This window comes from Pseudorca crassidens, chromosome 2 (assembly GCF_039906515.1).
Source record: "Pseudorca crassidens isolate mPseCra1 chromosome 2, mPseCra1.hap1, whole genome shotgun sequence".
NCBI lineage: Eukaryota > Metazoa > Chordata > Mammalia > Artiodactyla > Delphinidae > Pseudorca > Pseudorca crassidens.
This window is the reverse complement of record NC_090297.1, coordinates 113,543,097-113,672,715: the sequence shown is the minus strand read 5'-3', so window position 1 is coordinate 113,672,715 and position 129,619 is coordinate 113,543,097. Positions and strand designations below refer to the sequence as shown.

The following is a 129,619-nucleotide window of genomic DNA, read 5'->3' as shown; positions in this document are numbered from 1 at the left end:
CACAGGCATAAAACAGAAAAATGTGTTCAGGAACTTACAAGCAGTTTAGTACATTTGCAAAATAAAACTCTGTTCACTGGAAAATTGGGTCAGTCTGGAAAGGGAGAGCCCCCAATAGCCTTGGTGCCGTAAAGAGCTTTATCTTGTAACCGCAGGGAACCACAAATGTTTTAGTCAAACCATGTGTCTCAGATTTGTCCTCCAGAGAGATCTTTCTAGTGGCTGTGTCAAAGACAGCTTCATGGTGGGAGAGCCTGGTGACAGGGAGAGTGGTTAGGTACTGTTACTGTCATCAAGGTTAGATGAACAGGGCAGAGCCACAGATGTAGTAGAGGGGAGGGGCACACACCTTGTTTTGTAGGAAACTCAGTAAAAGCAGTTATTGATTGGAGGTGAAGGAAGGCATCTAGGACAAGTCCCAGGAATTTGGCTTAGGCAACCAAGGGAATGACGATGCCATAGATGAAGACAGACTGAAGTATCGTTCAAAAACTCCTTGGGGGCTTCCCTGGTGGCACAGTGGTTAAGAGTCCACCTGCCGATGCAGGGGACACGGGTTCGTGCCCCGGTCCGGGAAGATCCCACATGCCGCGGAGCGGCTAGGCCCGTGAGCCATGGCCACTGGGCCTGCGCGTCCGGAGCCCGTGCTCCGCAACGGGAGAGGCCACAACAGAGAGGCCCATGTACCACAAAAAACAAACAAACAAACAAACAAACAAAAACTCCTTGGCATAAGTGCAGTCTCACCCAGCTCCTCTCAGTGTTGCATTTTATGTGCCAAGATTTTATTTATCAAAAAAACTTGAAGAAAATTTGAGATTCACATTCAGATTTCTCTCCTCCTGGCCAATCACTTTGTGGCCTAGACATTTTTTTTTTAAAACAATTTGAAATTCCCTGCCTTCACTCTTGAGTCATTAAAATGTTTACCTAGATAACCTCTACAATACTTCAGTCTTGTATATTTGGTGATTCTGCTGTGCACACCATCAGCCTTCAGTTTTCATTAGCTCCATCCCAGTTTCTTGCTTATTATATTTAATAAAATCTCTAAAGCTAAGCATGGCCTTGAGATAAGATGTAAAAACAGCCCCCACCCAAACGTCAGTTCAAGAGTATCAGAAAGAGGAACCCCAAGATAAATATATCATTTATGTTTATGCAAAAATGTGTTGTGTCTTCGGACTTCCCAGAGGCATGGAAAAATAACACCTCAGAAATTTACATAAGCTGGAGGGGTAAGGGGAAAGCCTCAAACCAGTTGGCTTCTACTATTTTCTGACTAAAAAAATGAGAATTTTCATTATGAAAAGAAGTCAGTTCATTTGCAGAGGGCCTCCTTCCCTAAGAGCACAAGTAGCCCAAGTTCTCCCCAGGAAGATATTCAGGACCACCAAGAAGAGAGCAGAGTTAGATGCAGGGTGTTATATAAATTTTGTGGCCCAGTGAAAATGCAAGACCCTCTGTTCAAAAACCAAGAGAAAAAAAGTGATGCTAAATGTACTAAAATATAAAGCTTTTTTTTTTTTTTCTTTTTTCCATGGTCTCTGCCTCTTCTTGTCATGATGCTTTTTATTTGCTATTTAAGGTCATTATAAGAAAAGAAAAGACAAAATTTTAAATCATTAGCATGAATTTTATGTTTCACCTTTATATTTTGCAATGCCAGCTTTAACTGCAAATATGAGAGTATTTCACTCATATGTAGAACCACAGAAATTAGACAATTTGTATTTCATAGTTCACTCATCATATGTATTTTGTTCTTTTGAGACCAGTGGAAATTCTACAAAAAAAAACCTCTCAACTTTTTAAATTTCATTTCTTAATATGAGCACATTATGCCAACACTTTCTATCTTTAGATTACTGACAAGTAAGGAAAGACTGAAATATAGAGATTGTCTTATCTTTCCTTTTCCTTTTATGTTATTTTCAGCTAACTTGATTAGCTAATATAGGGAAGTACCTTATATTAGGGTTCCTTGGTTGTTGAAGTTTCTTAGAACACGATTGCCTTCTTACTATGTTTAAAGCCAGTTCTGGTTCAAATGGAAAGCATGGCTTCTCAGGGCTGTTATTCATTGATGTAATATGTTTACTTTGTACTCCCTTTGAGTCTTGCTGACTCACACATATTGTGGATCCAACAGGAATTCTGTGTTCCTGGGGTATTTGAATGCTATTTGCATTTGGGCAGCAAGGAAAGTGGACACACCTATAGCAAGTACCTTCTCTGCTCCTGTGCTGACTCCATTGTTCCGTCAGACTTCATTTACAAAACACAATTTAAAGATAAAATTATTAGAAATTTCAAGACAGCAACAGCAGAGTGTTAGACCAAGCTCAGGGCCTTTATAAATAAATGTAGGGTCCTGTGTGACTGTACAGGTCATATGTTCATGAAACCAGATGTAGTTGTGATGCTGCCAGCAAGTCGTAAGTGGCTAGTCAGAGGTCTTCTCCAATGGATCTTCCAGAATCAAACAGGCCCAAAACAAGTTCTCTCTTTTTCTAAATGCTTTCTAACTAAATATTTGAACCCGTCATTGGAATTTGTGATTATGCTAGTGCTGGGATTAGAAGGCAATTGGATCTGAAAGCCCCGGGCTGAGGGCAGCCTTGGAGAATGTTACCTAACACAAGTTCATGTGCCCAACACACAGTGAGGCCAAACAAACTGAAACGTCAGAGTTTGGAGCAGTGAAATGTTTATTGCACGGCCCCGCAAGGAGACAGGTGGCTCATGCCCCACCCCAAAACCTGAACTCCGCAAAGGGCTTCAGCAAAGCATTTTTAAAGTCCAGGTTGGGGGATGGGGGTGGTAACAGGGTATGTGATCAGCTCGTGCAAAATTCTCTGATTGGTTGATGTTGAAGTAACAGGGCCGTTAACTTTACCAGCCCTTGGGTGCCAGTAGGTCTGTGTGCTATGTGCTCATGATCACCAAGTAGTTAATTTCTTCCATTTGGTGGTGGTTTTTAGCATCTGAAAAACTCAGGAAATATGCATGAGATACTATTATCTGTGTACTGTGGAGAGGAGTTAAAGCCGAGGATATGGGGGAGGGGTCTGTCATGGGAAAACCCCATAGGGTGCTGCTCAGTTACGTGAACGGAAAAAAGAGCTGAGTTCAGGGTGGCGGGCTAATAAACTTCATAACTGCCATTTATGCAGCATCTACTGTGTTCTTGTGACATATACTTTGCAAACATTTAATGCTGACAACAACTAGAAGGCAAGTATAATTTATACCTGCTTTATAAATGAGAAAACTGAGACTCAAAATCTTGCATTGTTTGCCCAAAGTCCCCCAGAGGGTAACTGACAGAGCTAAGATTCAGTTTCATGTCTATCCAATTCGAATACCAATGTTCTTCCCATACAACAAGCTTCCTCCCTGACCAATGATCAGAGTCTGAATACACAAGGCAGTTGGTGTATTGGGATGTCCAAGTTGGAAAAAAAACACGAAAGGAGAAGGGTCTTTGTGTAGAGAGTCACCTTGGCAGGTCCAGCATGTATCTTAAGATGGGGAGAGATTTGCTTGACAAACCCAATGATGGGTGCCTGTTTTGATTACTTTTTCTAAATGTAACCAGGTAGATAAATTAATAAGAAATAAAAATCAATATGAAGTAATGAACAGAGGGTATTCAGAAGTTGAATTAGGTGGAGGAATGGACATAGATTGGAGAACTAGCAAAAAGTTGGAAAGCTGGGGAGCTTTTGTTCTTTGCTACCTGTTCAAGGTAGCAAAGCCACAGCACACAAAAAGAATGTCCAGCATTCAAAGACAGAAGTCAAGAACAGCCTAATCTGACCTAATATCCCTTCTGGACATGGTCGGGAAAATGGTAGCAAGTATGCAAAGTGACCCACAGGCATGGGTATCTCACCTCAGAACCCTAGAAAGTTTAACGGGGGATATCAGACATGTTCTTTCCTTATTATCTCTGGCTGTTGCTCTTGTTTAACAAACTCAGGTTGATGTAGACAGTACCTTCAAGGAAACTGAAATATTCAAGGAGATTCTTAACAAACCTTGTTATCCTAGCCAAGAAGGTTCAAAAAACAAAGCATACATTCACAAAGTACTGATGAATGCTAAAACACGGATGAGCCTTGGAAGCATACTAAGTGACCACATATTGTATGAATCAATTTCTATGCTCAGAATAGGCAAATCTATAGAGAAAGAAAGTAAATTAGTAATCTGTTGCCTGGGGCTGTGGGTGGGAATGGAGAGTACAAATGGGTGCCAAGTTTCTATTTGGGGTAGTGGAAATTTTAAAAAAATCAGATTGCGGTGATAAAACAAATGGATTTTATCATTGAAAATTATACTTCAACAGAGTTATTAAATATATATGCATTCACCCAGTGATTTTTAATAAGCATTAATTACCACAAATAAAGGCAATTTGGTAAAAATGCTGTAGTGTAGAAAGTGAATAGAAGTTCGAAAGAACAGCAGATTTTGGTTTCATGCAGGTCTGGGTTTTGAATAGGCTGGCACCAACCTAGTAAGATGGGTGGTGTTGTCTCCTTTATAAAGATGAAGAAACTTGGGATCAAGTTTGATAATTTGCTCATGGTCATCCCTCTGGTAAGTGGCAGAGCTCTGAGTCTCTCTGGTAACAGAGCCTGTGCTCCTTTACCTCTCTGTCACGACAGAACGTTGCCGGTTAGATTTTCCTTCAGGAAAATGACCTGATGGTAATATTTAAATTCTCCCTTTGTCCCGATTTGTTTATGCTGCCAACACTCCCTCTTCATCTCTGTCAATCCTCTCTCATTACTGTATCTGACACTTTTTCCTCCAGCTGCCTGTAGCCAGAGCAACTGAGAGGCTCCAACCCTTTTCCACATTGATTGACAGAGCCCTTGAACCGAAAGGTTTATCCAGTGATCATGAGATTACCGTGGTTAATTCCTCACGTCCTACTTTAAATATGTCTCTCCCTTTGTGCTTCAAAAGCCTTTCATTCTAATTTGTACTGTTATAGATAGTACAGTGCTTACTTATAAACTTCAGAATACCAAGTTTCCATTTCCTGCCATCAGGAACCCAGAATAGGTCCTTAATATTGCCCTTGAGATAACCATTTAACCATGGAAACTGTTGCTGCTACAGATGGCTTTAGAGCAGTGCTTTACCTAGATTCCTATTCAAATGTTAATGACTGTTGAATCTCTGTATTGAATTGGTTATGCTCATTCTCAGACAGATCTGGGTTCCAGACCTGGCTCTACTACTTACTGTCTTTGAGTCTTTGGACTTACAACGTACTTGAAATTAAGGTACTTAATTTCTTTGAGCTTCAGTTTTCCTCATCTGTAAAATGAGGACAATAATACCCACCTGACAGAACATTGTCTGTGTTATTTCACTGTTTAACTATTTTAGTGTTGAAGCAAAGATTAAATAAAATAATATATACATAGTACCTGATGTGATGTTGTACTACAGTAAGCATCCAATATATGGTAAGCTATCAGGATAAACATCACTTTCAGTTCAGAATAAAAGCATGTCTACCACATTTTACTTTCTGAGACAAACCATAAATGACTAAAAGAGTGAAAAACAAAACTCCATCTTCAATGAAACTTTTTGGGGGAGGAGGAGTTTTAACAAAACATTTTTTCCAAGCATACTTTTCCTTGGTATTTAAACTCATGTGTATTTCAAGGGGAAAAAAATCCATTTCTTTCTGATTCATTTATACTTAACTCATCAGGATGTTACTAGAGAAGTGTTATTGGGTGTCCAGGTCACTTCCTTCCACCCTCCTTAAACTTCTGTTACTTCTCTTCTTTCTTTTTTTCATCTTGAATTTGTTGATTAATGTGGTAAGATTTAAGGTCATTATGTTATTGTGTTGCTATCCTCAAATATGATATAACTCTCCATTTATCCAGCTTTTTCATGGCAATAAATTTTACAATTTTCTTAAAGTATTACCAAATCAGGTCCAGCTGCTCACCACTCAAAAATCAATACTCAAGAGAGGCAAATGTTGGTAGAAAGGAAAGTTGCTTTTAATCAGAATGCCGGCAGTCTGGGGAGATGGTGGACTCAGTGTTCCCCAAAAACCGCCTCCCAAGATTCTGCTCAGCCATGAAAGTTTTAAAGGGAAAAGGGGAAGTTATCTCAGTTAATCATTGAGATAGGGGGTCAGAGTCGTTGCCATCCCCCTCTGCATGCAGGTTTGTGTGCAGGCTTGTCAAATTCTTGTGATCTTTCTTTTGATATTGTCTTGTTCACACAGTTTGTTCGTGAGATTACTGAAAGGGATGCTAAGGAAGAGATCTGGTCATCTGTTAATTACTTATTCTTCATTTCTACTTCTTTGATCTACAGAAAAAACCAACAAGTTAAGCAAGGTATTGTGTGATCAAAAGATTTGAAAGTTGTGCTAGGGCTAGAGATGAGTACAGCATAGGGGTGTCTGATTTAAGTTTTGTGACAAGACAAAAGGGGCCTCCTGCGAAGAGCTCTTTCCTGCCAAAGGCTGCTTACAAAAAGACTTGTACATTATTTTCCTTTTTTCTTTTCATTCCCTTATTTCTACCACCCCAAACCCCCTGCCTCTTTCAGATTCCACACCTGAGAGAGGTCACATGGTATTTGTCTTTCCCTGTCTGACTTATATCACTCAGTATAATGCCCATGAGGTCTACACATGTTGTCACAAGTGGCAAGATTTCATCATTTTTGTGGCTGAATAATATTCCACTGTTCGTATGTACCACAAGTTCTTTGTCTTTTTATCCATTGATGGACACTTAGGTTGTTTTCATATCTTGGGTATTGTAAATAATACTGCAGTGAACATATGGGTGCATATATTTTTGAGGTAGTGTTTCTATTTCCTTCAAATAAATGCCCAGAAGTGGAATTGCTGAATCATATGGTAGTTCTACCCTTTTCTCCACATCCTCACCAACATGTTTTTTCTTGTCTTTTGGATAATACCTATCCTGATAGGTGTGAGGTGATATCTCATTGTTGTTTTTATTTACCTTTCCCTGATGATCAGTGATGTTCAGCACTTTTTCAGATACCTATTGGCCATTTGTGTGTCTTCTTTGGAAAAATGTCTATTCTGATCTTCTGCCCATTTTTAAATTGGATTGTTTATTTTTTTTTTTTGGCTGTTAAGTTGTATGAATTCTTTATATATTTTAGATATTAGCTCCTTATCAGATATATGATTTGAAAATATTGTCTCCCACTCTGTAGATTACCTTCTCGTTTTGTTGATGGTTTCCTTTGCTGCACAGAAAACTTTCATTATGATGAAGTCCCACTTCAAAACCATACTGTTTTAATTACTGTAGCTCCACAATATAATCTGATATCAGGGCATGTAATACCTCTAGTTTTGTTCTTCTTTCTCAAGGTTGCTTTGGCTATTCAGGGTTTTTGGTGGTTCCATACAAATTTTGGGGTTATTTGTTCAATTTCTATGAAAATGCCATTGGAATTTTGATGGGGATTGCATTGAATCTATAGATTGCTTTGGGTGGTATGAACATTTTAAAAATACTGGCAGAACATTCTTTGACATAAATCACAGCAGGATCTTTTTCGATCCACCTCCTAGAGTAATGAAAATAAAAACAAAAATAAACAAATGGGATCTAATTAAACTTAAAAGCTTTTCCACAGCAAAGGAAGCCATAAGCAAAACAAAAAGACAACCCTCAGAATGGGAGAAAATATTTGCAAATGAATCAACAGACAAAGGAGTGATCTCCAAAATATACAAACAGGTCATACAGCTCAATATCAAAAAAACAAACAACCCAATCAAAAAATGGGCAGAAGACCTAAATAGACATTTCTCCAAAGAAGGCATACAGATTGCCAAGAGGCACATGAAAAGCTGCTCAACATCATTAAAAATTAGAGAAATGCAAATCAAAACTACAATGAGGTATCACCTCACACCAGTTAGAATGGGCATCATCAGAAACTCTGCAAACAACAAATGCTGGAGAGGGTGTGGAGAAGAGCGAACTTTCCTACTTTGTTTAGTGGGAATGTAAATTTGTATAGCCACTATGGACAACAGTATGGAGGTTCCTTAAAAAACTAAAAATAGAACTACCATATGACCCAGCAATCCCACTCCTAAGCATATACCCAGAGAAAACCATCATTTGAAAAGATACGTGCACCCCAACGTTCATTGCATCACTATTTACAATAGCCAGGACATGGAAGTAACCTAGATATCCATCAACAGATGAATGGATAAAGAAGATGTGAGATATATATATATATATATATATATATATATATATATATATATATATATATTGTGTGTGTGTGTGTGTGTGTATACACACACACACACACACACACACACACACACACACACACTGGAATATTACTCAGCCATGAAAAAGAACAAAATAATGCCATTAGCAGCAACATGGATGGACCTAGAGATTGTCATACTGAATGAAGTATGTCAGACACAGAAAGACAAGTATCGTACATATATATATATAACTGATTCACTTTGCTGTACATGTGAAACTAACACAGCATTGTAAATCAACTATACTCCAATACAAATTTAAAATAAAATAAAAATACTGATTCTGCCAGTACATGAATATGGTATATATTTCCATATGTTTGTTTCATTTTCAATTTCCTTCATTAGTACTTGAACTTTTAAATATACAGGTCTTTCACCTAATTGGTTAAATTTATTCCTGAGTATTTTATTTTTGATGCAGTTGTAAATGAGACTGTTTTCTTTCTTTTTTTTTTTTTTGCAGTACACAGGTCTCTCACTGTTGTGGGCTCTCCCGTTGCGGAGCACAGGCTCTGGACGCGCAGGCTCAGCGGCCATGGCTCACGGGCCCAGCCTCTCCATGGCATGTGGGATCTTCCCAGACCAGGGCACAAACCCGTGTCCCCTGCATCGGCAGGCGGACTCTCAACCACTGCACCACCAGGGAAGCCCCAGGACTGTTTTCTTTATTTCTCTTTCTGATAGTTTAGTTTATTAGGGTATAGAAATGCAGCAGATTTTTGTATATTGATTTTGTATCCTGAAACTTTACTGAATTCATTTATTATTTCTAACAGTTTTTTTATTAAATCTTTAGGATTTTCTATACATAATATCATGTCATCTGCAAATAGTAAAAGATTTACTTCTTTCTTTCCAGTTTGGATGCATTTTATATCTTTTTATTGCCTATTTGTTCTGGCTAGGACTTCCAATACATATTGAATAAAAGTGGAGAGAGTGGACATCCTTATCTAGCTCCTGATCATAGAGGAGGTCTTTCAGCTTTTCAGTGTTGAGTATGATGTTAGCTGTGGGCTTGTCATATATGACCTTGATTATGTTGAGGTACTGTTTCCATGCCAACTGTGTTGACAGTTTTTATCATAAATGAACGTTGAATTATTTCAAAAGCTTTTTCTTCATTTATTGAGATTATTAACCTTCATTTTGTTAATGTGGTATATCACATGACTGAATCGTGGATGTAGAACTTGGAACAGCTGTATCCCACAAATTTTGGTACATTTCAATTTTTGTTCATCTCAGAGTTTTTTATTTCTCTTTTGACTTCCCTCTGACCCATTGATTGCTCAGTAGTAAGTTGTGGGTTTTGTTGTTGTTGTTGTTTTTAACATCTTTATTGGAGTATAATTGCTTTACAATGGTGTGTTAGTTTCTGCTTTATAACAAAGTGAATCGGCTATACATATGCATATATCCCCATATCTCCTCCTTCTTGCATCTCCCTCCCATCCTCCCTATCTCACCCCTCTAGGTGATCACAAGCACAGAGCTGATCTCCCTGTGCTATGCAGCTGCTTCCCACTAGCTATCTATTTTACATTTGGTAGTGTATATATGTCCTTGCCACTCTCTCACTTTGTCTCAGCTTACCCTTCCCCCTTCCCTTGTCCTCAAATACATTCCCTATGTCTGTGTCTTTATTCCTGTCCTGCCCTTAGGTTCTTCAGAATCTTTTTTTTTTCTTTTTTTAGATTCCATATATATGTGTTAGCATACAGTATTTGTTTTTCTCTTTCTGACTTACTTTACTCTGTATGACAGACTCTAGGTCCATCCACCTCACTACAAATAACTCAATTTTGTTTCTTTTTATGGCTCAGTAATATTCCATTGTATATATGTGCCACATCTTCTTTATACATTCATCTGTCGATGGACACTTAGGTTGCTTCCATGTCCTGGCTATTGTAAATAGAGCTGCAATGAACATTGTGGTACATGACTCTTTTTGAATTATGGTTTTCTCAGGGTATATGCACAGTAGTGGGAGTGCTTGGTCATATGGTAGTTCTATTTTTAGTTTTCTAAGGAACCGCCATACTGTTCTCCATAATGGTGGTATCAATTTACATTCCCACCAACAGTGAAAGAGGGTTCCCTTTTCTCCACACCCTCTCCAGCATTTATTGTTTGTAGATGTTTTGATGATGGCCATTCTAAATGGTGTGAGTTGATACCTCCTTGTAGTTTTGATATGCATTTCTCTAATGATTAGTGATGTTGAGCATCCCTTCATGTGTTTGTTGGCAATCTGTATATCTTCTTTGGAGAAATATCTATTTAGGTCTTCTGCCCATTTTTGGATTGGTTTGTTTGTTTTAAAAATATGGAATGCTTCACGAATTTGCATGTCATCCTTGCACAGGGGCCATGCTAATCTTCTCTGTACCATTCCAATTTTAGTATATGTGCTGCCAAAGCAAGCACAGTAGTATGTTGTTTAATCTCCACATATGTAAATTTTTGTTGTCTTCATGTAATTAATTTCTAGTTTAATATTGTGTTCAGAAAGACACTTGATATGATTTTAATTATCATAAATTTATTAAAACTTGTTTTGTAGCCTAACATATGATCTATCCTGGAAAATATTCCAAGAGCCCTAGAGAAGAATGTGTATTCTGTTATTTTTGAGTGTAACGTTCTGTATATATCTGTTAAGTCCATCTGGCTAACACATCCTTTAAGGCAGATGTTTCCTTATTAATTTTCTTTCTGGTTGATCTATTCACTTATGTAAGTGGGGCATTAAAATCCCCTACAACTATTACTGTCTATTTCTCCCTTTAGGTCTGTTAAAATTTGCTTTATATATTTAGATGCTCCTATGTTGGATGCACAAATATTTATAAATGTATTCTCTTGTTGGATTGACTCCTTTATCATTATGTAATGCCCATCTTTGTCTCTTACTACCGTCTTTGTTTTAAAGCCTATTTTTTCTGATATAAATATAGCTACTCCAGCTTTCTTTTGGTTCTGTTTGCATAGACTGTCTTATTTCATCCTTTCACTTTGAGTCTGTGTGTGTTCTTACATCTAAAATGACTCTCTTGTAGACAGTATATATATATGGGTCTTGTTTTCTTATCAGTCAGTCACTCTGTGTATTTTGGTTGGAGCATTTAGTCCATTTACATTTAAAGTAACTATTGATAGGTATGTACATATTGCCACTTTGTTAATTCTTTTCTACTTGTGTTTGTAGTTCTTCTGTGTTCCTTTTTTTCTTCTCTTGCACTCTTCTTTTTTTAATAGCTTCCCAAATTTTATATTATTTTTATTCATTAAGTGAATAATTATTTTAGCTACAAAATATTTAAATATACAAGCAAGTGAAATTATATGTTCAACAAAATTAAATTACAATCATTGATGTGTTTCCAAACACGTTTGTTCTTTTGAATTTATCACACCAAATTTACAAGTGTTAGTTTTTCATCCTAAACAATCTTCACAATGTTTTAGAAATTTAAATGTTATCTTTCAGATAAATTTTAAAATCACCCTGGTGTCTCTGTAAGAGTGTACCAGTTTAAATTATAATTATTTTTAATTGAAGCATAGTTGACTTACAATATTATATTGGTTTCTGGTATACAACATACTTATTCAATATTGTTCTGGATTATACTCCATTTACATTTATTACAAAATAATGGCTACATTTCCTATGCTGTAGAATATAATTATTTATTTTATACATAGTAGTTTCTACCTCTTAATTCCTTACCCCTATCTTGCCCCTTGCCCTTCCCTCTCCTCACTGGTAATCACTACTTTGTTCTCTATAGCTGTGAGTCCTTTTCTGTTTTGTTATATTCGCTTGTTTTGTTTTTAGATTCCACATATAAGTGATGACATACAGTATTTATCTTTCTCTGTTTGACTTATTTCACTAAACATAGTACCCTCTAGGTTCATCCATGTTGCTGCAAAGGCAGAATTTCATTCTTTTTTTTGGTTGAGTAATATTCCATTATATATATATATATATATTCAATATATATACTACATCTTTATTCATTCATAGGTTGCTTCCATATCTTGCCTATTGTAAATAATGCTGCTATGAACATTGGGGTACATGCATCTTTTTGAATTAGTGTTTTTGGTTTTTTTATATGTATACCCAGGAGTGGAATTACTAGATCACATGGTAGTTCAATTTTTAATTTTCTGAGGAACCTCCATACTGTTTTCTACAGTGGCTGCACCAATTTACATTTCTACCAACTGTGTACAAGTGTTCCCTTTTCTCCATATCCTTGCCAACATTTGTTATTTGTCTTCTTTTTGATGATAGCCATTCTGACATGTGTGAGGTGATATCTCATTGTGGTTTTGATTTTAATTTTCCTAATGATTAGTGGTGTGTCTGTTGATCATCTGCATTTACTCTTTGGAAGAATGTGTATTGAATTCTTCTGTGCATTTTTAATTCTGTTTTTTGTTGGTTTTTTTGTTTTTGATGTTGAGTTGTATGAGCTTATTGCAAATATTTTCTCCCATTCAGTAGGTTATCTTTTCATTTTATTGATGGTTTCCTTTGCTTTGCAAAAACTTTTAAATTTAATTAGGTCCCATTGTTTATTTTTGCTATTGGTTCTTTTCCCTTAGGAGACTGATCCATAAAAATATTGTTGCAATTGATGTCAAAGAGTGTTTTGCCTCTGTTCTCTCCTAACAGCTTTTTCACGTATTACATTTAGGTCTTTAATCTATCTTGAGTCTATTTTTGTATATGGTGTGAGAAAATGTACTAATTTCATTCTTTTACATGTAGCTCTCCAGTTTCCCAGCACCACATATTGAATCTTTTTCTCTTCCTTTGTTGTTTGATGAATTTTTTTTTTACTGTTATGCTTATATTACTCTCTCTCTCTCTCTCCCTCTCTCTCTCTCGGTATTTACTAAAGGATTGTTTTGTGGTTACCAGGAGGCTTTTGTATAATAACATAACATTCTATTTTAAATTGATAACAACATAAGTTTGATCCCTATATCTCAAAATTTTTACTTTCCACCTCACAGTTTATATCTTTATGTCTTGTATATCCCTTAACTAATGATTGTAATAGTTGTTTTTACTGCTTTTGCCTTTTAATCTTTATACTAGCTTTATGTGATTAAACCACTAAATTTACTATATATTAAACCACTAAACCATTAAACCACTAAATTTACTATATATTTACCTACTATATATTTTCTCTCATATGTTTTCTTGTTAGAAATTAAACTTTTTTTTTTTTATTTTAAATAAGTCCTCCTAACACTTCTTGTTAGGCCAGTTTAGTGGTGAAAACTCCTTTAGCTTTTGCTTGTATGGAAAACTCTTTCTCTCTCCTTAAATTCTACCAGATAACTTTTCTGGGTTAGAGTATTATTTGTTGGATTTTTATTTTTTGTTTCAACACTTTGAATATATCATTCCACTCCTTTCTGGCCTGCAAAGTTTCTGCTGGAAAATCTACTGTTAGTCTTATGAGTGTTTCTTTATACATAACAAAATATTTCACTCTTGCTGCTCTTTAATATTCTCTCTCTGTCTTTAATTTTGACATTTTAATTATAATGTGTCTTGGTGTAGTTTTCTTTGGATTCATCTTATTTAAACTCGGAACTTCGTGGATCTGGATGTCTATTTCTTTACCCAGGTTAGGGAAGTTTTCATCCATTATTTCTTCAAGATTTCTGCTATTTTCTCTCTCTCCTCTCCTTCTGGTACACCTATAAGTTGAATGTGTGTCCATTGGGTTTTGCCTCATAAGCTCCTTAAGTTATCTTCACTTTAAAAAAAATATTACTCAATTTATTTTTTGCTGCTCTGATTGGGTGAGTTCTACGGCCTTGTCTTAAAGTTGACTCATCCTCTTTTATGCTTCATCTAGTCTGCTGTTGAATGTGTCTAGTGTATTTTTCAGTTCAGTTATTGTATTCTTCAGCAGTGATTTCTATTTGGTACTTTCTCATATTTTCCCTCTTTTTGTTGAAGTTTTCCTGTGTCCATCCATTCTTCTCCCCAGGTCAGTGAGCATCATTATGACCATTACTTTGAACATTTTATCAGGTAAATTACTTATCTCTATTTCATTAAGGTTTTTTTTCTTTCTAGGTTTTATCTTGTTCTTTTATTTGGAATATATTCCTCTGTTTCTTTACTTTGCTTGACTCTGTTATGGTTTGTATACAGTAGATGAAATGAAGCCCTCTCCCAATATTGAAGAGTGGCCTCATGTAGGAGATAAAACTTATTATTCAACCCTGCTCCAGCTCTTTGTCATCTCTCAAATCTTTGTGCTTCGTCAAACAGACTACTATATTTTTAAATGCTCCCAGTATTTGAGGATATGCCAAGAACTCTCAGAGTTCCTAAGAGGAGTATCTCAATACCTAGTTTCAAGCTGTTTGGAAGCTCTGTTCTTTTTTCTTAAAATTGTTTTGCCTCTTCAAGGTTTACTGTCTTTCCATACAAATTTTAAAATTGTTTGTTGTGGTCTGGGAAAAAAATGCCATTGGTATTTTGATAGGAATTGCATTAAATCTGTAGATTGTCTTGGGCTAGTATGGTCATTTTAACAATATTAATTCTTCCAATCCAAGAACATGGTATAGCTTTCCATCCACTTGTGTCATCTTCAATTTGTTTCATAGGTGTTTTATAATTTTCTGTATACAGGCTTTTTACCTCCTTAGGTAGGTTTATTCCTAGGTATTTTATTCTTTTTGATTTGATGGTAAATGGGATTGTTTCCTTAATTTTTCTTCTGATAGTTTGTTGTTAGTATCTAGAAATGCAGCAGACTTCTGTATATTAATTTTGTATCCTGCAACTTTACTGAATTCATTAATGAGCTCTAGTAGTTTTCTGGTGACATCTTTAGGATTTTCTATCTGTAGTATCATTTCATCTGCAAAAAACTATATGCCAATAAAATAGACAACCTAGAAGAAATGAACAAATTCTTAGAAAGATAAAATCTCCCAAGACGGAACCAGGAAGAAATAGAATATATGAACAGACCAATTACCAGTAATAAAATTGAATCAGTAATTTAAAATTTCCCAAAAAATGAAAGTCCAGGACCAGATGGCTTCACAGGTGAATTCTATCAAACATTTAGAGAAGAATTAACACCTATCCTTCTCAAACTATTCCAAAAAATTGCAGAGGAAAGAACACCTCTGAAGTCATTTTATGAGACCAACATCACACTACCAAAACCAGACAATGATATCACAAAAGAAGAATTGCAAGCCAGATGAAATAAAATTTGTATTTTAAGGCAAGAAAAGAAAAAATGACCAGTGAGATTAAAAGAATATCCAATTCACCAATTAGAATATGAAAAGATGTTCAATTGCATAATTCACCAGGGACATGAAAATTAAAACTGCATTAAGATAATCCTAGCACAGTGTCTAAAGTTTACAAGAGTATAATACCAATATCAGTAAATATTTTACAGCAACAAGAACTCTCACACACTGGTTGATAAGGTAGGAATTAGCACAACCACTCTCCAAAATAATTTAGCAGTACCTTCTAAACTGAGCCTTCTAAAATAATTTTAAGAGCCAGGAATTCTTCTCCCAGGTATATATTCAACAGATATGTGTGCCCACATGCACCGAGAGACCTATACAAGAATATATGTAGCAGAGCTATTTGTATTAGCTTCAAAAGCAAGTAAAAGCTCTTTGTTCCCTTGAGGTCTTCTGCTGGACTGAGATGGAATAATCTCTATTTACCCTTACATGTTTTTCTTGTCTCAGAATGAAGTAGGTAGGATATAACATAATATATGTAAGGTGATATGCATTTGCAGATATGAGAGTAAATGTCCCCTTAAGAAGACCAAGGTATGGACTCAGAAAGAAAGGGTGGGGAAAACTATTTGAAAATAAGGAACTGGCATTTCTCATGGCAGCTAATGTCTTAGTGATCTTTGCTGTCAGTATACCAGGATGGAAACTTGAGTTTTAAAAAGTTATAAAATCAATTCACAAACATAGTAATTTTTTAAAAGTTAAACAGTATAGAAAGACATAAAATAAAATGTCTCTTTCCCATCCATAGTTCTTCAAATACAACCACTATTTTAGGTATACTTTCCAGGAAATAAAAAAGAATACTTTGTCAGTTTACACACACATGTACTCTATTTTTTACATCTACCCCAATGTGTTAATACTACAAATACCAATCTACTCCTCACTTTTTTCTCTTCACATTAATCAAGGTTGTCTTGCCTTCTTATATGTGCAACTTTATCTCATTCTTAATGTCTGCATTTTATGTCATTGTTTAGATGTATCAGAATATTCTTAAGCAGTCCTATTATGTTGCTTCAAGTGTTTTGGCTATTATGAATAATGTCACAAAAACATTATTTTAGAGCTATCTTCCATATTTTCCTTAAGGTATTTTCCAAGCAATAGAAATGTGGGGTCAAGGATATGAGCTTTTTAAAAACCCTAACATTTATTTTTTCACTTTGATCACTGGGCAGGAAACTTTGATTAGTAGTTAAGGATGGGTACTTCCACTTCCTTTTTTCTAATTTACTAATGCATCCTGCTCTTTGAAAAAGCTGTTTCTCAGATGTCTTCCTTGGCGCTACTGTGACAGTGTACAACTAACTGTAAGATCAAGGCCAAACCTGGTATTCCTGAGAAAACCTCTCTTTTGGTCTCAGCCCTGGGCAGGCCAAGTCTTCATGCTGCTGTGGGTATCACTGCTGGTCCTGGGTAAGTAGAACAGCTCAACGTGGGCCCTGGGTGGGGTTGGGACAGCACCTCTCTACCATGGACCTGGCCTTTTCTTGGGGCTCAGCCCCTGCTCAGAGATTCTTTTCTGCCTGGGGAGATTATATTCTCTGGCTTCACTGTATAGCTCAGCGATTTCTCCCTTGAGGCTGAAAGAGTGGTCAGAGCTTCAACTTTACAAAGAAGGAAACCACAGTGACCACAACACTTAAGGGTTTATTCATTTTTTTCTACAACAAATATTACTTGATAAAGTCCAGAAAATGTATTATGTTTGCTTGTTCATATTGTCTCATTCAGAGAAGACCCTAGTTTTCTCTCTGCAGAGGAAGAGTGTTTATCCCTTGTATGACAATGCCAGAACATGGTGCTGGACATGGGAAGGAAAGTTTTCTAATACAAAAGATGTCTCCTTCTTTTGCACACAAATGCAAACCACAGCTGTGATTGTCAGATAAAGAACACAGGGAGGGGGAGACAAAGACCGAGACTCACAGGGAGAAGTGGGCAAGGCAAGGGAAAAACCTAAGATTCATGACATTCTTTCTTTTTCCCTCCAGGTTTATTGAAGTATAGTTGACAAATAAAAATTGTATATATTTAAGATGTACGAGATGTTTTGATATACATATATTACACAGTAATAACAACAATCAGCTAGTTAACATTTCTCTCACTTCACATAATTACCGTGTGTGTGTGTGTGTGTGTGTGTGTGTGTGTGTGTGTGTGTGGTAAGAACACTCAGAATGAACTCTCAGCAAATTTCAACAAAACATTATTAGTCACCATACTCTACATTAGATATCCAGTACTCCTTCGTCTTACAACTGAAAGTTCATTTCCTCTGACCAACATCTCCCCAGTTCCCCTACATCCTACTCACTGCCTGGCAAACACCATTTTATTCTCTGCTTTTGTGAGTTCAACTTTTTCAGATTCTACATGTAAGTGAGATCATGCAGTATTAGTCTTTCTCTGGCTTATTTCATTTAGCATAATGTCCTGTAGGTTTATCTATGTTTTCACAATGGCAGGATTTTTTTCTTTTTCTTAAAGCTGAATAATATTCCGTTGCATATATATATATATATATATATATATATGCAACGGAATATTATTATACACCACATTTTCTTCATCCATTAATCAGTTGACAGTCACTTAGATTGTTTCAATATTTTAGCTACTGTGAATAATGCTGCAATGAATATGGGAATGCAGGAATCTCATCAAGATACTGATTTTATTGCCTGCAGATACATACCCAGAAGTGGGATTGCTAGATCATATGATAGTTTTACTTTTATTTTTTTTAGGAACTTCCATACTGTTTCTGCATAATGACTGTGTGAATTTATATTCTTACCAACAGTGTACAAGGTTTCTTCGTCAACACTTGTTATCTTTTTGTCTATTTGGTCTATCTTTTGTTTATTTTGCCATTCTAACTGGTGTGAGGTGTTATCTCCTGGTTTTGATTTGCACTTCTCTGATGATTATTAATGTTGAGCATCTTTTTATATACTTTTGGACACTTTTATGTCTTCTATTAAGAATATCTATTTATGTCCTTAACTGTATTTTAATCAGGTTATTTGTATTTTGCTGTTGATTTGTTAGAGTTCCTTAGACATTTTATATATTAACCCCTTATTGGATATATGGTTTGCATATATTTTCTCCCATTTCATAGGTTACTCTTTATATTGTTGTTTCCTTTGTTGTGCAAAAGCTTTTACTTTTGATGCAATCCCATTTGTTTTAGTTATTACTTTTGTTGCCTATGCTTTTGGGGTTATATCCAAAACTCATGTCCCAGATCAATGCCAAGAAGCTTTCTCCCTATGTTCTCTTTTAGTAGTTTTACAGTTTCAGGTCATATATTTAAGTCATTAATCTACTTTGAATTGATTTTTGTACATGGTGATATATAAGGATCCAATTTTTTTTTTCATGTGGATATTCAGTGTTTGTAGAATGATTTACAGGAAGAACTATTCTTTCCCCCTTGTGTGTTTTTGGCACCCCTTTTGAAGATCAGTTGGCTATAAAAGTGTGGACTTATTTCTGGGCTCTCTGTTCTTGATCCATTGATCTATGTATTTATTTTTATGTTAGCTTTGATTACCATAGCTTTGTAATAAAATTTGAAGTCAGGGAGTATAATGCCTCCAGTTTTGTTCTTCTGGTTCAAGATAGTTTTAGCTTTTGGGGGTCTTTGTGTACCTATTTCAGTTTTTTTCTTTGTGATTACTATGGGACCTTATAAAATATAACAGACAATTTAAGTTAAGAAATGTATTTCAATCACATATTAAAACTCTACACTTTTAGTTCTCCCCCCCATTTTGTTATGGATATCACAATTTACATATTTTATATTGTATATACATTAACAAATTGTTTTAGCTATAGTTATTTTTAATACTTTTGTCTTTTTAAACTCTTTTCACTGGAATTAAATGTGATTTATATACCATTATATAGGATGCTATGGTCTGAATGTTTGTTTCCCCTCAAACTTCATATGTTAAAATTTTGACACCGAAGGTGATAGTATTAGGAGATGGTGGGACGTTTGGGAGATAATTATGTCATGAGGGCAGAACCATCATGAAAGAGATTAGTGCCCTTGTAAAAGAGGCCAAAAAGAGCCCTCTTATGCTTTCTTCCATATGAGATTATAGTGAAAATATAGCTGTCTATGATGAAGTGCACTGTACTGGAGATGAGTCTGCCAGTGCTTTGATATCGGACTTTCCAGGCTCCAGAGCTTTGAGAAATAAATTACTGCTGTTTATAAGCTACCCAGTATGGCATTTTTTTCATAGCAGACTGAATAGAATAAGACCCAGTATTCAGAGTAGTCTGAATATAACTATACTGATCTTCCTCAATTCATGATGAGGTTATGTCTTGATAGACTCACTATAAGTAGAAAATACCATAAGTCTAAAATGCATTTAATACACCCAGCCTACTGAATATCATAGCCTAACCTAAACTGCTTTAAGCATGCTCAGAACACTTACATTAGCCTACAGTTGGGCAAAATCATCTAACACAAATCCTATTTTATAGTAAAGTATTGAATAGTTCATGTAATTTATTGAATATTGTACTGAAAGTGAAAAACAGAATGACTGTATAGATACAGAATTGTTGTAAGTTTACCCTTTTGACTGTGTGGCTGACTGGGAGCTCTGGCACACTACTGCTGCCCAGCATCACAAGAGAGTATCATACCACATATTGCTGGCCCAGGAAAAGATCAAAATTCAAAGTTCAAAGTATGGTTTCTACCAAATGTGTATTGCTTTTGCACCATCACAAAGCTGAAAAATCATAAGTCAAACCATATATATACTCACCTTTAACAGTGAATTTTATAATTTCATGTGTTTTCATGTTGCTAGTTAGTGTTCTTTAATTTCAACTTGACGAACTTCCTTTAGCTTTTCTTTACAACAGGTTTTATGGTAGTTAACTTTCCCAGCTTTTGTTTATCTTGGAAAGTCTTTATCTCGCCTTCATTTTCAAAGGACAGATTTGCCATGTATCGTACTTTGGGTTGGCAGGGTTTTTTTCTTTCAGTATTTTAATTATCCCACTCTCTCATGATCTGCAATTTTTCTACTGATAAATCCACTGTAGGTTTATTAGGGTTCCCTTGTGTGTGATGAGTTGCTGTTCTTCTGCTGATTTCAAAACTTTCTCTTTGTCTTTGACTTTTGAGAGTTTGATTATAATATGTCTTGGACTTTTGATGTCTAGCTTATTTGGGATCCTTTGGGAATCATGGATCTAGATGTTCAATTCCCTGCCTAGATTTGGGAAGTTTTTAATTATTTCTTTAAACAGTCTTTCACTCTTATTCTCTGCTCCTTCTGGGACTTCAATAATGCATATATTGATTGGTTTAATGTTATCCCATAAACCACCTAGGTCATCTTCACTCTTTTTTGGTCTTCTTTCTTTTTGTTCCTCTAACTGGGTAATATGAAATGGCTTGTCTTTGAATTTACTGATTCTTTCTCCTGCATGATCACTTCTGCTATTGAAGGTGTCTATTGAATTTTTCAGCTTAGTCATTGTATTCTTTAGCTCCAAAATTTTTGTTTTGGTTCTTTTTTATGTTTTCTATTTCTTTGTTAAACTTCTCATTTTGTTTATCTATTGTTTGTGGATTAATTTACTTGTCTGCTTTTTCTTATAGTTCATCGAGCTTCTGTAAGACTATTATTTTGAAATGTTAGTCAAGCAGTTCATGGATCGTTAGGGGAGTTACTGGAGCTTTATTAGTTTCCTTTGATGTTGTCATATTTGCCTGAAAAATATGATCTGTGTAGCTCTGCATTGGTGTCTGTGAATTTAGAAAAGCAGACACTCTTTCTGGTATTTACTTGTTTGAACTGTTAAATACTCTTGCTTCTTCCATGAACTTATAGGATTGCCTCCAGGATCATGGTTGAGCTTGGCTGGAGCTGGATCTCATGGTTATTGCTGGGTCTGCATTTGGGTCTGAAGTTGGCAAGCCTGTTACCAAGGGCATGGATGGGTGTGATTTCTGCTAGATCCCTGAGCATTCTCTCATTGGGTTGTTTGGCTGGTCCCTGGGAAGTCAGGACTTCCCTGAACTTCAGTAGAGTGGTACTGGAGTTTGGTCACAGGATGGCTTTAGGACCACAGTCAAGTTCAAGACATGAAGTTCTGTTGTCAGGGATGCCTACAGGTGTGGCTTTCACTGGGTCCCTGGGTAGAACCCTGGACAGGCAAAACTGCTTTGGACTACAGTAGAGTGTGACTGGATCTCAGTCACAGAACTGCTTCAGAAATAGAACTCAGGTCTGAGGCTGGTGGGCTTGCAACCAAGGGCATGGATGAGCATGAATTCCTCGGCAGAAAAGGCTGGTGGCAAGACAATGGACAAGTGGAGCTAGAGTTGAGTTTACAGGAGAATAAGGCAGCTTTCATTCTGTAGCTGGGATCATAGTCAGTGAGTCTTCTACCAGCGCATGTGCTTGTCTTCTCAAAGTGGCCCTCCTTGGTCTTGGGCTCCAATGGGGTTTCACAATCTCTAGATCTCAAAGCTCTCAGTTTTTGTTTGTAGATGGCTGCCAAAACTTTGTTTCTGTAGAGGGTGGAGACAAAGACTAGAGACCTCCTCTTCTACCATCTTGTTCATGTCACTCCCAACATGTGACATTCTCTTTGTGCCTGTGGGTGTGTATAAGTCTATCAATTCACACATATCAACTGGTTCTTTTTTTACCAAAGTTGAAAATATTAGAATAAAACATATTTGTTCAACAAATTATTTAGTAACATTAATACACAGCACTATGCTAGGTGCTGAGAATGATGGGAAGACACGGGAGGCAGCATTTCTGTGCTTAGGAAGCTCATGATATACAAGGACCTTCAACAAGGCCAATGTACAAGAAATATCTATGTAACAAGATCTCAGTTAAACAATTGTCCAAGCAAAGTTACCAATGATCGTAAAAGTGGTTAAAAACTATATGCCAAGTAGCTGGTAATGACTTCATGAAACAGATAGACGGTAGGAGATGGAAGGGGCAGGGAAGAGGTGCAGCACAATGTGAGAAAAAAAGACCCCATAGTTGGAAGCTGCATGGAATACTCCAGAAATAGGAAGCACATCCTTGTGTGGCACCAAAACAAAGGAGCAGGATAGGGTAATGGCCAGGAACATGTGCTTTGGGTCAAACAGGATGGGTTCAAATAAATGGGTTAAAAACTCAATTCTGCCGTTAACAGCTACTTAAACAGTTTCTGGTCTGTAAAATGGGGATAATCATAGAACTTTCCTCATAGGGATAGTTAAGAAGATTACATGAAATAATGTATGTGAATATCTACCACAGAGAATACACTCAGAAAAATATTAGCTACTTACAAAACAATACAAATCCATGGTGCCAAGATATTTAGAAAATGGCAAATAATCCATTGCTCTGATTATAACACTTAGGTTTGGATTATTTCTCATCATCCCCATGTGGACAGAGATAATATCCCTTTTGCTCACTGCTGGATTTCCATTGTCTTGTCCAGTTCCTAGATACAGTTGGCATTCCACAAATTTCTGTTGAATGAATGAATCAAATCTGTCCCTCATCTGGAATGTGTAATCAGTTTACAAACTAGTCAATTTTGCCTCCTCTGCCTCTCCAATACCCCTTTCTCAAACCCGTATTCTCCCAAGTAGAGATACTTACTAACTTAGTACTTTAATTAATTCATTACTCAATAAGTGTTTATGAAATGTCTCTTATAAGCCAGGCACTGTTATAAATTCTGCGTGATATTTGGTGAACATGAGAAGTCCCTGCTTTCACATAGCTTCTATTCTAGAGAAGGGAAAGTAAACAAACAAAGTAAACAAGCAAATAAGATAATTTCAGATAAACATTCTGAAGAAAATTAAATATCATCATCTCTTGCTCTGCCTTCCCTCCAGTCCTTCTGCTTTACATCTGCCAGAGTGCTCCAATAAGTTACAACTTTTAATCTTGTCACTTTCCTACTTGAAACGTTTCCATGGCTCTCTGTTACTTTTATGATGAAACCATAGCTACATACCATCCATAACTTAGGCCCTGCCTATCTGTCTAATTTGATTTCCCCTAAACTCTCTACCTTCCAGGACCACTCCTGCATTCAACTTCTAAACACCAGTGATATTTCTTCACATCTGTGCCCTTTCTGTCTTAATTATACCCCCCATCAGCTCTTGCCACACACAAACACCTTTGCCCGGCTGACTCCTATATTCTCATTCAGTCTTCTCAAGCATCACTTCCTTCAGGTATCTTTCATGGTCCACCCACCCTCTTTGCCACACACTGACTCACATACACAGACGCTGCATACTGGGATGGGTGACCCTTCTGCCTTCAAGATGCCCATGTGTATTTCTGTTACTGCACTTATACCCTGTATTATAATTATATTATTTTGCTTAGGGTTTCTGTTTATCCCACCAATCAACTTCTTTTATCAGATACCATTTTTTTATTCATCTTTTTTATTCACGCTTTAGTCCAAGCACAATGACCAGTATAAATAGACATTTGACAAATGACTATTACATTAAAAAATAAATTTTAATGAAAGAAATAATAAATGAATGAAAAAAAAAAACAAGCTTTCCCTTTGAAAAGCCAAAGATTCCTTGCTCTGTGCTCATCTCTGGCTCTTTATATTTTTACAGCTCCTGTCAGTGGACAATTTGGTGAGTTCTCCTTTCTTATGTACTTCAGTGTCCCTGGATAAGAGTGTCTCCCTAATAAATATGAAATATTTGTGATGATTGCCTGAGGATCTCTAATATCTCTAGTTTCTCTTGCTGAGGTCGGCAAAGATGTGAAAGTGTCACCTGGTCTATTGGCATTGCCTAAGAGCCAGGATAGCCATGTGGTCATCCTCTGACCCTCCCTGGAAGAAGCAGCAAATGTACAAGCAACTCCTGGCCTTCACTAGGTCCTGCACTTACTCCTATTGCAAATGGACCCCAGATAACAAGGCAGGACATCTTAACTCCATATCAAATGCACAGGACTTGGGATAAGACGTTTTCCAATCAACAAGCCTGCAAAACTTCTCTGAAAACATCACACTGTGCAGATACCAGTGGGAATGTTGCCTTCTCTGAAGTTTTAGGAGTAAAATCCTCCAGGAAATGTGTGGGGAGCATAAGAACATCCAACAAATGGTCCCTTAAAAGAAAGAAATACACAAAAAGAGGAGATTGAGGGAGGAGACAAATTGTCTGTATCCCACATTTTTTTTAAGTTCTAACACTTAATTGCCAATCTTTTGGGTCAGAGTATTTTGGCTATTTGAGGACTCATAAATAGCAAGAACTCACTACCACCTCTCTCCTGTCCAAAATCAGCTGCCCAGTGTTTCATCCTTAATTAGATCACCTCTGGATTCTAGCTAACAACTTGTCCATTCTTTGCTCTACCACAATTAGCTATGATGGGATTTTTCTGGGCATTTCCTGGACATGATCTATAAGATGAAGGTGTTAGACAAGTTAATCTCTCAAGCTTTTTCCAGTGCCAAAATCTTAATATGATTTATCCTTTTTTGGAAAGTGCAAAATTGTGATTTTAACAACTCCCTGGGAAGTTCTTATGAGTTTATGAACATGATGAAGTGGCAGGGGCAGGGGATGACATTTCCCAGGATCCAATTCCATAACAGACTAACCTACCATTTTCTTCCCATTGACATTTGGCAGTGAACCTTTCCTGGTATCACCCTCTTGAAATCGTTTTGCTCATTGTCATCCCCTCAGCAATCACTTTCTGCTGGGTGAGTGCTTTGGTTGAAACACAGACTTGAGCAATCAGTGACCTTCCCAGGGGGGTTTCTTAGGGATTCTCCAAAGCCAGGACCTCCAGTCTGGGCCTCACAAACCACTGTGATGGGGACTGCAGGCCACTCCACCTCAGATTCTTTCTCTTTCATCCACAGCAACTGAAGCAAAATCTGTAGTTTTCCTCCATTCTCCATGGACCACTGTCTTCCAAGGAGAGAATGTGACACTGACTTGCAAAGCATTTCACTTGGATGCATCAGAGAAAATAAAATGGTACCGTTGGTATCTTCTGGAAAAAACACAAAGTGAAACCTCAGGAAACACCCATGAGGTCCATGAATCTGGAGATTACAGATGCCAGGCCCAGGACTCACCCCTGAGTAATCGTGTGGGCTTGCTCTTTTCTCCAGGTGGGAAAGAAATGAAAGAAAAAAGCTTAGTAATAATAAAGTTACCCAGAACTCAGCTAGATTTACTAATTCAAAAGCTATAGAAATAGGGCCCAGGAATTTATATATTTTACAAGCTGCTCGGGAAAAAGGAAATTTGAGAAGCAATTTATCTGAATGGTTTCTGAAACTATGTATAGTTTGAGGCTTATAAAATTTATTAGGAATAATAATTTACATGAGGATTTGTTAATATTTGACAGATAGATAGATAGTTATATAGATAGACAGAAATTTCCATTTCTGTCCTAAAGCCACCTGTTTTGAGTTGAAGCAGTATCTTTCTAGTTATAATGCTCTTTAATTTAGTGAACAAGGAAGCAGTATAGTAGCAAAGAGCTAAGAGCTTCTTTGACCTGACAATTCCCCTCTTAAGAATTTACCTACTGAAATAATCATAGATATATACAACCAAAATTGAAGAACATTAAATGGTCAAGAAAAGAAAACTCATTAAATGAATTACCTTACTGCCATTGTAGGAAAACTTTGTGGTCATTGAAAACCAGATTAGGGAATGATATTGATGACATAGGAAAGTGTTCATAGCAAAGTAAGTGAAAAGCAAGTTATCAAGTAGATAAATATTTTAATTTCATAAAAAGAAAAGAAATACACACAGACTCTCATATACATGTACATAGAAAAAAGAACTTGAAAAAATCTGGGTGGTGTGATGATAAGATTAATTTATATTTCCGTTTACAAAATTTTCTCAAACATATGTGTTCCTTTTAAAACCAGAAAAAAAGAGGGATTTCCCAGGTGGTCCAGTGGTTTGGACTCTGCACTTACATTTCAGGGGCACGGGTTTGATCTCTGGCTGGGGAACTAAGATCCTGCAAGCCGCGCATCACGGCCAAAAAATAAAATATAAAATAGATAGATAGATCGATAAGACCAGAAAAAAAGAAATGATAATTATTTTAAGAATCCTTTTTCCTAGTCCCTTTCTTATAAAATCTATTGGAATAATAATGAAAAGAAGGGAGAAACAATCAGATGAAACAGACAACTCTCCATGTGTTTCCTACAGCCAACCTGATCCTGCAGGCTCCACTTGATGTGTTTGAAGAAGAATCTGTAATTCTGAGATGCCGAGCAAAGGCAAACACAGTACTGAAAACTATAAAGCTGTACAAGAATGAAAAAGTCCTGGAAGATCACACTGTGGCTGACTTCCATATGTTGACTGACTTCCATATTCATCAGGCAAGTCTGAAGGACAACGGCAAATATCACTGTACTGGAGTTAAGGAAGATGATCAGTTGGTTTCTTCAAACTCGGTCAAAATCGAAGTCCAAGGTAAAGCCTTCATTATTTTGTGAAATAGGTTAGTCTAAAGGAGGGCCCCTGAGATTGTAGAGGATAAAGAGGGTGGACTGTAATACCATTGAACCTCAGGGCACAGTCCTACAAGGAACAGAGAAAGTATTACTGTGCTTTGGGCTGAAGGATATTAGTAATCAAAGGTGGCATCTCTTCTGCCTGCTTTTGTATGCTCTGCTTGCTCGTGCTGAGGATGAATTGTGTTTTTCTCCAGAGCAGTTACAAGCCTCACTGCTCCAGGGACTGTTTTGATTCTTCCCTCTAGAGCTGTTTCCACGTCCTGTGCTGAGAGCCAGCTCCACCCAGCCCACTGAAGGAGGAGCAGTGACTCTGACCTGTGAGACCCAGCTCTCTCCACAGAGGCCAGATGTCCAGCTCCAGTTTCACTTCTTCAGAGACAGAAGGTCCCTGGGGTCAGGCTGGGGAAGCTCTCCAGAATTCTGGATCCACACCATATGGAGAGAAAACTCAGGGTCTTACTGGTGCCAGGCACAGAGCATGAATCCCTCTGTCCAGAAACAGAGCCAGAGATTACAGATACAGGTGAAAAGTAAGTGTTAGTGAGGTGAGACTTGCTAAGACTGGGGCTGGGAAGAGCCGGGCAGAGTGGCACAACAGTTGTTTATTTTTTTCTTTCAATCCCATGAGATACAACTCTTTCTTTTTCTTCCGAAGTTTCTCTTCCTTGACACCATTTTTTTTTCCTGGTAGGCCTATAGGCATAAGCCATGGGCTGTGGCAGAGCCCTCCGACTGGGCTGGATGGACTCTGCTCAGCCAGATGGACAGATTCCTAGAATGCTAGATCCCTGGAGCAGAGCACTTAAGAATAAAAAAACAAAGGACAGGAGATTGGGGAGTAAATAGTTTCAACTTGCTGTCTTTAAGGATGGTGTTTTATCCACGATTACTTTTCCCTACATCTCTGAAACTGTGTAGGTCCTCATGCATGAGTGCTAACCAATTGTCAAATGCCTCTTCTGATTAAATTTGACCCATCTCATAGGAGACGTGTTTGAGCATTAGGAAAGATGCAGATCTGGGGTGCATGCTTTCCTGAATGAGGAAGGGGTGAAAGTGGTAGCATTCTCCATAAATTCACTCCCATTCCTAAGCAAAAAAGAAGGTTCTATGTTTCTTCTACACTATCCAGAATTTATTAATCTTTGTTCTCCAGTCACAGTCAACAGGTTTTCCTTAGGTCCCTGGTTTGGACTGGAAAATTGAAAGGAAGTGGAGAGGGTGTTACCCAACAGTTGCAAAATAGTAATTTCTAGCATAGGATCTCCCCTAGCATAATTGATGGAACCCCAGTCTCAAACCCTACTCCCTCTCTGTTCCCAGGTATCTTCCCTTGTTCTTCAAGCCCCCAGGATGACTCAGAAAGGCACTGCCCTAAGCCAACATCCTAGTGTAAAACCACAACCACCTGGAGTATAGAACACTTTCATCACAGATTTTCCCAGTTTTAGGAGGACTGTTATGTGTCCATATCCTCTGATCATCTAACTGACTGGCAGAGGTGTTAAGAAGTGCTTATTCCAGGGCAAGCTTTCTGTATATGCCAATGATTGATTTCCAGCTAGCCATTGCAGTTGTCACAGCTTCAGAACAAGCACCTCTGATGGCAGGTCTTCCTGTCCCCTTCACCATCCACCACTTCCCCCACAAGCAACACCACTGTTGGGCACCGGGTGTAATTTCTAGAATGATTAGTCCATGTTCTAACAGGTAGGGCATGAGGGGAGGGTGGGCAGGGTTGCCTCTTTTTCTTGTGCCAGATGCTCCACCATTTCATTAGGGAGTTGAAGTTCTCCCAAACCATGGATGGACCACAGTCGCTCCACCACTTTCTCCCTCGTCCCAAGGAACAAGCCCAATTCTACTCCAGGCCAACTTCCCATCGGGTCAGCAGACTTAGCCCTTCCCATTCTGAGACTCTTCTTCTATGACTCATTCTGTGACACCCCAATACCAAGAATCCCACATGTCATTTTTATTCATTTAGAAGTTGTTCCTGACATCCGTATATACCCTCGCCCAGAGTTGGTGTTTGAAGGGCAGGAGCTGGTGCTCATCTGCTCAGTAAATGGAGTTCCAGGCCCCATCACAGTTTCTTGGTACAAAAAATTCAAGCTGAGGACAGAAAGAAAGCTTCACACTTCCTCAAAAACAGAATTCAAGATCCCTGTGGTGCAAAACAGCCATGATGGAGAGTATTATTGTGTTGCCAGCAATAGTCATTCCTCCTTCCGCAGTGACCCAGTGACCATCAATGTGAAAGGTATGTCTGCCAGATATTATCTGAGGGATGGCTTTTCAAACTTCGTGAAAACCACAAGGTGGTTGGGTGGGAGTGAATGTTGATAGTTGCCAATAATTTACTACTCTGAATAATCTACCAGAAGTTAGAGACTAACAGGAGTGGGATTTAGGGATAGAAGGAGTTATGGGAGCTTTTGGAAACTCCTAGAAATGGAGGTCAGAGAAAGTACTCAGTGATTGGCATATGTCTGGACTCTTCATATTTACAAATTACTTTTTAGCTTAAATGCAGTGGCTCCTGGGATAAAGCCAGAACAAACAGAATTTTAGAACTGGAACAATCTGGGACCATGTGTCTTCATAAGCCTCATTGATTTAAGGATGTGCAGGGATTCCCTCCCTCCCACTACCTCGTTGTCTCTTTTAGTTCCAAATGACACATCCTTTCACCACCCTCAGGGCTCCTAGGGCACAGGATATTGGGAAGAATGAGATAGAGTTCCAGATCTTCCCTGTGAAACCAAGGGAGCCTCTCTTTCAATTCTGTATCAGTTTTATCATGAGGCTGAAATCCTGAGGACCCCAGATCCCTATAGTAGAGGAACATCCCTAAATCTCTCTGCCCACAGAACATTCTGGGAATGACTCCTGTACTCAGACAATGACCTGGGGACCCAGGCAGTGAGGAGAGGCCACTCTCCATCAGAAGTGAGTTAAGTCTGACCACCAGAAGTCACAGGATCAGGTTGTTTGTTACCCCACAATCTAAAGACTGCAGCTTCAGAAATTCACAGGCTTTTGGTTCACATGGCACCACGGCAGGTTCATTGCCTCTGCTTGGCAGATCTGAGCTCCTTCCTGTGACCACACTCTCAGGAATTCCTTACAGTGAATCATCAACAGTAAAATACACAGTCTGACCAAAACTCTCCTAACACAGCTGTGAAAATTTTTCAGGGTCCAGATGCTGTCAGAGTTCACCATTATTTGGTTTAGATGATATGCAGTCTTTGATTTTTCTGTCAATCAAAAAAAAAAAATAGTCCAGCGATTCCTGGGTCTAATCTTCCTGTTACTGAATCCCAACAAAGCTCTACTCCCTTACCTACTTCCTGCTTCTTCCCCAATTCATCTATATTAGTTTGCTCAGGCTGCCATAACAATACCACAGACTGGGTGGTTTAACAACAGAAATTTATTTTCTCACAGTTCTGGAGGTTAAAAGTCCAAGATCAGGTGCCAGTAAGATTGGTATTTAATCAGGGCTCTCTTTCTGGCTTGTGGTAGGCCACCTTATCTCTGTGTCCTCACATGACCTTTCCTCTGTGCCCTGGGAGAGAGAGAGGCCTCTCTCTTCCTCTTCTATGAGGACACCAGTCCCATCTGATTAGGGCCCCACCCTTATGACCTCATTTGACATTTATTTCCTTAAAGGCCCTATCTCCAAATACAGTCATATTGGAGATTAGGGCTTCAACATATGTATTTGGAAGGGACACAGTTCAGTCCATAACACCATTCTAATATCCCCATTGGTTCCCAGGCCTTTGAACAACTGTCTCTATCTTGTGGGCCTCATCTTTCAACAAGTTCAGATACCATCACACCCCTTAATATGTCTGCAGCATCTGTCTCTCTCCTCCTCCTTGGTCCCTGGCATCTACAGAATTCACTGTTTTTCTCTTTTCTTTCTTTATCCTTCAAATCCCCAGATGCTTGAGTTTCCAATCAATCTTAGTAGTTCTCAAATCATTTCTCTATCCCAGAGTTGTGGAGATATCTGTTGTTCCAATCAACAATTAATTATTGGCAATAACCAATGTGCAAATCCATGTAGGATACAGACAGGTAGCAACATCACAGTTACTCCAACCATGTAACTATGGTTACTGCACCACCCCAAACTACACCACCTACTTTACCAGTATCTGATGCCATCTTACACTGAAAGCTATTAAGGTAGTTGTGGTAGTGAGAGGAAAATAGCTTCTGTAGAGCCCTATGCTGTTTCCTTCATTGGTGGCAAACTCCAGTTCCACTTTCAAGGAGATGATATGATTCAGCATTAGACCATGAGTAAGGAGACAGACTCAGGTCCTATCTGGCCCTGAAAACAGCCTGCTGAGGGACTACAGGTGGATCTCCTAACCTTTTCCTGACTCAGTTTTCTCACCTGTAAATAGAGAGGGTCAGGCTGGATGCAGGGAGAGTGTAGGAACAGAGGAGAGCATCCTGGAAGAGTATGTGAATCTGGAACAGAAATGGGCCAAGGGCAGAGGCCTGAGGCCAATCCCAGCAAAGGGAGAAGTGTAGAGCAGGGACGGATAAGAAGACTCAGAGAGGCTTGGCAGGTGAGGGAACAGATCTTCCATGGTCATATGGCAAAGGGAAGGGACAAGGTAAATCTGTCAGTCTGGTGGAAGCAAAATAAGGGACTTCTTCCCAGAGAACATCATTTCCTCTGGAAAACAAGAATGAGGGTCACCTAACAAAGGGAGACAGGAGAAGAGAAGGGCCAGGTCTGATGGGAAAGGAGAAGACCAGCATGGAAAACAGGAGAGAGCTGGGGAGAAAAGCCTGGGAGGCACTGGGCTGCCCTGAGGGCCAGTGGACTTCAGACTGGACATCTCACTAGCCACTAATTGAAAGCTCCAAGAAGTGTCAGATGCACCTGTTTGACTAAGTGTTTCTTTCCCTCAGTCCCCGTGTCTCAACCTGTCCTCACCCTCAGCCCTCCTGGGACCTGGACTTTTGTGGGAGATGAGGTGAGCTTTGACTGTGAAGCTCAGAGAGGTTCTCTGCCCATCTGGTATCAGTTTTTTCATGAAGGTGTGCTGCTCATGAAGATAGAAGCTACTTTATGGAGAACAATGTCCTATAGATTCTTTCTGACTGAAGAGCATTCTGGGAACTACTACTGCACAGCTGACAATGGTCTTGGCCTCCAGAGCAGTGAGACCCTGAGACTCTCTGTCACCAGTAAGCTCTGGATTCCTGTCAGTGACCCATCCCTGACCCTCTCACACCAACCTTTTCAGAGGTCTGCATGGATCTTCCAGTTTCCTACCTCAGTCAACCTCATGCCTGTCTTGGTTCCCTTCTTATAGAACCAGCTATCTGTGGGCCTTAATCTCACCCATCCCTGGCTCAGCCAGACCCCTATGATAGCTCAGCACCTTCCCCAGCTTTTACCAAATGAATTTGTTTTCTCAAATTATCTTCTCAGGCCCTGTATATTCAGTCTCCAAGCCAATTTCTCTTAACTCCATGCACAGAAGCATCTCATATTTCCCCAATAACACTTACATATTAATTTAGTTACAAGCACAGTCATATGGGCATATAGTGGGCAAGACCTTACTTTCTCCAAAGTGTTCTCAAGCAATTCAAGCTCTTCCAGTAGGTTTAAAGAGGGCTGAAGGTGAAGGGAAGGGAGGAAATTGCTTCCTGGAAACCAGCTCATTTGTTTTCTGGGGTTTCCGTGATCCTTTGACTTAACCCAGTAAAATAAGTGTCATTTCATTGTATTGTGTTTTTAAATTTTTTGTTGCAGTATGACATACATTTATAAAGGTATACGAACCATAGTTGTACAGATCATGGTTTCCCATGGAACCATGAAAAAGTGTCATTTTAGGGGCAAATTTGTTTCTGTTTACACTTGGAATCTTTGTTTAGTAGAGAGTGAAAGTTCAGTTTTCTTTTCAGAGAAGAGAAATATAAATAGAAAAATCTTGAATCTGGTATATCAGATCATTTTAGGTCAGAAGAAAAAAACCCTGATGTCTCCAGTGGGTAAGGGTTTGTTAAGGATATCCAGGGATTAAACAACAACAACAACAACAACAAAACAAAAAACAGGAAAGACATTATATTCAGATTCATGGAATAAGAACTGGGAGATCTCTCAGAATTCAACTTATTTCTCAAAAACAGATTATACTGATGTCTGAGGATCTAGAAGCTTTCATTATTCTCTACTCCTAAGCCCATCAGCTATTTCCTTTCTATGTCCTTCTGACCCATTGTTCTTACTGCTCCTAAGTGCTTTCCACCCTCATTCTTATGACTCTATCTTATAACTTATTTTTACTCAAAACTCCTGTTAATTTCAGCATTGACTGCCTTGGATTTCTAGGTATGACATCCTGCTCTGTATTTCAGCGTCTGCCCCAACTGCCAAAGAGGTGCTTCCAACTAGTCTAACTAGTCAAGCAGCCTAGCTCTAAGACACCTCATAGGCCACTGGCAAGTCTATACATAGAATGTTCTTAAACCAACTGCTCACCTCTAATTCAACAAATGATGGCCAAGAGAGCAGGGTCACTTGGGACAACGTGACATGTAATGAACTACGTTTAAGAAAATACTTTTTCTAGGAACGATATGCACAGCAGGACCTCTGAGGTTTCCTAGAAAGAGCCAGTGTACATGAAAAAGACCTTGCTCGGGTTGTCTGATGTCAGCGTGGGTCAGAAAATCTGAATTCTAGCCCTGGATATGAAAATAGCTAGCTCATAATTTGGGCAAAACTTTTAAATTTTCTTTGTCTTGCTGTTTTCACCTTCTATTGAAAGTTAGATAAGACAGTAATTAGCGTCCCTTAGAGCCCCAGAATTCTGTGATTCAAGTTGGAATAGGAACCCAGAGGCCATGAATTCATGAAGCTCTGGAAGAAACAGAGTGAGGGAGAGGCTGAGCGACACTCGTCAAAGCCCCAGACAAGACAACCAGGGAAATCTGTGGGTGCCCCAGAGCTGAGCTTGTTTACCTGGCAAAGCAAGGGAGAGCATCAGTTTCACAGAGTCTCATCAACTCTCACAGCAGGGAGTTAGGTGAGGCACTTTTAGGGCTTTGGGAGCAGGAATTGGTCAGAGTGTGATTGTAACTGCAAGTGTGGTCTGGTCAGAATTTGTAAATTAGGCAAGTTTCTCTTACAGTCTGTGGTCTTAGGAACCCATGAGTCCACTTGGAGTTCTTATTACTATGGTCCTATCTTGGAACATATGGATCTGAAGGACCTCTTGCTCCTCGATAGCTGTTTCAGATCATAGAAATAAAACATGGCCAAAGGAAGACATTACCCCAATATAAATTGTTGAGTAAAGAGATTATTTTAAAAATGTAAATGATCTGGGGCCCAGACTCCAAAGCCTGAAGCCAATCTACCTAGGAAAGCCCCAAGGCCTAAGACATCCTCTTTCTCATTATGATGTTGTATTTTCTTCTCAAATTTAGCAATATCTGAAACCCCTTTATTCCCATTTAGTGTCTGTCTTCCTCAATACCAGAGTATAAGCTTCATGAGAATGGAACCTTATCAGTTTTGGTCTGCACCTCATCCCTGTGCCTACTTCGTGTCTGGCATAGAGTAGGTCCTCAGTCAGCATTTGTAACTCCATGAACAAAAAGTCTTTGAGAAGAGATGAGGAAAAAAAGAGCAGGGAGAAAACATTGATCTTTGCAACTGTTTATAGAAGTAAATGAGCCCTAAATTAGCAAACAAGTTGAGAAGCTTCACTGTGAGCCATGCAGACTTTCTGGCAGAATAATCTGGGTTGTTTTTTTTTCCCCAAGGGAATATACCCCAAAGAGAAGACACAGAAATTTCTTGGGAATGTGAGCTAATAAGATATACCCATTTTGAATCTATCAACAGCCCTGGGTCACTAAAACACTACCCGCCCCCCCCCCCACACACAGCTTTCTCAAGCAAATACAAAACTCAGAATATAATTTTATTCATTGAAGTAAAAGCCATAAAGAAAACAAGTCCAATATGAGAATCTTATATGTATAGCTGATTCACTTTGTTATAAAGCAGATACTAACACACCATTGTAAAGCAATTATACTCCAATAAAGATGTTAAGAAAAAAAGAGAGATGATAACAGAAAATAAAATATATATATATATATATATATATATATATATATATATATATATATATATATATAAAACAGAGCTCAGGAGAAAAACCAAACCTATGTTAAAAATAAAATCCAAATTTGAAGCACTAGGAAGAGAATGCATACTTCCAAAATCTGTTACTGGAATGGAGAATTGGTTTGAGAAAATAATACAGAATACAAAGTAGAAAGACACAGAAAAAGGCAAAAAGAAAGTAAAATATGGAGATCAGACAACGAAGCCCACAAGTGTGGATAATTAAGTGTCTAAAGAGAGAAACAAAACTCAAAGACATAATAAAAAAGTTTCCTGAAGTGAAGAAAACTTGAATATGTAGATCAAAAGACATATCCTGATGAGGTTATTGACTTTCAAGGCTAAAAATATACGTGTGTGTGTGTGTGCATGCGCCCACGTGTGTGTGATCACAGTAAAAAAAAAAAAGAAAAAATAGCAGTCATCTCAAAAAGAAAAAATATGCAGTTGGTCTTAGTCTTTACACAGAAGTCAATGCTAAAAGAGAGAGGAATTGTATTCAGACTTGAACTTTCAGAGGAGAAATGAGAACTGAGAATTTTATATCAAATCAAAAAAACATTTTCAAACGTGCAAGAATTCAGGGAACTTAGTACCCATTAAAGCTTCTTGAAAAATTACTTGATGACAAACTCTAGCCAGCCAAGGTATGAATCAATATAAAAGACTCCAAATGAGGAAACTATGATATGAAAAGTGAATACTGAATCTATTCAGATCAGTAGTTCTCAGCCTTGGCTGCATATTAGAATCACCTAGGAATTTTGAAAAAAGACTTTTTACTAAGCTCTCTCCAGACTAATCAAATTCAGAATCTCTCAGATGGGGTCTCAGAATCCATATTTTTTAACACATCCTCAGTTGAAAATATTGTACAGATATGGTTGAAAACCACTGATTCAGACAGAAAAACAAAGGCTAAGCAACATGAGAGTTATGGTTACAGAAGAGAAAGCAACTATTATAAATGCTGAAAACGTAAAAAATATATGTAACAAAGGAAAATCAGCCAGAGGGAGAAGAGGAAATTAAAAAAACCAATTTTCTCATGATTATTATTATTTCATAATGGAGAACAAAAATTGACTTGATAATTTATAAAAATTAATGACAGATTTCAAAGTTTTCATTTTGTAAATAATTTCTGGTTACTTTATAGAGAACAACTCATCATTAATGGATTATAGTTCACTAGCAGTCCATAAAAAATCAAATAATAAATTGTAAGGTCCCATAGGATAGAATAAGTCAATTCTTCAGATGGAACAACTGTAGAGTTTAAAACTAGGAAAAGAGAAATGATAAGAAAAATAAGCCTGTGCATTTATATGCCTATAATTGATCAGAGGGTGGGGAAAGGAAACTCTTACATACTATTAGTGCAAGTGTAAATTCATTGAAACTTTTTGAAGAAAAATTTAGCATTATATATCATTATTTGAAATGCCCATATCCCAATCCCAGAAATCCCACTTCGAAGAATTTATCCTAAGAAATGCATTGACAAAATACAATGATATATATACAGAATTGTGTAATGCAGCCTTATTCAAACTTAGAAAACAATAACAACCTAAAGTTCCATAATGAGGAATTGCTTCAGTGTATTACAGTAAATTCATACCATGAAATGCTTTGCTGTTGTTAAAAATAATCAAGCAATATTTACCCTAAATTATCAAATTTTAAATTTAGAGGAGTTGCATTTTATGCATGTAAATTATACCTCAATAAAGCTGATTTTTTAAGTGACTAAGATAGATCTTTAGGTAATAACACAGAATGATGCTCATGATATTTTGCTAAGGGGAAAAATCAGGTCATAGACCAGTATGTATACTGTGATCCCAGGCATGTATGTGGGTATTTTATGTATTTGTTTATGTGTTGATAAGAATAAGAGTTCTTACACATAGAAAAGATCTAGAAAATGTCACCAAATAATCGTCAGAGGTAACTTCTGAAAAATAAAAATAGAGTCAATGGGAAAAGATCCTGGTATCAACTAACTCATTTTGGCTCTCAGTTCCAGTATCTCGCCCCATCCTCACCCTCAGGACTCCCGGGGCCCAGGCTGTGGTGGGGGACATGGTAGAGCTTCACTGTAAGGCATGGAGAGGCTCTCCCCCAATCCTGTACCAGTTTTATCATGAGGATGCCAGCCTGGAGAGCAGCTCAAGCACCTCTGGAAGGGGAGCTTCCTTCAACCTCCTTCTGACGGCAGAGCATTCTGGGAACTATTTCTGTGAGGCCAACAATGGCCAGGGGTTCCAGCGCAGTAACACAGTGTCACTCAGTGTCAGAGGTAAGTGGACCCAACTACAGCACAGCCAGGGACAGACCATCTCCCCCACCTTCACCTGTAGCCGAGATTGGAGGTACCCCAGGGCCATTTGCTGTGTGACATCACTGCTACACAGCCTCCAACTGAGAGTTCTGTATTCTACATTTTCAGGAACTCGCACCTTCCCTTTGCTTGCTTTGCCTCTCTTGGTAGCAGCAGTGCAAGGCATTGTGACTAAAAGTTTCCTAACGTAGGAATAAAGGCTTTTAAAACACAAATTGCATCCTGGCCAACAATGATCAGTAAGAAAGGAAATTATAAAGTTCAACATGTCTCACCTCAGAAGAGATTTAGTTGGGGTTTCCTTTGTCAGTCAATCAATAAAAAGGCCAACTCATCCTTTCACTGGCTCATGAATTTCTCTCTAGCTTCTCCTGCCCCTGTCCCAGAGCATCCCAGACCTCCAGCCAGAACTCCTGCTAAAAGACCTTTCAACATCATTCTCCTGACATCTTACCTCTCATTCAGCTATAGCACTCTCTCTCCTACCTGGCCTCCCATGGGCTGACCTCCTAGTCATGCCCACTTTCAGTGCAGGCTTGGCACCTCACTCATAGTCTTCCTCTCTACCCTACACTCTGTCATCATTCCATAACTCGTCCACATGGATGACCCACTCAATAAAATGGCTTGTCATTCTTTCCACCACCCACTGCCCCGTACATACACTACTCCAATCACCTGATCACAACCTCCTATCCCTCTACTTGTTTCTTCAAATCCTCCAATCACTAGGGGCAGGACAGGAGTAAAGACGCAGATGTAGAGAGTGGACTTGAGGACACGGGGATTGGGAAGGGTAAGCTGGGATGAAGTGAGAGAGTGGCATGGACATATATATATACACTACCAAATGTAAAATAGATAGCTAGTGGGAAGCAGCCACATAGCACAGGGAGATCAGCTCGGTACTTTGTGACCACCTAGAGGGGTGGGATAGGGAGGGAGAGTGGGAGACGCAAGAGGGAGGAGATACGCAGATATATGTATATGCACAGCTGATTCACTTTGTTATAAAGCAGAAACTAACACACCATTGTAAAGCAATTATACTCCAATAAAGATGTTTTAAAAAAATAAAAGAATACAGGAATTAAAATAAATAAAATCCTCCAATCATTATTTTTCTCAGACCTCAACAAAACCCCCAGTTCATTAACACCTTTACTTCCTCCCAGACAATCACACCCTCGACTCCCACCACCATTTGAGTGTTTGTCTCGGTATCCATCCAGTAACTCATCCCTCCTCTTCCTAAGGTATAGAAGACTGCTTCCTATGAAAGGTGAACATCTCTGTCTCACCTCTAGAGTCCATCCTTCCTTGCATTCTCAGACTTTGAACAACTTTCTCTCCTGCTTTATAGGATCCTTCCCATTGACATTTAACGTGCTGTGTCTCTCCCATGTCTAAGAAAAAAACCCTAACTTGGTCCCACTTATGTCTCCAGCCACTGCTCTATTATGGCTTCACTTCCAAAAAAGAGTCAGTTGCACAGATTGTCTCCATTTCCTCCTTACCTTCTTGGATTTAACATTTGGTTTCTTCTGACCTTTATATAAAAAATGACTCTCACAAAGGTCACAAATGACCCCCATGGCTTTAAATGCAATGGCCATTTTCCAATCCTCACCTTACTTGGTCTCTCAGAAATAGTATTTCTTTCTTCTTGAAACCCTCCCTTCCTTGGCTTCAATGACTTCACCTTCTCCTGGATCTCCTTTCTCTGCCACTCCTTCTCAGTTCCCTTTACTAGCTCCTCCTTTTATGGACAAACTTTAAAAGCATTGGTGTGTCCCAGAGCTTTGTCCTGCATGTACCCTCTTCTCTTATATATGTTCTTTCTCTGGATAATCCTGGGGGTGTCATCTATAAATGATTCTTAAGCTTTTATCTCCAAAAGAGACCTCTTACCTGAGCACCTGCCTATGCCATATCTCTTAAAGGCTCATGAACTTGAACATCTCTAAAACTGAACTCATGGAACTCCCCCCATATCTGGTCCTCCTCCAAGTGTCCCTAGCTCTGTGAAAGACACTCCCATTCACCCATATATACAAGGCAAAATCCCAGGAGTCTTCCTTGCCATTTCTCTCCCTTGGTCTCCATAGCCAGTTAATCATTGACTCCTATTGATTTTATTTCCAAAATATTCCTTGGATCTTTTCTTTCTATCTTTACTGCCACTATCATAGTCAAGTCTACCACCATTTCAATTACTGCAACGCCACCACTCCACCCCTAATAACCTCTCCATTCCATTTCTGTCCATTACAATCCATTTCGCACACTGAGATCAAAATTGTCTTTAGAAAAGACAGGTTTGATCATCTCATGCCCCTGTATAGAGACACTTACAGGTTTCCCATTGCTCTGTGAAGAAGGATCAAAATCCGTACCATGGCTTGTGAAGCTCTGCCTAGCTCTCCAGCCTCCTATTTCATGGCACTCTTCAAACCCTTCTCTTACTGCTGCTGTCACCTCGTTTCAACAGCTCAAAAGCGCCAACCTTCTTCCCAGCTCAGGGCCTTTGCGCACACTGTTTGCCTGCCTGGGCAGTCTTCACTCCCTTCCTCACCTGGTTAATTCAGATGTCACTTTGTGAGGAAGCATTACCTGACTAACCCATACTAGATCAGGCCCCATTATTATACATTTCATAGCATCCTATTCTTTACTTTGTATCAATTGTAAATGTTTTAATTATGTATTTGTATTTCTATTTAATTGCTCTCTATCATCTCATCTAGATTGCAGGCTTCATGAGGGCAGGAACTGTGTCTTTCTCACTATTGAATCCCCAGCATATTGTGTAGTTCCTGAGACTTTTAAACAGCTCAATTAATTTTTGATGAATGAATAAATATAAAAATGAGCCAATAACTTGATCAATATTTATTCTCTTTTGGGTCTTATTTTTGATGCGGCCAAGACTCGGTTACATCTCTGGCTATGTAAGCAGCAGTCTCCCCTGTTTCTCATTTTCTATTGAACTGATTTCTCCTTTTCTCCAATTGTCTTCTGACTTCTCAGATACTTGGGTTTCAGTTTAATCTCTGTTTTCAGATTCCCCAAACACTTTTGCGATTGTATATCGAAGTATTCCAGACTATATATAACACTACACAAATGATTTGTTTCTTCAGATATGAAGAAATTATAGCTGAGTTCTGAGTGATGTCACAAGGTCATTAAAAACAGAAAAACATTTTCCTGTTTGAAATGTCTTTTCTATGGAAGAACATATTTAAACAGCATGAACTGATGGTTAACTATCTTGCTTCCTTCAGTTCCAGTGTCTCAGCCTGTCCTCACCCTCAGGGCTGCTGGGGCCCAGGCTGTGGTGGGGGACATGGTAGAGCTTCACTGTGAGGCATGGAGAGGCTCTCCCCCAATCCTGTACCAGTTTTATCATGAGGATGTCAGCCTGGGGAGCAGCTCAAGCACCTCTGGAAGGGGAGCTTCCTTCAACCTCCTTCTGACGGCAGAGCATTCTGGGAACTATTTCTGTGAGGCCAACAATGGCCAGGGGTTCCAGCGCAGTAACACAGTGTCACTCAGTGTCAGAGGTAAGTGGACCCAACTACAGCACAGCCAGGGACAGACCATCTCCCCCACCTTCACCTGTAGCTGAGATTGGAGGTACCCCAGGGCCATTTGCTGTGTGACATCACTGCTACACAGCCTCCAACTGAGAGTTCTGTATTCTACATTTTCAGGAACTCGCACCTTCCCTTTGCTTGCTTTGCCTCTCTTGGTAGCAGCAGTGCAAGGCATTGTGACTAAAAGTTTCCTAACGTAGGAATAAAGGCTTTTAAAACACAAATTGCATCCTGGCCAACAATGATCAGTAAGAAAGGAAATTATAAAGTTCAACATGTCTCACCTCAGAAGAGATTTAGTTGGGGTTTCCTTTGTCAGTCAATCAATAAAAAGGCCAACTCATCCTTTCACTGGCTCATGAATTTCTCTCTAGCTTCTCCTGCCCCTGTCCCAGAGCATCTCAGACCTCCAGCCAGAACTCCTGCTAAAAGACCTTTCAACATCATTCTCCTGACATCTTACCTCTCATTCAGCTATAGCACTCTCTCTCCTACCTGGCCTCCCATGGGCTGACCTCCTAGTCATGCCCACTTTCAGTGCAGGCTTGGCACCTCACTCATAGTCTTCCTCTCTACCCTACACTCTGTCATCATTCCATAACTCGTCCACATGGATGACCCACTCAACAAAATGGCTTGTCATTCTTTCCGCCACCCACTGCCCCGTACATACACTACTCCAATCACCTGATCACAACCTCCTATCCCTCTACTTGTTTCTTCAAATCCTCCAATCACTAGGGGCAGGAAAGGAATAAAGACGCAGGTGTAGAGAGTGGACTTGAGGACACGGGGATTGGGAAGGGTAAGCTGGGATGAAGTGAGAGAGTGGCATGGACATATATACACTACCAAATGTAAAATAGATAGCTAGTGGGAAGAAGCCACATAGCCCAAGGAGATCAGCTCGGTACTTTGTGTCCACCTAGAGGGGTGGGATAGGGAGGGAGAGAGGGAGATGCAAGAGGGAGGAGATACGCAGATATATGTATATGCACAGCTGATTCACTTTGTTATAAGGCAGAAACTAACACACCATTGCAAACCAATTATACTCCAATAAAAATGTTTTAAAAAAAATAAAAGAATACAGGAATTAAAATAAATAAAATCCTCCAATCATTATTTTTCTCAGACCTCAACAAAACCCCCAGTTCATTAACACCTTTACTTCCTCCCAGACAATCACACCCTCGACTCCCACCACCATTTGAGTGTTTGTCTCGGTATCCATCCAGTAACTCATCCCTCCTCTTCCTAAGGTATAGAAGACTGCTTCCTATGAAAGGTGAACATCTCCATCCCACCTCTAGAGTCCATCCTCGCTTGCATTCTCAGACTTTGAACAACTTTCTCTCCTGCTTTATAGGATCCTTCCCATTGACATTTAACGTGCTGTGTCTCTCCCATGTCTAAGAAAAAAACCCTAACTTGGTCCCACTTATGTCTCCAGCCACTGCTCTATTATGGCTTCACTTCCAAAAAAGAGTCAGTTGCACAGATTGTCTCCATTTCCTCCTTACCTTCTTGGATTTAACACTTGGTTTCTTCTGACCTTTATATAAAAAATGATTCTCACAAAGGTCACAAATGACCCCCATGGCTTTAAATGCAATGGCCATTTTCCAATCCTCACCTTACTTGGTCTCTCAGAAATAGTATTTCTTTCTTCTTGAAACCCTCCCTTCCTTGGCTTCAATGACTTCACCTTCTCCTGGATCTCCTTTCTCTGCCACTCCTTCTCAGTTCCCTTTACTAGCTCCTCCTTTTATGGACAAACTTTAAAAGCATTGGTGTGTCCCAGAGCTTTGTCCTGCATGTACCCTCTTCTCTTATATATGTTCTTTCTCTGGATAATCCTGGGGGTGTCATCTATAAATGATTCTTAAGCTTTTATCTCCAAAAGAGACCTCCTACCTGAGCACCTGCCTATGCCATATCTCTTAAAGGCTCATGAACTTGAACATCTCTAAAACTGAACTCATGGAACTCCCCCCATATCTGGTCCTCCTCCAAGTGTCCCTAGCTCTGTGAAAGACACTCCCATTCACCCATATATACAAGGCAAAATCCCAGGAGTCTTCCTTACCATTTCTCTCCCTTGGTCTCCATAGCCAGTTAATCATTGACTCCTATTGATTTTATTTCCAAAATATTCCTTGGATCTTTTCTTTCTATCTTTACTGCCACTATCATAGTCAAGTCTACCACCATTTCAATTACTGCAATGCCACCACTCCACCCCTAATAACTTCTCCATTCCATTTCTGTCCATTACAATCCATTTTGCACACTGAGATCAAAATTGTCTTTAAAAAAGACAGGTTTGATCATCTCATGCCCCTGTATAGAGACATTTACAGGTTTCCCATTGCTCTGTGAAGAAGGATCAAAATCCGTACCATGGCTTGTGAAGCTCTGCCTAGCTCTCCAGCCTCCTATTTCATGGCACTCTTCAAACCCTTCTCTTACTGCTGCTGTCACCTCGTTTCAACAGCTCAAAAGCGCCAACCTTCTTCCCAGCTCAGGGCCTTTGCGCACACTGTTTGCCTGCCTGGGCAGTCTTCACTCCCTTCCTCACCTGGTTAATTCAGATGTCACTTTGTGAGGAAGCATTACCTGACTAACCCATACTAGATCAGGCCCCATTATTATACATTTCATAGCATCCTATTCTTTACTTTGTATCAATTGTAAATGTTTTAATTATGTATTTGTATTTCTATTTAATTGCTCTCTATCATCTCATCTAGATTGCAGGCTTCATGAGGGCAGGAACTGTGTCTTTCTCACTATTGAATCCCCAGCATATTGTGTAGTTCCTGAGACTTTTAAACAGCTCAATTAATTTTTGATGAATGAATAAATATAAAAATGAGCCAATAACTTGATCAATATTTATTCTCTTTTGGGTCTTATTTTTGATGCGGCCAAGACTCGGTTACATCTCTGGCTATGTAAGCAGCAGTCTCCCCTGTTTCTCATTTTCTATTGAACTGATTTCTCCTTTTCTCCAATTGTCTTCTGACTTCTCAGATACTTGGGTTTCAATTTAATCTCTGTTTTCAGATTCCCCAAACACTTTTGCGATTGTATATCGAAGTATTCCAGACTATATATAACACGACACAAATGATTTGTTTCTTCAAACATGAAGCAATTATAGCTGAGTTCTGAGTGATGTCACAAGGTCATTAAAAACAGAAAAACATTTTCCTGTTTGAAATGTCTTTTCTATGGAAGAACATATTTAAACAGCATGAACTGATGGTTAACTATCTTGCTTCCTTCAGTTCCAGTGTCTCAGCCTGTCCTCACCCTCAGGGCTCCCGGGACCCAGGCTGTGGTGGGGGACATGGTAGAGCTTCACTGTGAGGCCCAGAGAGGCTCTCCCCCAATCCTGTACCAGTTTTATCATGAGGATGCCAGCCTGGAGAGCAGCTCAAGCCCCTCTGGAAGGGGAGCTTCCTTCAACCTCCTTCTGACGGCAGAGCATTCTGGGAACTATTTCTGTGAGGCCAACAATGGCCAGGGGTTCCAGCGCAGTAACACAGTGTCACTCAGTGTCAGAGGTAAGTGGACCCAACTACAGCACAGCCAGGGACAGACCATCTCCCCCACCTTCACCTGTAGCCGAGATTGGAGGTACCACAGGGCCATTTGCTGTGTGACATCATTGCTACACAGCCTCCAACTGAGAATTCTGTATTCTACATTTTCAGGAACTCGCACCTTCCCTTTGCTTGCTTTGCCTCTCTTGGTAGCAGCGGTGCAAGACATTGTGACTAAAAGTTTCCTAACGTAGGAATAAAGGCTTTTAAAACACAAATTGCATCCTGGCCAACAATGATCAGCAAGAAAGGAAATTATAAAGTTCAACATGTCTCACCTCAGAAGAGATTTAGTTGGGGTTTCCTTTGTCAGTCAATCAATAAAAAGGCCAACTCATCCTTTCACTGGCTCATGAATTTCTCTCTAGCTTCTCCTGCCCCTGTCCCAAAGCATCTCAGACCTCCAGCCAGAACTCCTGCTAAAAGACCTTTCAACATCATTCTCCTGACATCTTACCTCTCATTCAGCTATAGCACTCTCTCTCCTACCTGGCCTCCCATGGGCTGACCTCCTAGTCATGCCCACTTTCAGTGCAGGCTTGGCACCTCACTCATAGTCTTCCTCTCTACCCTACACTCTGTCATCATTCCATAACTCGTCCACATGGATGACCCACTCAACAAAATGGCTTGTCATTCTTTCCGCCACCCACTGCCCCGTACATACACTACTCCAATCACCTGATCACAACCTCCTATCCCTCTACTTGTTTCTTCAAATCCTCCAATCACTAGGGGCAGGACAGGAGTAAAGACGCAGATGTAGAGAGTGGACTTGAGGACACGGGGATTGGGAAGGGTAAGCTGGGATGAAGTGAGAGAGTGGCATGGACATATATACACTACCAAATGTAAAATAGATAGCTAGTGGGAAGCAGCCACATAGCACAGGGAGATCAGCTCGGTACTTTGTGACCACCTAGAGGGGTGGGATAGGGAGGGAGAGTGGGAGACGCAAGAGGGGGGAGATACGCAGATATATGTATATGCACAGCTGATTCACTTTGTTATAAAGCAGAAACTAACACACCATTGTAAAGCAATTATACTCCAATAAAGATGTTTTAAAAAAATAAAAGAATACAGGAATTAAAATAAATAAAATCCTCCAATCATTATTTTTCTCAGACCTCAACAAAACCCCCAGTTCATTAACACCTTTACTTCCTCCCAGACAATCACACCCTCGACTCCCACCACCATTTGAGTGTTTGTCTCGGTATCCATCCAGTAACTCATCCCTCCTCTTCCTAAGGTATAGAAGACTGCTTCCTATGAAAGGTGAACATCTCCATCCCACCTCTAGAGTCCATCCTTCCTTGCATTCTCAGACTTTGAACAACTTTCTCTCCTGCTTTATAGGATCCTTCCCATTGACATTTAACATGCTGTGTCTCTCCCATGTCTAAGAAAAAACCCTAACTTGGTCCCACTTATGTCTCCAGCCACTGTTCTATTATGGCTTCACTTCCAAAAAAGAGTCAGTTGCACAGATTGTCTCCATATCCTCCTTACCTTCTTGGATTTAACATTTGGTTTCTTCTGACCTTTATATAAAAAATGACTCTCACAAAGGTCACAAATGACCCCCATGGCTTTAAATGCAATGGCCATTTTCCAATCCTCACCTTACTTGGTCTCTCAGAAATAGTATTTCTTTCTTCTTGAAACCCTCCCTTCCTTGGCTTCAGTGACTTCACCTTCTCCTGGATCTCCTTTCTCTGCCACTCCTTCTCAGTTCCCTTTACTAGCTCCTCCTTTTATGGACAAACTTTAAAAGCATTGGTGTGTCCCAGAGCTTTGTCCTGCATGTACCCTCTTCTCTTATATATGTTCTTTCTCTGGATAATCCTGGGGGTGTCATCTATAAATGATTCTTAAGCTTTTATCTCCAAAAGAGACCTCCTACCTGAGCACCTGCCTATGCCATATCTCTTAAAGGCTCATGAACTTGAACATCTCTAAAACTGAACTCATGGAACTCCCCCCATATCTGGTCCTCCTCCAAGTGTCCCTAGCTCTGTGAAAGACACTCCCATTTACCCATATATACAAGGCAAAATCCCAGGAGTCTTCCTTGCCATTTCTCTCCCTTGGTCTCCATAGCCAGTTAATCATTGACTCCTATTGATTTTATTTCCAAAATATTCCTTGGATCTTTTCTTTCTATCTTTACTGCCACTATCATAGTCAAGTCTACCACCATTTCAATTACTGCAACGCCACCACTCCACCCCTAATAACCTCTCCATTCCATTTCTGTCCCATTACAATCCATTTCGCACACTGAGATCAAAATTGTCTTTAGAAAAGACAGGTTTGATCATCTCATGCCCCTGTATAGAGACACTTACAGGTTTCCCATTGCTCTGTGAAGAAGGATCAAAATCCGTACCATGGCTTGTGAAGCTCTGCCTAGCTCTCCAGCCTCCTATTTCATGGCACTCTTCAAACCCTTCTCTTACTGCTGCTGTCACCTTGTTTCAACAGCTCAAAAGCGCCAACCTTCTTCCCAGCTCAGGGCCTTTGCGCACACTGTTTGCCTGCCTGGGCAGTCTTCACTCCCTTCCTCACCTGGTTAATTCAGATGTCACTTTGTGAGGAAGCATTACCTGACTAACCCATACTAGATCAGGCCCCATTATTATACATTTCATAGCATCCTATTCTTTACTTTGTATCAATTGTAAATGTTTTAATTATGTATTTGTATTTCTATTTAATTGCTCTCTATCATCTCATCTAGATTGCAGGCTTCATGAGGGCAGGAACTGTGTCTTTCTCACTATTGAATCCCCAGCATATTGTGTAGTTCCTGAGACTTTTAAACAGCTCAATTAATTTTTGATGAATGAATAAATATAAAAATGAGCCAATAACTTGATCAATATTTATTCTCTTTTGGATCTTATTTTTGATGCGGCCAAGACTCGGTTACATCTCTGGCTATGTAAGCAGCAGTCTCCCCTGTTTCTCATTTTCTATTGAACTGATTTCTCCTTTTCTCCAATTGTCTTCTGACTTCTCAGATACTTGGGTTTCAATTTAATCTCTGTTTTCAGATTCCCCAAACACTTTTGCGATTGTATATCGAAGTATTCCAGACTATATATAACACAACACAAATGATTTGTTTCTTCAGATATGAAGCAATTATAGCTGAGTTCTGAGTGATGTCACAAGGTCATTAAAAACATTTTCCTGTTTGAAATGTCTTTTCTATAGAAGAACATATTTAAACAGCATGAACTGATGGTTAACTATCTTTTTTCCTTCAGTTCCAGTGTCTCAGCCTGTCCTCACCCTCAGGGCTTCCAGGGCCCAGACTGTGGTGGGGGACATGATAGAGCTTCACTGTGAGGCCCAGAGAGGCTCTCCCCCGATCCTGTACCAGTTTTATCACAAGGATGTCGCCGTGGGAAACAGCTCAGCTCCCTTGGGAGGGGGAGCATCCTTCAGCCTCTCTCTGACCATGAACCATTCTGGAAACTACTCCTGTAAGGCCGACAATGGCCTGGGGGTCCAGCAGAGTGAGGTGATGCTACTCAGTGTCATAGGTGAGTTGGTCCTGCCCACAGACAGCACAACCAGGGACTGACTGCTTTCTCTCCCCAGCAGCAGAAATGGAGCTCCAGCACTCCTGTTTGCTGGTGTGACCACCCAGCATATTTCCTGCACATAGAATTTCCAGTTGAAAGTCTGGGATCCTTCCTGTGTCTGCACTTTCAGGAACCTGGACCTTCCCAGCAGCACAGTTCAAGAAGTCTTCTTGAATGTGATCAAAACTCCTCACTAAAAATGCAAAGAAGGTTTTTAGAACCAAGACTATATTTTGATCTGCAATTACGATACAAAAGGGAAAATAACGAATTTTAGGTATAGGTTTCGTTGCCCCCAGAAAGGTCAGGTCATTCTTTATCCTGGTTTTTCTCTCTTTGACTTCCAACAAACTTCTACTCTTGAGCTTCTTTCACTACCAGGGATATAAACATGCCTCACATTTCCATATTAAAAATTCTATATTAATATTAGCTAGGTACATAGCTTTTCAGGGTATACAATCACAACCAATCCAAGTTAGTTTACAAAGTGATTCTTAAAGCAGTGGGGACACAGAGGTGAAAGCAGGATGACATGGAGTGAAAATGGTCACCCATTAATCAAATTCTTTCATTCTCTAAGCAGTCTGACATCTTGCCTTTAGGTATAAAAGCCAAAGGAAAACTGCTTCTTGTCATCTCTGAATCTGCTTTGTGATGATCCCCTACAGGCCAATCTTATGGTAGAGCAAAAGTATGCTAAGGGCTGTTGAGATGAATGTTCTAGTGTTGGTTCTGAAGATACTAGCTCTATGAACTTGGCCAAGCATATTTCCCTATATTGACCTCAATTTCCTCATTCACAAAGTGAGAAAATTGAACTAGATGAATATCAGGGTCATCCTCAACCCTAGAATCCTATTATTTTGGTGCACAGGGAATATGGTGTATGTCATACTCAAAGGTTCCTGGAAGGAGACATGCTAAAGGAGAAGCTGGAAGTCACTGCTCCTGGGATACAAACCCAGAGAAACACGAGACCATGAAATAACATGCAAATGCTTTCTGAAGTACATAAAGCAAAATACAGGCTGATACTCTTAGTCTCCCTTGGCTGGGTCCCTGAGTATCATAAGAAATACAGACAAAATCACATGAGCAGGTTGATTTAGACATACCAGCCCAGGAGCCAGCATCCCATCAAGGTGGCTGGGGCAGCCACCTCTTTGGCATCTAGCAGGCTACCTGATTGCAGATTTGATTTTTTTCCATTCAACTAGTCCATTCTTCTCCCCCCAGTGGTAGGCAGCACCTGCCTCAGCCAATTTTCCTCTAAGGTTCACAGGAACTCTTACCGCATGGTTTACACACTCACCTTTTAGATCCACCACACAGGCATGTACTTCTGACCAAGTGCCACTCCCTCCCTCTTCACAACACAGTGGACCAGCACATCATACCCCTCACACTCTGTATTCGTGATTTTATACACATCCTCATTCCTTTGTTTCTATGATCCCTGGTGCAAATGCCTATTATTTATGCTGGTGCTATCACACCTAAAGGACTTCTTGCTAAATGATTGTGTCTGAGTCCTAGAACTAGGACACATCATGGAGAACTACAAGAAAAAGGAATACTTATTACATTGTCACTACCATCATCATCATCACCATCATAAATACTTACTGAGCCCTTGTATGTGCCAGGCCCTGTGCTTAGTACTTGACATGCAATATCTCATTTAATCTTTAAAATAAACCACTGAGGTTAAAAATGAGATCATTTTTATCCTCAGTTTGCAGGAGAGGAAACTGAAGCTTAGAGAGGTGAAGTAACCAGCTTAGAGACACAGCTAGCAAAGGTAAAGCCAGGTTGAAAAATGAGCCTATCCAACTCAATGTAAATCTACATTATAATATCTCTCATCCTTTGTGGCCAGGTTTAACACAACTTTTTAATAATTTATTATTCTGGAAGAATACATAAACTTTCACGATAAAAAGTCAAATGGAACAAAAGGGTACTTTCAGGTATATTTTTCTAGAAATATTAAAATATAAACATAAAGGCATAGAATTTTTTACAAGTACAATCATATTACACATATAGTTATGCAACTTGCATTTTTTACTTGATATATCTTGGATATCTTTCGTGTTTTATTAGCAAGTCAACTAGGTTGTCTCCAGTTTTTAGCTATTATAAAAATTCTACAATAGAAATCTTTGCGCAAATATATTTGCAAATACTTTTTTAAATAGAAGTATAGTTACAATGTGTACAGCAAAGTGATTCAGTTTCATATACGTACATATATATATATATATGTATATATATTCGTTATCAGATTCTTTCCATTGTAGGTTATTACAAGATATTGAGTATAGTTCCCTGTGCTATACAGTAAGCCCTTGCTGGTTATCTATTTTATATATAGTAGGGTATACATGTTAATCCCAAACTCCAAATTTATCTCATCCCTGCCTGCTAGCCCCCTTGGTAACCATAATTTTGTTTTCTATGTCTGTGAGTCTATTTCTGTTTTATAAATAAGTTCATTTGCATCATTTTTTTAGTGATAAGTGATATCATATGATATTTGTCTTTCTCTGTCTGACTTCACTCAGTATGGCAATCTCTAAGTCCATCCATGTTCCTGCAATGGCATCATTTCATTCTTTTTTATGGCTGAGTAATAGTCCATCGTATGTATATATACCACATCTTCTTTATTCATTCATCTAATGATGATATTTAGGTTGCTGCCATGTCTTGGCTATTGTAAATATTGCTGCTATAAACATTGGGGTGCATATATCTTTTTGAACTAGCACTTGCCCAAGAGTGGAATTACAGGATCATATAGTAACTCTATTTTTACTTTTTTGAGGAATTTCCATACTATTCTCCATAGTGGCTGCACCAGTTTACATTCCCACCAACAGTGTAGGAGGGCTCCCTTTTCTCCACAGCCTCTCCAGCAATGTTTCTTGACTTTTTTTTTTTAACGTCTTTAGCGGACTGTAATTGCTTTACAATGGTGTTAGTTTCTGCTTTATAACAAAGTGACTCAGCTATACATATACATATATCTCCCTATCTCCTTCCTCTTGCGTCTCCCTCCAACCATCCCTATCCCACCCCTCTAGGTGGTCACAAAGCACCGAGGTGATCTCCTTGTGCTATGCAGCTGCTTTCCACTAGCTATCTATTTTACATTTGGTAGTGTATATATGTCCATGCCACTCTCTCACTTCGTCCCAGCTTACCCTTCCCCACCCCCGTGTCCCCAAGTGCATTCTCTACATCTGCATCTTTATTCCTGTCCTGCTCCTAGGTTCTTCATAGCCTTTTTATTATTTTTTAGGTTCCATATATATGTGTTAGCATACGGTATTTGTTTTTTTCGTTCTGACTTACTTCACTCCGTATGACAGACTCTAGGTCCATCCACCTCACTACAAATAACTCAATTTTCTTTTTATGGCTGAGAAATATTCCATTGTATATATATGCCACATCTTCTTTATCTCTTCATCTGTTGATGGACACTTAGGTTGCTTCCATGTCCTGGCTATTATAAATAAAGCTGCAATGAACATTGTGGTACATCACTCTTTTTGAATTAAGGTTTTCTCAGGGTATACGCCCAGTAGTGGGATTGCTGGGTCGTATGGTAGTTCTATTTTTAGTTTTTTAAGGAACCTCCGTACTGTTCTCCATAGTGGCTGTACCAATTTACATTCCCACCAACAGTGGAAGAGGGTTACCATTCCTCCACACCCTCTCCAGTATTTATTGTTTGTAGATGTTTTGATGATGGCCATTCTGACTGGTGTGAGGTGATACCTCATTGTAGTTTTGATTTGTTTTGCTCTAATGATTAGAGCATCCTTTCATGTCTTTGTTGGCAATCTGTATATCTTCTTTGGAGAAATGCCTATTTAGGTCTTCTGCCCATTTTTGGATTGGGCTTTGTTTGTTGTTTTTGATATTGAGTTGCATGAGCTGTTTGTAAATTTGGGGGATTAATCCTTTGTCAGTTGCTTCATTTGCAAATATTTTCTCCCATTCTGAGGGTAGGCTTTTCGTCTTGTTTATGGTTTCCTTTGCTGTGCAAAAGCTTTTAAGTTTCATTAGGTCCCATTTGTTTATTTTTGTTTTTATTTCCATTACTCTAAGAGGTGGACCAAAAAAGATCTTGCTGTGATTTATGTCAAAGAGTGTTCTTCCTATGTTTTCCTCTAAGAGTTTTATAGTGTCCGGTCTTACATTAGGTCTCGAATCCATTTTGACTTTATTTTTGTGTATGGTGTTAGGGAGTGTTCTAATTTCATTCTTTTACATGTAGCTGTCCAGTTTCCTCAGCACCACTTATTGAAGAGACTGTCTTTTCTCCATTGTATATCCTTGCCTCCTTTGGCATAGATTAGTGGACCATAGGTGCGTGGGTTTGCCTCTGGGCTTTCTATGTTGTTCCATTGATCTATGTTTCTGTTTTTGTGTCAGTACCATATTTTCTTGATTACTGTAGCTTTGTAGTATAGTCTGAAGTTATGGAGTCTGATTCTGCCAGCTCCTTTTTTTTTCCTCAAGACTGCTTTGGCTATTCAGGGTCTTTTGTGTCTCCATACAAATTTTAAGATTTTTTGTTCTAGTTCCATAAAAAATGTCATTGGTAATTTGATAGGGATTGCATTAAATCTGTAGATCGCTTTGGGTAGTGTAGTCATTTTCACAATATTGATTCGACCAATCCAAGAACATGGTATATCTCTCCATCTTTTGGTATCATCTTTAATTTCTTTCATCAGTGTCTTATAGTTTTCTGCATACAGGCCTTTTGTCTCCCTATGTAGGTTTATTCCTAGGTATTTTATTCTTTTTGTTGTAATGGTAAATGGGAGTGTTTTCTTAATTTCTCTTTCAGATGTTTCATCATTAGTGTATAGGAATACAAGAGATTTCTGTGCATTAATTTTGTATCCTGTAACTTTACCAAATTCATTGATTAGCTCTAGTAGCTTTCTGGTGGCATGTTTAGCATTCTCTATGTATAGTATCAGGTCATCTGCAAACAGTGACAGTTTTATTTCTTCTTTTCCAATTTGAATTTCTTTTTCTTCTCTGATTACTGTGGCTAGGACTTCCAAAACTATGTTGAATAATAGTGGTAAGAGTGGACATCCTTGTCTTGTTCCTGATCTTAGAGGAAATGCTTTCAGTTTATCACCATTAAGAATGATGTCTTCTGTGGGTTTGTCATATATGGTCTTTATTATGTTGAGGTATATTCCCTCTGTGCCCACTTTCTGGAGAGTTTTTATCATAAATTGGTGTTGAATTTTGTCAAAAGCTTTTTCTGCATCTATTGAGATGGTCATATGGTTTTAATTCTTCAAGTTGTTAATATGGTGTATCACATTGATTGATTTACGTATATTGAAGACTCCTTGCATCCCTGGGATAAATCCCACTTGATCATGGTGTATGATCCTTTTAATGTGTTGTTTCATTCTGTTTGCTAATATTTTGTTAAGGATTTTTGCATCTATATGCATCAGTGGTATTGCTCTGTATTTTTCTTTTTTTGTACTATCTTCGTCTGGTTTTGGTGTCAGGGTGATGGTGGCCTCATAGAATGAGTTTGGGAGTGTTCCTTCCTCTGCAATATTTTGGAAGCGTTTGAGAAGGATGGGTGTTAGCTCTTCTCTAAATGTTTGATAGAATTCACCTGTGAAGCCATCTGGTCCTTGACTTTTGTTTGTTGGAAGATTTTTAATCACAGTTTCAATTTCATTACTTGTGACTAGCTTGTTCATATTTTCTATTTCCTCCTGGTTCAGTCTTGGAAGTTTATACCTTTCTAAGAATCTGTCCACTTCTTCCAGGTTGTTCATTTTATTGGCATAGAGTTGCTTGTAGTAATCTCTTAGGATGCTTTGTATTTCTGCGGTGTCTGTTGTAACCTCTGCTTTTTCATTTCTAATTTTATTGATTTGAGTCCTCTCCCTCTTTTTCTTGGTGAGTCTGTCTAATGGTTTATCAATTTTGTTTACCTTCTCAAAGAACCAGCTTTTAGTTTTATTGATCTTTGCAATTGTTTCCTTTGTTTCTATTTCATTTATTTCTGCTCTGATCTTTATGATTTCTTTCCTTCTGCTAACTTTGGGTTTTGTTTGTTCTTCTTTCTCCAGTTCCTTTAGGTATAAGGTTAGATTGTTTATTTGAGATTTTTCTTGTTTCTTGAGGTAGCCTTGTATAACTATAAACTTCCCTCTTAGAACTGCTTTTGCTGCATCCCATAGGTTTTGGATCATCGTGTATTCATTTCCATTTGTCTCTAGGTATTTTTTTATTTCCTCTTGGATTTCTTCAGTGATCTCTTCATTATTTAGTAATGTATTGTTTAGCCTCCATGTGTTTGTGGGGTTTTTTTGGTTTGTTTTTTTTTTGTGTGTGTGTGTGTTTGTGTTTTTTAATGTTTTTTTCCCTGTAATTCATTTCTAATCTCATAGCATTGTGGTCAGAAAAGATGCCTGATATGAGTTCAATTCTCTTAAATTTATTGAGGCTTGATTTGTGACCCAAGATGTGATCTATCCTGGAGAATGTTCCATGCACACTTGAGAATAAAGTGTAATCGGCTCTTTGGGGATGGAATGTCCTATAAATATCAATTAACTCTATCTATTCTATTGTGTCATTTAATGCTTCTGTTTCCTTATTTATTTTCATTTTGGATGATCTGTCCATTGGTGTAAGTGGGGTCTTAAAGTCCCCCACTATTATTGTGTTACTGTCAATTTCCTATTTTAGAACTGTTAGCCATTGCCTTATGTATTGAGGTGCTCCTATGTTGGATGCATATATATTTATAATTGTTATATCTTCCTCTTCAATTGATCCCTTGCTCATTATGTAGTGTCTTTCCTTGTCTCTTGTAACATTCTTTATTTAAAGTGTATTTTATCCAATATGACTATTGCTACTGCAGCTTTCTTTTGATTTCCAATTGCATGGAATATATTTTTCCATCCCCTCACTTCCAGTCTGTATGTGTGCCTAGGTCTGAAGTGGGCCTCTTGTAGACAGCATATATATGGGTCTTGTTTTTGTATCCACTCAGTGAGCCTGTGTCTTTTGGTTGGAGCATTTACTCCATTCACGTTTAAGGTAATTATTGATATGTATGTTCCTATGACCATTTTCTTAATCGTTTTGGGTTTGTTTTTGTAGGTCCTTTTCTTCTCTTGTGTTTCCCACTTAGAGAAGTTCCTTTAGCATTTGTTGTAGCGCTGGTTTGGTGGTGTTGAGTTCTCTTAGCCTTTGCTTGTCTGTAAAGCTTTTGATTTCTCCATCAAATCTGAATGAGATCCTTGCTGGGTAGAGTAATCTTGGTGGCAGGTTCTTCCCTTTCATCACTTTAAGTATATCATGCCACTCCCTTCTGGCTTGTAGAGTTTCTGCCGAGAAATCAGCTGTTAACCTTATGGGAGTTCCCTTGTATGTTATTTGTCATTTTTCCCTTGCTGCTTTCTTTGTCTTTAATTTTTGCCAATTTGATTACTGTGTGTCTTGGCGTGTTTCTCCTTGGGTTTATCCTGTATGGGACTCATCGCGCTTCCTGGACTTGGATGGCTATTTCCTTTCCCATGTTAGGGAAGTCTTCAAGTATAATCTCCTCAAATATTTTCTCTGGTCCTTCCTCTCTCTCTTCTCCTTCTGGGACCGCTATAATGCAAATGTTGTTGCATTTAATGTTGTCCCAGAGGTCTCTTAGGCTGTCTTCATTTCTTTTCTTTCTTTTTTCTTTATTCTGTTCCGCAGCAGTGAATTCCTCCATTGTGTCTTTCAGATCACTTATCCGTTTTTCTGCCTCAGTTATTCTGCTCTTGATTCCTCCTAGTGTAGTTTTCATTTCAGTTATTGTACTGTTCATCTCTGTTTGTTTGTTCTTTAATTCTTCTAGGTCTTTGTTAAACATTTCTTGCATCTTCTTGATCTTTGCCTCCATTCTTTTTCCAAGGTCCTGGATCATCTTCACTATCATTATTCTGAATTCTTTTTCTGGAAGGTTGCCTATCTCCACTTCATTTAGTTGTTTTTCTGGGGCTTTAGCTTGTTCCTTCATCTGGTACATAGCCCTCTGCCTTTTCATCTTGTCTATCTTTCTGTGAATGTGTTTTTTGTTCCACAGGCTGCAGGATTGTAGTTCTTCTTGCTTCTGCTGTCTGCCCTCTCAAGAATGCAAGAGTTTTCTGTGCATTAATTTTGTATCCTGCTACTTTACCAAATTCATTGATTAGCTCTAGTAGTTTTTGGGTAACATCTTTAGGATTCTCTGTGTATAGTATCATGTCATCTGCAAACAGTGACAGCTTTACTTCTTCTTTTCCGGTATGGATTCCTTTTATTTCTTTTTCTCCTCTGATTGCTGTGGCTAAAACTTCCAAAACTATGTTGAATAATAATGGTGAGAGAGGACCACCTTCTCTTATTCCTGATCTTAGTGGAAATGGTTTCATTTTTTCACCATTGAGAATGACGTTGGCTGTGGGTTTGTCATATATGGCCTTTATTATGTTGAGGTAAGTTCCCTCTATGCCTACTTTCTGCAGGGTTTTATCATAGATGGGTGTTGAGTTTGTCAAAAGCTCTTTCTGCATCTATTGAGATGACCATATGGTTTTTCTCCTTCACTTTGTTAATATGGTGTATCACATTGATTGATTTGTATATACTGAGGAATCCTTGCATTCCTGGGATAAAACCCACGTGAGCATATTGTATGATCCTTTTAATGTGCTGTTGGATTCTGTTTGCTAGTATTTTGTTGAGGATTTTTGCATCTATGTTCATCAGTGATATTGGCCTGTACTTTTCTTTCTTTGTGACATCTTTGTCTGGTTTTGGTATCAGGGTGATGGTGGCCTCGTAGAATGAGTTTGGGAGTGTTCCTCCCTCTGCTATATTTTGGAAGAGTTTGAGAAGGATAGGTATTAGCTCTTCTCTAAATGTTTGATAGAATTTGCCTGTGAAACCATCTGGCCCTGGACTTTTGTTTTTAGGAAGATTTTTAATCACAGTCTCAATTTCAGTTCTCATGATTGGTCTGTTTATATTTTCTATTTCTTCCTGGTTCAGTCTTGGAAGGTTGTGTTTCTCTAAGAATTTGTCCATTTCTTTCAGGTTGTCCATTTTTTTGGCATATAGTTGCTTGTAGTAATCTCTCATGATTCTTTGTATTTCTGATGTGTCAGTTGTTACTTTTCCTTTTTCATTTCTAATTCTATTGATTTGAGTCTTCTCCCTTTTTTTCTTGATGAGTCTGGCTAATGGTTTATCAATTTTGTTTATCTTCTCAAAGAACCACCTTTTAGTTTTATTGATATTTGCTATTGTTTCCTTCATTTCTTTTTCATTTATTTCTGATCTGATATTTATGATTTCTTTCTCTCTGCTAACTTTGTGAGGGTTTTTTGTTGTTGTTCTTCTTCTATCTCTAATTGCTTTAGGTGTAAGTTTAGGTTGTTTATTTGAGATGTTTCTTGTTTCTTGAGGTAGGATTGTACTGCTGTAAACTTCCGTCTTAGAACTGCTTTTGCTGCATCGCATAGATTTTGGGTCATCATGTTTTCATTGTCATTTGTTTCTAGGTATTTTTTAATTTCCTCTTGGATTTCTTCAGTGACCTCTTATTTAGTAGTGTATTGTTTATCCTCCGTGTGTTTGTGTTTTTTACAGATTTTTACCTGTAATTAATATCTAGACTCTTAGCATTGTGGTCCGAAAAGTTACTTGATGCAATTTCAATTACCTTAAATTTACCAAAGCTTGATTTGTGACCCAAGATATGATCTATCATGGAGAGTGTTCCATGAGCACTTGAGAAGAAAGTGTATTCTGTTGTTTTTGGGTGGAATGTCCTATAAATATCAATTAAGTCCATCTTGTTTAATGTATCATTTAAAGCTTGTGTTTCATTATTTATTTTCATTTTGGATGATCTGTCCATTGGTGAAAGTGGGGTGTTAAAGTCCCCTACTACGATTGTGTTACTGTCATTTTCTCCTTTTATGGCTGTTAGCATTTGCCTAATGTATTGAGGTGCTCCTCTTTTGGGTGCATAAATATTTACAGTTGTTATATCTTCTCCTTGGATTGATCCATTGATCATTATGAGTATCCTTCTTTGTCTCTTGTAATAGTCTTTATTTGAAAGTCTATTTTGTCTGATATGAGAATTGCTAACTAGCTTTTTTTTGACTTCCATTTGCATGGAATATCTTTTTCCATCTCCTCACTTTCGGTCTGTATGTGTCCCTAGGTCTGAAGTGGGTCTCTTGTAGACAGCATATATGTGAGTCTTGTTTTTGTATCCATTCAGCCAGTCTATGTATTTTGGTGGGAGTATTTAATCCATTTACATTTAAGGTAGTTATCAATATGTATGTTCTTATTACCACTTTCTTAACTATTTTGGGTTTGTTTTGTAGGTCTTTTCCTTGTCTTCTGTTTCCTGTCTAGAGAAGTTCCTTTAGCATTTGTTGTAAAGCTGGTTTCGTGATGCTGAATTCTCTTAGCTTTTGCTTGTCTGTAAAGGTTTTAATTTCTCTGTCAAATCTGAATGAGATCCTTGCTGGGTAGAGTAATCTTGGTTGTAGGTTTTTCTCTTTCAACACTTTATATATGTCCTGCCCCTCCCTTCTGGCTTGCAGAGTTTCTGCTGAAAGATCAGCTGGTAACCTTATGGGGATGCCCTTGTATGTTATTTGTTGCTTTTCCCTTGCTGCCTTTAATATTTTTTCTCTGTATTTAATTTTTGATAGTTTGATTAATATGTGTCTTGGCCTGTTTCTCCTTGGATTTATCCTGTATGGGACTCTATGCCCTTCCTGGACTGGATTGACTATTTCCTTTCCCATATTAGGGAAGTTTTCAACTATAATCTCTTCAAATATTTTCTCAGTTCCTTTTTTTGTCTCTTCTTCTCTGGGACCCCTATAATTTGAATGTTGGTGTGTTTAATGTTTGCCCAGTGGTCTCTGACACTGTCCTCAATTCTTTTCATTCTTTTTTCTTTATTCTGCTCTGTGGTAGTTATTTCTACCCTTTTATATTCCAGGTTATTTATCCATTCTTCTGCCTCAGTTATTCTGCTATTGATTCCTTCAAGAGAATTTTTAATTTCATTTATTTTGTTGGTCATCATTGTTTGTTTGCTCTTTAGTTCTTCTAGGTCCTTCTTAAATGTTTCTTCTATTTTCTCCATTCTATTTCCAAGATTTTGGATCATCTTTACACTCATTACTCTGAATACTTTTTCAGGTAGACTGCCTATTTCTTCTTCATTTGTTTGGTCTGGTCATTTTTACCTTGCTCCTTCATCTGCTTTTTGTTTCTCTGTCTTCTCATTTTGCTTCACTTACTGTGTTTGGGGTCTCCTTTTCACAGGCTGCAGGTTCGTAGTTCCCGTTGCTTTTGGTGTCTGTCCCCAGTGGCTAAGGTTGGTTCAGTGGGTTGTGTAGGCTTCCTGGTGGAGGGAACTGGTGCCTGTGTCTTGGTCAGTGAGGCTGAATATTGTCTTTCTGGTGGGCAAGACCGTGTCTGGTGGTTTTTTTCAGGTGTCTGTGACCTTATTTTGATTTTAGGCAGCCTCTCTGCTAATGGGTGGGGTTGTGTTCCTGTCTTGCGAGTTGTTTGGCATAGGGTGTCCAGCACTGTAGCTTGCTGGTCATTGAGTGGAGCTGGGTCTTAACATTGAGATGGTGCTCTCTGGGAGAGCATTTGCCATTTGTTATTACGTGGAGCTGGGAAGTCTCTTGTGGACCAATGTTGTGAACTCCGTTCTCCCACCTCAGAGGCATAGGACCTGACACCCGGATGGAGCACCAAAACCCTGTGAGCCACAATTTTGGGAAGTCTGAGGTCTTCTGCCAGCTTTCAGTAGGTGTTCTCTAGGAGTTGTTCCACATGTAGTTGTTTTTCTGATGTATTTGTGGGGAAGAAGGTGATCTCCACGTCTTACTCCTCCGCCATCTTGAAGGTCTCAGTCCTGTTGACTTTTTTTTTATTCAAAATATAAAATTTATTCAAAAGCAATAAAATAACAGTTTCTATGAAGTATGAACTGTATATAATAAGTAAACACATCACAATACCAAACCTGTTGACTTTTTAATGATGGCCATTCTGACTGGTGTGAGGTGATACCTCACTGTAGTTTTGATTTGCATTTCTCTAATAATTAGCCATATTGAGCATCTTTTCACGTGTCTATTGGCCATTTTTTACATAACTTATGTTAGTAGCCCTAAAGAAAATAGTCTTAGAAGTAGATTTGCTGGGTCAAAGTTTATGTGCATTTTAAATTAGATATGTGTTTCCAAATCACCATTCAAGGAAGTGTCTCAAATTTGCATTCCCACTGAGAGAATATCAGGGTGCCTCTTAATCCACAACCCCATTAGTATTATCTGCCTTTTTAAGCTTTGCCAGTCTGATGGGTGTTTTTATTTGTATATACTTAACTAGTAACAAAGATAATATCTTTATATATTTATTGGCTATTTGAAGTTTTTAGTGATTCATACCCTTTTCACACTTTTCTGTTGGATATTTTTGTGCATTGAAAGCTATTTGTGGATTCAGGTCATTAACTTTGCCTGTCATATGTGTTTCAATATATTTTCCTTGATTGAGATATGACTTTTATTATTTGTTTATATTATTTTTTGTTCCTTTCTGAATATGTTAGAAGTAGGAACTTCTATTGACTTTTTGTTTTTTCCTCAGTTCCAGTGTCTCGCCCTATCCTCACCCTCAGGGCCCCCAGGGCCCAGGCTGTGGTGGGGGATGTGGTGGAGCTTCACTGTGAGGCCCAGAGAGGCTCTCCCCCAATCCTGTACCAGTTTTATCACAAGAATGTCACCCTAGAGAGCAGCATGTCCCACTCTGGACAAGGAGTGTCCCTCAACCTCTCACTGACTGCAAATCATTCTGGAACCTACTCCTGTGAGGCCGACAATGGCCTGGGTCCCCAGTGCAGTGAGGCAGTGACACTTTTCATCACAGGTAAGTTTCCTATTCTCAGGCCACAGATGTGGCCAAAAGATTTCCTCCTAGGATACTCTGATAATCCTTGTGATGCCTGACCAGGACAGTGTTTCTCAGGGACATGTACACAAAGCTAGATGTTCTCCAAACTGTTATTTTCATTAAGTTTTTCTGAAGGCTTGTCATTTGGGTGGGAAAGGAGGCTAAAGAAGACCACCGAATTTAATACTCTTCAGCTAGCATCATCCATCCTGACCTTCAACCCTTGCATCAGCCACAGACATGAGCTTCCCCACCAAGAGAAGTTCCATCCCCTGTGCCACACTTGCACCTCATTAGCCTCAGGAGTCCTGGTCCCCTCAGTTCATCCTCTCTCCCAGGCATCAGCTCCAGGGATCAGGGCAGTTCAAGACCACAAGCCTCTCCATCTGGCTCATGCCTGGGGTCTCCCCCTCAGGGCTGACAGGGAGCAGAAGTGGCCCTGTTGCCACCGGTGTCACCGGGGGGCTGCTCAGCATGATGGGTCTCGCTGCCATAGCACTGTTGTTCTACTGCTGGCTCCCGAGAAAAGCAGGTGAGTAACTCCCTTGTTAACCTTTGCTTGAGTCCCTGTCCTTCCCATCTCCATTCCCTCAGGCCCATGCTGCCTTTGGAACCAACCGCAAGCTCTCAAAACCTCCTTTCTGCACAATTCCACAACTCCTACCTTCCTCTCTAGTTCCTCCAGAATTTGTCTTAATCAAATGCAAAGTTTCCAGAACAGCCCTATTGGGTGTAAGATGTCTTCACAAGATGTAGTTTATCTGACATGACAAATTACAGTGTCTTTCCCTCTCTACCCTTACAAGACCCCCAAGGAACGGAAGAGGAGAAGAAAAACTCTGAGAAATAGGAGTTAGAACAGAAACCAAATATAATTTGATAACTTACTGATTTTGCAAATGTATGGTACTTTCATAGCCGATCAAGTCTATTTTCCCACATTCAGCTATTGACCATTGTTCTTCACAAACTCCACGTTAAAAGATTATGGATTATGGGCTACCCTTTTGTATTATAACTATACCCATCTGGAATCCAGGATCAGTAGTTTTTGCCCAATCTGCCACCTCCCTTGGACATAGCAAAGGAGGGTTCACATCTTAGAGACAGTGACTCCTGGAAGGTTCTACGTGAGCCTCCTATGAGCTGTGCTCCTTGTGAAGTCTTCCTTCTCCTGGACTCAATGTCTCTCTGCTTTCCTTTGCAGGAAGAAAGCCTACATTTGACTCCTCCAGGTAAGACCTGCCTATATTGCCATATGGTTAATGAAATGCCCACCAAGTGTGAAAATGGAATTAAATCTGGTTACTGCTGAGAGCACGGTCACTGCTTCATGTCACTGAGATGGGTTGTGCCAATTTCATGTTGCCACCTCCCTTGGGATATCTCAATTCCCAGGACCTTCTCACCCATCAGCTTAGCTAAATAGGCCTTTTTCTTGCAGCAAGTGTTAATTGCTTTTTATTTATTAACTTACATCCTTGGTCCAATGTGGCCTTGGTTGTTTGAGTGTTTGAGTGACACTATGACCACTGAATCCATCCGTTTCCTAAGATGGTCTTAGCTTAATCAGCCTGGAAAGCTCTGGTCATGGCCAACCCAACCTAACCAACATCTGTTGTGATGACAGCCAAGAAGATGGAGTCATGCAACTTGGCCACCCCGAGAGACCTCTCTGCTAACAGGAGGTGGTGCCTGTGAAGAAGGGGCTGCCATCTTGGATTCCAAAGGCTGACTTTAGGAGTCACACCACAGCTCACAAACTATCCCTGGGCAAGCTTATGGTAGCAGCATCCAAACCATCCTGAGTTCCTCTGAGCCTTTTTGTTTGTTTGTTTTTTTGGCCATGCTGCACAGTTGCAGGATCTTAGTTCCCCTACCAGGGATTGAACCCGAGCCCTTCTTAGTGAAAGCACCAAGTCCTAACCTCTGAACCACCAGGGAATTCCCATTTGAGCTTTTCTAATTATGGATTTCACTCAGATATTGATCTCTCTGGGAGTGTAGACCTTGGAGCCAGGTTTGAATCTTGGCTCTTCCCCTTTCTAGTTACATAGTCTTGAGCAAGTCATTTTACTTCTCAGAACCTCCATTTTTTCCATCTAAAAAATAGAGATAATAATAGAATCAACTTAATATTGTTATAGGCACTAGCACAGTGACATACAGGTGATCATAAAATCTGGATTAATATTATGATTTATAATATAATAGTCCATAACAATAGACCATTTGTTATATGCTCATCTACGTTTCCAGGCTTGGCAACTATCCTGTGGTAAAGACTCACTAACAGGGAATGATCCTTATAGTTACTTCATCAGGATTTCTGGGAAACATCAATGCTTCTATCTTACAGGAATCAGTCAGCTTCAGACCCACAAGAGCCCACCTACCACAATGTACCAAGCTGGATAGAACTACAACCAGTGTACAGCAATGGTGAGGACAGAGGACCCTCCATTTGGGCAGGGACCCCAGGGTTGGTCCAAGAAGTGGTGGGAGAAGAAATGAGGAAGGGACAGTACAGAGGCCCAGAGGGCTCTGCCCCCTCCAGAGAACAAACTCTATCTGGGGGAGGAGGAAGTAGCAAGACAAGGGGCAAGAACCTTAGAGTCCTCTCAAACTTCAACTTCTCTCCAAGTAAATCCTAACAGAGGAGACGTGGTGTACTCGGAAGTCCGGACCGTGAAGGTGGAGAACAAACAGGCAGGTAAGACCCAAGGACCCTTGATTTTGGCGGTCTATTGCTATGTGTGGCTCAGTCTCCACCCCTTCAGTGGGTCTGGGCCAACCAGACACAGAACTGCCCCTCAGGCTGGGTCACTGGGCTTCTTACTTTGTGCCCACCTACTCTGTTGCGATTAACCCAAGCTCACCATGCAGAGCTGCTTTCTCCATTCTCCATGGATGGCCTCAGCATCACTTGAGTAACAAAGTCATCACCCTGGGCAGTCAGCTCCTCAGAGCTTCAGTGTCCCATCTGTGAAATGAGACAGGACTGTCTATCATTCCCTACCTACTTGTACCTGTTTTCTATTGCTGCTGTGGCAAATGACCATGAGGGTTTAAACAATACAAGTTTATTATCTTACTGTGCTGTAGGTCAGAAGTCTAACACAGGTCGCACTGGGCTAAAATCAGTGTCGGCAGAGGTCCTTTCTGGAAGCTCCAGGGGAGAATGCATTCCCTTGCCTTTTCCAGCTTCTAAAGGACACTCTTTTCCTTTCTGGGGCTCATGGCCCCATCCCATCCCCTTCAAAGCCAGCAAGTGGCACCTCTCTAACCATTTCTTCCATAATCAGTGCTCCCTTTGACCACAACTAGAAAAAGTTCTCAGATTTTAAAATTCTCCTTAAAATTCCACCTGGATAATCTAAAATAATCTCACCATTTGAAGGTCCTTAATCTTAATCACATCTGCAAAATCCCTTTCTCCATCTTAGGTCACATATTCACAGGTTGCAGGTATCAGGACATGGACATCTTTGTGGGAGACATTATTCTGCTTATCACAGTCTCTCATAGGGTTATTGTGAGGATCAAATGAGGAAGTAGATGTGGAGATGCTATTACAGCAGCAGAGTTTAAGCAGCTTTTATAATGAGTATATGCAGGTTGTCTGTCTGTGTCATTAGTCCTCACTCATGGTAGATGGTCAGCCGTGAAGAATCCCAGCCTGGTTTCGTCCTGCTCAGAGCAGGAAAGGGAAAGCCTTTGGGGCTATTCTAACTTTGTTCTGTAAAAAGTGCCATGTGATTTTTAGCCATTCTGCTTCCTTCTCTGGGTTTTTGATTCTTCTTGTATAAAATTAAAAGAACTCTATTTTGTTCCATTCTTGGTTCAGTGGCCCACCTCTAAAACGTATGAACTCATTCACACTTACAATCCCCTTTGAAGTGTGTTGTTGTTACCCCATTTCACAGATGAGAAAACAGAGGCAGAGAGACCTTAAATGACCAGCCTGAATTCACAGAGCTAACAAATGACAGAAGAGTCTGTCTCTAGAGTCCAAGCCTTAGGCCAAGCTCTGCTTCTCAGGGCAGTTCCAGGGACCCTTGAGGCTCATTCCAAGCCAAAAAGAAAGCCTTGCTTGATGAATGCCATATTTCATTACAGCTTTAAGACAATATAATAATAATAACAACTTCTATTATCATATCAACATGTATTGAGCAGTTCCTATGTGACTGGTACAGTTCTGAGTACTGTAAATAAATACATTTTAAAATATATATATATATATATATATGCCATAAATATGTACACACACACATATATTTAAAGTTTGTTTGTTTATAGCCCTCAGAAGTGTACCTGCACATTGGAACTGCTCAGCACATAACAGATGTTAGAAATCAAACACACACACACATAACCCTATAGGTAGGTATTATTATTCCCAACATACAGATGACACACCCGAGGCAGGAGATACTGAGTGACTTGCCCAAGGCCACAGAGGTGGCACGGCTGACCTGGGGCTCAGTCTGGGGTGGTCTGGATCAGAAGTCTGCTCTGAACCACTGCACTGCCTCTGCTCCAGGCCAGGCTGCTTCTCCATAATATACACTATGAATCTATGATCAAAGCATGAACAAGATAAAAAGTAGATTTCTTTCTTTTGAGAGTCCCTGGGGAGCTCAGCATGAGGAACAAAGAGTGGAGTGATACTGAGAGAGTTGGTCGAAGCTGTGAGGTTGAGGTTCTTAGGAAAGGTTCAGTGTAGCCACATGGAGATGGCTGTGGCTGGGCTGATGGCACAGATGCAAAGAGAGAGTTCTGAGTTCACAGATGAATGCTTCCTTTCTTTCCACAGCAGCCTCTGACCCAGAGCTTCTCAAGAACACGGTGAGTCCCGTGACCTGTGTACTCTCCCACCTAGGGCCTGCTGGCCTCTGGCCCTCACCTATGTGCTCCTTCCCCCAGGATTCCTGCGTCATCTACTCCCAGGTGAAGGGGGCTTACACCGCAGCCCCTAAGCCCCAGCTCTTGGCTGCATCCCCTCCTCAAAGATGAGTCCACGCAGCTCCCGACTGCTGTCTCAGCCTCTGCACCCAAAACCACCCTTGGGGGAGAAGGGACATCAAAGCAGGAAGATTTAAACCTTGGGTCCTAGACCCAAGGCCACACCCAGCAACCTGTGCATCAAGTGCCCACACCCTAGTGTGAACAGAACACAGGGCCCCGCAGGACTCCCGCCTATTTCCAAAGTGACAGCCCTGGCCCAGTGGTCTTTTTCTTAATGACATGTGCTCCCAACCCAGGGCCCATGATGTTGCCTGGCTTCCTTAATGAACTTCAGCTTTGGTCACTATTCCGAGTCCTACCCCCATACACATCCCCACCATTCCTCCATGAGGACTGCCCCTAAAATCTGCCACGGATAACCTGCTTTCAGTGGGTGCTTTTCTCAGCTGCAGTCAGTCTGGTAAGGCTACAGTGGGCTCTGCCCAATGGGACAGCACACACCGCTGGAGACATGGACACTGCGCTCGTCATGGACCTCCCCATGATGGGACTGCATTCCACACTCCCCCTGTCTGTCTGAAACTCTAAGCTCAGAATCTGACACCAGGATAACTCCTCTCCTGCCCATGTGCCAATATCTACCTGCCCAAGTAAGTGGACTTCACACCTTAGGTCCTAGATCCTTCCCTTCCTGCCAGAAGTAACCCAGGACAGTCAAGGCCAGGAGGACCAGAGATGCAGATAGAATACATATTGAAATATAGGAGGTGCTCTATCACTATTTGATTGATTGAATGAATGAATAAATGAAGAAGATATTATGGGTCATTATGGTGTATTCCTACCCTCAAACTGGCATCTGATCCAGTGTGCTCCCTAGTAAATCCAAGAAGTACCCTTTTCTCTTCCCTGAGTAGGAAATAAACTAAGAGAAGGAGTTTGAGTGAGGAAAGCTGTGTTCAGAAAGCAGGAAGCCTTCTCAAACTTTAAAGTGCTTATGTAAGGAGGGTGGGAGGGAGACGCAAGAGGGAGGGGATATGGGGATATAGGTATACATATAGCTGATTCACTTTGTTATACAGCAGAAACTAACACAATATTGTAAAGCAATTATACTCCAATGAAGATGTTAAAAAAATAATAAAATAAAATAAAGTGCTTATGGGTCACCTGGAGATCTTGTTAAAATGCAGATTCTTATTCATTGAGTCTGGGTGGAGGCTGAGATCCTGCATCTATAATAAGCTCCCACGTGATGCTAATGCTACTGATCCTAGGAGCATACTGAGTACCCAGGCCCATGAAGAAGTACCGTGGGCTCTGGCTGCCCACTGCCCAACTCCATGGGGGCCACTCACGTAGATCGCATGCTCCCTGCACCATCTTTCCGCTAGAACACCATCAGATCCTGCTGCTAAGAGAACTTCTCAGCAACATGCTGGGTTTTGTCAGCCTCCCTAGGTCAGTAAAAAGCAGCTGCTGTCATCTTCGTTTCCCCACCTCAGGCCTCACACTTTCCCACAGAGGAAATGAATACACTGTGAATAAATATACCTCTTAGCCTTCTCCATTCAAAGTTGATCTATCTCGCCTCTGAGCCATGGGATGTTTTGATCCATTTTTATGATGTCCATCACACCTCATCTTGATCTCCACCCTCCGGTGGATTGTACAGGGGGAATCGTTTCCAAGCCACATTGCCTGGATTAATAAAATCCTTGACGGGGCATTCATGGCCCTTCTCCACATAGTACCACCTACTTCCCTCTCCAGCTTTTTCCGTGGTCATTGTCCTCCACACCCTACACTCAATCACCAGGTGATCTTCCCCATTTTCTAACATAGCCACTCTGCACTTCCTCCTCTTAGCCTTTTCCGTCATTTGCATATGCTAGAATCCTGCTTATTCACTGGGCCCCAAGTCAAATGTCAGCCCCTACTGGAAATGATCTGTCTTTGGACTCCCATAGCACTTGTATGCCGTGAGACATGGAATCACTAATGGCTGATGTTTGGAGGGAACTTAGAGTTTATCTAAGCCACTTCTTTAATTTTTTGGTTGTAAATTGAGAACGAAAGAGGAAGAGCAACTAGCTGAAAATTAAATGACGAGTTAGTGGCAAAGCACATACTAAATTAAACCCAGGACTCCTGGTACCCAGGACAGTGCTCTTTCCTTTACACGGCTCCTCTGCTACAGAGACGTGTGCATTTTTGTGTTTCTCCAACAAGACTGAGAGTTCCTTAAAAGCAAAGCCCAAGCAGCCAGCATGGTACCTGGCATTCAATTGGTGCTCAATGAATTGTTGTCGAATTGGCTGTCCATTAAATCCCCCTGATGAACAAACATCACCTCTACAAATTTGTCTATATCATTACCTGCTCTCTCTTAACCCAAAGAAGTGCAACACATGTCCTTCAATCTCAGAGTTTTTAATAATCCCAATAAAATCATTGCTACAAGGTCCACCTGTCAGTTTGAGATGAATGCTGTGTATTGTTCAAAACAAGAACAAGATACTTGCATGAACTGCAGGTATCTAAAACACCACATAAAACCCAATCAGTTGTCCCCACAAAACTTGCTCTCCTTACTGTGTTCTCTTTCTTCCTTCCTTCCTTCTCCCCCCTCCCCCTTCTTCTCCTTCTTCCTCTTTTCTCTCGCTCTCTCTCCCTCTCTCCCTCTCTTTTCCTTCTTCTTCTTCTTTTTCTACTTGAAGATAGCACTCTACCCACTCACCCAAGACAGAAGATGCATAGCCGTCTGTGAGTCTCTACATTGAATTGGTCACCCAAGCCAATCCAGTCAACTTTCTTTCCTTTCTTTCTTTCTTTCTTTCTTTCAGCTGCACCACACAGCATGCGGGATCCTAGTTCCCCAACCACCAGGGATCAAACATGGGCCTCCTGCAGTGGAAGCTTGTAGTTCTAACCACTGGACCACCAGGGAATTCCCCATCAGCTTTATTTTTGAGATATCTCTCAAATCACATCCTCCTTTTAGTTCCTACTGCCACTTCCTTATTATAGGCCTTCATCACCTACCACCAGCATTACATAATAGCCTCGAAACTGGTTTCCCAACTTCCAGATTCTCTCTTTGCATAACCATCCCCAACAGATTTGCCAGTTCGACCTCCCAACAGAGTTGCTAATATGATCTTTCTAAAAACCAGCTCTATTTATTCCTCTGCTTGAAATCTTTCAATTATCCAGATTTCAGGCTCTATCAGTGGACACAAGGGTCTTCAGGATTTAGTTCCAACTTACATTTTCAGCTCCACCTCCCAATATTCCCTTTAACAGGCAAGAGCACACACCATGTGCTCCTGTCACACGAACTTCTTTTCATTTCTTATACACACCACCTTCTTTCAAGCAGCCATGGCTTTTTTCCTAGTAACTTTCCCCTTTTTGTTCGGTTAAACTCACTCATCCTTCAACATTTAGTTCAAATGTCAATACTCAGTGAGGCCTCATTTCTCTCGACAGGTTTCTATAACCTTTGGCATTTATGTTTCTTGTAGTCCTTACAAAAGTGTGTGTGTGTGTGTGTGTGTGTGCACGTGTGTGTGTGAGTGCATGCACCCACGTGCTTCTCTCCCTGGACTACTTAAAGCCTCTCTAGGGTTGAGTGTTATAGCTAGTTCTATTTTATAACCCTCCTCTCATCCTCGCATCATGCCCAACACACAACACAGGGCCTGGTGAATCACAGATGCTCAATTCATAGTGAATAAATGAATGTGCAACAGTGTTGAATGGACTTTTCCTGTTTCCCTCAGAAAAACGCTTAAGCCCCAAAGCTGAGCTCAACAGTCGATAGTAACTCACATGTTCTGAAGAGGAGCTTCTGGACACATCCCACAGGATTGACTCAGAAGTGGCCACATGACCCTTGGGTACTTCCCTGGTTCCTCACACCTCCTCTATCAGCTGAGCTCAGAGTTCATTGAAAGGAGTGATGGAGGAGATGGGTGGTCTGGTGAGGGGCACTGGGTGTTTTACTTTCCCTCCCAACTCCAGCCAGGGGAAGGCAGGACTCCTAGATAATGGCTTAAAGAAGGGAAGACAGCCCATCATCTCACCACTCAAGGGGAACTGCTGAGCCTCAGGTAGAGAGCAGAGCCCAGTGAGAGAGCTTTTAAGAAATCTTAACACAAGTGCCCTGGGGTTTGGGGATGTTAGAGAGCACACTATTCCCCACTCCTCTCACGGGAAGGGAGTTCCATTAACACCACACTCCTGGCTTCTAGTGGTCCAGCCCCTCTGTCTTCTTTTCTCATAGCCAAGAGCAGCCCACAGGACCATGTGTTCCCCTCTGTCCTAAGTTTTAAAAGACCTGCCTCTACAGAGGGATACTTACAGTTTCACAATCCCAACCTCAAGGTTTAGCATAGGAGGCTTCAAACCCTGAGAAACAAAAATAGAGAATTCAGGGGAGCAAAATGCATAGCAAGAGATGGAGGCTTCTGCTCGAAGCAGGGCAGACGGCTCTATGCTTTGGTGGTGCTTACCAGGCAGAGATCATATGGGTTTTTTACTGTGTTTTTTTATGACAGTGTATTGGAGTTGACTTTTGGCTGCTGAACTTGAGACAGGAGCTTTAAGTCTTAGGCTGTGGTGTTTTGTGGCAGGGCACTAGAACTTAGACGAGGTTTTGACCAAAGGCTGTAGGGCTGGGGATACACACACTGACCATTAAGCAGTGGGGAGCAAGTGCACTGGACTCTTCTGGGTGCAGTGGCCCTGGACACGACCTACACTATTCCCATGGTTGTGTATTCAGGCAGTTGCTTCTGCCAGTCAAGGGTTCCAGTTCCTTATGGCACTTGGGGGCATGACTTGACAACACCTCCCTCACACACATTCCATGAACCTTCCACCTCCACTCTGGGGCTCCCCTATTGGGCTGAAGTGCAAATGTGCAGGGAAGTTAACTTTGGGATATTGAAGGCAATGGATAAATGTTGCTCCTTTTGTCCTCTCCACAGCCCCCTCCCTAAATGCACCATTCAGAGATGTAAAAGCTTTATTTATATGACCTCTTATATGACCTCAAGGACTCCTTGAGTGACCAAGCAATCAACCTATTGCAAAACTCTGGCCAAGTTGGGTCTACACATTCTTTTTTTTTTTTTTTTTTTTTTTTTTTTTTTTTTGCAGTATGCGGGCCTCTCACTGTTGTGGCCTCTCCCATTGCGGAGCACAGTCTTCGGACGTGCAGGCTCAGCGGCCATGGCTCACGGGCCCAGCTGCTCCGTGGCATGTGGGATCCTCCTGGACCGGGGCACGAACCCGTGTCCCCTGCATCGGCAGGCGGACTCTCAACCACTGCACCACCAGGGAAGCCCTACACATTCTTAAATGTGTTCTCCTTTCCCAGCCTCCCTCCTATTCCCTCTCCCTTCTACTTCCCTGGGATTATACTCACCCACAGTGTGTTAGCACATGAGCTTCTCCTTCAGACTATCTTCTAGGTGAGAGTCAAGGGCCCCAGCAAAGCCAGCAACCTTGAAAAAGGGACCACTGTCCTTCAACAGATTGGCTTTCTTGAACAGCTGTGGCTGTGACCAAGCTTCAGCTATAAAACAGAACCTTTTCATTCAAGGCCTTTGATATATTGGGAGCCAGGGCAATATTTTCTGCTTTCAATGCAAGGCAACTGACTTCCCTGTGTGTCACAGAGCTTTTCAAGCTGTTAGGAGTTAGGGCCTTGCCAAGGTAGGAAGGGCTGGGTCTGCTGACCCAACCTCAGCTGAACCTTTTAACAAGGACACCAGAGATATGAGCCTGAGCTGTAGCCCCGTGCTGCCTTATAGAGCAAGAGGAGAGACATTTGTCTCCACTACAGAACTGCAACTAACATAAAGACAGACAAGGGGAACGCATTCCCTAGGAGGGGGATTTTTAGGCCTAACTGCAAATTGACAGATGACAACAGCGAGAGCAGCTCAGGACTAAAGGAAAAGATCTGCTCACCATCTGTGATGGAGGCCACATTACCCAACAAAGCTCATACCCAATGCCGCTCTGAGAAGGTGATGGTAGCACCTGGCTCAAAAAAAAAGGAAATTTTAAAATTCTTCAGTGGAAAAGAAAGGTACCACTTAGGTGAATTCTACCCCTTTCCCAGTATGGTGAATTCATAGTAGCAAAACAAAACTTAAGATTTCTTCCACTTTAGTTAAAATTACAGACTCTAGACTTTATCACAATTTCATTATGGTGAAAAGATCTTTTCCATTTACCCTCTGTGATTCAGACACCAGTTTCTTTGGCAATGCTAAATGCTGGTCTCCGGGGACATAATTTTGTTAGGATAAATGTTTTAGGACCCTGAGATTGACTTCTTTTCTAAAGTCAGTAAGTCTAGGGCCCGTGCTATGATACTCTGACATGTCCTATTAACCCTCTGGATTCTTTTAAATAGTGTCTTAGTCTGCTCAGGCTGCTATAACAAAAATACCATAGACAGAGTGGCTTAAAAACAACAGAAATTTACTTCTTACAGTTCTGGAAGCTGGGACGTCCACAGTCAAGGTGCCAGCAGATTTAGTGTCAGGTGAGGGCCTGCTTCCTGGTTCTTAGACATGTCCCCACATGGCAGAAGAGGCAAAGGAGTTCCCTGGAGTCTCTTTTATAAGAGCAAAACTCCCTATGAGGGATTGTGTGTTGGATTTGACATAGATGAAGACACACTGGAAATATTTAATAGGAATGTAGAAGAGTTTGAGTTAACAAATATTGACATGGCTCAGTGTGATGTGTGCTCATTATCTAACAGAATGTCTAAGTCATTTCATACAGTAATTATGAATCCTCCCTTTGGGACCAAAAATAATAAAGGCATAGATATGGCCTTTCTGAAGACTGCTTTGGAAATGGCAAGAACAGCAGTATATTCTTTACACAAATCCTCAACTAGAGAACATATTCAAAAGAAAGCTGCAGAGTGGAAAATCAAGATAGATATTATTGCAGAGCTACAATATGGCCTGAGAGCATCATACAAGTTTCATAAAAGAAAATCAGTGGACATTGAAGTGGACCTAATTCAGTTTTCTTTCTAAAAGCCTCCAAAGACAAAAGCAGCTTAAAATCTAATTAAAATGAATAAAAAATATATTTACTAAAAACAAAACAAAACAAAAAAGCTGCGGCCTCAGCCGTCTTCTGCCCTCATGACCTAATCACCTCTCAAAGACCCTCACCTCCTAATACCATCACATTGGGGATTAGGTTTCAACATATGAATTTGGAGGGGACACAAACATTCAGTATATAGCAAATAGTAAGGTACATCATCTATGAGTTTGCCTTGGGATAATTTGAGCATGAAAAATAATATTACTAGTAATAAACGATAACACATTAAAAGAATTTATGAGATAATTATTCTCAAAGGAAAAAAAATAGCAGTCAAAATCTCTTATTTACAGAAGACAACAAATAATAAATGTAGAAGGAATGTTGACATTAGGAAATCACCACTTTGCAATCCCATGGTAACAATTGATTCAGGCAAGGATCGCTCATGGATGTTAAAATTACTGGGTAAGAGGTTGCTAGGCAACAAGAGATCCACAGGGTCTCAGTGCATCATCACCCACAGTACAAAAGGGGAAATGTACCTTTACAACGGAGAGATCTGGCAGCGCCAGTCTTCAGTAAGTGACCAAATGTGGCATCACTAGTAGTGGGGGACACTGACCCTCCGTGATCTTTAATGTGGTGCAGTGGGAAGTCCAGTCTCACCTTCAGAGTGCTCTTATCAAAGAAGCTAATCCAGAACCTATGTGAGGAGACAAATTCAGAATGTGGGCCATTCTGAGAGAGATTCCCCAAAACTGTCAATGTCACAAAAGATGAAAATAAAAGGGCAGTGTGACAAAGGGAGACTGAAAAGACACACTTAATAGGAACTTTGATTCGATTCTTGATCAAAAAAAGCCACAGGAGAAATTAGGGAAAATTTAATATGGACTATATATTATTGACAATATTGAATCAATAACCTGATATTACTATATAAATATTTTTGAAAATATTCAAAATACTTTCAGATGATTCAGTAAATATTTTTTAAATTCTCTGTGTGTGTGTGTGTGTGTGAGAGAGAGAGAGAGAGAGGGAGAGAGAGAGAGAGAGAGAGAGAACAAATTTGGCAAAAATTGGTGAATGCAAGGAAGGGCATGGCAGTGTTCATTGTACTATTCTCTCTTCCAACTTTTCTGAGATTTGAAAACTTTTAAAATAAAGCATCAGGTAGGGGAGAAGCACCTCAGACACTTGGCATTGAATTGATAGGTGCCCTGAGATGCTGATAGAACTTCACCCAGCCCTGTGAGCCACCCTCTCCACTACATGTGTCGCGAGAATCCTGCTTGGCTCAGGCACTGAGACACCCTGGCCAAGGATAGAGCCACACAGGACATTGAGGATGATGACTGGGGTTTTTAACTTAAAATATTTTACTTTAATTTCCTTGGGAATTTAATTTTTGAGCTGTCATTCTTCCCTGGGGATTTCCTAATGGAATGGAATTTGTTCTCAACATCAGAGTATCTTTGTGTTGGCGTGTTATGATTGGAGAAGTAAATGATGTCATCAGACCTCAACGCAGAACCTCTAATAGACGGTTATTAATAGACGGTTAGGAAATACGGATGAAATAACTAGGGGCGGGTAATAGAACAGAGAGGAAACTCTCAGCTTCAAGTACACTGTGAGCTGGAGTGGACTCTAGTTAGTCCACTGTTTTGACCCATTTCAGAGCTCTCTACAAAACCTGAGTGGCTCAGCTCTGCTCCCAGAAGACTGCACAGAGGAGGAATATTTGGTTTGGGGATGCAGCCTCACACAGATGGGATCAGTAGATATTCTTTCTGCTGCCCACACCCGTGATCGACCCCAGGCTTAGTGGATAAGCTGCACAAAAATCTAGGGATCATTAGAATTTTCCCTAAACACCTCTTATTCTTCCCCAGTTAGTGGACAATGGCTGTTTGCTCACATCTTCACTGGTGAATCTATTCTATCCAAGTTAGAGACACGGGGATTTGTTCCCTTTCTCCTTCCTCTTTACTCAGGACCAGTATAAGCCTGTGATCTAGATAAGTGTGTCTTCTCTGAAGACTGAAACTTTCCCTCAGGTGGGTTGTCTCAAGTTCCAGCCTGGAGAGGGGTAGTTAGGCAGCCCATTCGGTTCTCACACCTCAGCTTTATTAATAATTACATTAGGATTCTCCAGATAAACAGAACCAAGAGATGACCTATCTATCTATCTATCTATCTATCTATAAGAAAGATTGATTTATTATAAGGAATTGGCTCATGTGATTATGGAGGCTGACAAGTCCCCAGATTTGCATTTGGAAAACTGGGGACCCAGAAGAGCTGATGGTGTAATTCTAGTCCAAATGCCAGCAGGTTAGAGACCTAGGAAGAGCCAAGATTTCAATTTGAGTCCAAGAAAGGAAGAAAACCGATGTCCTTGCTTGAAGCTAGTCAAGCAGGAGAAATTGTCTCTCACTTGGAAGAGGGTCAGCCTTTTGTTTTTTGATCAGGCCTTCAACTGATTAGATGAGGCCCACCTACATTAAAGGAAGGCAATCTGCTTTACTCAGTCTATCAATGCAAATGTTAATCTCATCCAAAAACACCCCCACAGATATACCCAGACTAATGTTTGTACAAATGTCTGGGCACCCTATGGCCCAATCAAGTTGACATATAAAATTTATTATCACAATCATAAAGGTGGTCAACTGGCTCAATATATCTTTTGGTTTGTTTCTCAGTTGGTTCAGAACTCTGACAGGGAAGAGTGGTGTTATTTGGGGGGTGTCCTCAAAGAGGAGAGGTACCTGTCTGGCCTCCCTCACTTTGGTAGTTAAAAGAACGTCAAACCTTTCAAGGGCACACCTGTTTTCTCTTTCTGTTTTGTCCTTTGTTCCTCCTCAAGGTCCATCTTTCTCTTTGACATCTGGCTGGCCCATACAAAATCTCCAGATTTAACTCTTTCGACGTCAACTAGCCAACCTTGCTGTCTTTCCCCTCTTCCAATCTCCTCTGATCAGTACAGCCCCCTCATCAGAGACTAACTCATAAGAAAAGCTACTATTTATTGAAGAATTAATAAATATAAGGCAGCATGCCAGGCATTATTCTAGATATGGAAGCAACCTAGATGTCCATCAACAGATGAATGGAGAAAGAAGATGTGGTACATATACACAATGGAATACTAGTCAGCCATAAAAAAGAATGAAATAATGCCATTTTACAGCAACATGGATGGACCTAGAGATTATCATACTAAGTGAAGAAAGTCAGACAAAGACAAATATCATGTGATATCACTTATATGTGGAATCTAAAAAAGTGATACAAATGAACTTATTTACAAAATAGAAACAGATGCACAGACATAGAAAAGAAACTTATGGTTACCAAAGGGGAAAGGGGGAGAGGGAAAAATTAGGAGTTTGGGATTAACATATACATGTAACTATATATAACATAGATAACCAACAAGGACTTATTGTATATCACAGGAAACTATACTCAATACTTTGTAATAAACTATAAGGGAAAACAATCTGAAAAAGAGTATATATGTATAACTGAATATATATTATATAATGTACATATAACTGAATCACTTTGCTGTACACCTGAAACTAACACAACTTTGTAAATCAAATACACTTCAATTTAAATTTTCTAAAATAAATTGATAAATAAATTTTAGCCATAACAAGTAAAGAGCACACATTAGTAAGTTGGAGCTAGCGTCAAAGTCCATGCTCTTAGCCTCTTCACCCAATGTCCTTGCAGGGTTTCATGGGTCACTAGTCCTGTTTGGAGAGAGACATTTGTGAAGAAGCAGAGAGCAGATGAGAGCTGAAGCCAGAGGCCTGGCTCCTGTATGGCCCTACCGCCCACTATCCAGCCTCTCCAAGCTCTGCTCACCTCACCTGTAAAACAGGAAAATAATATCAGTTGCTTGCCTGGAGTACTTATTGAAAGAGATAATGTTTGTATAAACCCTGTGCAGGCGTTCTCAGAGCAGGTGGCGAGGTACTTGCATTCACTGCAAAGTTTGCATTGCTGTCTGCCTTTATTGGTCCCTACTCCATCATTACAGTGAAGCAGCTGCTGAACTGCCAAAAAGATACTCCAGAAGAAAATAGTGGAAAATAACTTGTTAACCTTTTTAATGTGAAAGGAATGGGATAGTTAGGTGGGAGGTGGGAGAATACATATATTAGCATTTCAGGGAATGACCTATGTAATTTGGGTTCTATCTGGTCATTTAGCAGAGAAATAAAAGCAAAGGGTGATTTTGCTAGACATACTCTCCCAGGTCTCTTGTTGACAAAAGATCATGTCGTTTGCTCACAAGAGGGCTTTGAATAAATTCTAATTCCTTGGGCCAGAGCTCAGCACATCCTGTAGCTCTAGGTTTTCTGGTACCAGGCTGCTGAAGAGATCAAGGGCTGGGGCGGGGGGTGGGGATGAAAGAGAGAAAATGAGAGCGCTTAGGCTGATGGGTACTTTAGGGCTGTTTCTCCATGCTCCGGCCCTCAGCCTCCCTTCCTGCCTGACCATCGCCATTCTCATCCAGATCTCTCCTGTGATTGTTCCACACCTCTGAACTCACATGTCCACCTGCGTCTCCAAGTGGAGAACCACAGTGCAAACCTGATGGATAAGTCTGGTCCAGAGCTGGCCATGTGGCCATGTCAGTGAGAAGGGGCGGAAATTAGAAGAAGAGATGAAAGAGTAAGGTTGAGAGGAAGGTGTCCCTCACTTACCCTCCTTCCATTTGTCCAGGCTGCTCTCTCTCAGTCAAGGACACTACATTGCCTTGGCAAAAATAGAATACGTTCTGTAGGGGAGGGGAAAGAGGTTCTGTGACCATAACTATGGAGTAATAGGGGTATAGGGAGGGTCAGGGAATGGCTCAGAGGGACCCAGCAGGACCAGGGATTCTAGGGCTGTGACTCAGGCTTTGAGGGATGGGAGAGGTCAGGGGGAGGTCAGTCATCTAATTATCAAATTTTATTATTAGAGGAGAACTTGAAGGTCATCCACTATTAATGCTTTTCTCATGCTTGGGTCCCTTTGCATTATCCTTCCTGAGCCATCATCCAGCCTATGCTGGAATACCTCCAGGGAATTCAGCACCTCATATGGTCTGAAATTACAGAAGGTTGGAGCTGGAAAGAAGCCTTGAGACCAGCAGGTCCTGTGAATGCTGGGGTGGGAAATCCTCATGCTGCCTGATAGCCTTGCACTCTGGAAGTCACCGCCCTGTAAATCTTAACTTTAAGGAGATCCTGCTCCCTGGACTTATTAACCATATTGCCTCCTCCTGGTGTCACCTTCAAATAGCTGGGCCAGCGGAGTATGCCAGTGTGGGAGAACCCCAACTCTCCTCATTGCCATTCATTCGTTCATTCATTCACCAAATTTTACTTTGTGCCTACAACTGAGTCAGGCACTACACTAGGCACTTGGAATACATCAACGAATACAACAGATAAAGACTCTGCTTTCAAGAAGCTGACAATCTAGCAGAGGAAAAGATACTAAACAATAAACATGAAAAATAAGTAACGTGCGTAGTAATTTAGAGGGTGGTATGTGCCATGGAGGAAGAAGAAGAAGTAGAGCAAAGTAAGGAGAATCAGGAGTGGCCAGGGCAGGCTGCAGTTTTAAGTAGGGTGACCATGGAAGTCCTCATTGGGAAGGTGACGTCTGAGCAAAGGCATGATAGGTTCATCGGACGGACAATGGGTCTCTGAAGGAGGAGAGTCCTGGGAAGCGGGCATAGGCTGCAAGGTAGGATCATACCTGACAAGTCTGAGGATAGATGGCAGGGAACAATGGTGGAGGCGGAGAGACCAGTTAGGAGGCTGTGCACGGTCCAGGTGAGAGATGTTGATGGCTCCCACAAGCATGGAGACGGTGGTGGTGTTCAGAAGGGGTAGGATACTGGGGACGTTTTGGACATAGAGTACACAGGATTTCCTGATGGCTTAGATGTGGAATACAAGAAAAAGAAAAGAAATCAATGTGACTCTGAAATGGTTGACCTGAGCAACTAGAAGGATGGCAACTCCATCCTGAGCTGGAGAATGGTGGGAGTGCAACAAGTCTGGGAGAGAAGATGAGGAGTTTAGTTTTGAACAAGTTGCATTTGAGATGTGTATTGGACATTCAAGCGGGGATGTCAAGTAGACAGTCAGGGATGGAAGTCTGGGCTTAGAAGAGAGGTCTGGAGACATGCACATGGGAGTCCCTGCCATAAAAGACAGCACAACATCATCAAGAGAGTGCCCAGTGGCAGAGGGTCCTTCGGGTCCTTCATGACCACTTCAGAAGCATGCTTTGGCTGCCATGTTTCAGGATGGTCGAATGGTCAATGAGCACACTAATATACTCCTCTCCCTTTCCAAATCCACCAAATATTAATTTTTATCATTTATTGGTGACTGACCTAACAGTTCCACATGTATTATCTTAGCCCATCCAAAAATAACCAGTGAGGGAGCTGTATTATGCCCATTTTATAGAGGAGGACACCAAGACCCTGCACACACAGTTGTTCAAGACCACAGAATGATAAACGATGAAGCCAGGTTTCAAACTCAGGAGGCCAACTCTTAACTGCTATGTTATATGGGAGTATGTGCTCTAGTGAATCTGTACGTTAGCAATAACAATAAATCCAAAAGATAAAATGACCCACATCCAAGAAAACGTGGGACTCAGGTGTGCAGTGAAAAACTCCTAAGCTGACAACAGCATAGCAGCCCTAGAAAGTAACTGGTCCAAAGACAGAGAGCTCTGTGAAGGTTGTGTTCAGAAAGCAAGCCACTTCTACTATGCAAATTATATGAATAAGAGCTCAAAATAAATAACCTAAGAAGGTCGTAGTTAATTCTAAACAATAAGATGAAGATATGTGATTCTCCAATAACAACAAGTAAAATGACAGTTAGAAACCTTGGGAAAAACCCAGTCTAAGAAAGTCATGGTTCCAATTTGGTGCAAACTAAACTGTGGGATAATTGTGAGTAAACAACAGAGTGGAAGGATATAGGACTTCATTCATAGAACATTCTCCTTTGAGTGGCCAAGGTTTAATTACATGTTACTTTCTTTCCTTTTCTGTGGGCCTAATCACAACACTTGCTTCTGCAGTGCGTAGTGTTTACATAATCATAATGCCGTAAATACTATTTAAGGGGTTTCAGTTTTCAGAATCAACCCAAAGCATAGAACACTTAATTATGGTTACTTTAGCCTTTAACTGCTATAAACATGCTCAATATAAAAATGATAGTGTGGCTGACAGAAATCCGGAGGAGGAGAGCAGAGGGACGTCTACATGCACTGATTTCCTTGTTTTGCATAGTGGAAAATCAGTAGATTTTGTCTAAAGATGGTACATCAAGAAATAGAGATTTAAGTACACTCTTAAATCGTATATCTAACCGCTGGAAAACCTAGTAACATTACGGATCGAAACCAGGAAGTAGAGGGGGCAGGAAGAAAGGAAGCCCATATAATGCCCTAAATTCTTCACCTTTCCTGCAAGGTAGTTAATAGATACTACCTAAAGTTGGTAAATCAAGAATTTACATATATTGCCATGTTATTTACATTTGTGTGCTATTAACCAGATGACTCAGAAATTGTTCATTGCAGTAGTAAATGTGGAACAATAAGGAAGAGAAACTTTAGTTTTTTTAATTGAATGCCTTTATCTACTGTTTGAGTTTTAAACACGAGCATGTATTCTTTACACATGAATATGTCTATTTAGTATGGAGGTTACTACGGCACACTGAAAATTCAAAGTAAAGCCGTAGTTCTAACCAGTGACCACTAGTTATCACTGGTTTCCTGGCTGGTGCCAGGTCTGGGAGCAGAGTCCCCCGTAACAACCTGGGGGAGCTGCCTCCTGTCTCCTCGGGGCCTGGATAGGGAAGGAGGACAGAGGGAGGCAGCAGCTGGAGGTCAGTGTCTCTGCCAGCAGTAGGAGCTGGCATTCTGTGCACAGCCAGTGGTGCCTCAGACATGGGCAGCCTCAGGTTGGAGAGTGGGGAGCACACAACTCCCCTGTGTGATGAGGGTCCTTTCTGGGCCAACGAATTCAGCGCTGCTGATAGGGGAACAGGGATGCAGAGGGACAAGTAGATCTCCTGATTTTTCGCTCTCAACTCCCGCCTAAATACAACCCATGGTCTTTCTGTCCATCCTTAGCCTCTATGCACATTCCGCTCACGCACCCAGACACCCCCTAACACACACACACGCACACACACACACACACACACACACCTATCAGTGGCAAATAAGAGCTTCAGCATCAAAAGGTTGGCACAGACTGCTCTTCAGGTAGCTTAGGTCGTAGACTGCTGGTGCCCGTGAAGGAAGATAGACCGCGGGACTTCAATACTCAGACTCGCCACCAGGGGGAGCTTTACTAACATTTAGATGAGTTTGTGCGGAAATGTTTTTAGATAAGTTATTTAAGTCACAAAAAATAATTAGGGTAAAAACAAAAGGTGATTTGGAAATGTTCACAGGTTGATACAAACAATTCAGCCGTAAAGTTATCAAACTTTTAAAGTGCATGGTATTCAACGACTTATTTTTAATGCTGAAAAGATAATTGTGGTGTCAAGGGAACAATTTCACTGTTCTTTTCCAACAGCGACAAAAAAATTTTTAAGTAATTTCTGAATTTTTAAAAATTAAAACCTAAGCCCAATGTAGTGATTTTGTAATTTGGTAATCACTTTGTAGTGATTTTGTAATTACTGTCTTCCACCTTGCAAACAAACTCTGCCCCATCTCCAGCTCCCACTAAGGGTGAAAAAATAGACCTGAGACTTTTGGCCATGACCCCACCCGGTCTCCCCTTTCTTATGTTGGCAGCTACCCCAGGGCTTGCAGCCCATGAGGTTTTCACAAAAACTCTCAGCAGCTATTAAGCCTCAGGTTACACCTGTAGGGGTTATTGAACTTTATACCTTGCCTACTTTCGTGTCCCTAGCCTATATCCCCTGAATAAAGACCAGTAAAATCCCGAAAACAAAGAGGCCCAGGGACAGGAAGACACAAGGGAGCTGGGTCCAAAGTCAGGGTCAAGGGAAGAGAAAAGCTCATTTAAAGTGGCTGGTGAACACTTCAAAGGGAAAGAAAAAAAAGTTAGGCCCTGGGCCCTGTGGGAGGGAAGGGATTGGGTCCAGAGTGGTCTGGGATTCCTACAGGAGGGCCAGTGGGACCACCAGACACTCCGTAGACTCTCAATCCACAGAGGGACTGGGAGCCACATTCATGAGGTCACTGGCCTCAAAACGGAAGGAATCTTCAGTTTCCGTCCTTCCTCTAAGGCCCTTGAAAGCCACTAAGCCTGTGTGGTGCATACAAATTGCACAGGCCACCACACAGGGGCGTGGAAATGTAACAGGCGCAGGGCTCAGGTGACCAAAAGTAAGGCCTGTGGCAGCTGTGTGGCCAGTGGGTGAGGCAGGCGGTCAGGTCTCTAGAGGCAGCTTCATCGTCCACAGTGTTTTCTAGAAGAGCCAGTGATGATAAGCAGGTGGTCAAGCATCAGAGCGAGATGTTCCACAACAGGAAGTACTAAATGAAAAATACGTAGCTTGAGAAAAATTCACATCAAGAAAATACATAAAAAATCCAAAGGATCATTTCAAAACTGGGCTCTGGGATCCTGAACCCCTGACAGATGCGGACAGCACCCTTCTCAGAGGTTCCCACCATTCTAGGCCATCTCACACAGCCCCCACCTCCGCCCCTTCTGGTAAGAGGCTATTTGTAAAAGAAAAACCAGAAAACGAAACCAAAAAATTAAACCATGGTAATAAAATATTGTCATGTGGACTTGAAGAAACTGTCAGATATCGCTGCCCTTGGCACAGCTGTGTAAGAACGCACAACACAAATTCTCACACGTCCCTTTTGGGGTCAGCTTGCCACTGTCTTGTGGAGATAATAACCATTTTCCCAAGGGGAATGACAACTTTTTGATCATCAATGACCTAATGTCTGAAACCTCAAAAACTCCCCACTTGGATGCAGGAGGCTTTCACAGAAGATTTTCTACATTTTATTCTTTGTGAAAAGCTATTTTCCTAAGACTGACAATCCAAGTAATAAACTAAGTTCTTTCAAACAAACAGAAAGACAAACAAACAAAAAACCCTCAAGACAAATGATGGGAAGCAGCCTCAGTCTCACAAATGAACTCAGGAAAGCCTCGTTTCCTCTGGGGGGGCGTCCACAGAGCCATTCTTGATGGAGAATTTATACTCTCCCTCCCTCACAACCAGACCATCACTCCAGTCTGGCCATCTACATATAATTGCAAAAAGGCCCTTGGTAATATTGTGGAAAGATGAAAAGATGCTTGACTAGGACATAAATACCAGTGTTCAATGTCTGTAAGAACACCAGCTTGCTCCAGCATATATGGAAGAATTTATCACCCAGTACAGCAAAAGCTATACTCTATGGGTCTATTACCCCATGAACAGTCAGCAAAGGAGCATGCCTGTATTAAAATAAAAGGAGGGTTGTAAAAAGACTGAGCAAAGCCAGAAGCATCCAGAAAGAAAGCTGCTGGCTAGGACTGTAGCAGGAAGGGGAGGCAAGGTGGCTCAGAGTTTCTCACCTGGACTTCTTCCTGGTCTTTGGACTGACATCCACAAACATACCGGAAAATTTGCCCTGGTGCCCCACTTGAAGGAGTGGAGAAACATTCATCCTGATGGAAGAAAGTGCACCTGCCTCCAGCACCCTCCAGAGGGGACAAGTGTGTGTGTGTGTGTGTGTGTGTGTGTGTGTGTGTGTGTGTGTTTCTCTTGCCAAGGGCAAGAGGTGAGAAGAGTAGAGGAGACAACTTCCTTTTATTAATTCACTTGCTTTGTTAGCCGTGACGATGGAAAGGCTCCAAAAGGGTTAGGGTTTCCTTAAAGCAGAGGCATGTCTCTTTCTCTCCCTTCATTCAACCCTTGTCATTTTAGTCATACCATCGGCACACAGGCTTACGATCTCATTATAGAAAGGTACCAGAGCATCAATACCACACATCAGCGCACATGGGTCCCCACAGTGCTGTCACACCCTGGCGTCACTGGACATTGTTACCACTTGGCAGACCTCAAGCCCCTTCATGAAAGGGCCGGCTTCTGATAGTGGCTGGGAGGCTGGGCCTGCGTGGTAGGCACCCTCAGAGTCTGAGCAGACAAATCCTCACTTCCCCCCAGGGCATAAGAACCATCCAGGACACCGTGGGTCCTTGCAAGCTGTCTGGACACCTGTGGACAACCCCAGGCTCACATGTAAGGAGCCACTGGGGCAGGTTCCCTCCTATCCCCAAAATCGGTTTTCATTGAGACAGATGTTTCCTGTGAGTATCTTCATGCTGTGAGTCAGTGACCTTTTTGTCTTCTGACAACATGTTTCTCTCACTGGAAAGCCATTTTCACACACACACACACACACACACACACACGTGCACACACACACACACACTCATTTTTAATCACATCTCAAGCATCTTCTATGCTTGAGAAGACTGGTAGAGAACAATTAACGTTGGTTGGGATTGCCAGGCAGTCTGCTAGGCTCACTCCCCAGCTAAGCAACTTACAACACATACCAACCTCACCAGACATAAGATTCAAAGTGTTGTGTTTGTAAATTTGTAAATTGCTACATGCTCTAGACCTTCTGAAGACCACTGATGTTAAATTCCAGCTTTCCAGAGGTCATAATAGTCTTTACAGTGTTCCCTCCTCAGCAGCCCATGCCTGATCCCACACTCCCACGGCCACACAAGCTTTCCCCCGCAAGTCACAGACCACCCTGAAAAAGTTGTCTGTACCATCACGGAGGCACCAAACACTTCTGGACTTTCCACAACTTTTTGCAACCTTGGGCGCAGGAGAGAGAGGGAGGTGGTTGATTCTTCTCTATTAGCTCCATAAACTTTATAAATCCAAACCGTCTTTATAATCCAAACCTTTTAACAATATTTAACAGCATAAGCCTCATCCCAGTCCAACCAGATGGACCACTTTGGCCCTTGCCTGTGACTGTAGCTACACTGCAGTAACTGTAGCTCACCTCTGCTGAGGTCCCCCATGTGTCTGGCACTGAGCTGGGCACCTCACTGCACTTATTACAGCCAACCCTATGGGGCAGGTGCAACTAATATATTCATATTTTCATTTTAGAGAAAAAGGAAGCAGAGGCTCAGTGAAGTTCACTACCCTGCCTAAGCTCACCCAGTTAGAAAGTGACAGAGCTGGGCCTGTGTCTGCAGAGCCTACATGGTCACCTGCTTTCAGAGAGCATCTCCAGGTGGTCCAGCGCATGTGGGCCCCGCAAAACCTTGCCCCATCCCCAGGCCACACAAACCCCCTCCAATCCTTGTGCAACATCAGACCCACCCACGTCTCCATAGGGACCATTTCTGCCCCTAAAGGGAAACCCTGAGATTGCACTCAAGGATGCTACCATGCTGCCAGGGGCTCCCAAGTGAGCCCAACGGTCAGACTCCCTGAAGAAGTCTGATGTGTTACCGAACCAAACTTGGGTCCGCTTGTCCACGTGCAGTAAAGCAACCTACGAACACTGGGTTGTGGTGAAGGAAAGTGCAGCCTTTATTGTAAGGCGCCAGACAAGGAGTTTGGGGCAGCTAATGCTCCCAAAGCCTGAACTCCCAGACGGGCTCCAGGGAGGCATTTTTAAAGACCAGCTGAGGGAGGGGAGTCACAGGGTGTGTGATCAGCTTGTGCACAGTTCTCTGAATGGTTGATGGTGAGGGAATAGGGTGGTACCACAGGGTTAACATTATCAGTCCTCAGGCTCCACTAGGTCTGGGGGCTACGTGCTCATGGTCATCAAGTAGTTAACTTCTTCCACTGGTGGGGGTTTTAGCATCTGTAAAACAGCTCCGAAAATGTGCATGAGATACTGTTATCTAGGTACTTCAGAGAAGAACTAAAGCAGAGGACATAAGGTCCTGCTCGGTTATACGTGCTCCCTGGGCTCAAGGTCTCAGTGTCACTTGATCCTGAGGACATTATTGTCAAGTTCAGTCAGGTCACACACATTCTACAGTTGATTGTTTGCAGGCAGGAAACTAATCATGGAGAGGATGGTCGGGTCACCCAGTGTAACAGTTGGATCTCAGAGCTTAGATCAGGTAGATTTTCCAGGGTGGGCAGCATCTCTCTCAAATAGCACAGATCCAGGACCTGCAACACAGGGGCTCTGCGGCCAGGTATCCAGTTCCAAGGAAAGTGCTCGGGGCATCGCTGAGAAGGGCTTTGTAGAAACTCTTTGCATCTGATCTCTCCCCAATTCTGAAGAACCTGAAAACAGCGAGGCCTTCACGCTCCTCTTTTTTTTTCTTTTTTTTTTTTTAACATCTTTATTGGAGTATAATTGCTTTACAATGGTGTGTTAGTTTCTGCTTTATAACAAAGTGAATCAGTTATACATATATATATGTTCCCATATCTCTTCCCTCTTGCATCTCCCTCCCTCCCACCCTCCCTATCCCACCCCTCTAGGTGGTCACAAAGCACCGAGCTGATCTCCCTGTGCTATGCAGCTGCTTCCCACTAGCTAGCTATTTTATGTTTGCTAGTGTATATATAACCATGCCACTCTCTCAGTTTGTCACAGCTTACCCTTCCCCCTCCCCATATCCTCAAGTCCATTCTCTAGTAAGTCTGTGTCTTTATTCCTGTCTTACCCCTAGGTTCTTCATGACATTTGTTTTTCTTAAATTCCATATATATGTGTTAGCATACGGTATTTGTCTTTCTCTTTCTGACTTACTTCACTCTGTATGACAGACTCTAGGTCTATCCACCTCATTACAAATAGCTCAATTTCATTTCTTTTTATGGCTGAGTAATATTCCATTGTATATATGTGCCACATCTTCTTTATTCATTCACCCGATGATGGGCACTTAGGTTGTTTCCATCTCTGGGCTATTGTAAATAGAGCTGCAATAAACATTTTGGTACATGACTCTTTGAATTATGGTTTTCTCAGGGTATATGCCCAGTAGTGGGATTGCTGGGTCATATGGTAGTTCTATTTGTAGTTTTTTAAGGAACCTCCATACTGTTCTCCATAGTGGCTGTACCAATTCACATTCCCACCAGCAATGCAAGAGTGTTCCTTTTCTCCACACCCTCTCCAGCATTTATTGTTTCTAGATTTTTTGATGACGGCCATTCTGACTGGTGTGAGATGATATCTCATTGTAGTTTTGATTTGCATTTCTCTAATGATTAATGATGTTGAGCATTCTTTCATGTGTTTGTTGGCAGTCTGTATATGTTCTTTGGTGAAATGTCTATTTAGGTCTTCTGCTCATTTTTGGATTGCGTTGTTTTTTTATTATTGAGCTGCATGAGCTGCTTGTAAATTTTGGAGATTAATCCTTTGTCGGTTGCTTCATTTGCAAATATTTTCTCCCATTCTGAGGGTTGTCTTTTGGTCTTGTTTATGGTTTCCTTTGCTATGCAAAAGCTTTGAAGTTTCATTAGGTCCCATTTGTTTATTTTTGTTTTTATTTCCATTTCTCTAGGAGGTGGGTCAAAAAGGATCTTGCTGTGATTTATGTCATAGAGTGTTCTGCCTATGTTTTCCTCTAAGAGTTTGATAGTTTCTGGCCTTACATTTAGGTCTTTAATCCATTTTGAGCTTATTTTTGTGTATGTTGTTAGGGAGTGATCTAATCTCATACTTTTACATGTACCTGTCCAGTTTTCCCAGCACCACTTATTGAAGAGGCTGTCCTTTCTCCACTGTACATTCCTGCCTCCTTTATCAAAGATAAGGTGACCATATATGCGTGGGTTTATCTCTGGGCTTTCTATCCTGTTCCATTGATCTATATTTCTGTTTTTGTGCCAGTACCATACTGTCTTGATTATTGTAGCTTTGTAGAATAGTCTGAAGTCAGAGAGCCTGATTCCTCCAGCTCCATTTTTCGTTCTCAAGATTGCTTTGGCTATTCGGGGTCTTTTGTGTTTCCATACAAATTGTGAAATTTTTTGTTCTAGTTCTGTGAAAAATGCCAGTGGTAGTTTGATAGGGATTGCATTGAATCTGGAGATTGCTTTGGGTAGTAGAGTCATTTTCACAATGTTGATTCTTCCAATCCAAGAACATGGTATATTTCTCCATCTATTTGTATCATCTTTAATTTCTTTCATCAGTGTCTTATAATTTTCTGCATACAGGTCTTTTGTCTCCTTAGGTATGTTTATTCCTAGATATTTTATTCTTTTTGTTGCAATGGTAAATGGGAGTGTTTTCTTGATTTCACTTTCAGATTTTTCATCCTTAGTGTATAGGAATGCCAGAGATTTCTGTGCATTAATTTTGTATCCTGCTACTTTACCAAATTCATTGATTAGCTCTAGTAGTTTTCTGGTAGCATCTTTAGGATTCTCTATGTATAGTATCATGTCATCTGCAAACAGTGACAGCTTTACTTCTTCTTTTCCGATTTGGATTCTTTTTATTTCCTTTTCTTCTCTGATTGCTGTGGCTAAAACTTCCAAAACTATGTTGAGCGCCTACCGTCCTTATTGGGATCACTCTATAAATCTACAGCTCTGACCCCTGCGTCTCCACTGCACACATTGTCACACATTAAGCCCATGGCCACCTTTGATCCTTTCATAGTGACAAAGGCATAATTCTCTCCCTGGTCTGTTCACAATTTAGAGCACATCAGCTCTTTTCAAAAAGAACTTTAAGAACCTTCTTAAGGCAAAGTGACTTCTAGGACACCCAGATGTCTTAGAGAGGGCAGTGGCAACATTTTACTCAATTGACCCTAATAAGAACTCAAGTGATGTGGAGATGGTGAAGGTGGAGACTTGAATGGACACTTTTCAGAAGGTCATGGAACAGAGTGGGCTTAGGCCCACGACCTGGATCAATGGGTCCTGTGCACCTGCTGTGAGGCAACCCCTTCTTTCTCAACCTACTTGCATAGAGTCACTGAAATCAGATTCAATTCTGAGCCTAAAGAACCTCAGGGCTGCAATGGGGCCAAGAGGCCTTCTAATCTCTCTTCCCACCAAGTTCAGGAGACCCTTCAGTAGAGTCCCTCCCTGATCAAATGGTCATTAGCTGCTTGTTAAACACTTCTGGTGGTGGGGAGCTTATTACCCAGAGGGCAAAAGGTCAAGGAATGTTAGAGTCACCACACACAAAAAAAACAAAAACAAAGAGAAGAGAATTTCTAGCCAAATTATGTACATTGTTGGACCACTGTAATTGTTAGAAATGCCTTCCTGAAGACTTCCTCACTCTAAAAGTCACCATTTGTTTCCACGTTCTGTTCCCAGCACATTAAATATAATTCTCTCCTCCATATAGTTGCTCCAAATAGCTGAAGAGCCACAGGGAGAGACCAGGGACTGGTGGTCACCTCATTTCAAGACTCATTTCAAGACCAGAGGAACACTGAAGTTTATCCAAGAGGAGGCTGTTTAAACCATCAATGAAGTTGCAGTTCTGCCTCCCGCCACTAGGTGTCACTGACATCAAGTGTGACAGACGTTACTTGTGTTCAGGCTGAGAATCAGAGATCCCTTTTAAAAGTAAAAACTCACCACGCATATATTGAAATCCAATTTTCACTAACTTATTTTATTATTACATTGCTCAAAGGTATATAAATACGAAATGTATGCACTGTATGCTTATCTAATAACAATAAAAATTTTAAGTATACAATTAGAAAGGGCAATAAAATTCAAGTTAAGGTTAATTTAATGTGGTGGGTAGTGTTATTGTGCTGGAACTAAGTTGGTGATTTTGAATTTAATCGGACTAATGTGCATTCACATTTTTTTGGTCCACTGGTTATGGACTTGGGTCTATTTACTACAAACATGATGGATCATTATTAGAGTCATTTAAAAATTCCTATTTAAAAATTTACTCATTTTAAACTATCAACCAATTCTTTGATGAGCCAATAATTTGAAAAATGCAATCTCATTAATTCAATTCACTCATACCCCATCTTACACAATCCCTTGCAGTTTTGATTCATTATAATGCTAATTGCCTTTGAAATATTCTCCTAAAAGAGTTATATATAAATACAAACCATTGCAGTTACTGGTTACTATCAACATTTTCCTTGTGCTCCTCAGCCAATGACAGCTAGTCAGACCCTGGGCAGCAAAAACTACCAGATCCTCTCCATCCTTCCTGACACCCCCACGAGGTGCAGCCTGAGCTGAGATGTGCAGTTGCATCACCCCTCCTCTGGAGGTCCTAGCAGCCTCAAGACCCCACCATAGCTGCCTCCACCAGTTTTTGCTTCAAAGACAACTGACTCCAGAGCTATGAGCCTCTGCAGCTGGTCTCATCTGTGAGGCCAAGCATCTGGGTTCCCCTCCTTGGCTCAGCTCCGCAGCCTCAGCTCTGAAACTTAGGATGCAGGGTCCAAAAGGGGCTTTGGCAGAAAAGCACCAAATGCTGGGAAAACAACTGGAAAGCTTGGAATCCATGCCAGGACTCTACTCACTCTCAGCCTCTAAAAATTAAAGGATAAGGAGAGGAGCCCCATCAGCTCACCTGAGCTATCAATTCTTTCCCGTGGCACTACTGTACACAAGGAAACACATGAGGAGGTGGCCAAGCATCTGTTGAAAAAAATTCCCCAATATTCCACTGTAACTTCAACCTTCTTGCCAATCTTTTGCAATGGGAGCTGGTCTGCATCAACACCGATGAGTGTCTGAAGTGTGAGAAACTGCTTAACTCCAAGTGAACCCAAATATCAGTCCTGCAACAGACAAGATACCCCTGCTATTCTTCTTGCTCCAGTTTTTTAAAAAATCTTTGTAACTTCTGCAAAGCTCTTCATCCTCATCCAAGAATTTCTCCCAGAAGGGATTTTCAATGAGCAGTGTTTACCAGCATACTGTTTTCTCCAAGCTCAGCTCCTAGAGATAATAATACTAGTAATGATGGTTACCAAAGTGGCTGGGCCATGCGGAAATGGAAACACACACACACACACACACACACACACACGCATACACACACAAAACTCAAAGGCGTGCTCCTCTCACCATGGAATACAAACAGCTCATAAGCCCAGGGCACTGGCCTGAAGTGCAAGTGTTCTAGCAAATTCAGAGAAAAAACACAGAGACTAAGCTCTCAGAATGGCTTCCCCTAGTCCCTTGTCTAACCCCATCTGTTCCAACAACTGAGTAGCTACGGCGACAACACCTGGCCCTACCAGTTAGGTTCTAAGGGCAAGATCCAAACAGAAAGGGGGCACAGTTTTACTCATAATAATAACTCAGATTATTATATTATATATTATTATATATTATATTATTATTATTATAACTCATAATAACTCAGACCCAAGAGTCCCCACTCCACCCAAGAAGTAAAAACCTGAATGGATCTAATACACAGTTGTAGAAAAGTTAAAACTTTTCTCTAGGAAACACAAGAAAATCTTGTTGCACACTTAAAATCAACAACTTTTACTGTATGTAAATTACAACTCAATAAAAACTAGTCAGCCCCTGAAAAATGAACCTTGCTCCCTCCTACCCCTCCATTCCTCCCAGCTTTGTCCTACTAGATCTGGTCTCTGGCATCCTTTACTTTGCCTCTGAAGCACGTATTATTTGTAATCAAGGACAGGTGTGTCTGTTTCTTTACCACATGGCTCTCTCTTTAGGTGTATCCCCATGGGAGATTGCTTGCGCATCACTGATGAGCCCAGTATGCTACCTCTCACCCTGTCCTTGGAAGATGAAAAGCAGAGGACTCTGAACAAATCCTGGTCTGGCATTTGGGTCAGTTCCCAGCAGGGTCTGTATTCTCCTTGAGACTCGGGGCTTCTAAGCCTGTCAAGGGGATTTGACAAACTCTGTTTGCCCTCAAAGGCTGTATTCATTCACACATTTACTCAAATGTACACAGTGAGGTAGCCCATACCACAGTCAATAAACAGATGTTTCCATCACTTCAAAAAAATTCCCTTGTATCCCCTTCCTCTGGATCCCCCTGATCCAGGCCACACTAATCTGCTTTCCCACACTATAATTTTGCCTTTTCTTGAAGTTTATGTAAATGGAATCATACAGTAGTAGTCTTTTGTGTCTGACTTCTTTCATTCAGCATAAAGCCTTGGAGAGTCCCTCATGTTTTTCTGCGTACTGTTTGTTCATTTCTTTGTGTTGCTGTGTAGTATTCCACAGTGTGGAATGGACGTACCACAATGTGATTATCCGTTTACCAACTGATACACATTTGGGCTGCTTCCAGTTTTGGGATATTACCAATAAAGACACTATGAACACACCTGTCTTTGTGTAGACATGTTTTCTCAGGGCTGGGACTAGCGTGAGGCAAGGAAGTCATCGAAGGTTCAAAATTTAAGGAGACACCGACTCTCTGGTCCTACTAGTGCAACCCCGAGAGTTGAATTTTGCTCTCTGGGTTCCTATGTTGCTTCACATAATCTCAGCCTTGTTTTTCACTTCCTTAGGACTGCTGAGTCAATATCTAAGAATAAAACACTGAGTCGTATGGTTAAGTGTACATTTAAAATTACAAGAAATTTCCAAACAAATTCCCAAAGTGGATGTGCCATTTTCACTACCTCCAGCAATGTATGAGAGCTCGAGTTGCTCCAAATCCTCTCCAACAATTGGTATTTTCAGTCTTCTTGTGTTAGCCATGGTAGGGTTGTGTAGTGGTATCTCAGTGTGATTTGCATTTGCATTTCCCTAATGCTAAATGACGTTAAGCACTTTTCCACCTTTCAGGTGCTTCTTTGCAATTTGTCCTTTAGTGAAGTGTCTTTCAAATTATTTGCTCACATTTTTAGAGGTTGTTCATCAATGGTTCCCTTGCCTCTCAGTATTCCCTCATTTTTGCCAGTTGCTCTGTCAGATTTGGACTCTGTTCTTCAAGCCCATCTGGCTTCAGCTTTTTACCAACAAGCTGTACAACGTTGGGGTATGAATTCAGGTTTTTAAAAAAAGATTCACAGCTCTGATTTTTCTGTATCTCTGTCAATAACAGATTTCTCTCTGCCATACACCTACTTTTCTACGAGGTACCTTGGTCCTTCCCTCATATGTATAGTCTAGCTGCCACCCAGGGATTTAGACAATTTATTTTGTGACTTGGATCTCACTCCTAGATTGTCATGCTTCCAGATTTTCCCCCTTGAAACTTCCAGCTGCTTGACAATCCTGAACTCTGATCTCTGGTACCTTTAGCTGGCAAGACGGTGGTTTCTCTTGATGTTGTGTTCCGTAGTCATAGCTGGGGAATGGGGCTGGAGAGGGGTGTTGGCAGTGCCCTTGGGGGCACTTCTCCCCTCCACTCTGATGACAAATTGAAATTATAATAAAGTCATCACAGTTCACACAAAAATGGAGTCAGGAGGCCATTGAGGATCTGGTGTCAGACACGTCTCTGCACCACAGAGAACGTGAACTTTCTTTGAACTGTACCAGACCCAAGGACACCACCAGGGCATTCAGAACAACACGTGCCACCTGCAACCTTCTGGTCTCAAGATTCCCCCTTGTAACCAGGCGACCATTTCAGACCCCAACCTGTCCTTGCGTAACCGGCACCCTCACTTCCTGCCGTCTTTGATCGTAATTCTTGAGAACTCATGTAATTAACTGTAACCTTGCAGGTTTTGCCCTCATAAGCCTCCGCCATGTTGTAGTCCCATGGAACACAATTCAAGTACTTCTTGAATCTGTGTGTCCCGGGCTGCAGTTCTAACAAGCCCCAATAAACACCTTTTTATTTCAGTCAGGTCTCCGTTTCTAAAGTTTTGGTTAACAACTCTTTCCCAGCTTCTGCATCTACCAGCCCAGGCCCAGCATCTTGGTCTGAGGCTCTGAGAGGTGGAAGCCTTGAGAACGCAGGTTAAGCAGCAGCCGATACAGAAGGGTAAAGTCCCCCGCTTCTCCTCCTGCTGTTGCATCTGATGCCGTGGCCTCATGCAATCAGCACAGAGCCTGGCACAGTGTAGTGCTCAAAAAAGGTTGCCTACTAGTATCATTATTTTGAAGATAAACTTACATGGATGAGTAATACGTGATTATGAAACAGTGTCTTGCATCAAATCCTGGCATCAGTCCTTTTTAGTTGGACTCACGCAGGCAATGTACTTAACCTCCCCAAGCCTCAGTTTCTTCATCTAAAAATAGGGATGACTCTGTCCCCTACCTCACAGGGTCTGCAAGGATAAAATGACATGTTACCTATAAAACACTTAGGAGACGGCCTGGTACCTAACGAAAGCTAATAAATGTTAGCTATTATTACAGTTAATCCTCCCAAATCCTGCAAGGGTTTTTTGTTGTTGAGGAAACAAAGGCTCAGAGGTTAAATAACTTGTCCAAGGCCACTCAGCCAGTCACTGGTGAGCCAGAACTTCATCACTTCTACTAAGGAAACACAGAAAGAGTCCAGACTGTCTTCCTCATGTCCCCAGTGGAAATGCATCTCTCCAACTCCAGGGCTCTCTGTGCTTCCAGTATAAGACTTATTATAGTGCAACTAACACTGCGGTGACGCCCTCGAGGGCAAGGCCGGGACCTTACTCATCTTTTGTGTATCAGCACCTGACACCAGTCAGGCCCTGGCAGGTGATCAAGAATGCTTGCTGACTTGAGATGAAGTGAGGTGACTGGGGTTGGAGAGCTGGAAAAGGCAGGGCTGGATGTGAGCCTGTATCTGGGCTGTCAGAGGAAGGAGTCAAGATGACTCCAGGTTTCCAGCCTGGGTGGGTGGGAGAAGGGTGGACCTGTTAACTGAAAACCAGAAGTTGGGAGAGGCTGATGGCTTGGATTTGAGAAAAAAGTGGGGAAAGGGGAGATGCAAAGGTCAGGCTTAGGCAGGTTGTGATGGAGAGATGGGGACCCTTTAATTAGGATCCGGGGCTGTGAAAATCCACTGGCGGCTTCCCCACCCCCTCCCCACATGGACTGGCTTGTGACCTGACTTCAAGGTCCCTGCCCTGGACTTGTTACTAATGGGAGACCCGAGACACACCCAGGAAACCACAGGGCTTAGAACACTTACACAGCCACCTATCAGCGCCCAGAAGAGAAAAGGGTGTCTGGCCATTGCGGCCGGATTGAAGAAGAGCCCTGGAATGAGGGGGTGTGGGGAGGTCAGTCTAGGAGAGCTTCCTGGAGGAGGAGGGAGGAGAAGGCTCAGCTTTGGTCAGGAGGGCAGTTAGCTGCAAAGGAGGGAGACAGAATGTGGGATGGGGGTGCTCACTGCAGGGAAGACGAGGCTTCCTGCCCTTGGCTGGGATTCTGGGCCTGGTCCCCTAAGCCGTCAGCAGGGGAACTGGAGGAGGAATACATCACAGCTGTTGTGAGGGGGCCCGAAGGAGATCTCTAGGGAAACAGGACAAGAATAACCATTCTAATGCCCAGCACCACCCCATGCACGCTGCCTTCTCTCCTGCGGGGGCTGCGCTTTCTGCCACGTGGACACCCCTCACTCTCACTCTCTCCTTCCTCCCTTCCCCATCTTCCCACCCCAGCCGACTGTGAGGGGAGGAACGGCGGGATCACCAGTCCCAGCGCTTGGGGGAGAGTGGGTCTTGCCAGCTGTCTCCTCCCTCCCCTTAGCCCATCACGATCCCTTCCTCCCGGTTCTGACAGAAATATCGGGCACCCGCCCCTCCCTGTCTCCAAGCCCCCTCCCCCTCCCTCCACTGTCTGGCCAGCCCTCAGCCCCTCCCCTGAGCGGGATGTGAGTGATGCAACCCCAAACCCAGAAGTGAAGGGGTGAACGAGGTCCCCTCTCCCTCCCTCTTGGGCCTCTGACCCTGCTCCCTGACGTCCCCCCAGCCCCTCTCTCACCCTGTCCCGCCCTCGCCCCTCCCCCCGTGCCCTCAGCCCCTCCCCCCGCCCCCGCTCTGCCGTGGGAGGGCCCAGCAGCTCCCTGCCCTGGCCTGGCGGGTGTGAGTCCCTGGAGGGCAGGGGAAGCTCGGCTTCTGGGATTTCCCCGGCCTCTGGCCAGCAGGAAGTCTTCCTCTGGAGAGGGGAAACCTTGCTCCTGGCCTCGGGCCAGCTGCTGAGCAAGACCAAGGTTCAGGGGAGGAGCCTGTTTCCCTGGTCAGCTGGGGACTCCCGCTGACCTCTGCTCTTCAGGTTTGGGGGTTTAGGCCTCAGAGGCCCAGAGAGCGAGGTCAGGGTGGGGGAAGAGGACGAAGGAGACGCTGGGGACAGTGGGTCAGAGAGACTGGGCGCAGACCCCCACCTGCATCAGCCGTCCTGGCTTTCCCTCCCGTCCCCGGCCTGTGGAGCGGTGGGGTAGGGGCTCTCTGGACGTTTCTCCTCTCCCCGCTGGGTGTGTGTGCCAGGCGGGTGTGGCCTGGGCACAGGGCGTTGATAAGGGGCCGCGGCAGCACCGCCCGCCGCAGCCCTGCAGGACCCAGGGGGGCCTAGAGCAGAGCGCTGTGCGGGCACAGTCCACCCCGGCCTCGTCCTGACACATCCGGTAACCGGGGGCAGGGAAGGAGGGTGCCTGGAAGTCTTTCTCTGGTGCCTCGGTCTCCGCCTCTCCGAGGCTGTGGAAGGTGATAAGCCCTGCGAGTGGGGCTGGGGGGGGGGGGCGGCCTCCTTTCCCAGGGGCTCTGGCGGGCAGAGGCCCCCTCTCTCCTCTCCGAATCTCGCCTCTGCCCTTACTCCCCGGTTGCCCTGTTCCCGGGCTCCAAATGAGCCCCTGGGGACCCCTCAGCAGCAAACACAACAGGGAGAGAGCAAGAGCCAGCCCCCGGGGAGCAGGGCAGACAGCACTCGTGACTGTGCACATTCCACCCCGCCCCGCCCTCAGCCACCCCTCCCCATCTCCCACTCCTCCGCCCCTCAAAACCCAGGCGGGGTCCCCTTCTCAGAGACCTTCTTGGGGCTGGGCTGTACCCACCCCGGTAGCTTGGGAAGAGGGGGGAGGGGAGGGGGAGAAGGAGAGGCAGGGAGGTTGGTTGAGACAAAGGGGGCAAGCCTGGGTGGGAAGGAGCCGCTGCGTGGGCTGGAGTTGGGGACAGAGCCAGGTGGCGACAGCCCTGCGGAGCCGAGATCAGGGAGTTTCCGGGGATGAAGGGAGAAGCGGCGCGCTGGGCCAGCGCCCCCTGGTGGACAGTGCTGCACCGGCAGCCACCCAGTCTCCCTGCCCTGCTGCTGTGGCCACTGGGGTGGTCTCTCCTGGACACGTGGACAGAGTGGAGAGCACAGCCCTGCACAGGACCCAGGCAAGGTCCTCACTAGCAAGACCTGGTTTTGAGAAGCTGTACAGGAACCAGGTTCTATACCAGTGCCCATCGACCCTGTCCACCTCATTTTCTCACCTGACCAGCAAGTGGTAGGTTATCATGCAGTCTTTGAGGCCCCTTCTGGCATGGGCATCCCGAGATTCCAGGTCAAGATGGATCTGATCTGGCTCCTCGTTACCTGTCTGATCTCAGGATCTCCTTCCCCTCTTGCCTGCACTCACATCTGCTCCAGCCACGCTGGCCTCCTGGAGCACACCAGGCACGGTCCCCCCTGAGGGCCATTACAAGGGTTGTCACCTCCACCAAGGAAGCTATTCCTTAAGATGTCCACTCCGTCACCTCCTCCCAGTCTTTTCTCAAAAGGCTTTCCTTGGATGAAGCCTGTTCTGACCTTCTGATGTAAAATTAAAACCACTCTCCCAGGCCTGGATCCTCCCTACCCTGCTTTTCCCAGCGCCCTTATCAGCGTCTAACACACTATACCACTTCCTTATTTATCATGACTGTTGTGTAGTGTCTTCCTCCTTCTAATGGAGTGATGAGGGTAGAGGGTTTTGCTGGATTCTTTCATGGATGTGTCCTAAGCACCTGGAGCAGTGACTGGCACACAGTAGGAGCTCATTAATATTTGTGGAAGGAACAAGTATGCCATTGAAGAGGGTCTGGGCTGGGGGCAGACAGGTCTACCTCAGATAGCTCATGGTTAGTGCAGAGATGTGGTTGTGCTACTGACAATAAAATGGGGTTTCGTTGTAAGGAGGACACTGCTGATGAGCTACCATAGGTGGGGAGATGGAGAGGAAGGTGAGGGCTTGTGGGAAGAACAGAGCATAGCTTGGCTCCTGCACTCACTGCATCACATATGTGACCGTGGGATTCCACGTTCCTTCTTATTTTTTCAACCAAAGCCCTCCTGAGCCTCTGCTAAATTAGTGTCTGAATCCTCACATGTTTTGGGAAATGCCAGCTTACAAAATAAAGCTTAACTCTGAGCATGGCCTCCAGGGCCTTCGTGGTCTCTTCCCTTCTCTCCAGACTAGTCTCAAACGTGCCCGACGTTTCACCCATTCCACTCAGTACTCTATTTGCTCACAGTTCCTTCAGCTTCCCCTACGCCCCCACCACCCCCACTTCAAACTCCTTCCCGCTCAAACACCACTTTCCCCACCCTGCCAGTGTGTATTGTCTACCCTCCATCACTGTGTGTGTCCCATCCAGCCCTGTGTCTCAGTTTCCTTGTTTTGTTTTGTCTTGTCTGCTGCCCCTCTGGACCTGCTCCTCTCAGGCAGGTATGAAGTCTGCTCACTGCATCCCCAGGGCCTGTCCCATGAGCTGCTTCAGGGGACACAGGATGCGTGGAGACAAACAGAAAGGATTCTCACAGCTCTGCGTCTGCAGCCTGGGGAAGGGACACCAGCTGCTCCCTCTGGTTCCCCCCGCCCTTTTGGTATCTTTAGTATCTTCCTCTCCATGGACACCTCTCTGCCCTCAAAATGCTCTGGAGTCGGCATCCCAAGCATGACTGGATCTCACGAATGGATTATATTCAAAGATATGAATAAATAATTCACAAAATAGAAAATAAAACCAGCTAAGAAACATTTGAGAACATGTTGTAATTTACTTGTAGTCATAGAAATTCAAATTAAGCAGTGACATCCCATAGGGTCTGTAATGTGCATCAGGAAATGTAAAATATGTCATCTGCCTCATTACCCACATCCGCGATGAATCCTAACAGAAACCCCCAAATATTGGAAGTACTTTATGCTCCAAAGGTGTTCACAGAACTTTTTGTTAAAGACCTTCTTAGTTGTGAAAAAACAATACAGAAAGAACATAACAATAAATGAATAGCTTAAGGAATTATTATAAGGAAACACCCAATATAAGCACCACGGGCCATGAGATGGCACACCCCGGCACCCCAAGAGTCTCTGTGTGCCCCTTACAAATCACAAGGACCCCCTCACCAGATATAATTACTTCCGTACTTTTCTCCATAATTTGACCACCTCTGTAGGCATCCACAAACATGGTGATTTACTTGGCCTGTTTGGGCGGTTCACACAAGAGAAGATACAGAGTTTGTGTCCTCTCTCTCTGGCTTCTTTCACTCGACATTACAGGAGCCTTTTTCTTGTGTCCCCTGGAGGCAGGTGCATGCATTTCTGTAGACCAGGTAGTTAGGGGCTGAGCTGTAAGGATTATTTGGGAAAACGTATATAAGCTCCTAGCACAGTGCCCTGAACGTGGTGGGCACTTAATACAGTTTCATTCTCCACCCCCCTCTATGACATGAGCCCTGCTCCATTTCTGAAGCAGGACTCTCTCTGCTCCCATCCCCAGTACTGAGCTGCTTCCCGTCCTGCTACTACCACTTCTTACCAGCACCCTGAATCTAGATTCTCTCCCCCTGGCCACCAGGGACAGCGCAGTCTCAGCACCAGGGTTTTATTCTCTCTGCTTCACACAGGAAGAACCCCCACTCCTGTGAGGGCTCCTTAGGATTTTCTTCCAGCAACAAGACAAAGCCAGTCCAGGTGGAGCCCACACCTCTGTCTCCCACCCCTCATTCTTCACTAAGACCCTTTATTCACAAGACGGTGCTGATTCACATTTCAGAAGATGGATCGTTACATTACAAATGAGAATGATTTAACCTGTATTTCAGACGAAGAGAATACTCAGGCTTTGGGGACATTTTTTCAAAGAAGTTGAGGCAAGAGAAAAAAATCTGGAAAGTGGAATGTGTAGGGATGGGAGACAGGGATGGTGGGGAAACAGGGAAACTGCCTGGCTGGGGAGGGGCACTGGTGGGCAGGGTGGAGCCTGGAGAAACAGCCCTGGTGCCTTTGATTCTCTGTCCTTTAACAAAATCACCGTTGTGTCCCACTGCTCAGTTCCAGAGTCTTGTGCCATTTTGCAAGGTGGGTCTTTTCGTTATTGCCACAACCGCATATCAGGTCCCAGGAAGAATTCCTGAAAATTCATATGATTAAGGAACAGACTTTATCAGGAAAACTTTTGCCAAGAGAAGAGGAGAGGAAGTGACCCCGGCTCTCTCATCACCCCATGGAAATGAGTGGCTGGACCTCAGTGATTTGCTGGACGCACAGATTGGGGCTGTGCTCCAGAGGAAGGACCCTGCTCCCTTCTTACAGGGCAAGGGGTGAGAGCAGCCTTGACAGTGAGGGGACAGGCAGTAAGAGTTACGTGCCAGCGAATTATAATAGTTTTCTGGGAGTGCAGGCAGCCCAGCGCCAGGGACCTGGGGGACGTGGGACATTTGTAAGCCCTCTGTCCCGGGGATAGAGCTAAGGACCTCATGGGACGTTGAGGGTGGGTGCAGACTCTCCCAGGAGGAGGATGAACCCCCAATACCAGTTGGGATGGTGTCCAGGAAAACCAGAGTATTCAGTTCTGCTTCTGGCTTTCTAGGAGACCTGGGCAACAGGCAACCAGTGTTCACTGAATCCGTGGATGAAGTCGTGTGTTCAGGTTTGAGGGAAACACCAGGCTCTTAGCCCGCAGTCACTGTCCCCAGTCCTGAGCCTGCACTGCTCCTGGGTCTGGGCCGTGCTGGGGCAGGGGTGAAGCTGGTGCTCAAGGGGTTAGGTCAGGAGAAGTGGGGCGAGGCAGCCTGGCTGTTAGGACCTCTGGGAACTGGGTGGTTGGCAGGCCGAGCAGCAGAGTGCAAAGCAGGCAGGCGCCTCTGAGCACTGACTGGAGTCAGGAATTCCTTCGGGGGAAAGGCTAGCTCAGAGGCCAAGGGGCCTTTATCTTCAGTGATACCTGGTGCAGGAATTCTTTGGTGGTTTCAGGTGGAAGCTGCATCATCCTCACATCCAGGAAGCATTTATTCGGCACCCGCTACCTGAAGGGCCTGTGGGAGGCCTGAGGACACAAGTGGAGCCTCAGGGCTCCCTTTCCCATGGAGGCCACAGATCTCGCCTGCAGCCGGACCGGGACCAAAGTCTTCTTGCTGGAAGGTATTAGTCTTGCTGCTCTCCTGTGTTTTCATCACGTGGATGTGACTGTGACACTGGGCTCTGTCCACATTCCCTGGATCCCGCTGGCCCTGCTCTCCTGGCCTCAGCCCCAGTCTGCTTGGCCCGGCTCTGCTGCCCTGCTTGAGGGGCTTCTCCACACCCCTCTGCGTGGCTGGTAGAGTCTTGATCTGAGTGGTGGGTTTACCGGGAACTCACTGCTGCTGGTTTTGCTCATTACCCTTGCCTTGACTCCTGCCGTGAAAGTCCATCCTCTTAAGGCCTGGCCACGCGACCCACCATCCCCCGCATTCACATCAGCCCTCTGCACACTGAGTTGTATGGCTGGAAGGGGCCGTGGAGGGAGTCATTTCTCCCCCACCCCGTACCGTTTGCTTCTCTCCCCAATGCTGAGACCCCCAACCTTACCTGAACCTTACGAGTGAGGAGGGATCTGGGGAAAACCTAGGCAGGCAATAGGCTCACTTACTCCCCTTTTGTCCTTTCCCCCTCAGACTGTCATGCTCCTGGTAAATTTTGATGCATGAGAAGCTGATTTTTTTTCTTTTTAAATTAACTTTAAGTCCATTGCTTTGGTCATTTCTAACATCCCTAGAGCACAACATGTTGGACCAGTCTCCTCCAGTTTACACCTGCCTTGGCCTCTGTCAGAAACGGAGACCCTGGGCCACAGGACCCCCAAGCTACACCTCTTTCCATTCCTGCAGCCCCTTCCCCTCCTGGTGGCTGTGTGTGCTCCACCTGATTCCTGCAGGTCATCTTGCATTCTTCCTCCAAGAGGCCTTCCTGCTTTATTTCAGTTTTCACATGGTCTGTTTTGTTCTCCTTGATGAAAGAAAATGCTTCTTAAGAGCCTCTGTACTGTAGCACATACAACCTGCACTGAAATGATTTCTGCTTCTATCTCCCCCGCTAGAGTTTGGACTCCTCTAGTAAAGTGACTTTGCCTCCTGTCTTTGTATCCCAGTGGTGCTGCACACAGTTGACACTTACTACATGTTTGCTGAATGTTGACCTGATGTTGGAAGACACCCTTTCAGGAAACCGCTAGGACAGTTTCATCTTCAGCCGCCAGGTGGCACTAACGCCCAGGTGCTACGGGTGGGCCGGGAAGGAGGATGCTTTGAGGGAGGCTTAGGGGCTGGTTGCAGGTGGTGCTGGTGGGTCATGGAGTCTTTTCCTTTTCTCCTCCAGACTGTCTTGGTCTTCTTAGAGTTTTATTACAAAGCGCCATAGACTAGATGGCTTAAACAACAGAAATGTATTTTCTTATAATTCCAGAGCCTGTGAAGTCCAAGATCAAGGTGCTGGTTGATGCCCTTCCTGGTGAGGGCCCTCTTCCTGGCTTGCTGTCTCCTTGCTGTTTCCTTACACGGTGAAGAGGGAAAGCTTTGCTATCTCTTCCTCTTCTTATGAGGGCACTAATCTCTGTATTGTATCTCACAGCTTCTACCTGCATATTCGACTGTTTCTGGCAACACTGAACACATCCACTGCTGAAGGAATAGCACACTGCAGCCAGCATCTGGCCCTGGGTAAGTCAAAATGCTGACTATTAAAAGCACTTTAAAGAGCATCACGTACAAAAGCAGGGAATGACTGCCCAGGAGTTGCAAGCTGCTGTGCCATGTCTGTGCAACTCCTTTATTCTGCAGAAACCTCAATTATTTGTCTCAAATTTTAAGAAAATATTGCCTTAATGCTACAGGAGAGAAGCAAGGAAATAGACTGCTTTAAAGGAGAAACCAGCACAGAGCTAAAGCCAAATTTTTCTTTCTTTTTTATTTATTGAAGTATAGTTGAATTATAATATTATGTTAGTTTCAGATGTACAACACAGTGATTTGATATTTTTATAGATTATACTCCAAACAAAGTCATTGTAAGTATTGATTATATTCCCTATGCTATACATTACATCCTTGTAACTTATTTATTTTATGCCTAGTAGTTTGTGCCTTTTAATCCCCTTCCCCATTTTGTCCTTCTCCCTACCCCCTTCCCTCTTGTAACCACTAGTCTGTTCTCTATGTCTGTGAGTCTGCTTCTGTTTTATTATATTTGTTCATTGCGGGGCTTTTTTTAGAGTGAACAGATGATATTTCAGATAGCCACTCTTCAAGATGAGTCCATTTCCTTGAAAATCGAATCCATATAGATTCATATGCTGTGCTGGCAGGAAGACTGACTGAAACAGCCAAAACCCAAGAGCTAATATTCTTTTGGCCAGAATAATGGAATTATTATTTTCCTAGCTATCAATCTAATCAAACAGAGCCACCTGTCAGGCAAAGCAAACACACACACACAAGTGCAGTTGCCTTGACAGAACTTGGATTATACTACTAACCAGGACTGTAAGATGTGTTTTGACCTAGTATAAAACGGATGCTTTTGAGGCATTCCCTAATTAGCATTTACTTGCTTAAACTAATTACTCAGATTTCTTCTTCACTAGCTTATTAAACTTTGTTGGATATCATGCACAAAACGGTTGAATGTGGGCATCGCAGAACAACAAACAGTGGTGTCTCCAGTTCGATACAGTGTTGACACGGTGACACATCAGTTTCAAAATTGGATATTCTTGATACTAGGTCCCAAACAGATTAAGACAAGGCTGAAACTCTCTTAAAGGCTATTACAAAATCGGAGATTTCAATGAGATACAAGAATTCTAATACTGAGTTGACAATAGCCCAGTTTCTATCATTCGATTTGCTAAAGTCCACATGAAATAGATCTGCTCTATATGTGACAGCCAGTAGCTTCAATATTCTTCAAGGAGGAGTTAGTGGACTTGGATTTGGTTTCTCAACAGTGAGTAGTCATATTGGTCACTGTTCCTCATCCTCCCTCAACCTTCCTCAAATGCCAAATATTTCTATTATTCACCAATACCTTTCTTGATTTAGCTATTAACCAGCAAACTCACTAACAGCCAAAAGGTTCCAGCTGCTCTGGACTCCCCCTTAGAGTAATGCCAGCTCCCAGAAGAAACAAGTCTGGGGTAGATCCTGCTTAAGAGGGGACAGACAAATCTTATCTCCATCTTTAGCTCCAAGGGACAAGGTAGGTTATCCAACTTGGCAAATCATCACACAAATACAAAATCCCTCTCACTATGGGAATTCCCTGGCTGTCCGGTGGTTAGGACTCAGCGCCGTCACTGCTGTGGGCCCTGGTTCAATCCCTGGTTGGGGAACTAAGATCCCGCGAGCTGTGTGATGTGGCCAATAAAAAAATCCCTCTCACTGAAGCTGTGTTTTCCTCATGCCGAACCATTAGAGGAAAAGGGTCAAACTAAGCCAGTCACTTGCAAGAGGGGTAGGTAGATGGAGACTGTTGGAAATGTACAAAATTTTCCTTCTTCATTTAGTGCCAATGCAAAGCCATTCTAGGGACTGCAAAATGTGACTTCCCAAGTGTGCTTCAAATACGTCAATGGCTGGTGCACTAGGGCTTTCCTTCATTGTGTACCTATAACTTTTACTAATGTGTTAGGTAAGGGGCTTTCCATTCGCAGATTCCACAGAGGGTCCTCCCGGTTCATGAAGGCCCTCATTTTCAGATGGCTAGATAATTCGAATGATGGAGACCTTGTCATGCTGGCTAATGGTGGCTTCAGGAAGAGACAACAACTTGGCCAATTCACAGAAGTCAAAATGTTCTTTTCCCTGGCGGGGGAGAGCGGCATCTTGGGATTTCTCCTTTCTCAACACTTGTAAATCAGAAAAATAAAATGTGGATCCATGGCCTTGTCTCCTCATGCACCACATGCTTTATTATAGGTGCTATTACCTGTACACTATGGCTACATGGCAATCCAGTAATCATCTTCACTAAAATTCACAACACCACTAACCATCTCAGTGACAGCCCTCCAATGTAACATCTTGGGGATTTCCTCCCCTTCTTCATCATTTATTTGCCAATATTTCCTTGTTATAAATATCCCCCTAGTGATTTTCCTTGGCAGTCACACCTGTGCTGTCTCCTGTGTGTACCTTGACTATAAATAAGAACAATTCTTTAAAAAGAAAGCCCTTGAAATAATTCCTATAGTTAGAAGGAAAGCCTTGCTATGGGATGAATTCCCGGTCGTATTCGGTAAGTATTGGCTGCACTGGAAGTGACCCAAGAGGCTCCTAAGCCGACCTTGTTAGGGTCTTGACATCTCTTATTATGCAAACTTTTGAGAAGCTGATGATTTAGGAACCCCTTTCTAGAAAAATGCATCCACCTAAAAAAAGCAATAAAGAAAGAAACTATCTCAAAATGAGAAAGTTCTCTTAGAAATAGAGATAAGAACTCAAAGCAGACTCTAGGTCCATCCACCTCACTACAAATAACTCAATTTCATTTCTTTTTATGGCTGAGTAATATTCCATTGTATATAAGTGCCACATCTTCTTTATCCATTCATCTGTTGATGGACAATTAGGTCTGTCATACAGAGTGAAGTAAGTCAGAAAGAGAAAAACAAATACTGTATGCTACACATATATATGGAATCTAAGAAAAACAAAAAAAGAAAAGGTCGTGAAGAACCTAGGGGTAAGGTGGGAATAAAGACACAGACCTACTAGAGAATAGACTTGAGGATATGGGGAGGGAGAAGGGTAAGCTGGGACAAAGTGAGAGAGTGGTATGGACATATATACACTACCAAACGTAAAATAGATAGCTAGTGGGAAGCAGCCGCATAGCACAGGGAGATCAGCTCAGTGCTTGGTGACCACCTAGGGAGATGGGATTGGGAAGGTGGGAGGGAGGGAGAGGCAAGAGGGAAGAGATATGGGAACATATGCATATGTATAACTGATTCACTTTGTTGTAAAGCAGAAACTAACACACCATTGTAAAGCAATTATACTCCAATAAAGAGGTTAAAAGAAAAAAAAGAACCCAAAGCAGGAATAAAAAATTACTGAAAGGCATTACCCAGGACAGATATCAAGGTCAACATCGCCAGTGAGGTCATGTTGACAGTATGCACTCCTGACATGATATAATAAGAAGGGCATGTTACCTCAGTTGTCTTCCTCTAAAAGCCTGTAACCTCAGAAACATCACACAAATCCCAATGGAGGGACAATGTACAAAGTACTTGACCAATACTCCTTAAAACTGTCAACGTCAAAAATAAGGGAATTCTGAGAAACTGTCACAGCTAAGGGAGTTGAAGGAGCCATGACAACTAAATGTAATGTGTTGTCCTGGATGGGATCCTAGAACACAAAAGGGGCATAAGGGAAATACTAAGGATATCTGAATAATGTGTGGACCTATCAATAATAGTTCCTTGATTGTAACGGATTACCATACTAATGTAAGATGTTGATGATAGGGGAAATGGTGTGTAAGGGGATGTGAGAACTTTATTATCTTCATTATTTTTCTGTAAATATAAAACCCTTCTAGAAAATGTCTATTAAAAATTAATAAAAGTTTGAAAACATAAAATTGAAAGAAAAAGCTTCCACAAAATGAAAGAAGAAGAAAAAGAAACTGGATCTGGAGGTGAGTGGGTGGGACACTGGGCAGCAGGGGTTTCATGCCCTTTGGCTCTTCCTGGGCAGAGATGGTCAGAGCTGGCAGGAACCAGCCTGTGGAGTGGACCCACTCAGTGTCCTTAGGTGTATTCAGCCTGGAGGAAGTTGAAAGCAAAACAAGGGAGACATATGTGGAGATAAGTAACTTCCTTTTGGGTCTCCTGACTCTTTCCTGGCTCCCCTGACTGACATGAGCTGTTTTCTCAAAAGTGTTTCCCAAATACTGGCCTGTGCTAAAGGCAGCTGGGGGAAAATCCATGGGGTTGGGTCTGTGAGGCAGAAGGTGGCCCTGAGGCAGGTGCACAGATGCCAGGAACCCACATGGCCCCAGTGGCCTTTCTAGGTCCCCTTCCCATCCCCTCTCCAAGAAGAATCTGCCCCTGGACCTAGGTGCTGGGTAATCTGACCTCTGGTGGAGGGTGTGCATGGGCACGTATGGGGGGGCGGGGGCATTTTCTGGTCTCTTTTGCATCCTTAGATCTCTGATGAAGAGTGAGTTCCTCTAGGGCCTGACTCCACCAGGAGTCCTTCCTCCCACCCCTCCCCCCAGTTTATAGGCTGGGAGCTCTGGACAGTGGGGAGTGGGGAGAGGCCCTCTGGGAGATAGGGGACTTTGACCCCAGACTCCCAAGCTTCTCCTTACTCCAGGTGGTCTCAGCAGTGCTGAAAACCCCTGCTGAAGACTTCTCAGGAGCTTCAAGGGTAGAGGTGGAGGCCTGTTCAGGATTCCCTGGGCTGATGGGCCCTGACAGATCACCAGAGGCCCTGCCCCTGTGACTTCCTGCTGCTGCAAACTAGATGTTCCTTTTTCACTTTTAATATAATTTAAAAAAATTTTATTGAGGTGTAATTGACATACATCATTATATTAGTTTATAACATAATGATTCAATATTTACATATATTGCAAAATGATTAAGTCAATAAATCTAGTTAATATCTGTCACCATACATAGTTACAGAATTTTTTTTCTTGTAGTGAGAACTTTTAGATGTAGTCTCGGCATCTTTCAAATATGCGGTACGGTATTTTTAACTATAGTCTCCATGCTGTACATAACATCGCTAAAACTTATTTATTTTATAACTGGAAGTCTGTACCATTTGATCTCCTTCCCCATTTCGCCCACCTCCCCCCATTCCCCCCCCCCTTTGGCAACCACCAACCTGTCTTCTGTATCTATGAGCTTGTTTGGTATTTTTTTAAGATTCCACATACAAGTGAAATCAAACGGTACTGGTATTTCTCTGTCTGACTTACTTCACTTAGCGTGATGCCCTCAAAGTCTATCCATTTTGTAGCAAATGGCAAGATTTCATTCTTTTTATGGCTGAATAATATTCCACTGTGTATGTATATATATTACATTTTCTTTATCCATTCATCCATTGATGGACACTTAGGTTTTAGGTTGTTTCCGTTTCTTGGTTACTGTAAATAATGCTGAAATGAGCATGGGAGTGCATGTATATTTTTTCAAGTCAGTGTTTTCATTCTCTTCAAATAAATACCCCATAGTGGAATTGGTGAATCATATGGTGGTTCTATTTTTAATTTTTGAGGAACCTCCCTAGCGCCTGCATCAATTTACTTTCCCAAAAACAATGTACAAGGGTTCCCTTTTCTCCACATCCTCGTCAACATTTGTTATTTCTTGTCTTTTTGATAATAGGCATTCTAACAGGTGTCAGGTGATATCTCGTAGTAGTTTAGACTTATATTTCTCTGAGGCTGCTTATATTGAGCATGGTTTCATGTACTTGTTGCCCATCTGTATGTTTGGGAAAATGTCTAGTCAGATCTTCTGCCCATTTTTAAATTGGATTGTTTGTGTTTTTACTGTTGAGTTGTATGAGTTCTTTACATAGTTTAGATCTTAACCCCTTTTCAGATATAAGATGTGAAAATATTTTCTCTCATTCAGTAAATTGCCTTTTCCTTTTGTTGATGATTTCCTTTACTGCACAGAAGCTTTTTAGTTCGACGTAGGCTCACTTGTTGCTTTTTGCATTTCTTGCTTTGGCTTTTGGAGTCACACTTAAAAAATCATTGTCAAAACCTAGGCGTTTTATGGTTTCAGAATTTACATTCAATTCTTTAATCTATTTTGAGTTAATTTTTGTGTATGGTATAAGATAGTGGTCCAGTTTCATTCCTTTTTTTAACTTTTTATTTTATATTGGCGTATAGTTGATTAACAGTGTTGTTTTAGTTTCATGTGCACAGCAAAGTGATTCCATTATACATATACGTGTATCTAGTCTTCTTCAAATTATTTTCCCATTTAGGTTGTTACACAATATTGAGCAGAGCTCCCTGTGCTACACAGTAGGTCCTTGTTGGTTATCCATTTCAAATATAGCAGTGTGTACATGATAGTCCCTAACTATCCCTCCCCCAAACCATTCTCCCCGGGTAACCATAAGTTCGTTCTGTAAGTCTGTGTATCTGTTTCTGTCTTGTAAATTTTAGTTCATTTGTATCATTTTTTTTTTTAGATTCTGCATGTAAGCAATATCATATGATATTTGCCCTTCTCTGTCTGACTTACTTCACTCAGTATGACAATCTCTAGGTCCATCCATGTGGCTGCAAATGGCACTATTTCATTCTTTTTAATGGCTAAGCAACACCCCAATGTTCATTGCAGCACTGTTTACAATAGCCAAGACATGGAAGCAACCTACATGTCCATCAACAGATGAATGGATAAAGAAGATGTGGTACATATATACAATGGAATATTTCTCAGCCATTTTCATTCTTTTGCATATGGTTATCCAGTTTTCCCAACACCATTTATTGAAGAGACTGTTCTTTCCCCACTGGCTTCTTTGTCATAAATTAATTGACCATATATGTGTTGGTTTATTTCCGTGTTCTTTATTTTGTTCCATTGACCTATGTGGGTTTTTTTTAACATGTTTACTGGAGTATAACTGCTTTACAATGTTGTGTTAGTTTCTGCTGTATAACAAAGTGAATCAGCTATATGTATACATATATCCCCATATCCCCTCCCTCTTGTATCTCTCTCCCACCCTCCCTATCCCACCCCTCTAGGTGGTCACCAAGCACCGAGCTGATCTCCCTGTGCTATGCAGCTGCTTCCCACTAGCTATCTATTTTACATTTGATAGTGTATATGTGTCAATGCTACTCTCTCACTTTGTCCCAGCTTACCCTTCCCCCTCCCTGTGTCTTCAGGTCCATTCTCTACATCTGCGTCTTTATTCCTGTCCTGCCCCTAAGTTCATCAGAACCTTTTTTTTTTTTAGATTCCATATATATGTGTTAGCATACGGTATTTGTTTTTCTCTTTCTGACTTACTTCACTCTGTATGACAGGCTCTAGGTCCATCCACCTCACTACAAATAACTCAATTTCGTTTCTTTTTATGGCTGAGTAATATTCCATTGTATACATGTGCCACATCTTCTTTATCCATTCATCTGTCGATGGACACCTAGGTTGCTTCCACGTCCTGGCTATTGTAAACAGTGCTGCAATGAACATTGTGGTACATGACTCTTTTTGAATTATGGCTTTCTCAGGGTATATGCCCAGTAGTAGAATTATTCTACTACTATGCCAATAGTAGAATTTAGCTTTCAGACTTGAATTTCTGAGGATAACACTGCAGACTTTAAGATTTTCCTTCTGAGGGGTGGATGTTCTTGGGGTGAATTAGCACCCCTGAAACAGGTCTGGGAAGATATAGCCATGGAGGAGCTCACCTTCGTTTTCCCACAGAACATGGCAACTGGGTCCTCGGGGACCAAGTGTCTATCAGAAGGGGAGGTGCTGGGTGAGGTCACGCTGCCCCTGAAGCCACCTCAGGGCTCAATGACCGCAGCAGATGGTGACCTGGACAGGAAATGAGAGCCTTGGCTGTGCCGAGGCACTGGCGTGCTCAGTAAATATTTGCTGAGTGGAAACCAGCCATGGCTGCCATGTGCAGCTTAGCTGAAAGCTGCCTGTCGTGTTCAAGAGCATATGTGACACCGCAGAGTCCTTACAGGAGGGCTGGGACCAGGGTGAGTCAACAGGACACCCACTCTCAGGTGCCGACCTTGAACTGGCACCAGCCTGAGAGTGGGGTCTCCTTGCCTCCCTGTTCACGGGGCCTGGGGCCTGCATCAGAAGAAGGGGACAAGAGCCTGTGACCCGGTCACATCACAAATAATCAACAACTAGCTGAAGTGCTGTGGGAGCCCAGCACAGAGAGCACCTAATTCATCTGGGGCAGATGGGGCAGGCTCCCAGGGGGCCATCTGAGCTGCATCTGGAAGGGTCTTCGGGCATTGGGTGGGAGGGAAGTACTTACTCCAGGTAGTGGGAGCTGGTGTGCAGGCTGGAGGCTGATGGGGGTTCTTTCTTAGGCCCATAAGGGATGGGGAGTGACCCCTAAAGTGGGGAGGTTTTCCCAGTTATCTGTTCCTGCTGGGGCTCTCCCTCCCCTCTGTGCTCCCAATGGGAGGGTCTCAAAGGTCTGTGGGCACCTTCTCAGGGACTGTGTGTGGGGATCTGCAGAGCCCACTCACCTCCCTATGGGGTAGAGTGATGTGGTCTGAATGCCTGGGGTGGGTAGAAGGATGTGCTGTGGTGTGGTCTGTCCTCCCCTGCTGGACAGAAGAGAGATGTTGACAACCAGTCCAGCCAAGAATCTCTAGGGAAATCTAGTGATAAAGGAGCCCAGCAGAAAGAAGCCGAAAGATGTGGCTGGGGTGAGAGTCACGGACAAACAGGAGCTCTCTCAGGAGCTGGGAACAAGCTCAGGCTGAGAGCAGTCTCTCCACTGGGGTGGGGGGGGGCCTTCTCCAGGTTTAAAAGGTAATGTCGTTGGTGTGACAGATGGGATGGATGTTAAGACTAAGGTGAAAAGACCCTGTGAAAGCTGGACCGTGAGACTCCCTAGGAGGACACGTCACTGCCCTGGGAAGGAGTGCAGGTCCACCAGCCTGCAGCTCACAGACAGTGAGGGTCCCCGGGCCCTGTTGAGAGACCAGCTGAGGTTTCTCAGGACAGCAGCCTTTGCAGATCTGGCTGGGCTGGAGGCACAGACCGTTTGTGATGTATTGAGTGCAGAAGGAGGAGCTGGGGTTGAACAAAGGCCACCTTGATCTCAGAGGCTTCTGAGATGCAGCCACAGACCTTAGTTTTCCTGCCTGGAATGGTGCTAGGGAGGAGAGAGGCTGCCCTGGGACAGGCCTGGCCTCCCCCTTTCATGTGGCTTCTCAAGGTCTGAAACCATCTTGTGTGGGAGATTCACTGCACTGAGAGGGACTTGGATCTGGAAAGACCATTGGTATGAAAAGACAGGGACCTGGTCCCAGGCCAGGCTCTACTACATATTGGGTTTATTCATTAACCTCTTTGGATCCTCAGTTTCTACATCTGTAAAATGGGAAGATAATTGTAATAATATCTATCTGTCTCTCATAGATGAAAATGCTTTGTCAATTTGAAAGAGGTAGACAGGCTGGGGGTGTTGATGATGATTTACGTTTGCAGCTGCACAAGGTGGCTGAAATGCTGCCTTAAGAGATTTCCCTGGTGGCGCAGTGGTTGAGAGTCCACCTGCCGATGCAGGGGACACGAGTTCGTGACCCGGTCCGGGAAGATCTCACATGTCCGGGAAGATCTCACATGCCGCGGAGCGGCTGGGCCCGTGAGCCATGGCCGCTGGGCCTGCGCGTCCAGAGCCTGTGCTCCGCAACGAGAGAGGCCACAACAGTGAGAGGCCCATGTATTGCAAAAAAAAAAAACAAAAACAAAATGTCCCTGGTGTTCTGCCAGCATGGAATGTTTACTGTCTGTCTCTCTTCCAGTGCCCCTGGCCTGTAGCTGCATTGCTGTTTCCCTCTCTCTAGGCTCCTCCTCCCTCCCCAAATCCTGAGCAGATGGTTTACAGACCCAAACACAAGAGGACTAACACAAGAGGACTTATAGGACATGGGAGAGCGAAAATATGAAACTTGCTCCCCATCGCTCTGAGAGTGACCAGTGGGTGAGTTGCCTGGATTTTGAGCCCAGACAAGAAGTTTCTGACCACAGGACTCATTACCTTTTGCAGTAATTTCCCCATTACTAGAGGAGGTTGGAGGGAATAAGCCAGCGTTGGATATTCTCTTGTCTGGGATTCAGCAGAGCAATTTAAGGAGCACAGAATGGACTCAGGTGACTTGCTTAAGGCCACACAGTGGGATGGGACAGTGGCTGTGTTGTTGGGGGTTTTTTTCTAGAGTTTGTTGTCGAGAGCCCAGACCCTACGCTTGATTCACCGTATGACCTTTTGCAGATTACACTGCCTCGCTTGGTCTCAGTTTTCACATCCATAAAATGGGTTTAATATACAGTGCCATGACTATGTTGAGTGCATGGTCATGGGGCCAGTCCTGCATGGGGCTCCTCAGCCTTGGGGCAGCGGAGGGGGAAGTCTTAGTGGGGATGAGAAGGAGGCACTGCCCAGGAGTTAGGCACATGGTGCTGGTCCCCTACGGTGTGGGCCCAAGAGTTCTCCGATGTTGTGGGGTATTCAGTCTGGTGAGAAGAGGCCAGAGCCCGAGCCTCAGTAGGTGGGAGTGGGTCTGAGGCAGCTGAGGCTGTGGCCAGGAGGGGTGTGTAGATATCTATTCCTGCCCCTCTGTGATAGCAGGAGCAGGCCTGGCAGAGGCTTAAAGGGAAATGGTAGGAAGGAGGCAGACAAGAGCCTATCAGATACCGTGGGGTCTGGCTTTGCCCTGTGTGTAGGGAGAATAAGTAACACTAGGGGCAGCTGGAAAGCCAGAAGGGTGCAAGCAGTAAATGCCAATATTTGCATTTGTGATATGGGGAGTTGACACTTCCCCCAAAGAGCTTTGTTCTTACTTAAGAGCTTTGCTTCTTACTTAAGCAACTGACATTTGAAGTTTATGGAAAACCAAACTCATTAAACAGTGTAAAGACGGAGGAGACAGCACCCAAGGCAGCAGAGGCCCAGCCTACCCTGGCTGAAATAGCATGACTTCTGTGCTCAATCATAGGCAGACACTGATGAGCGGCTCAGCCTAACCCCAGGGAAACAGGTAAGGGAGTTATAGTGAGTGCTAGTGTGGGGAGTGTGAGACGAACAAGCTGGTGTGACCACAGGGATGGGGCGTCTCCAGTAGTGAAGTTGTTTGTGCATTTATTCTGCACTTGTTTATTGAGGTCCTACTGTAAGTGCTGGGGATAGTAATAGGAAACATCTGAGTGGCTTACTACAGGCTGGTGGGCTGCCAACCCAGAGCATAATCATGCTAGCCCCGCCCTAGGGGTGGGGAAGAGCCTAAGTGTCCCTCTGAGTGACGCTTCCCTTCTCTCCTGCCCCTCCTCCTAGACCTTTCTTCCACAGCTGCACAGGCGGGCAGGCAGCCTGTGATGGGGCCCTGCTCAGAAGACCCCCATCTCTGCTGGGCCTCCCGGCTCCTGGGATTCACCAGCCTACTCCTCAGTGAGTGGCCCGGGCTGCTGGGAGGGAGGGCCTTTGGGGGGAGCAGGGAGGCAATGTCCCCTGTCCACGTCTAAAGTCTTTGGTGAACAAAAAGACAAAACAGCTCTGTAATTATTTAGCAAATACAGTGCATTTGGTTTAGAGCCCTGGGGTGAACAGAAAAACAAAATGGCCTTTTGGTTGTGGCGAGCCTGGGACCCCTGTGCTCAGGCAGTCTTGGCTGCATTAAGGGAAACATTTCCAGGGAGGTGAGGCTGCTTCTGTGCAATAACAGAGAGGCTGGGAGAGCATGGAGCTGCCTGGGAAGAGGGAGGGAGACAAAGAAACCTGCTCCTTGGCGTGGAAGGGCTGGGGAATGAAGCTCCCCTGGTCTGGACTCAGAGGGGAACTGGCAGCCTGTACAGTTGTCCTATGGGGGAGGGGGCCAACCAGAACCCTGCGTCTGAGATGGAGGAAGCAACTCTAGTCTGGGTTTCTTGAGCAAGATGAAAGATGTTGAATACAGTGCAATTCTGCTTTGATAAAAGGAACAGCAGCCTCTAAAATTTAAGGGTTTCTGTATACCCACTTGTAGAAAGAACATGGAGAAACTACAGAAGGAACAGTAGACTGGTAATGCGGGCTCCAGAAGGGAGTGGACTTCGGGAGAAGAGAAATGGAAGTAGAAACAATAGAGAGTTAAGTGAAAATGAAATGAAGACTGGACAACACCGTAATCACATACAGGACTTCCTGGGAGATTATATGATTATGTATAAGGAAATTAAGTAAAAACGAATGAGGAAATACTAATACCCAGTGAATTATGAATTCTGGAGAAAGTTGGAAAGCTTTTATTGTTTTAATTTTTTGTTTTAGTAACCCAGCCACTAAATAAACTTGCAGGAGTTATATGAAATTTAATGAATTAGAGAACTTTTATAAACAGATGTCTTGAAATAAGAATGAGCTTTGTAAAACATGACCTCTTTTTTAACAAGTTAAATTTATGTCTACAGTAAAATGTAGGCCTCCTCTTCAATTTTACATAACTGGAAAATATGTTCTGTTATTTAGAGTTTTCTCCGTAGGCTCTGGGGTTGGAAGATTACATAAGAGAGAGAGAGAGAGGGAGAGAGAGAGGAGGGAAATGGACAAAATTTTAAGTTGATTTGTAAGTGTTAAATTTTATATTATTTACATAAACTTTTACTCTGTCTTGTTTGTAACCACACCCCCCGGCTTTATTTTCTTCTTCAGGATTAGATCTTTCGTAGATCACAGCTCTTGCCGCCTTCCTCTTTCTACGTCTTCTTCCATCTTCCTCGCAGCTGGGCTCACCATTCCCTTCTGGGTGGGTCCTCCCTGCAGCCTGAAGGCTGAGCCCCTTCTCTCCCTGGTTCCCTCCTTTGCAGCAAGTGGGGAGTCTGGTTAGGCTGCTGTCTAACCCTCTCAGCCTGCCAGAAGTCCTTGCCCTGCTAAACCCCTCTAAGTACTTGCTTCCCCTTTCCTAGGAGAGGAAAGTTGGAGGATGAGTCTCCAGGAACTGCTCTGATCCTGGTGATGAGAGAGCAGTGCTGGCAGGGGAGCTCCTGGGGAGGACAGGGACAGGGTGGGGGAGGTGTTGGGCGGCTCCTGCAGTGGAGAAGCACTGGGCTGGGAGACAGGAGCCCTGGCTCCAGGTGTGGCTCTGCCCTGTGTGACCCAGGACAAGTTCTCCCCCTGGGGCGCCTCCTTCTCTGTAACAGGAGGAGCCTGGGGAGATCCCCCCTAAGATCTGACCTGGAGGAGATGCCTGGTTAAGTGACTTAGTGATTAAATAAATACAAAGAAATATCTGAAATACTTGTGCATATGAACGCTGGCACGAGCTATTCTCTGCTTCCATTGAGAGCCAGGAATGGGAATAAGTACAGCAGGAGGGAGGCAGGCCTGAAATAATGAGGATTTATTGAATTGGAGAGAGGATTGGGACCTTGGAAACCAGAGGCCAACCCAGGCAGATGGATCCTGACCTGGTGGAAGAAGCAGATTGATCATCTTTTCAGGATAAGACACTTTCCCTGGTCCTGTTCTGTCCTACCTTGGTCCCCAGGAAGGAAAGAGGGTATTGGGTCCCTGCGGTCTGTGTCTGAAGCGGGAGGGTGGGCTCTGGAGGAGGTGGCCCTGAGGCGAATGTGCCCACTGGTCACAGTTCTGCAGGAAAATGACCAAGGAAGGCCTAATGCGGCCTCTTGGGGCCTGGCTAGGGAAGTGCTGTCTTGGTGGCAGGGACAGCAGAGCTCACTAAATGATCATGCTTCCCCTCATGTTCTAGTCCCTGGCAGTTAGCCAGAGCCTTGTGACAAATGCTGGCCACAAAGCAAGAGCAGGGGTCATGCTCCTTCTGGACAGATACAGTGAAACCCCCTGTGTGATTCTCCTGTCTCCCCTCCCTGCTGCGGGGCTGGGAGCCTGCGAGGATGCTGTGGGTTCCACGGGTGCAGCCACAAGGAGGTGGAACCTCTGCCATGTGGGACAGGACACCCTCCTCACTCTCTCACGGAACCCATGGTGGGGGATATAAACTCCCCTTGTTCTAAGACCCTGAGGTATTGTAACTGTTTGTTATGCAGCACAGCCTAGCCTGTCCTGCCTACTACACTGCCTAGAAGGAGCAGGAAAGAGAGCAGCCTTCATATCTGTATTAGCTATCTACTGCTGTGTAACCTGTCACCCCAAAACTCAGTACCTAAAACACCACCAGGCATAGTCTCACAGTTTCTGTGGGTCAAAACGGAGGAGCTGTTCAGCTGGGTCCTCTGGCTCAGGGTCTCCCAGACTGAAATCAAGGTCCTGGCTGGGGCTGCATCAGCTCAGGGTTAGCTGGGCAGGATGTGCTTCCAAGCCTACTCATGTGATTGCTGATGGGAGGCAGTTCCTGTGGCTGCTGGACTGAGGGTCCCTGTTCCTCCCCGGATGTTGGCCAGAGGCTCCCTCGGTTCCTTGTCACGTGGGCCTCTCCTTAGGACAGCTGACAACACGGCAGCTGGGTTTCTCAGAGCGAGCAAAAGAGGGAGTGAAGGAGAGAGAGAGCAAGAGGGAAGTCACAGTCTCCTATAACCTAGTATCACTGAGTGACATTCATCAAGTCTGCTGTGGTCCATTCCTTAGAAGCCAGTCACTAGGTGCAGCCCACGCTCTAGGGGAGGGCATTACACAAGGATGTGAACGTGAGGAGACACTTAAGAAGCTCCTCCTACAGTTATGCATTTGGTTTGACAGAAACTCTGCTAGGTGCTTTTTCTCTTTTTGATAAATTTATTTATTTTATTTTTGGCTGTGTTGGGTCTTCGTTGCTGCGCGTGGGCTTTCTCTAGTTGCGGCGAGCGGGGGCTACTCTTCCTTGCGGTGCGCGGGCTTCTCATTGCAGTGGCTTCTCTTGTTGCGGAGCCCGGGCTCTAGGCATGCGGGCTTCAGTAGTTGTGGCACACAGACTCAGTAGTTGTGGCTCACGGGCTCTAGAGTGCAGGCTCAGTAGTTGCAGCACACGGGCTTAGTTGCTCCACAGCATGTGAGATCTTCCTGGACCAGGGCTCGAACCCATGTCCCCTGCATTGGCAGGCAGATTCTTAACAACTGCACCGCCATGGAAGCCCCTGCCAGGTGCTTTTGATCCATGATCTCATTCAGTTTATACTGTCATTATGAAGCAGGTGAGGAAACTGCAGGTTAGCAAGTTTAAGTAACCTGTTCAAGGTTACAATTCACTAGAGCCAGGACTTAATTCTAGAATTGCTTCAGATTCATTTTACTAGGCTTCCTCCTAAGAATCAAGGGAGTATATTGGATGAATTTCGTTTAAAAGATGGGTTTTGTGGTTTTCTCCTTTATTGTTACTGAAAAAAAAATACATTTCCTGTTTCCAATGCCCTAGGCGTCTGCTGCCCTGGGGTCAAGAGTTCTGGGACACATGGTTCTGGAGTTCAGGATTCTGGAGTCCATGTTCCTCTGCACAGGGTCCGAGGAGGTTCTGTATCGTTTAACGTGACCAGGAAGCAAGAAGCTCACCTGGAGGAGGTCACATGGGGCTTTGGCCCTGACTCAAATTACAGAGTCCTGCTGCGAGTCGGTGCTGAAGCAGACGCTCCCACTTGGGTCAGCCTCCAGGACAAGTATCAGCAGAGGGTCCATGTGCCCAGCATCTTGTCCCTGAAGATTGAGAACCTGACCTCTGAGGACAGTGGACTGTACCGGGCTCGAGCCAGCTTCACTGGAGGAATAGAACGTAACCAAGTTTTCCCCCTTACCGTCTATGGTAAGTGACAGCATCTGACCCCATGCCATGGCTTACCTCCTTCTTTTGTGCTACGAGTTTCACACAGGTCCCATTTTTCAAGATTCCTTCCAGACACCAGCCTTCAGATTCTATTTTCTCCTCTGCAATGAAGGTAAGTGGGTTTACTGCAAATGGTGAGCAGAGCTGAGATTCCCAGCAGGGATAAACCACTTCAGTATTTTGGGAGAGGAGAATGGAAATTTGGGGAAATGATATTGCCGAAACAATTGTTGTACTTTATAGGTCTAGATTTACTTCATTTGTGTATTGGTTGTCTACTGCTGCTAGAACAAATTGCTATAATTTAGATGCTTCATAAAACACAAATTTAGGATCACTGTGCTGTAGGTCAGAAGTCAAATACGGGTCTCACTGGGCCCATGTCGAGGTGCTGGCAGGGCTGTGTTCCTTTCTAGAGTTTCCAGGAGATTCATTTATTTGTCTTTTCTACCTTCTAGTGGTTGCTTACATTACCTGGCCATAGTGGGACCAATTCTTCTCACATTCTTATCCCTCCAACCTCCTTCCTCTTCCTCCTTCTTCCACGTTCAGGGACGCTTGTGATTACATTGGTCCCATCCAGGTAGTCAGAACAATCTCCTTATTTTAAAGTCAACTGATTAGCAACCTAAATTCTACCTGTTACCTTAATTCCATTTTGCCATGTAACCTAACATATTCACAAGTTCTGAGGATCGACGTGGACGTATTTGGGGTCCATTATTCACCTACCACAATTCATAAACCCACGTAGTTAGTGCCTCCTCTCCTTTCACTCAGCAGCCCAAGGCCAGCCTCACTCGCAGACTCCACAAATCCAGCTCTAGAAGCCTCAATAGACGTGGGAGAAAGGTTATACTGCAACACTTCCAAAGAACCTCACTTAGCCAACACTTTCTTTCCCTAAAGTCCCTGTCTGCATAGGAAAATACCTGCTGTGAGAGAGTGGCTGTTATAGCTTTAGGTCCCCGTGTGATTTCTAAGACCAAGTTATCAATATGTCACTTCTCAAGTTCAGCGGCATATTCTAACCAGACTCAGACTCGTCATTCCTAGTTGCTACCACCGCATCTCCTGCAAATGTCTCCACTGTTGGGAGCACAGGGCCTTCCTCTGGGCTCCCATTGCTGGCCAGATGTCCTCCTTCTCTACGGGTTATGCAAACCCAGGCATTATCTGAGCAGAAGAGGGCAAGTCCTGATCTGGGACTAGCTTTTCTATCCCAGACTTCTTCCCCTTCCAGAGGAAACCCCATTTTCTTAGAAATAATGTGCCTTGGGTAGGTGGTATCCAGGTTTTATTTTCTTGCTGGAGATTTTTAAGGCTTGCTCAATCTAGTGAAATATCATAGGACTTAACTCAGTGTCTCCCTTCTTCATTGTCACTTGCTATGTAGTAAGTATTGAGCGAATTGTGTTTTACTTGTAAAATGCATTCACCATCATTAAAGGGAGGATGCCAGGGTTTCAATGAGATGATGGATGAGAATGTGCAGACTGTATTGTTCTCCACTCATGTGAGGCTCCATTCTTTTGTCCCTCTTACCCTAGAGCCGGTGCCCCTTCCCCAGATCCTGTTCAAGTTACTGTCCATCACACCAGGCTGGTGCAATGTCACCCTGGAGTGCAGAGCCTCAGGGGCCACAGAGGACCTGACGGTGACCTGGCAGAGCAAGGGCCTCCCCAGGGAGCTGGAGCAGAGCGTGACACTGGGACCAGCCCCCAACTCCTGGACCTTGCCTGTGAACCTGCCCCTGAGGCAGCCCAGTGCCAGCTTCACCTGTGTGGTCAGCAACCAGGTGGACCAGAAAACTGCCACCTTAGACCTTGGGGAAGTCTGTGTCCATGGTGAGTGTACCTGCCAGAGGGGAGGGGCATTCTCAGAGCTCAGCTGCACTGGGGTGAGGGTTCTGGGCTTTTCTCCCCACTGTTATGAGCACCACTTTCCATCGGGTCACCCCATACAGGAGTCTGGGAGGTACAGAAAACTCATCTCTGCTTTTAATTGTCACATCCATGCCCGCCTCTCCACCCCCTCTTTTTTCCCCTAAGAAACAAGGGATTTGTTTTTTTGTGTTTTGGGGTTGTTTTTTTTTTTTTGCGGTAAGCGGGCCTCTCACTGTTGCGGCCTCTCCCGTTGCGGAGCACAGGCTCCGGACGCGCAGGCTCAGCGGCCATGGCTCACGGGCCCAGCCGCTCCGCGGCATGTGAGATCTTCCCGGACCGGGGCACGAACCCGTGTCCCCTGCATCGGCAGGCGGACTCTCAACCACTGCGCCACCAGGGAAGCCCAGGGATTTGTTTTTGATGCAAATCTTGTCCACCCAGCTCCAGATGAGCAGCTCCCAGTCCCAGCTGGTCCTGGAGGGAAAGCAGGGGTGGGATGGGGGAGGTGAGGAGAACTAGGGCTGCAGCCCGCAGAGGTGTTCCCTAGAGATGTATTTCCCTGAGGGCCCACACCTCCCCTGACCCATGCTCCCTGCTGCCTGTGCCTATCTGCCTGCCTGCTGGGCATCTCTTTCCTTCCCATATGCTGTAGTGCAGTGTCAGAGCTGGTCCAGGGCAATAGCTTTCCAGTACTTCCCCCACCTCATCCATTATCCATAGTGCGTCCACTGTAATCTTTTGAAAAGAAATTGGATTTTGAAATTGATCTGTGTCATCTGTAGGAGTATGACCCACTGGCTCCCTGTAGGATTCAGGGCTCAGATGCTCCTCTGCCCATGTTTCTTACCTCATACACTTCGCACGGAATTGTTTGCTTGGAGCTCCTGAATGTGTTCTGCTATTATAAGCTTCTGAGCCTCTGGAAATGCTGTTTCCTCTACCATCAGCCATCCCAAGTCAAGAGTCCTTCACTTCCGGGCTTCCCTGGTGGCACAGTGGTTGAGAGTCCGCCTGCCGGTGCAGGGGACAGGAGTTCGTGCCCCGGTCTCCCGGTCCGGGAAGATCCCACGTGCCGCGGAGCGGCTGGGCCCGTGAGCCATGGCGGCTGAGCCTGCGCGTCCAGAGCTTGTGCTCCTCAACGGGAGAGGCCACAGCAGTGAGAGGCCTGCGTACCGCAAAAAAAAAAAAAAAAAAAAAAAAAAAAAAAAAGAGTCCTTCACTTCCTTGCTTATTCCTGTTCAAGGATTTCCCTCAGGTCATGGGTATGCGACCAGCACAGTAACACAGGATCCTGTGGTTGGTTATAGTTCTGATATTAATAAAGTTTGAACAAGGGTGTCTCAATCTCATGTGGCACAGGGCCCTGCAGGTGCTATAACTGTCCTGCCCTCAAGCATCATCCCCTTTAAGGAGCAGTCCGTAGCCACCCCACACTAAATAGCAATGCTGTTTATGGGTTTGTCTCCGCTGTAGCCTGGAACACCTTGAGGGCAGAGGTCATGTCTTGTTCTCCTTTGAATTCATGTACCAAGCAAAGCTCCTGGCACTGTTTGCTCACAGTTCAGGATTTCATTGAATGAATGAGTGAGCCGGTATCCTGAGTGTAGTCTTGCCCCTCTCACCCATCCCCCATGAGCTGCTGGGAGGAACTGATGTGTCAGCATCACTTAAAATCCCACATTACTCTCCCCTCAGCCCCATCCTGGAGTCTCAGATAAAGTTCAGTGCTCAGCATGACCCACAAAACCCTCTGGAGGGCTTCCCTGGTGGCGCAGTGGTTGGGAGTCCGCCTGCCGATGCAGGAGATGCGGGTTCGTGCCCCAGTCTGGGAAGATCCCACGTGCCGCGGAGTGGCTGGGTCCGTGAGCCATGGCCGCTGAGCCTGCGCGTCCGGAGCCTGTGCTCCACAACGGGAGAGGCCACAACAGTGAGAGGCCCGCATACCGCAAAAAAAAAAAAAAAAAAAACCCTCTGGAAAGAGACTCTTCTCCCTCTGATCCTCCTCACCTGGCTCCTCCCTGCTGCAGTGGGATGATGGCAGCTCCCAGGGCTGGCGATTTGGCACAGTCATTTCTCAATTGTGGTGCCCCTCCTTCCTGGAATTCTGTGCCCATGCTGAATATCTAGTTAACTCCTATTCCTCCCTCAAGACTCAGTTTACGCATCACCTCCTTTGGGAGGCCCTCCCTGAAGACATGTGTACAAGGTGTAAACCTCTATTGCACTGCAGTCCCTCTGGCTGGCAGACTTTGGTATTTTCTCAGTCTTCCCCCCCGGGTGACCCCATCTTGCTCATCGCAGTACCCCTGGCACCAAGCAGGAGCTCAGGACCTGGTTGAATGGATGAACCTGACATGCTCCACCCTCTTCAGCTTCTGAACCTGGATCCTTCAGAGCTCTTCACCTGCTCTCTCTCTATCTCCCCTTGGCAATGGGTATTTTAGGTTCTGTCTTGCCTTAACTTTCTTCATTCTCTCTGTGTGAGGGAAACAGATTCACAAGGACAGGTCATTGCTGACCCCCTGCCAGGCATCCTAGGGGCTGCCGTGTCTGTGCTGTTGATCCTTGGAGGAGGACTGTACCTTTGGAAGACACGTGGGAAGAAGAAGAAAATGGAGACTGGAAGAGGCAGGTTGCACTTCTCCCTCCTGCCCTGATACCTCCCCTCCCCCACTGGACCCTTGGCTCCTTTCCTTCTGCATGTTGCTGCTCAAGGAATCTCTCTGCAGAGGGAATGGTGGGTGTGGCCTTGGCCTTGGGGTTCATAACAGTGGGGGAGCGTAAGGGTTTTCAAGGCCCAGGTTCAAGCTCCACTCTGTGTATGATTCAGGTACAGAATTGCAGGAGGACCACAGGGACAATGATAGTGGCATCCAGTACGCAGAGCTGAGCCAGCAGGAGTCTCGAAAGGGCACACGCAAGGTGAGAGCTGGGAGCTGTGCCCAGTCTGGGCTCTCCTGGGTCCGTCCTCACCTGGGTCTGGGCCTGTCAACCCAGTCATCTGCCTTTCCTGGCCCCGCTGTCTCTTTAACTCTTTCCAGGTGGTCAGTGGTATTTACTGAGAAAATTTATAACTGGGGCCAGTGCAGTGCTGGGCGCTTTGGGGGAATTCACGTGCAACTCATGTCAGCAGCATTGGTTGGAGAGGCCCCATGTGGGTCCCTCTGGGGCCTCTCTCAGCTGTTCTAGGAACTCTCTGTCTTGCATTCCTAGGGTATTGGTGAGCGACATTTAGAAGAAAAGGAGCCTGTTAATACTGTCTACAGTGAGGTCCATAAGCCAGAAAGTGAAGCCATGAAGATAATTTAATTGGAGGAGGTAGGAGAACTGGAACTCCTAGGGCACCTCCACTCGGAGCTTGATCCTTGCAGACACCTGCATCTCTCAGCCCTGGTCCAGCTCCAGCTGCCCTGGTCTGTGTTACTTCGACCCTCCTGCCCTCAACTCCCTGGGCATACATGGCCTTGTCGTATCCCCTGTCACCTCTCCAAGCTGCCTTCCCACTCAGGATTCTCACCCTGCAAGATGAGGGCTCTTTTTCCATCATTAACTCATATCCTGACCACTCGCCTCCTGAAGCTTCCCAAAGAGAACCTTCCTGCACATGATAATTCCCACAGCCTCTGCTGTGTGGCTGGTATATGTCTTTCTGAGAACACAGCCCAGGCATGGGGACTGCGTAGAAGATATTGACCACGCCGCAGAGGAAGGGGTTAGGACCTTGATGCTGGAAACTGAGTTGGGGGTCCGTGGAGGCAGCATGGGTAGGTGGGATCCCACAGAGGGCTGGCCTGAGGCTTCCTTTGCACCCTGTATAGGGCAAAAGGTTTGTGTCGAGCGGTGTGTTTGTGTGTGTGTCTGTGTGTATGTTGGGGGAGTATCCAGTGTATATTATACATTGGGCCACAGCCCTTTTCTCTGACCACTAGTACTAACCTCAGCTTCAGCTCGTAGACCTCAAATCCACCTCTTGCAGAGTGGGAAAAGGAATTTGTACTGTTTCTGGACCTTCTGAGACTTCTGTTTCTCAGAGAGGGACCCAAGTTGGGACTTGTGTTCTTAGGAAAGCAGCCTCAGCCCTTCCTTGTCTGGGGTAGGGGAACTTGGTCATTAGAATGGAAGTTCAGTGTGCCTCTCCCACCTCCCCTTGATGAGGCTGCTATGAGGGGTGAGGGGTGAGGCTTGTAGGAAGGTCTGAGCCAACCCTCTCCTGCCTCCTCTACTGACCCTCAGCACCCCACGGCCCCGCTGGCCTCAGATCCTAGGTCAGCCTCCTCTTTGCTCACTCACATCCCTCTGCCTGAAATGGCGGCTCCCTTTCCCTATCCCTTCCTCCCATCCCTGTGTGTTGGAATCCTACCATTCCAGCCCAAAACCCCCTTCCAAGTCACATGTTCTACATGTTCCCATAGGTTTGAAAATAGTCTCTTCTCCCACATCTGTCCTTTTCAGACAACTTGGACATAATCAAGGCCCCTGCCGTAGGTTTGCTTTGGGTTGGTCATGAGTCTTCCCTGCTAGCCTCACCTGGGGCTCCCTCAGGAGGGCGTTGGGGCTTTAGGGGGCCGGTGCCAAGGAGACAAGCACCTCTCTCTGTGAAGTGTCTGAGCTACCCTTACTCCCAACTCCCACAGAGAGTTGGGAGCATACAAGACCCAGAGCACAGAGGCTGCTGAAGGTCTTTCTGGTAGTGACTCCACAAGGAAGCAAAGAGGACATGATGAACTCCAATGACACTGCCTGGTTTCCCCAACCCACATCCAGCTTCACGTTGCCTGAGGACCTAATGTAGCCTGCACTGTATTGTGGGAAGCTTCTCCTCTCCCTGGGGGTCCTCACCTCCTCAAAGCCTCCGCCTTCTGCCTTGAGTCCCAGCTCTTGAATCAGAAATGGACTCACTCTGATACTATGATCTGTGGTTCTTTGTCTGCTGGCCTAGATTCCTGGGTCTCTTGGTTCCCCTCCCAGCTCAGCAAGCTCAGCTGCTTCACTTCTGACCTCAGAAAGCCAAGTTCTGGGCTAAAGGACTGAACGTTATGCTAGGATCCCGCTAGATGGTGCATGAATAAGAGAGGAGCAGAGTTTCCATAATAAGGCTCTTTCTAACCTCTTTCTGCTCAGGCTGAACAGAAGGCTGAGAAGGAAAAAGATGACATCTCTCACTGGCATCCCAGGTGACCGGTCATGGCTGGGTATCAGTGCCCATCAGTCCAGAAGCACTGTAAGATGTGACCACCCATTGACCCCTCCCCCCCACCTAAAGCAGAAGAGGAAAAAAAATGAAAGAGGAAGGGAACTTGACTTTCCAAGTCTATCATGAACCAGGTTTTGTCCCAGGCATTTTATAAAGATCATTTCTTCTTACTCTTATAAGAACTCTCTAGGGTAGGTATTACTTATCCCCATTTTGCAGGACAAGTAACCAATGTCCCAAAATAGTTGGTGGCAGAGCAAAGCCTTAAATCCAACACTGGACAATTCCAGCATTCATATCTTATCCTTTGCCACATGGTCACTGAAGACCTCGTAATCCTGGAGTATTCGGAGGAGAATATCCTCCATTTGTTCCTCTTCCAAGGATCCCGGTCTTCTGACTCAGGTGCCCCAACTTGGAATGAGTTCATCCTGATGATGGATGGAGCAGTTGGTGGTTGAAAGAGAAACTGTCCCTTAAGTGGACAGTGGGGTAGGAGATATGGGTGGGAGACATGGACTGAGAGACCCTGCCCTCTGGCTCAGATGAGACATTCAAAGCAGAGATGCTTTGGGGCTTCCCTGGTGGCACAGTGGTTGAGAGTCCACCTGCCGATGCAGGGGACACGGGTTCGTGCCCCGGTCCAGAAGGATCCCACATGCTGCAGAGCAACTGGGTCTGTGAGCCATGGCCACTGAGCCTGCACGTCCGGAACCTGTGCTCCGCAACGGAAGAGGCCACAACAGTGAGAGGCCAGCGTATTGCAAAAAAAAAAAAAAAAAAAAGCAGAGATGCTTCTTCCTCTTGGGTCTTGTGGGAGTTACTTCCTCTCATTCAATGTGTATTGTGGATTTCAGCATCCCTATTCTCAAGCCAACTTCCTTTTCCATTGTTATTCATAACTTCATTCAACAATTATGTGAGGCAGATATCCTCAATGTACAAATGGAAAATTAAAATCCAGAGATGTTAAGTACCCTACAGAAGTTCTCCCAAGTGTAAGTGATGTAGGCATATCAGGGGATAATAATTTCACACACTGTGATTCCTTTCTCTCTATCATCCCAGACATCCAACAAGTTACCGTCTTCCATTGGGTTATCCTTCATAAAGCTTCTTGTACTCCATTCTCCTCTTATTCTTTCATTCCCATCTTACACCTGCAGCTGCACCATTTTTACATTTCCACCAGCAATGTATGAGAATTTCTCCACATCATCTCCAACTCTTGTTATTTTTTGATTGTTGCCATCCTAGTGCTGGTGAAGTGGTATCTCATTGTGGTTATGAATTGCATGTCTCAAATGATTCATGATGAACATGTTTTCATGAGCATATTGACCATTTGTATACTTTATTTGAAGAAATTTCTTTCTCTCTTGAATTGTCTCTTGTCATCCATTGCCCCTACCTCTTTGTTGAGTCTGCTTTTGTCCAGTCACCAGGGAACTTCATGTTGTTAAATCCAGTGGTCAATTCTCAATCCTCATTTCCCATAACTTCTCAGCCGCAGTGGACCTATATTTTCTGGAAACACTGTTTTCACTTTGCATTCATTATTCACATTATTTTCCTCCTACTGGGTGGTTGCTCCTTAATTTCCTTTATCAGTATCTTTCCGATATCTCCAACTTCTAAATTTTGGAATAACCCAGGGTTCATACCCAGACCACCCAGACCACATCTCTTCACTGTCTACACTCATTTCTTTTTGATGTTATGGCCATGCAGTAATCCCATGACTACATGACCTTATGTGGCAAAAGGGACTTAAAGATATGATCCCTCCCCTGGACTCCACATTGTAAATATCCAACTGTTTACTTGACATCTCCACTTGCGTGTATAACAAGCATCTCCATCTTGACATATCTAAATTCAAACTCCCCAAACATGCTTCCTATACAATTTCTGATCCCTCCAAATGTCACCTCAATCCTTCCATTTTTTCTGGCCACAAAACCTTGGTGTCATCCTTGACTTCATTATTTTTCTCACACCCCACCTTCTATCTCTCTTAGAAAATACTGATATCTTTTCATTCTATATATATTCAAATACTTATTTTCATATACCTATATGAAAAAATTATACTTATAATGAAATACTTCTCACCACCTCCCTAGTCCAATAGGGTCATCATTTCTCACCTGGATTACTGCAGTAGCCTCCGAGTCTCCTACTTTTGTCTTTAATCCTTTAATGTCTATTTTCGTAATATCACCCAGATTTATCTTTTCAGAACCTAAGTTGCGTCACATTACTCGTTAGCTCAGAACTACCCCATGGGCCCACTTTATCTGGAAGGCCCTGTATCAGCTGACCTCATCTCCCATGCTCCCCTCCTTCCTAATCCCCTCTAGGACACTGGGCTCCCTGCCATTCCTTCAATACTACATGCATGCTCCTTCCTCAAGGCCTTTGCTCTCTAGAATTCTCTCCCTCTAGATATCCACATGTCTCGTCCCCTCACCTCCTTCAGGTCTCTGTACAGATGTTAACTCTTCAGTAAGACCCACCCTGACCTCCCTATATAAAACCGCAAACACTTCCTGGTGCTCTCCTCTCTCCTCCATGGTCTATTTTTCTCCATAGTACTTTCACAAGGCTGTGTGACAGGGTACATTTATTCTGGGCTGTAGTTTAAAGACAGGTGGGTATTGAGGCCTCAAAGTATAAACTGCAGTCCTATTATGCAAATACCATTATTATTCCCAGGAAACTGCAACACTGATAAATTAATGAACTTACTCAAGGTCACATAACTAATAGGTGGCAGAGCTGGAATTGAAATCTTGGAGTTGGATTCTAAAGTTCTTGACCACTGTATACCAATTAAATAAAGTATACTCTCTCCACATGAGGGAATACTATTTATGTAATAAGGAGAATAAGTTACAAATTACATCTTTATATATTTGAATGGAAAGTTGCCCATGAAATATTAAATGAGTTATGGAACATGCATAGTGTTATCCTATATTGTAAATATATATAAATATGTTTATGTGGGCATAAAATAGTCTAAAAGCTAGTAGGTTAAGAAGTTAACAATGGTTATCTTCTGCGGTCTCTTTTTCTGTATCATCAGTTTCTTTATAACACTAATCAAAAAAATTACCTATTAAAAATTTTTAGCAGGACAGTGACATGATCAGAGCTGTGCTTC

The 129,619-nt window shown here is 42.8% G+C and overlaps 2 protein-coding genes, 1 long non-coding RNA gene and 1 other non-coding gene across 7 annotated transcripts in view; 3 read left to right on the top strand and 1 right to left on the bottom strand.

The window, feature by feature from the left end:
• Positions 1 to 10,664: 10,664 nt before the first annotated feature.
• On the bottom strand, positions 10,665 to 10,771 carry LOC137220413 (U6 spliceosomal RNA). The gene has a single exon (XR_010941702.1). It is a non-coding gene; the product is annotated as a U6 spliceosomal RNA (small nuclear RNA).
• A 6,296-nt stretch (positions 10,772 to 17,067) lies between these two features.
• Positions 17,068 to 67,748, top strand: FCRL5 (Fc receptor like 5). Its single transcript, XM_067728263.1, has 17 exons — positions 17,068 to 17,098; positions 24,357 to 24,377; positions 25,628 to 25,882; positions 26,958 to 27,227; positions 27,517 to 27,801; positions 32,216 to 32,494; positions 37,489 to 37,767; positions 41,097 to 41,375; positions 44,702 to 44,980; positions 48,298 to 48,576; positions 61,360 to 61,638; positions 62,078 to 62,194; positions 62,870 to 62,897; positions 64,022 to 64,104; positions 64,307 to 64,375; positions 66,482 to 66,513; positions 66,592 to 67,748. Exons 1-17 carry the CDS (start codon positions 17,068 to 17,070, stop codon positions 66,679 to 66,681), a joined length of 2,955 nt encoding a protein of 984 aa, XP_067584364.1. The 3' UTR covers positions 66,682 to 67,748.
• Positions 67,749 to 103,141: 35,393 nt separating this feature from the next.
• LOC137211415 (uncharacterized) lies at positions 103,142 to 105,803 on the top strand. 2 transcript variants are annotated; one of them, XR_010937085.1, is made up of 4 exons: positions 103,142 to 103,202; positions 103,324 to 103,368; positions 103,489 to 103,577; positions 105,614 to 105,803. It is a non-coding gene; the product is annotated as an uncharacterized lncRNA (long non-coding RNA). The 2 variants fall into 2 exon arrangements; XR_010937084.1 differs by having other exon boundaries at positions 105,569 to 105,803.
• A 7,842-nt stretch (positions 105,804 to 113,645) lies between these two features.
• The window catches only part of LOC137219528 (CD48 antigen-like), a 16,849-nt gene continuing 875 nt past the window's right edge, over positions 113,646 to 129,619 (top strand). The window contains exons 1-8 of one of the 3 annotated variants that reach the window (XM_067728260.1): positions 113,650 to 113,779; positions 114,960 to 115,073; positions 118,969 to 119,349; positions 120,921 to 121,217; positions 123,750 to 123,884; positions 124,087 to 124,178; positions 124,470 to 124,574; positions 126,378 to 129,619. The exon at positions 126,378 to 129,619 is cut by the window's right edge and continues 875 nt beyond it. In XM_067728260.1, coding sequence (XP_067584361.1) covers positions 113,770 to 113,779; positions 114,960 to 115,073; positions 118,969 to 119,349; positions 120,921 to 121,217; positions 123,750 to 123,884; positions 124,087 to 124,178; positions 124,470 to 124,565 — 1,125 coding nt within the window. In that variant the 5' untranslated portion in view covers positions 113,650 to 113,769 and the 3' untranslated portion in view covers positions 124,566 to 124,574; positions 126,378 to 129,619. Of the gene's footprint in view, positions 113,780 to 114,544; positions 114,667 to 114,959; positions 115,074 to 118,968; positions 119,350 to 120,920; positions 121,218 to 123,749; positions 123,885 to 124,086; positions 124,179 to 124,469; positions 124,575 to 126,377 lie in introns of those variants that run through there. The other 2 variants (XM_067728262.1, XM_067728261.1) reach the window with 2 other exon arrangements.

Excerpts from the sequence above, each read along its gene's own strand:
- FCRL5 (XM_067728263.1), top strand. The coding sequence starts at position 17,068 with ATGCTGCTGTGGGTATCACTGCTGGTCCTGG. Across the intron at positions 41,376-44,701 it reads AGTGTCACTCAGTGTCAGAG|TTCCAGTGTCTCAGCCTGTC; the intron begins GTAAGTGGACCC and ends TGCTTCCTTCAG. Across the intron at positions 61,639-62,077 it reads AGTGACACTTTTCATCACAG|GGCTGACAGGGAGCAGAAGT; the intron begins GTAAGTTTCCTA and ends TCTCCCCCTCAG.